Source organism: Pristis pectinata, chromosome 10 (genome assembly GCF_009764475.1).
Source record: "Pristis pectinata isolate sPriPec2 chromosome 10, sPriPec2.1.pri, whole genome shotgun sequence".
Taxonomy (NCBI): Eukaryota; Metazoa; Chordata; class Chondrichthyes; order Rhinopristiformes; family Pristidae; genus Pristis; species Pristis pectinata.
The window spans coordinates 99,094,951-99,239,129 of record NC_067414.1 but is presented as its reverse complement, the minus strand read 5'-3'; the positions used below and the strand labels follow the sequence as shown (position 1 = coordinate 99,239,129).

General features: G+C 45.9%; 3 protein-coding genes across 4 annotated transcripts; 1 reads left to right on the top strand and 2 right to left on the bottom strand.

Annotated features, from left to right (window-relative positions):
- Nucleotides 1-4,970: 4,970 nt before the first annotated feature.
- Nucleotides 4,971-21,092, bottom strand: fbxo28 (F-box protein 28). The gene is made up of 5 exons (XM_052025262.1): nucleotides 20,873-21,092; nucleotides 16,532-16,641; nucleotides 10,822-10,960; nucleotides 9,135-9,330; nucleotides 4,971-6,766 (listed from the first exon to the last, which is right to left on the bottom strand). The coding sequence occupies exons 1-5, from the start codon at nucleotides 21,041-21,043 to the stop codon at nucleotides 6,333-6,335; spliced, it is 1,050 nt and encodes a 349-aa protein (XP_051881222.1). The 5' UTR covers nucleotides 21,044-21,092; the 3' UTR covers nucleotides 4,971-6,332.
- Nucleotides 21,093-23,795: 2,703 nt separating this feature from the next.
- Nucleotides 23,796-28,223, top strand: mea1 (male-enhanced antigen 1). Its single transcript, XM_052025263.1, has 3 exons — nucleotides 23,796-24,112; nucleotides 25,043-25,139; nucleotides 27,570-28,223. Exons 1-3 carry the CDS (start codon nucleotides 23,885-23,887, stop codon nucleotides 27,722-27,724), a joined length of 480 nt encoding a protein of 159 aa, XP_051881223.1. The 5' UTR covers nucleotides 23,796-23,884; the 3' UTR covers nucleotides 27,725-28,223.
- A 144-nt stretch (nucleotides 28,224-28,367) lies between these two features.
- ppp2r5d (protein phosphatase 2, regulatory subunit B', delta) lies at nucleotides 28,368-139,580 on the bottom strand. Of its 2 annotated transcripts, XM_052025261.1 has the most exons (17): nucleotides 139,457-139,571; nucleotides 139,226-139,291; nucleotides 94,855-95,032; nucleotides 76,987-77,186; nucleotides 71,192-71,302; nucleotides 69,197-69,289; nucleotides 67,546-67,676; nucleotides 65,516-65,575; nucleotides 58,142-58,250; nucleotides 57,378-57,431; nucleotides 56,744-56,914; nucleotides 52,577-52,704; nucleotides 49,890-49,991; nucleotides 44,009-44,081; nucleotides 41,650-41,766; nucleotides 35,209-35,392; nucleotides 28,368-28,812 (listed from the first exon to the last, which is right to left on the bottom strand). In XM_052025261.1, exons 1-16 carry the CDS (start codon nucleotides 139,481-139,483, stop codon nucleotides 35,255-35,257), a joined length of 1,758 nt encoding a protein of 585 aa, XP_051881221.1. In that variant the 5' UTR covers nucleotides 139,484-139,571; the 3' UTR covers nucleotides 28,368-28,812; nucleotides 35,209-35,254. The 2 variants fall into 2 exon arrangements, with proteins under 2 accessions (XP_051881221.1, XP_051881220.1); XM_052025260.1 differs by lacking the exon at nucleotides 28,368-28,812 and having other exon boundaries at nucleotides 31,842-35,392; nucleotides 139,457-139,580.
- Nucleotides 139,581-144,179: the final 4,599 nt, after the last annotated feature.

Sequence of the window (144,179 nt, the reverse complement as noted above, 5' to 3'; positions counted from 1 at the left end):
GCGACGCAAGCCACCAGCACCACTGCACACCCCCTGCAGCAGCAGTGACCCATGCAGCCAGCACCGCTGCACACTCCCAGCAGCAGCAGTGACCCATGCAGCCAGCACTGCTGCATCACTCCCAGCAGACATTCCTTTGAACACCCCCCCCCCCCCCTTCCCCACCCCCAGAAGTGGTGCTGGGAACCCCACCATGACTGGGCCTCTCTCCTGCAGACTACATTTAAACATTCTGCCTTGAGTACGTTGTACATTATTGTTGAGGCTCCAACACCTGACCGACAACAGTCCCAGCTACATTGACCGAGTTGTGTACCGGCCACGGCTGTGTGGTGGTGACTGCAACACACCCACACTCTCCCGCTTGGAATAAAAGATCTCATTGGAACAGGGTTGACTGCGAGCTAACCAAGAGGACAGATGAGGGAAGTGCAGTGGATATTGTCTATATGGACTTTAGCAAGGCCTTTGACAAGGCCCCTCACAGCAGGCTGGTCTGGAGGGTTTGATCGCATGGGATCTGGGGGGGGGGGGGAGGGAGAGATAGAGGATTGGATTCATAATTGGCTCTGTGGTGGGAAGCAGAGGGTGAGGGTGGACGGGTGTTTCTCAGACTGGAGCCCGGTGTCTCCTGGTGAGCCACGGGGGTCAGTGCTGGGACCTTTGCTGTTTGTAATTTATATAAACGCTTTGGGTGTGGATGTACAAGGCGCGGTTAGTAAGTTTGCGGATGATACAAAAATAGGTGGTGGTGTAGACAGTGAAGTAAGTTATGAGACATTACAGGGGATCTTGATCAGCTGGGTCTGTGGGCCAAGGATTGACAAATGGCTCTCAATCCAGATAAGTGTGAGGTTTTGCATCTTGGGAGAACACACCAGGGGAGCACTTGTACAGTGAACGGTAGGGCCCTGGGGAGTGCTATGGAACAGAGGGACCAAGGAGTACAAGTACAGAGTTCACTGAAAGCAGCATCACAGGTAGATAGGTGGTGAAGAACGTGTTTGGCACGCTGGCCTTCATCAGTCAGGGCACTGAGTATAGGAGCTGGGAATTTATGTTGTACAAGACGAATACTGTATAAGACACTGTTATACTAAGTTCTCTAAGATGTTGGTGAGGCCGCACTTGGAGTGTATGTACAGTTTTGGTCGCTGTGTTATGGGAAAAAAGTTACTAAACTAGAAAGGGGGCAGGAAAGATTTACCAGGACGTTGCCTGGACTTGGGGGGGGTCTGAGTTACAGGGAGAGGTTGTGTTGACTAGAACTTTATTCCCTGGAACATGGGAGATTGAGGGGTGACCTGATAGGGGTATACAAGATCATGAGGGGCATAGACAGGGTGAAAGCACACAGTCTTTTTCCCAGGGAGGGGGGGCTAAAAACGAGACGGCATAGGTTTAAGATCAGAGACGAGAGCTTTAAAAGGGACATCAGGGCAGCTTCTTCACACAAAGGGTGGTGCGTATTTGGAACGAGCTACCAGAAACAGTGGATGAGGCGGGCACATTAGTAACATTTAAAAGCCATCGAGATAAGTCCATGGATAGGAGAGGTTTCGAGGGCTGTGGGCCATAACGCGGGCAGATGGGACCGGCTCGCTGGGCAACACAGTCGGCATGGACGAGTTGGGCTGAAGGGCCTGTTTTCCTGCTCTGTGCCTCTATGAGACAAGGATCAGTCAGAGACCTTCATGCCCTCACACCGCGGATGCTCAGTCCCGGAGTAGCTCCAAGGCTAAGATCGATTGATTTAAGGGGTGAGGGGAACTGGGTTTGGAGACAGGGCGATGAGCTGAACTATGAGGTTACCGAGTAGTGATACAGCTCAGAGGCACCGACAGTATGTCACACAATGAATGGCCGTTGGACAGTCATCCCATTCCTGACTCCTGGGAACCTCTGCCCCGCGACCAAAGTGGTAGAGGTGGGGACCATTACAACATTCAAAACACTTGGAAAGGTTTGGAGGAATATGGGCAAAACACAGGCACATCGATGAAGGGAGAGCAGTAGATGTAGTGTATATGGATTTCAGCAAGGCATTTGATAAGGTACCCCATGCGAGGCTTATGGAGAAGGTGAGGAGACATGGGATCCAAGGGGACATTGCAGTGTGGATCCAGAACTGGCTGGTCCACAGAAGGCAGAGTGGTTTGTGAGGGGTCGTATTCTGAGTGGAGGTCGGTGACCAGTGGTGTACCTCAGGGATCTGTACTGGGACCCTTACTATTTGTGATTTTTATAAATGACCTGGATGAGGAAGTGGAGGGGTGGGTTAGTAAGTTTGCAGATGACACGAAGGTTGGGGGTGTTATGGATAGTTTGGAGGGCTGTCAGAGGTTACAGAGGGACATAGATAGGATGCAGAGTTGGGCTGAGAAGTGGCAGATGCAGTTCAACCCAGATAAGTGTGAAGTGGTTCATTTTGGTAGGTCAAATATGTTGGCGGAATATAGTCTTAATGGTAGGACTCCTGGCAGTGTGGAGGATCAGAGGGATCTTGGGGTCTGAGTCCATAGGACGCTCAAAGTGGCGGCGCAGGTTGACTCTGTGGTTAAGAAGGCATATGGTGTATTGTCCTTCATCAATCGGGGAATTGAATTTAGGAGCCGGGAGGTATTGTTGCAGCTATATAGGTCCCTGGTCAGACCCCACGTGGAGTACTGTGCTCAGTTCTGGTCACCTCACTACAGGAAAGATGTGGAAGCCATAGAGAGGGTGCAGAGGAGATTTACAAGGATGCTGCCTGGGATGCGGAGCATGCCTTATGAAAGCAGGTTGAGGGAACTTGCCTTTTCTCCTTGGAGCGACAGAGGATGAGGGGGGACCCGAATGAAGTGTATAAGATGATGAGAGGTATTGATTGGGTAGATAGAGGCTTTTCCCCAGGGCTGAATTGGTGGCCACAAGAGGACATAGGTTTAAGGTGCTGGGGAGTAGATATAGAGGAGATGTCAGGGGTAAGTTTTTTCACTCAGAGAGTGGTGAGTGTGTGGAATGGGCTGCCGGCAACGGTGGTGGAGGCGGATACGATAGGGTCTTTCAAGAGACTGTTAGATCGGTATATGGAGCTGAGTAAATAGAGGGCTATGGGTAAGCCTAGTAATTTCTAGGGTAGGGACATGTTCGGCACAGCTTTGTGGGCCGAAGGGCCTGAATTGTGCTGTAATTGTTCTATGCTCTAAATGGGACCACCTTAGATGGGAATCTTGGTCGGCATGGAGCAGTTGGGCTGAAGGGTCTGTTTCTGTGCTGTGTGACTCTGTGATGTGGGAGAGACCAACACTCGAGACACAAATGGAAAGAACAACTCCACCCACCATAGACATGATGGGCTGCCGTCGTTTTTTTAAAAAAAGAGAACTTGTTTTTCAGCTGACAACAACCAACGAAGGGTTAACCATTGCTGTGTGATATAACAGCAGTGTACAGTCTCGCCTTACAAACAGCCCTTCCCTGCATGTCAAGTCACTTTAATCAGAAGATCCCAAACCCTCAGGAACGTGCTGCCCCTCCCCTTGCAGTGAGGTGTGGAACGTGAAGCACCTCACTCCCCTCTCACACTCGGAACGATGCAAACCAGGGACCCCCGCGGGGTCCGGCTGTGAGCTTCCAGAGCTGGAACTAGGGTTAGCTTCCTGCTCGCCACCCAACCCCACCCCACAGGGAGTCTCACGGCCGCCGATGGCGGTCCTTGTGCCTCAGGGGCACAACCTCCCTGACGCTCGCAGTCAGGAAGTAGATCAACGGGTGAGATGTCCCTCTGTGCGACCAGGGCACCGACACCCACCCCAGAGGCAACGTCTGGGACTCCCACCCCTCACCCACGGGTGGAGGGAGTGAACCCCGATTCCCGGGTGCCTCGAGGTCGGGGAGCAGAGCATCTGTAAACGATGTCGGGCTGCGTTACAACAGGGTACCGCAGGAAGATGGCAGCACAGGCGAGGCTGGAGCTTCAGGGACCTCCCGGCATCAGTGGGAAGCTCTCCGATCCATCACATTAAGGCCCTGATCCTTCCCCGATCGTTCTGGCTTAGTGGTATCACACCCCAACAGAAGACTGGGTGCATGGGGGGGCGGGGGTACGGGAACAGTCCTGGGACATCACCGTGGGCAACCGGGATCATGAGGAGGCAGGCCAAAGGCACGCAGACGGCAGCTCGGTCTCCAATTGACATGTGGGTTAAATATGGTCCCTCTCAGAGTGGACGGAGACAGCAGGAAGGGTGCAGAGCAGGGATGCACGGAGCTCTGTCGCTCACCCACACAGGCACCGGCACCGACTGCATGCAGGGTGCTGGGACCCAGGGGGGGACAGGAGCAGGGACCCGGTGGGGGGGACAGGAGCAGCATGGTAGCCAGTTCCCGCGGTGGAGGGCAGGTGAAAACTGCCGTGGTCCCGACAGTCTGCGCTGTCACTGGGAGTGCGGGGTTCAGGGCAGCCCCAACCCATGGGGGGGGGGGTGGGTGTGGGTGGCGTTGGGGCCATGGGCCAGAGGTAGGGAGGGTCTGGCAATGCGAGGCTTGCCCGACGCGGGCTGAGTAAGCCGACTGCCCCTCCAACCAGAGGGTGCCCTCTCCCAGGGTGCAGGTCCACCCTGCACTGGGACCAGCTGCTTCCGGTAGTGGCTGCTGGCTGGCCCCCACCCCCAGGGGTCTGGCCTGGCTCACTGCCGTAACCCTGGGGCAGGCCGGGGTGTGCGCCCCATCACCTCCGATCCCCCCCCTCAAGCTGCTCTGACATTCACCGGGGCTGCCCGGGACCCAGTGCACGCCCCAGTGGTAACTGTGCCGACGAAAGGTCTCGGAAGGTTTCTGGGTGGGTCTGGCGCTTGCCCGTGGGCACAGCAGGGCTCTGCCTGGCAGCAGGGGGGAGCCACGGGTCACGGAGTGTGGGGGCACCGCCGGCTCCCACCTCTCCCCCCACCAGCGGGTCCGATGCCACCAGCACCTCCCCTCACAGTTGCTGCTCTTCTACAACAGCAGCCCCCTGCCCACCCTGGGCACTGTCTGTTACCCGCCACCTCACTCCCCGTTACCCAAACTCTTTGGGGAGGGGCAGAGGGTCTGTTACCTGGTACCAGGACACTGCCTGGAATTAACTCTCCACTACCCAGGGCAGTGAGCAGAACAAAGTTTAACCCTCGTTACCCATGACCCGGGAAGGAGCTGGTCGAACTCTCCGTGATCCAAGATCAGTGATGCAGCAGAGTGTAACCCTTTGCTACTCAGGACCAGGCAATGGGTCCATTTAGCTCTGGTACTAGGATGAGAGGAAAGGCGGAGTTTAACCCTCTGTTACCCAGGATCTAATGGGGACAGAGTTTAACCCTCTTGTTACCCAGGATCTAGTGGGAACAGAGTTTAACTCTCCATTACCCAGGATATAGTGGAGACAGTTTAATCCTCTGTTACCTGGGGTCTAGTGGGGACTTTAAACCTCGATTACCATGGATCAAGGGTGGTGGTGGGGGTCAGTTTAACCTTCTGTTACCCAGGACCGAGTGGGGGCAGTTTAACCCTCCATTACCCAGGATCGAGTGGGGGCAGTTTAACCCTCTGTCACCTGGGGCACAGTTGGGGGGGGGGGGGAGGGGAGAGAGAGAGAGAGAGAGAGAAAAGAGTTTAACCCATTACCCGGGGTGTATGGGGAGGATTGTACAGAGATTAGTCCTCCATTACCCAGGATTGTGTGGGGGCAACTTAACCCTCCATTACCTGGGTGTAGTGGGGAGGAGGTTATATAGAGTTTAACTCTCCATTACCCAGGATTGACTGGGGGCAGAATTTAAGCCTCTATTACCCAGGTTTAGTGGTGGGGGACAGTTTAACTCTCCATTGCCCAGAATTGACTGGGGGCAGAGTTTAAACCCTGTTACCTGCGGGTGTAGTGGTGGGGGAGGGCAGTTTAACCCTCCGTTACCCAGGATTGAGTGGGGGCAGAGTTTAACCCTCCGATACCCAGGATTGAGTGGGGACAGAGTTTAACCCTGCTACCCAGGACCCAGGGAAGGGTTGAATTAACTGTTAGTGGGACCAGGGTGGGGGTTCAATTCTCCCATTATCCAAGACTGCAGAGGTGAGCCTGGTTACCTAGGACTGAGTCGAGCACCCAGTTTAACTCTGCACTCAGTGACCAGCTGCCGAGCCAGTCTCCCTGTCCCCCCACAACACCCCCCCCACCCCCCCAACGATTGCCGCGCCCGTCCTCCTGACCCCCACCAGGTGGCGTGCCGCGCTCCAGCTGACGGTCACGCTCCGCGCGCATGCGCACACACACCGACAGACAGACGCGGGTAACAGTAAACCGCCCTCCCGCGAACACCGGCTCACTTGTGGCTGCGGAGACGCTTGGCGCTGCCCTCGGGTGGAGGCCTCTTGCGCTTGTTCAGCCCGGCGGGGACCTGCCCACCCCCCGCCCCGGTCTCGATGACCTGCTCCAGCAGCTCCTGCAGGTCCTTAATCTTCTGCTCGCTCTGCTGGTGCTTGAGGGCGTGCTCGCCCAGCTTGCGGTCCAGTTCGGCCAGCCGGGCGCTCTGCTCGCCGATGATCTGGTTCTGCTCCAGGATCTTCTGCTCCTGGTCCTGCAGCTGCTTCAGCTGCTCCTGGAACTTGAGGCGGATCTCGGACACCTCACGGCGGCTGGCCGTCACGTTCTGGCCCTGTGCCTTCACCTGCTGCTGCAGCTTGCAGAGCTCCTGCCGTGCTGGGTTCTGCTTGGAGAAGAGCTGGACGGCCGTCAGGGCGGTGGATGGTCCGGGAACTGGGGGGGGGGGCCAACAGCGGGAATGTTAGACAGTCAGGTGTGGGAGCAGATCCGGGCCATTCGGCCCATCAAGTCTGCTCCGCCATTCGATCACGGCTGATTTACTGTAACCCTATTCCCCCACCTTCTCCCTGTAACCCTTAACCCTCCCTTACCAATCAAGAACCTATCAATCTCTGCCTTAAATACCCCCAATGACTTGTCCTCCACAGCCCCTGTGGCAACAAATTCCACAGATTCACTGCCCTCTGGCTGAAGAAATTCCTCCTCATCTCAGTTCTAAAGGGACGTCCCTTTATTCTGAGGCTGTGTCTTCGGATCCTGGACTCTCCCATCGATGGAAACATCCCCTCCACGTCCACTCTATCCAAGCCTTTCAGTATACGAGGTTCCCACCCAATCCTTCTGAACTCAAATGCTCCTCTGTATATAAAAAAAATGAATGCTATGTCGGCATTCATTTTGAGAGGTATAATGTATAAAGGTAAGGAAGTGTTGATGAGGCTCTACGGGGCACTGGTGAGGCCTCATTTGGAATACTGTGTGCAGTTTTGGGCCCTATATCTTAGGAAGAATGTGCTGATGTTGGAGAGGGTTCAGAGAAGGTTTACGAGGATGATTCCCAGAATGAAAGGGCTTACATACGATGAGCGTTTGTCGGCTCTTGGACTGTACTCGCCGGAGTACAGAAGAATGAGAGGGGACCTCATAGAAACATTTAAAATGTTGAAAGGACTGGACAGAGTAGATGTGGCCAAGCTGTTTCCCCTGGTGGGTGAGTCCAGGACTAGACGGCACAATCTTAGAATTAGAGGGTACCGGTTTAAAATAGAGATAAGGAGAAATTTCTTTAGCCAGAGGGTAGTGAATTTATGGAATTCTTTGTCACGTACAGCAGTGGAGGCCCAATCATTGGGTGCGTTTAAGGAGGAGATTGGCAGGTATCTAATTAGTCAAGGTATCAAGGGATATGGGGAAAAAGGCCAGGAATTGGGGCTAGATGGGAATAATTTAGTTCATGGAGCAGACTGGATGGGCCGAATGGCCTACTTCTGCTCCTTTGTCTCGTGATCTTGTGTGCTAACCCTTTCATTCCTGGGATCATTCTTGTCACCTTCTCTGGACCCTCTCCACCAGGGCCAGCACATCCATCCTTGCTCACAATTCGACCTGGGCCAAACCCCGCTGCTTCCCCCAGCCCAGTGTATGGCAGGGGGACGGTCAGCCGGAGCCCAGCCCAGTGTACGGCAGGGGGACGGTCAACCGGAGCCCAGCCCAGTGTACGGCAGGGGGACGGTCAACCGGAGCCCAGCCCAGTGTACGGCAGAGGGATGGTCACCCGGACCCCAGCCCAGTGTACGGCAAGGGGACAGTCACCCGGACCTCAGCCCAGTGTAATGGCAGGGGGGCAGCCACACGGACCCCAGCCCAGTGAACGGCAGAGAGAGGTTCACACGGACCCCAGCCTAGTGTACGGCAGAGAGAGGTTCACACGGACCCCAGCCCAGTGTACGGCAGAGAGAGGTTCACCCGGACCCCAGCCCAGTGTACGGCAGAGGGACAGTCACCTGGACCACTGCCCCAGTGAGCCCACTCCATCCCAACCTCTGCTGCTGAGTGGAGTTTGCACACTCCCTGTGTAAACACACGGCTTCCCTCCCACATCCCAGAGGTAAAATGGCTGCTTTAAATCACTCCTGAGGTACCAGGATGATAGGAGAATTTGGGGAGGGGGTGGGGGGGTGGGTGGCGGTTACTGGGAAGGAGAGTGGGGTTGGGGTGGAGGAATGGATCCGCACAGACAATGGCCCACAGGAATAGGAGTGGCCCGTGTGCAGGGTGGGAGATGCCAGCTCCACCCACCCCACACATCCCTGCGGCTGGGGGAAGAGGGGAATCAGCCACGGCAGCCAGACCCTGTAATCCCCTCCACCACCATCTTGGACACTGGTTCCCACCACAGACGCACACCCCAACCACTTTTCTTCCCCCACCCCCCCACACCAGCCACTGTCCACCCCCCACCCAGAGGATTCTGTCCAATGCCCCCCCCCCCCCCCCCACCCTCCCACCAGGCCTGAGGTTCCCACTCGACAAGCCCACCCCAAATGGGCCCAGAGGCATGATGCACTCCCACCCAGTGCAACCACCTCGAACTGACCCCCAGCCCCACCTCCCACTGCCGGTCCTGGCCTCAGGCTCCTGGGGGAGGGGCGGTGGGAGTGGGGGTGCGGGGCGGGTGGGAAGCTGAGGGTAGATCGGTAGGGGACCGGCAACATCGGCGCACACGGACACTGACGTGATCGGTCTACAGTACACGCACATGCGGTGTCCCGTTCACCCACACACACAGCCCCGGCCGTACCTGGTGGCACTCCCAGCAGCCGGCCTGACATGTCCGAATTACTCAGCTTCTTCTTCAGGATGGGGACGATCTTTTCATCGAAGTATTCCATGGCCATGGAGGAGATGTCCCGCAGCTCCTGCAGCACCTCGTGGGCTCGCTGCGGGGACCGTGTGGAGTTCACATATCGCAGAACCCGGTAAATCTCATCGATCACCTGCACGCAGGTTACAACACAACAGGCCCGCGTTACATGGGGCGGGGGCGAGGCAGACGCGCGTTACACGGGGCGGGGGCGAGGCAGACGCGCGTTACACGGGGCGGGGGCGAGGCAGCAGGGGGTAAATCCCCAGCACTGGCAGAAATCCCCACATGGACCGTCACTCTCCCCTTGGGGGGGGGGGGGGGGGGGGGGGGGGGGGAGAGGAGGTGGTGGGGGTTGGGGGAGAGGAGTGGGGGAAGGGGGGAGGAGGAGGAGGAGGGGAGGAGGTAGCTCCTTCTACACCGTCCCATCACACACTCCTGGGGTCAGGCACAGGGTGAAGCTCCCTCTACACCGTCCTGTCACACACTCCCGGGGTCAGGCACAGGGTGAAGCTCCCTCTGCACTATCCCATCACACACTCCTGGGGTCAGGCACAGGGTGAAGCTCCCTCTGCACTGTCCCATCACACACTCCCGGGGTCAGATATCGCACAGACTAGGTACAGAGTAAAGCTCAAACTACCTCAACGAAATCCTGTGATACCACACAACACGGTGAGCCGTGTGACCAATCTCTCACTCTGCACTTGTTGCCAATGTTTGGAGGTCACAGAAAGCGATTTAGAGTCACAGGCCATTCAGCCCACTGCTCAGTGCCAGCTCAGTGCAGCGATCCCATCAGTCCCATTCTCCACAGCCCTCTTCTCAGGTGCCTGCCACTCCCTGCCTATCCGGATGCATCACAGCAACTGCTCTGCCCGGGACCGCAAGAAACTGCAGGGAGTTGTGGACACAGCCCAGCACATCACGGACACCAGCCTCCCCTCCATCGACACTTCTCGCTGCCTTGGTGAAGCAGCCAACATAATCAGAGACCCCACCCACCTGGGACATTCTCTCTTCTCCCCCTCCCATTGGGCAGAAGATACAGGTGCCTGAGGTCACGTACCACCAGGCTCAAGGACAGCTTCTACCCCACTGTTATAAGACTATTGAACGGTTCCCTTATACGATAAGATGGACTCTGACCTCACAATCTACCTTGTTGTGACCTTGCACCTTATTGTCTACCTGCAATGCACTCCCATGTAGCTGTGACACTTTACTCTGCATTCTGTTATTGTTTTAACCCTGTACTTCTTCAGTGCACTGTGTAATAAATTGACCTGTATGATGGGTATGCAGGACAAGTTTCTCACTGTACCTCGGTACAAGTTACAACAATAAACCAGTACCTTTCAGTTTCGGGACAAGGCCAGCGTTTCCACTCGTCACTGACACATCAGTGAGAGCCGAAACCGGCGGAGAATCCGGTGGGGAAACTCTGCCCTTCCCATTTCACCTCCGGCACATCCCCAACTTCGTGCTGAAGTAGGCAGATGTCACAGGCGCTCCGCTGTCAGACAGTGAGCAGGGTGGGGGGGGGTGGGGGGTCTCAGCACTGGGACACGCCAGGCCTGGGAACAGCAGCACCACTGCGCAGGCTCCCCCTCCCCTCACACACCTTGCCTGGAATGAAGCAGCAGAGGTTTGTGTCGACGTATTTCATGAAGGTCATGTTCAGGAGGGAGAGCCTGGTCTCCACCGCCGCCAAGATGTCCGCATGGCGTGCCAGTGAGTGGTTCCGGCGCTCCGACTCCCGGCTGGAAGGAGAGAGAATTAACCCTTGCTGTGCCTGACGATTCCCCCTCTCCCCTGCTGCAGCCGTCAACAAGACCTCCCCTCACCGCCCAGCTACAGAGCAGTGGTGAACCTGCCCAATGCAACCCCATCACACCCGACCCCACCCCATCCCTGCCCTCCCCGGGGCTGCACCCCACCACCCCCCGCCCCCTCCACAGCCACACACTCCCAACTCGTCACCCCAAATACAATCACCCCAGGGGCGGCTGTGCCTTCTGTTCACAAGTTCCCGAATTCTGGAATCCCACTCAGGAACCTCTCTACGAGATGGCTTGTTGGAGCAGCTTGTGGTCTAGCCCACTAGGGAAAAGGCAATGCTGGATTTGGTTTTGTGCATGAACCAGAGTTGATGAGGGAACTTAAGGTAGAGGAACCCTTCGGAGGCAGTGATCATAATATGATAAATTTCATCCTGCAGTTTGAGAGAGAGAAGCTAAATTCAGATGTATTAGTATTACAGTCGAGTAAAGGTAACCACAGAAGCATGAGAGAGGAACTGGCCAAAGTTGATTGGAAGGGGACCCCAGCAGGGATGACGGTAGAGCAGCAATGGCAGGAGTTTCTGGGAGTAATCTGGAAGATGCAGGATCAGTTCATCGCAAAGAAGAAGCAGCATTCTAAAGGGAGGATGAGGCAACCGTGGCTGACAAGGGAAGTCAAAGACAGCATAAAAGCAAAAGAGAGGACATAAATATTGCAAAAATTAGTAGAAAGCCAGAGGATTGGGAAGATTTTAAAAACCAACAGAAGGTAACTAAAACGGGAGAAAAGATGAAATATGAAGCTAGCCAATAATATAAAAGAGGATACCAGAAGTTTTTTCAGATATACAGAGTAAAAGAGAGGCAAGAGTGGACATCGGACCACTGGAAAATGATGCTGGAGAGGTGGTAATGGGGAACAAAGAAATGGCAGATAAACTAAATAAGTATTTTGCGTCAGTCTTCACTGTGGAAGACACCAGCAACATGCCAGAAATTCGAGAGAGTCAGGGGGCAGGAGTGAGTGTAGTCGCTATTACTAAGGAGAAGGTGCTTGGGAAGCTGAAAGGTCTGAAGGTAGATAAGTCACCTGGACCGGATGGACTACATCCCAGGGTTGTGAACGAGGTAGCTGAAGAGATTGTGGAAGCATTAGTAGTGATCTTTCAAGAATCACTAGATTCACGAATGGTTTCGGAGGACTGGAAAATCGCAAATGTCACTCCACTCTTTTAGAAGGAAGGGAGGCAAAAGCCAGGAAATTATAGGCCAGTTAGCCTGACTTCAGTGGTTGGTAAGATGTTCAAGTTCATTATTAGGGATGAGGTTTCAGGCTACTTGGAAGCACATGATAAAGTAGACTGAAGTCAGCATGGTTTCCTTAAGGGGAGATCTTGCCTGACAAATCTGTTGGAATTCTTTGAGGAAGTAACAGGCAGGATAGACAAAGGAGAGTCAGCGGATGTTGTTTACTTGGATTTTCAGAAAGCCTTTGACAAGATGACATGAGGCTGCTAAACAAGATAGGAGCCCATGGTATTACAGGAAAGGTACTATCATGGACAGAAGATTGGCTGACTGAGTGGGAAGAGAGGGAATAAAGGGGGCCTTTTCTGGTTGGCTGCCAGTGACTAGTGGTGTTCCACAGGGGTTGGTGTTGGGTCCGCTACTTTTCACATTAAATGTTAATGATCTGGATGATGGAATTGATAGCTTTGTGGCCAAGTCTGTGGATACAGTGAAGGGGCGGGTAGTGTTGAGGAAGCAGGGAGTCTGCAGAAGGACTTGGACGGTGGCAGATTGAATACAGCGTAGGGAAGTGTACAGTCATGCACATCGGTAGAAGGAATAAAAGTGTGGACTATTTTCTAAACGGGGGAGCAAATTCAGAAATCGGAGGTACAAAGGGACTTGGGAGTCCTAGTGTAGGATTCCCTAAAGGTTAACTTGCAGGTTGAGTCGGCAGTAAGGAAGGCAAATGCAATGTTCGCACTCATTTCGAGAGGACTAGTATCTGAAAACAAGGATGTAATGCTGAGGCTTTAAGGCATTGGTCAGACCATATTTGGAGTATCGTGAACAGTTGTGGGCCCCATGTCTAAGGAAGGATGTGCTGGCTTTGGTCCAGAGGAGGTTTACAAAAATGATCCCAGGAATGAAAGGGTTAACACGAGGAGTCTTGATGGCTCTAGGCCTGTACTCGCTCTTTGAAACGTGCTGAATACTGAAAGGCCTGGATAGAGTGGACGTGGAGGGGATGTTTCCATCAGTGGGAGAGTCAAGGACCAGAGGGCACAGCCTCAGAATAAAGGGACGTCCCTTTAGAACTGAGATGAGGAGGAATTTCTTCAGCCAGAGAGTGGTGAATCTGTGGAATTCATTGCCACAGGGGGCTGTGGAGAGCAAGTCATTGGGTATATTGAAAGTGGAGATTGATAGGTCCTTGATTAGTAAGGGTGTCAAAGGCCACGGAGAGAAGGCAGGAGAGTGGGGTTGTGGGGGAGAAATAAATCAGCCATGATTGAATGGCAGAGCAGACTTGATGGGCCGAATGGCCGAATTCTGCTCCTATGTCATATGGTCTCCCACTTCTCCCTCTGACCTCGATCCTGGTCCTCACAACACAACACAACTCTGCAGAGCCTCGGGACCTCCCACCTTGATTAAAGGTTTCCCGAGCAAGGGAACCGTCCCAGGCCATCTGTAATCATCCCCTATCCCTTGTACAGGAGCAACGTGCCGCCCCCAATCCCAGGATTCATCCCGTGGAGCCCATTCCCCAACCCAGCCAGCAGGCTGAATCCATCCCCTCTGTCCCCCCCACCCAGCCCCCCCCCCCCCCCCCCCCCCCCGAGTCCCTGACACATACACCTCCCATGTACACACCCCCTCCCCCCATCAGAGACCACAACACAACCGTAACCCCCTCCCCTCCCGTCACTCCCACTGCAGGACCAGGGCAGTTACATAAACCAGCCCAAGGGTATTCCCGTTCCAGTGAGTGCACTGGGCTGGGCCCAGGGCAACACAGCTGAGAGGTTGATGGAGGGGGGGCCCAGAAATAATGTACCAGCAGTGACCGTGACGGCCTCCCCTCCCCTCTCTGCACCGACCCAGCTGTCCTCGAACATAAACCAGCCTGGGGGGGGGGGTTCTCCAACCTCATGGCATGAACAACGAATTCTGCAGCTTCTGGGAGCCTGCGCGTACCTTCCCCCCCACCCCTGTTCCTTCCTCTCTCCTCCTGATCCACCCAGCTCCCCTCCTGGCTCTCCACACCCCTCACCCTCTTCCCCCTACCCACACTGCTCCCATCCTCCCAGCATCCACTCCTCACCACCTTCCATCATCTGTGGCCTTTTGTGGTCTCAACCGATCACCCCCCAGCCTCTGTCGCCATCCCCACCTAGCCCCACCCATCACCTGCCAGCGCCTGCCTCACCTCTCCCCCTCACTCCTTTATACTGGCCGTCTCCCCTCTGCACTCTCAGCCGAGGCAGCCGAAACGTCGGCCATCCCTCTGCCTCCGCAGATGCTGCCTGCCTGACCCACTGAGTCCCTCCAGCAGCTTGTTTTCTTGCTCCGGATCCCAGCAGCTGCAGTCCTGTGTCTCCGACGGGCCGGCAGGTGGACCAGGCACCTGGCTCTGCGCCCCAACGCTTCGCAACTGTTGCCCAACCATCCCACCCCAACCGGCCCAACGACCGCAGGCTCGGCCCCGAGGGTCGGAGATCTCCATCACCCCAATTCCATCCAAAACAATCCAGCTGTGAATTTTAAAAGACGATTCCCTCCAGAGGATATCAGTATTAAATCCAACACTTAAATCTCCTTGGCGCACACCTCTTTACATTTTGCAGGGCACCTGCACTCTGTCTGTAACTACGATCTGCATCTCCCCGTTACCAGTCACTTCAGCTACCCCTCCCACACTATCACTGATACGTCAGTCCTCGGCCTCCTCCACTGCCGGGAGAATTCCCAGCGCAAACTGGAGGAACAGCATCTCACTTTCTGTCTCGGAATCTTGCAGCCGAACGGGATGGACATTGAATTCTCTCACTTTAGGTAATCCCCCCCAACACCACGCTTCGCTTCTTCCCTTTCCTAGCCCTTTCTTTCCTCTCTCTCCCTACCTTTGACCCATCCCCCGGTGGATCTGCTCTCCCCTCCGCCCCCACACCTGCCCATCACTATCTCTTACCTGCATCTACCTATCACCACCCTGTGCCCACCCCACCTCCCCACTGTTGTCCACCTATCACTGCTCTGCTTTCCCCTCCTATATATTGGGCTTCCCCTTTTCCTATCTTCAGTCCTGAAGAAGGGTCCTGAGCCCAAACGTTGCCCGCCTGCCTTTCTCCATGGATGCTGCCCGGCCTGCTGAGTTTCTCCGGCATCATACTGCTTTTCATCTAGATTCCAGCGTCTGCAGTCCTTTGTTTCTCTCCTCTTTACGTTCTCGACTCATTGACAGAAAGATCAACTTTACAAAGCACTTGGATTGCACTTTTCTCCTGTATCAAAGCGTCACTGCTCCCCACCACAGAATTGATGCAGCTCCCAAATGTTCACAGAGAATCATTCCCAAGTAAGCAACACTCCCCCACCAACGAAACATCCCAAATTCCCAATTCTCCTCGCACCTGGGGTCGAGTCCCACTGCGGAAGGCTCTGGCATGCGGGACTACCGTGTTGGCAGTGGGAGCAGTGAATGGCAGCCACATCTGCAGCCTTGGCCGGGTGGACGAGACCCTGCGGCACTACTCCCAGGACGTGGCAGTGCATTGGGAACGGGGACATTAATCCCTGGCTATACCCTGTGGTCGTGGGTGCCCCAAGTGGCAAATGCACTTCAAACCAGTGTGAGAACACAGGGTGGCCGCAGGATGGGCTGTGGGGGGGGGGAAAGGAACAGGGAGATGCACTCCCACTGATCTGTGGAGGCAAAGCCATGAAGGGATTCGGGACACTTGCCTTTATTGGACAAGACACTGGAACTGTACGAAACGGCAGTCCCATCCCTACAGGATACCGTGGAGGGTTCTCAGCACACACAAGGAGAGAGTTACACGGGTGTTTCCAGAGCCCAGTAATGTAAAGGGGACACTGCGCGGGCTGGGCCTGCTCTGGTACAGAGAAGATTTAATTGTGTTGTGTAAATCTACTCAAGGACTAGGCAGGAAGGACTGACTTCCTTTGGGTCAGATAAGGCAGAAGCCCTCCCGGTATTTATCAGTGAAGGACCCATGGACCACCAGTGTGGTGGGATTCGTTTCTGGCCGGTGTGGCCTCTTGCTGTGCCATAACCATAGGACTCATCAACCAGCAGCAACACATGCCCTGTGGTCACCAGCACGGGCCCCACGTTCCCCGTGCCACAACAGTGCTGCCTCCATCAACCACCGAGGTCAGCGGACAAATGAACCCCCACCCCCCCGTCTGTACTCAGATTGTGGGGACCCCTGCCGGATCAGGCTCCCGGCCAAACCCAGCGGTGACTGCAGCCGGTGCCCGGGCGCGATGGGTGGCCTGCTGCTGGCGACTCACCGTGGCAGCTGGGCTTTGACCTGTTTCTGACACAGGCTGTGGTACCTCTCGACCTTCAGGAAGCCCTGGTTCAGCAGACGCTGGCAGATCGCATCCATCCGCTTGCAGACCTGGGGCGAGAGCGGAGTCATGGAGGGAAACCATACACTGTCGACAGCGTCACCAACCCACAGACCCACCACCCCGTGCCCGATCCGGTCACCAGCATATCACACCTCGCCTGGCACGGGGGCTCCCAATGAGCAGTTGGGGAGGCAGCTCCAGCACGTAGACCCAGTGACACAAAGGCTGGTGATACACTTCCAAAACATTACGGTGCGCGACTGGGAGGGGAACCTGCGGGTGGTGGTGTCTGCACCTTCCTGGTGGTAGAGTTTGAGGGTTTGGGAGGTGCGGTCAGACCAACTGCAGCCACTGTATGCCAGCGGCGGAGGCAGTGAATGGTTAGGTCGGTGTCAGTCAAACACCTTGCCCTGGAAACCCAGCGTCACATGGAAAACAGAGTGTTTCAGGCTGGAGGGACGGAACTCGCGGGGTAACCCGGAGACCAGTCCTTGGCCCTTGGTTGTTTACCATTGACATGAATGACCTGGAGAGGGGGGGAACAAAATGCACAAACATAGACAAGAGGGCATGCTTGCTGTGGCGAGGACATCGTTATTCTGCAATGGGATATGGGTAGACTGAGTGACGGGCGAAAGGCTGGTGAATTGAGTTGAAGGGGGGGAGGTGTGAGGTCTGAGGAACTGAAAGGCAGATTATTATCGAAATGTGTAGGGAGACTGCAAGTGACTGAAGTTCAGAGAGATCCAGGTGTTCCAGGGCATGAATCCCAAAACGTTAGCAGGCAGGTCCAACCAGTAGGTAAGTAGGCAAATGGCACGTTGGCCTTTATTGTGGAAGGGTTGGGGTTAAGAATAGGGAGGTTTTGTTACAGGTATACAGGGTGTTGGCAAGATCACACCTGGAGTCATGGGCACAGTTTTTACCTAAACCAGGACACAGTAGCAGCAGAATGAAGGATGACCCTGGTCAAACATACAAGATCCTAAAGGAACTTGGCAGGCAGATGTTGAGGTGTTCTTAACTAGTGGGAAAGTCACGAAGAAGGGGAAATAACTACCGAATAGTGTTGGTTATTTCAAACCGAGGTGCGTAGAAATTTCTCCCCTTGGAGAGCAGTGCTCTGGAATTCTCCGCCTGAGGGTGGCGGATCTTTGTAAATGTTTCAGGTGGAAACAGATAAATATCTGAAAAATCAAGGATTAGGGGGACAGGTGCAGACAGGATTTCAGGTCTGCAAAGATCAGCCATGATCCTATTGAAGGGGCAGCTGTGAGGGGCTGTGGCCTCCACCCGTATCTTGTGTTCTCAGAGCTGCACACATCCAGGTGTGGACTCAGCCGGCTCCATCACGGACACAGCTCTCCCCACCAGCAAGGACATCTACAACAGGCGATGTCTCAGGAAGGCGACGTCCATCATCAGGGACCCCCACCATCCGGGCCATGCCCTTTTCTCGATGCTGCCGTCAGGCAGGAGGTACAAGAGCCTGAAGACCCACATCTCACGGTTCAACAACAGCTTCTTCCCCACTGCCATCAGGTTCTTGAACTAACTGAAAAACCCCAACGGTACCTCAGACTATATTTCTCTTTTCTTTCAACTGACACTGATATTGTTATGCTGTTATCATATAATTTATGTGAATTTAAGTTTATGTTAACTTGTGTTTCTCACGTTTGTGATGTACAGTGTTGCTGCTGCAAAAGAGCGAACTTTCATGGCATTTACACCCCGGGTACGTGTGCCCAAGACAGTAAACACACTTGTAGAGAATATCCCATCACATTTGATTTGTGCCTTGTGGTTGGTGGAAGAGCTTTGGGGTGAGGCAAAGGATAGCCAGCCTTTTGTACCATGGTATGTGTGTGGGTGGCTAATGGTGACACCGGGACACTGGGGACTTGGTAACACCACTGAACGCCAAGAATAGGGAGACTCCCTGTCGGAGATGCCTATTCCCCGGTATGTGTGGCACCCATACCGAGAAATGTGAACGGCTACATCCTGTTGGGAAATAAGGGGCAGTGCGTGCGGGGGAAGGCGTGCCGGGTGGTGTGTATACAGAGGGTGGGGAAGTGTTTTACAGAAACGACTGCAGGGACTGTGGAGATGCTCGGGTTGTTTTGAGATTGAGAGGGGATCAGGTAGAAGGATTTACGGACCTCTTGTACGATAAGATGGACTCTTGACCTCACAATCTACCTCGTCATGGCCCTTGCACCTTATTGTCTGCCTGCACTGCACTGCACTTTCTCTGTAACTGTAACACTTTATTCTGTATTCTGTTATTGTTTTCCCCTGTACTACCTCAATGCAGTGTTGTAGTGAAATGATCTGTATGGATAACATGCAAAACAAAGTTTTTCACTGAATCTCAGTATGTGGGACAACAATAAACTAATTTACAATTTAAAATCAAGTACAAGCAAACAGAAACTGTTTAAGGGCGAGGTGACACAGAAAGGTGCTGACAGAAGGACCCAAGCAGTGAGCGCAGACTTCTCACTGCCAGTTGTCACAGTGGGAGCACATTCAAAAGCAGCGTTTAAAATGGAAGCTGGAAAGGATCTGAAAGGAAAGTTTCAGGGCTGAGGGGAGAAGTCAGGGGTGGGACAAGCTGGATTGCACCTTTGAGCAAGTACAACTCAACAGGCCAGTGGTCTCCTTCCTGCTGTGTGTACACAGCCTCAAACTTAACATCCCCTGGGTTGTGCCAGCACCCGAGAGAAGCTGATCGCCATTACCACAGGGAAACAGTGCGTCATCACAACCCACAGCCCTCTCCAACCAACTGAGGGCACCCATTGCCCCCTCCCCTCACTGCCCTGGGACTGCTGCACCCTTCCAACACTGACCCTGGACCAGACCAACCTCCTGCACCAGACCAACCTCCTGCACCCGACCCTTCAGCCGACAACAGACAAGGGGGACGTCAGCTGTGGGGGTGTGGGACTGTTAAATTACTGGGGAAGTGACTCGGGAGGTGCAAGCTCCCAATCCAGAGACAGGAGCTTAAATCCACCAGGCAGCCGTGGGGCTTAACTTTGGATCAATTGGATTTTATTTTTAAAACAAAACGTCTGATCTGGGCACTGACCACAGAACCACCGGAGTCAGAAAGTCCTCCCGGGTCAGTGTGGCGCCCCCAGGCCCACGGAGTGTGGGGAGCTTCACCCGTGGCTGGAGTATCCCGAACCAGCAGCAGCGGAGGAAGGGGAGGGGGGAATGGGGGGGGGAAGGTGCCAGCAGCGATCCCACACCCAGCCTTCATACTGGGTCAGACAGGAAAGTTTGTGTCCCCGTCAGTGACCCGGGATGTCTCCACCCAGGGACGTGGATCCCACCTCCTGCCCCCAGGCTCCCCACCTAACCCATCTCTCCCACCCCCACCCAGCCCTGTGTCTGTCTCCCCCCCCTACCCCCCCCCCCATCTCCCAGACCCCGTCTCCCCTCCTCCCCCGAGTCATGGACACCCCCTCCTCCGGGTCACTTCCCTCATCCCCTCAACAGCTGACCCCTGACCCCACCTCTCCCTCGGGTCATGGATCTCCCCAACTGCTCCCGCCCCCCCCAACTCTCCCTCACCCCCCTCCCCCCCGCGCTCCCTCACCCCTCCCCCCGCGCTCCCTCCCCCCTCACCCTCCCCCCGCGCTCCCTCCCCCCTCACCCTCCCCCCGCGCTCCCTCCCCCCTCACCCCCGCGCTCCCTCCCCCCTCACCCCCTCCCCCCCGCGCTCCCTCCCCCCTCACCCTCCCCCCGCGCTCCCTCCCCCCTCACCCTCCCCCCCGCGCTCCCTCCCCCCTCACCCCCTCCCCCCCGCGCTCCCTCCCCCCTCACCCCCTCCCCCCCGCGCTCCCTCCCCCCTCACCCCCTCCCCCCCGCGCTCCCTCCCCCCTCACCCCCTCCCCCCCGCGCTCCCTCCCCCCTCACCCCCTCCCCCCCGCGCTCCCTCCCCCCCTCACCCCCTCCCCCCCGCGCTCCCTCCCCCCTCACCCCCTCCCCCCCGCGCTCCCTCCCCCCTCACCCCCTCCCCCCTCACCCTCCCCCCCGCGCTCCCTCCCCCCTCACCCCCTCCCCCCGCGCTCCCTCCCCCCTCGCGCTCCCTCCCCCCCTCCCCCCCGCGCTCCCTCACCCTCCCCCCGCGCTCCCTCCCCCCTTCCCCCCCGCGCTCCCTCCCCCCTTCCCCCCCGCGCTCCCTCCCCCCTTCCCCCCCGCGCTCCCTCCCCCCTCACCCTCCCCCCGCGCTCCCTCACCCCCAACCCCGCGCTCCCTCACCAGCCGCAGGCCGCTGATCTCGTCGTAGGCCATGAGGCCGAGGATGGAGTCGATGGCGACGATGGGCAGGCTGAGCAGCGGGTTGTCCTGGTGCAGCTGCTCGGTGCCGCCGGGCTCGGCCGCTCCCTCCCCGGACCCCGCGCCGCTCCCTCCCGCTCGCTCGGCCGCCATCTCCCAGCGCCGCCCCGCCGGACGTGACGTCACCGGCCCCGGCCCCACCCCCGGCCTCCCTCCGCCGCGTCCTGACGTCACCGCGCAGCCGGTCCGACGCTGCGTCAATGGGGGGGGGGTGTGAGGTTGAGGGGGGGAGGGGGAGGGGAGGGGGAGGGGAGGTTGGGGGGAGGGGAGGGGGAGGGGAGGGGGAGGGGGAGGGGAGGTTGGGGGGGTGGGGGGAGGGGAGGTTGGGGGGGTGGGGGGAGGGGAGGGGGAGGGGAGGTTGGGGGGGTGGGGGGAGGGGAGGTGTGGGTGGGGAGGGGAGGTTAGGGGGTGGGGGTGGGGAGGGGAGGTTAGGGGGTGGGGGTGGGGAGGGGAGGTTAGGGGGTGGGGGTGGGGAGGGGATAGTAGGGGGGAGCGGGTGGGGAGGGGAGGTTATGGGGGTGGGGAGGTTAGGGGTGGGGGAGGGGAGGTGGGGGTGGGGGAGGATGGGAGGTTGGGTGGGGAGGGGAGGGGAGGAGGGGAGGTTAGGGGGTGGGGAGGGGAGGAGGGTGGGGGTGGGGAGGGGATGGTAGGGGAGAGGAGGGGAGGTTAGGGGGTGGGGGGTGGAGAGGGGAGGAGGGTGGGGGTGGGGAGGGGGTAGGGGAGGGGAGGTTAGGGGGGTGGGGGGTGGGGAGGGGATGGTAGGGGGAGGGGAGGGGGTAGGGAGGCGGGTGGGGAGGGGGTTAGATCAGTTGTCTGAGCTCTGCAGGAACCGACCACTGTTGACAGAACGTTCGGTTGTAGAAACGATAATCACTTTGGCCCTGGGAAAATTTTCAAGAGGCGGCGGCGGCAGCGTCCGTCACTGAGGACCCTCAGCACCCGGGACACACCCTCTTCTCGCTACTCCCATCGGGGAGGAGGTACAGGAGCCTGAAGACCCACACTCAACGATTCAGGAACAGCTTCTTCCCCTCCGCCATCGGATCTCTGAACGGTCCATGAACCCGTGAACACTACCTCATTTTGTCTTTATATTTTGCACTATATATTTATTTTATAATTTATTGGTAATTTTATGCGAGGGATTACGGTTTGAAATGCACTGCTGGTGATGCGGTGGATGATTAATTCCAGCATTTGAAACGTAGCTGGATATGTATCTGAATGGAAAGAATTTCCCAGACATTGGGGAGAGGGCGGATGAATGAGACCGGCCCATAGCCCTCGAAACCTTTCCTATCCATGGACTTATCTCGATGGCTTTTAAACGTTGCTGATGTGCCCACCTCAACCGCTGTTTCTGGCAGCTCGTTCCAAATATGCACCACCCTTTGTGTGAAGAAGCTGCCCCTGACGTCCCTTTTAAATCTCTCGCCTCTGGTCTTAAACCTATGCCCTCTTGTTTTTAGCACCCCCTTCCTGGGAAAAAGACTGTGTGCTTTCACCCTGTCTATGCCCCTCATGATCTTATACACCTCTACCAGGTCACCCCTCAATCTCCTGCATTCCAGGGAATAAAGCCCTTGTCTACACACCCTCTCCCTGTAACTCAGGTCCCCGAGCCCAGGCAATATCCTGGTGAATCTTTCCTGCACCCTTTCTAGTTTGATGAGAAAACTGTACATAATACTCCAGATGTAGCCTCACCAACATTTTATATATCTGCAACATAACAATAATCCCAAGCAAGCTTGTCACCAAACTCTGAGTCTTGGGACTCAACACTGAATCCTTGACTTTCTAACAACATTGACTTCAGGAAAGGGGGCGGTGTACATGCACCTGTCTACATCAATGGTGCTGAGGTCGAGAGGGTTGAGAGCTTCAAGTTCCTGGGAGTGAGCATCACCAACAGCCTGTCCTGGTCAAATCACGTAGATGCCATGGCCAAGAAAGATCACCAGCGCCTCTACTTCCTCAGGAGGCTAAAGAAATTTGGTTTGTCCCCTTTGACTCTCACCAACTTTTACCAATGCACCATAGAAAGCATCCTGTCTGGATGTATCACAGCTTGGTACAGTAACTGCTCTGCCCAGGACCGCAGGCAGCTGCAGAGAGTTGTGGACACAGCCCAGCGCATCACGGACACCAGCCTCCCCTCCTTGGACTCTGTCTTTACCTCTCGTTGCCTTGGTGTAGCAGCAGCATAATCAAAGACCCCACCCGCCCGGGACATTCTCTCTTCTCTCCTCTTCCATCGGGTAGAAGATACAGGAGCCTGAGGACACGTACCACCAGACTTAAGGACAGCTTCTACCCCACTGTGATAAGACTATTGAACGGTTCCCTTATACAATGAGATGGACTCTGACCTCACGATCTACCTTGTTGTGAACTTGCACCTTATTGCACTGCACTTTCTCTGTAGCTGTGACACTTTACTCTGTACTGTTATTGTTTTTACCTGTACTACCTCAATGCACTCTGTACTAACTCAGTGTAACTGCACTGTGTGATGAATTGACCTGTACGATCGGTTTGTAAGACAGGTTTTTCACTGGACCTCGGTACAGGTGACAAAAATAAACCAATACCAATAACTTCCCAACTCCTGCACTCAATGCCTTGACTGATGCTGGAGGAACTCAGCAGGCCGAGCAGCATGTGTTGGGGGGGGAGGTGAATTGTCAAAACCCCACATCAGGACTGATCCCATCGCCTGCCGTCTCCGGCGGCTCTGAAACCTTTCCAGCGTCAGTGGCAGCAGCTGCTCCTCCCCACCGCCAGGGGGCGGCACCTCCCCTCCCCACCGCCAGGGGGCGGCACCGGGCGGCACCTCCCCCTCCCCACCGCCAGGGGGCGGCACGGCAGGCCCATCTTGCCGCCGCCGTGGTCTCGTCGGCCGGAAGTGTGCGGCGGGGCCTGCGGCCGTGGATGGAAGTCGGGGCCCGGACCATGAGCCCGGAGCGAGTGTTACCCGAGCCCGAGGCCGAGGCCGAGGGGCAGGGCCCGGCCGCCTGGAGCAGCGAGGAGGAGGAGGAGGAGGAACCGCTCCCCGAGGCGGAGGCGGAGGCGGCCGCCGGGTACCGGTACCTGCCGCTGGAGCAGGAGCCCGGGGCCGCCCCCGGACACCCCGAGCCCGACATCGGGGAGCGGCTGCAGGTGGGGCCGGGGGCCGGGGGCCGGGGGTCGGGGGGCGAAGGTCGGCGGTCGGCGGGTCAGTTGGGGTGGAGGGAGCGGGGGTCGAGGTCAGGAGGGGCCGGGGGGGTGTCGGGGGGACGGGACTGCCCCCCCCCCCCCCCCCCCTGGCGGCTGCTCCCTCCCGGGCTCCGTGTCGGGGCTGAGCCGGTCGGTCCTGCACCGGCCCGCGGGGACCCGGCGGTTCCCCCCCCCCCCCGCAGGGCGAGGCTGGGGGACCGGGGGGGGGAGCCGCCGGGGTCGGGGCCGGGGTCGGGGCACCGTGGGCCTCAGCCCCACAGGCTGGGGGTGTCCCTGCGGGCGGAGAGAACCACAGAAACAGGCCACTCGGCCCCTCTAGTCTGTGCCGACACTTCCCTCGGCTGGTCCCATGGAGCTGCCCCCAGCCCATTACCCCTCCGGACCGCTCCCGTCCGTGTCTCTGCCCAACTTACCCTCCAAACTCCAGCGAGCCCGCATTTACCGCATCAGGTGGCGGCTCGTTCCACACTCCCACCGCGCTGAGTGAAGATGTTCCCCCAAACCTTTCCCCCCTCACCCTAAAGCCACGTCCTCTCGTACTTATCTCCCCTAATCTCGGTGGAAGGAGCCTACTCGCATTAACTCTGTCTCTGCCCCTCATCATTTCGTAAACCTCTGTCAAATCTCCCCTCATTCTTCTCCGCTCCAAGGAATAAAGTCCTAACCTGCTCAATCTTTCCCTGTAACTCAACTCCTGAAGCCCCGGCAACATTCTCACCGAGAGAGCAGAGGGTTACAGGGAACAGCTCGAGTAGACCATTAACGTTGCCGTGAAATGGCTCGAACGTCGGGAGGACGCTGGAGAACGTGTCCTGGGTGCTGGTGCCCCGTGGAATTGCGACTGTCGGTTGACTTTGTCCGTGGTGTTTGCAGGAATTGCGTCTTTACTTGCCTGAGGCACCAGTCGACAGTGAGGAGGAGGAGGCGGCTTCAGAACACGGCAGCCAGCAGTCTATCCCGATGGATCCGGGTAAGAAGAAGGGAGAGGATGTGGTGTGGGAGGGAGGGCACAGCCGGGTAATTGAGAGGGGAGGGAGGATGGAATTCTTCCACAGAATTAACTGAGAAGGGGTGGTGGGCAAAGGGGTGGGCCCAAGTAGTGAAGAGGGAGAGTGGGAAGTGGGTGGTGGGGTTGGTGCAGGAGAAGGGGCCAGGTAATCATGAAGGGGTTAAGATGGACTCAGGTCATTGAAGGGGATGGGATTTGAGTAAAGGCAGTGTAAAATAGAGGGCACAGTTCAGAAAGAGGCACAGGAACAGAGGGATCGGGAGGTATGAGCACTGAGTGCGCAGGGCAGCTCAACGAAGTAGTTTGAAGGCACAGTTCCCTGTGCATATAAACAGGCAGTGAGTGCAGGAGTAAGGAAGTCAGGGAGAGCCTTTATGGGCACTTGTTTGGCCACAACTTGAACCCTGTCCTCTGTTCTGGGCACCAGGAAAGGTGAGAAGGTTTTGTTGGAGAAGAGATCTACAGAAATGATTTTGGGGATGGGGGACTGAAGTTAATGTGGCCAACTGGAGAAGCTGGGGGTGTTGTCCTTGAGAACAAGGGGGGTTGGAGGGAGATCCTAACAGATATTTAACATCATGGAGTTTATTAAGAGAAAAGGTTGGTGGACGTCTCAAAGACCACTTGAATGTAGGAGAAAGGTGATTGGTAAATAAACTAAAAGTAACATCAGCAACATTTGCTCGACGCAGGTTAGAGCCTGGAATACACTGCTCGGGTTAGTGGGGGTGTTCAGAAGGCATCTGTTCAAGTATCTGAATGGAAAGAACTTGGAGGGTCCTGGGGAGAGGGCAGGAAGTGGGACCTGCAGGATGGTTCGTACAGAGACCCGGCATGGGCTCAAAGGGCTGAGCACTGACTGCTTCAGGTGGGAGTGTGTTTGGGTGCTTGGATGGTGGGAGTGGAGAGGTAAAAGGGCAGGTGTTGTGTCTCCTGCCAGTGAGAAGGGAAATGAGTCTTGGTGGAGACAGAAGAGGCAGCCGCAGAGGGAACGTTCCCCGTGAGATGCTGAAGGGGAGATGATGGCGGTTGCTGCAATCACATTTAAGGTGGAAGATGGTGATGCATTGGGTGGGCAGGGTGGGGAAACCATGTGCTTGCTCTAGATGGGCGGGGATCCCCAGAAATAGGAACAGATGTGGTGAGCACCCTGTCAACGGTGGAGGGGACGCCATAGTTAAGGAAAAACGAAGTCATCTCACACTGGTGTAGAAGGTTCATCATCAGCACAGGTACAACGCAGAAACTGGGAAAATGGAACGGATCCCTACAGGAAGCAGAGTGACAGGAGGTGTAGTCAAGATAACTGCGGGTGTGGGCTTGTTCTGAGTATTGTCACTAACCTATCCCTGAGGAGGAGACGTGTCAAGAAAGGCTTTCCCCAAGGTGGGCGAATCCACAACCAGAGGGTATAGGTTTAAGGTGGGCAGGGAAAGATTTGAAAGGGACCTGAGGGGCAACTTTTTACACCTAGAGGGTGGCCAGTATATGGAACAAGCTGCCAGTGGAAGTGGTAGAGGTGGGTACAGTTACGACATTTAAAAAGCACTTGGACAGGTCCACAGATGGGAAAGGTTTCGAGGGACATGCGCCAAATGCAACTAGTTCAGGAAGGCAACTTGGTCGGCATGGATGAGTTGGGCCAGAGGGCCTGCTCCTGTGCTGCGTAGCTCTGAGAGTCAGATGGACCACGTGAAAGTGAGAACGGGCTGGAAATTGGCAGAAAAAGTTCTGTTTGAGTGCAGGAAGTGGCACTGAAAGTGTCCTGGGAATAGAGGTGAGGTGTTGGGGCTGAGCAGGACTGAAACACAAACTGTTCCATATCCCAGAGAGATGCTCATAGCTTGGGCCCACAAGTTCCCGAAGGGAGTGAGTTAGTGAGAATGATAAAGGTCAGGCACGGAGGTGGCGCTGGGGGTAGTGGATAAGTCTCCTCAAGGAAGGAGGAAAAGCCTATTTCTTGTTCCACCAAACTTATTTTCTATCTTGACTCTCTGCTTGCTTGTTGTCCGGTCGCTCTCTCCTTACATCTGTGACACCTAATGCCTCCTGCCACTTAGACAGTTTCCTCATCCCAACTGCCTCATCACCACCAAGGACCTCCAGCCACAGCGGACGGTCCAGTGGATCGCACATTCTTTGAGAATTTTGTAATGCTGTAAATGCTTGCCATTGTGTACCTTGCGGCAAACATCTTAATCTATTTTCCCAGTCTACCGTGGCCAGTGCACCCCACAGTATAACACAATGGACAATATTTAGGTGCTACTTTCTATTTCCCCCTGAAATGTGGCCACAGGAAGGGTGAGGACTGGGGTGGAGCTTTGGGAAGACATTCTCTCTCAGAAGGGGTGTTCAGGGCTCCAGTTTATTACTTCCTTTCTCTTCCAGAGCACGTGGAGTTGGTGAAGAGGACCATGGCTGCAATCAAGTTTCCCAGCCTAGGGGTTCCAGCCTGGGCCCAAGAAATCTCCGATGAGCAGTGGCAGTCTGTTGTCCGACAGACGATTGAAAGTAGGCGGTCAGTGGTGGCAGCCAAGGAGTAACCCCGTCTCCAATCAGTGCCCCCTTCTCCACCCCTACATCTTCATCGCAGGGAAACGGACCGTTCTGGGGGAGTTAGGGAGCTTCCAGTTTGAGGTAGAGGCTGGGAGGAGCCCTCGTATCCACAGTGTTTCCCAGCCCAGCTGGTGGAATGGTAGCGGCTTTTGGGACCCAGGGAGCTTCGTGATGCTGGAAGGCTGAATCTGCTCCTGGGGAGGTTCTGAGATACAGAAGTTGATGTTGCCTCAGGCTCCACCCTTCCAAGGGTATGGAATCCAATTTCATCAACCCTCTGCCCCTGTGGGACATGGAGGGCTCCTGATGAGGGTTTCTCCCCTCCCACCCAATACATGCTCCTTTCATGGTTAAAGAACAGCCACAAACCTCTCCTTTAAGAGACCCAGTTTATTTTTCTTCTGTACATAGATGAACATCTGTACAAAATGACATTTCGATACTATGTAATGCTCTACCTAAAATAAAGTACAACATATGTACAAATTAACTGTAAGCAGCTTAATAGTGTCAGTGAGAAAGTTAGAGACATTTCACTTCAGGTAGCCCCCCCGCCATCCCGAGAGTACACCAGTAGTTTTACATGAAATGTATTTACAGTTAGCTCCCTGCATTTAACCATGAAGTGCTTACTGTGATTGACCCAGCCATGGGCCATTACAACCCCACCCAGTACCATCCCCAGACCGCTTTTCTCGGCTGAGATAACACTGCAGGCTCCTAGTCATTGCCAGTGCTGGAATCAGCAGGCTACCAGTAAACACCAACTTAAAACTCCTAGACTCGCTTAGAACAGTACGTTTACAACACTTAAAGGTCATTGAGTGTTTTTCATTTACAAAGCTTGCTGATCAGCTATGAATGATTGATAGATTTTATTACTGGAAGATACTGATACAGAGGTCCATGTGAGAAAGAATGGTTTCAAAGTCCTACATTAACCCTCACAAGTGTTCCCGGCTTCTGTCACTGGAGGATCCCTGTGCAACAAAATCAGGGGCAGTAATTGGACACTACTGCGCTCCCATCGATTCCTCACTGACGTTTTTGAAGCAATGGTTAACCCTACCGTCCCCTGCAAAAACACAATTAGGCACTAAATTAAATAATTCTGCTCCCTACTGCTCTGCTATTACAAACTGAATGCCAGGACCACATCAGCCCTGGTCTTGGGAACAGTTCCCATGGAATTTTTCATTGGTTGGTGATATCGCTGTGGGATTTGTTTAAGCAGCTGGGTACTTCAGTGCAACAAGAGTCAGTGAGGCAAACCATTAGTTGAGTGCTCTGGGTTATGTTATTTAGTTCTTTGAAGTACTGACATGCTGTTTATACTAGATACCCACCACCATTACTTCAGTAGCTACCTTTGTCTTCTTCTTAGCACTGATATACACTGTTCCAATAGAGTAAGCAGATAGTTCACTGGCACTGAAATGGATATTAGGAATGCGTATGGAAATCTGAAAATAAAACCAGAAAATGCTGGGAACATTCAGCAGGTAACTCTTCCTACAGATGCTGCTTGACTTATGAGTGTTTCCAGCATTTTCTGGTTTTATTAGGAATGGAGGAAACAACTTCACTATAAGCACAGTGAAGTAACTTTCCTCTGCATATCAGGAAATGTTGTCACGACCAGCTCTGTGCTGTACCTGGCAGGGAGGGGGTGCATCCTTCAGCTGGTATTTCAGGTTAGCGAATCCTGGAGTTGCTCCCATACTCAAACCCACACAACAGCATTGGGGTCAAATTTCACCACTAACTGGTCAATGGCACTGGTCCTGACGCAGCTGCTCGGAATTTACAGAATGAGTTGGTCACAGTATCTGAATGGACGGAACAGCCGATCCTATTGCTGCAGAGAAGTTAGTAACCAGTGTGAAAACGGCAGAACTAGAATTTTTCTACACCACAGAGGAAGGGAGGGTGGGGGCTACAGGCTTAACTTAGTGTGAGGATATCCTCCACAGACCGAGACACATACAACATCTGGAACCAGAGCATCGAGCCCAGAATTATATAAAGTGGTGCAGTGTGCTGAAGCAGTATATGCTGGTGGAGCAGTGTGATCTGGCAGGGAAGGAGAGCTTCGAGGAACATGGTGGGGGCTGAATCTACAGTGGCATGCAAAAGTTTGGGCAACCCTGGTCAAAATTTCTGTTACTGTGAATAGTTAAGTGAGTAGAAGATGAACTGATCTCCAAAAGTCATAAAGTTAAAGATGAAACATTCTTTTCAACATTTTAAGCAAGATTAGTGTATTATTTTAGACTGAAAAAAGGAAAGGAGCACCATACAAAATTTTGGGCACCCCAAGAGATTTGAGCTCTCAGATAACTTTTACCAAGGTCTCAGACCTTCATTAGCTTGTTAGGGCTATGGCTTGTTCACAGTCATCGTTTGGAAAGGCCAGGTGATGCAAATTTTAAAGCTTTATAAATACCCTGACTCCTCAAACCTTGTCCCAACAATCAGCAGCCATGGGCTCCTCTAAGCAGCTGCCTAGCTCTCTGAAAATTAAAATAAATGATGCCCACAAAGCAGAAGGCTACAAGAAGATAGCAAAGCGTTTTCAGTTAGCTGTTTCCTCAGTTCGTAATGTAACTAAGAAATGGCAGTTAACAGGAACGGTGGAGGTCAAGTGAGGTCTGGAAGACCAAGAAAACTTTCTGAGAGAACTGCTCGTAGGATTGCTAGAAAGGCAAATCAATACCCCCGTTTGACTGCAAAAGACCTTCAGGAAGATTTAGCAGACTCTAGAGTGGTGGTGCACTGTTCTACTCTGCAGCGACACCTGCACAAATATGACCTTCATGGAAGAGTCATCAGAAGGAAACCTTTCCTGTATCCTCACCACAAAATTCAGCATCAGAATTTTGCAAAGGAATATCTAAACAAGCCTGATGCATTTTGGAAACACGTCCTGTGGACTGATGAAGTTAAAATAGAACTTTTTGGCCGCAATGAGCAAAGGTATGTTTGGAGAAAAAAGGGTGCACAATTTCATGAAAAGAACACCTCTCCAACTGTTAAGCACGGGGGTGGATCATGCTTTGGGCTTGTGTTGCAGCCAGTGGCACGGGGAACATTTCACTGGTAGAGGGAAGAATGAATTCAATTAAATACCAGCAAATTCTGGAAGCAAACATCACACCGTCTGTAAAAAAGCTGAAGATGAAAAGAGGATGGCTTCTACAACAGGATAACGATCCTAAACACACCTCAAAATCCACAATGGACTGCCTCAAGAGGCACAAGCTAAAGGTTTTGCCATGGCCCTCACAGTCCCCCGACCTAATCATCATTGAAAATCTGTGGATAGACCTCAAAAGAGCAGCGCATGCAAGACGGCCCAAGAATCTCACAGAACTAGAAGCCTTTAGCAAGAAGGAATGGGCGAAAATACCTCTAACAAGAATTGAAAGACTCTTAGCTAGCTGCAGAAAGCCTTTACAAGCTGTGATACTTGCCAAAGGGGGTGTTACTAAGTACTGACCACGCAGGGTGCCTAAACTTTTGCTTTGGGCCCTTTTCCTTTTTTTGTTATTTTGAAACTGTAAAAGATGGAAATAAAAAAGTAATCTTGCTTAAAATATTAAAGGAATGTGTCAACTTTAACTTTATACCTTTTGGAAATCAGGTTATCTTTTACTCGCTTAGCTATTCACAGCAACAGAAATTTTGACCGGGGTGCCCAAACTTTTGCATGCCACTGTATGTTGTTAACCACAGAAGTCTGAAGTGAACCTTCCCCATACCAAACTCCTCACTCCCTTCATACAAAATGGAATCAAACTCCACCCACATCCTTAAAGAATCAAAATCAATCACAGGCAACAATCAGCCCCCACTGCTCGAAACGTGGGGACTTTTACAGTTAAAAACGAACCCTTGCAGCACCAAATTTCACTGAGGACATCGATACTTGCTGGATGAAGCAGGTATCACAATAACATACTTACCGAAAGGACGGTGGCCAGACCTGCCAACTCCTAGCATCAACAGCAGTACCACCCTACGCAGTGTCCCAAGATAGCCTGCACTGTCCCAGGTGCATGCATCCAACTTTGGAATGATTAAGAAATAAGCCAGAGCCATACATCAGAGCAGGAGGTCTGTATTGGAGGTTGGGGAGACCTGGATGAGACAGGAGAGCTTTTTTTCCAACTCTCAGTGTTACAACATACAGTACAGATGGGCAACATTGAACAAACGGTCGCTGGACAAGACTGGACCTTAATTTTACATTACAAGACGAGTCAGGAGAACTAATTGACAATCTGTCTATGCACTGGAAATATAACATATTTCTTTAATTCCCAATGAACTTGGGTAAGTCAAGCATTGCATTGGGTGGGGTGAGACTGACCACTGGCAGCTGTGGCAGTTTCAGCTGTGTGACTGGACTCGGAAGCCGAAGGACAGCTCGCACCTCGTTCTGGTCAGAGTGGAACAGGAGAGCTGGAAGCTGAGGAGAGAGGCAGTTGCAGTAACGTGCTGGGGCTACCCTGTGCCAGGTTCATACAGAGGGGCGTATATACAAACAGGTACGTGCGGCCTGACAGTAATTACAAAACTCATGATTCCAATTAAAACAAATTTCCTCTTTGATTTACATCCCAAATTAAACACTGAGCTCCCCTGACCCTGAGACACCGACTCTCCCAGGGTCACAACCACCCCCCAGATGGGTCCCACACCCCAACCAGTTCACCCACACTCCACGCCGCCAGTCCCTGTCCGCCTGTACCTACACCTGGCACCGGTTCACCCATTCTGCAAGACATTTGCCCCCTTGTCCTCCTGTAATCACACCCATGTGCCCACTCTGCAGTTAAGGCTGGGCAATAAATGCCAGCCTTGCCAGTAATGCCCTGATCCTGAAAACAGGTGAAGAAAGAAGTTCCCCGTCCTGTGCTCACCCACTTGCTCCTAGATTGGCATCTGCAACCCCGGAGGTCACTTCCTTCCAGATCCAGTTTTCAAATCACGAAGGTGGGAAACAGGTTTCATTCACATCCTCTGAACATTGAAACCGGACCTTAATTTTACATTACAAGACGAGTCAGGAGAATTAATTGACAATCTGTCTATGCATTGGAGATGTAACATATTTCTTCAATTCCCCATGAACTTGGGTAAGTCAAGCATTGCATTGGGTGGAGTGACACTGACCATTGGCAGCTGTGTGACTGGCTCACCTCCTGGTGGCAGTGGAGCTCGAAGTAGTAACTCAGGACAAGACACTGATCTCTGTGCGCTCCCTGGTGCCCTGACTCATCCAAGTGGGCAGATGAGACTGGATATATCATCCAATGGCTGCAGACCATTCTCAGCACTATGTCTGCCTTCCAGCTCCATGGTCACTGCAACAAACTCATCAAAACACCAGCCTCAATCACTCACTCTGGTCCATGTGGGCCTGGAACCCACAACGTGGTGACTCAAGCAGCTTCTGGAATTTTGTGTCACTGGGGAGCAGTGCAAAGTCCTCAGTGGGTACTGGGGTCAACATGGATACATTCTGGCAGAACAATGATTTCAGACAGCATTTTAATAAACACCTTCTGTATAATGAATGATGACCAGGCTAGAAACGGCCCAGGTCAGGGAGAGAGCCTATCCACCTGGTACCTGCTGACCCAATACCAAAGAGATGAGTGTATTTATTTTCCTGCAGTTGAACGGATGGGTATGCTTGTGGTATAGGCTTGTCCAGGTTACAGAAAGGCAGGACATAGATGAGAAAAGTATCTGACAGCTATTTGTTGACCTGGGAAAAAAGGAGGAAAAAACCAGGAGAAGGGGTTCCCATTGCTGCCTGCCACCAGCCAGTCACCGTCCATGGGACGCTGTACCTGGGAAGAAGTGCGGAGGGAAATGAATCATGGATGTCCATCCTTGGGCGAGGGACTTGGAGAAAAGGACTCCACATCCCCTCTGCCCACAACCTCCCCAAATATAAACCAGAACTCTCATTCAGTTTTAGCAGCTGAAACACAACGCTCCATTTTATTAGCTTCACACGTATGAACAATATTTAGGAAGGTGTTTCACCTTCCTAAATACCACTGCATGCCTGACTGCTGTGGATGAAGTCAACTGCCCTTCTTACTCTCTGCATGCTACCCGGCCCAACCAGCTTGGGAGCTGTACACAGATTATGTCTTCTCTGTTCTACGCCGGGGCTAACTCGGTTACTTAATGAAATGGTCTTTCTCACTTAATACTTTACATGAATCTGTTAAGAAAAGGACATAATACCAAAGCTATTTTTGTTTGGTTAGTGGGACAGGCAGTGCACTATAGCTCGGTAGAAACTTGACCTTCAGTGCAATGCAGCACAATCTACATATCAGGATTGGTCAATAAAATGTGACATTTACGTCCGTTCACATCCGTTAGGGGTCAGCCTGGTATCATGACAGTACAGCACTGCAGGAAGGAAGTTACTGTCCTGCACTGAGCTGTTTAGGTGTTATATTCATATATCCATCATTCATTGAATGTTACATCGCTGTTGATTGCACAAGGAGGGTTAAAAACACACACAGCAGGGAAAGCCACAAATGACAGGGAAATGGACCCAACACCAGGAGTCAAGAAACTGTCACCTTGACAAGTGAAACCACCCACTGTTCAGACAGATTAGCTGCACTACTTGGTGGGGGGATGCAAGACTTACAGACAAATTAAAGCCCCTCTATGCCTAGTTAGTGGATATCAACTGGGGCTGAGCTTGGGCAGAAACCGTGAGCTTCAGCTCCCTCTGTTATTTGGGTGGGATGCCTGCTTGCTGTTCCAGAAAGTGCAGTGTTGGGCAGGGACAGACTGACATCCGATGGCCAACCTCACACGTACAGTGACTGCAGGACACCAAACACCTGTAGAATTAGACCACAACATCAGCAGAGAGGGGAAATCCAAAGAGCACCCAGCTCTGCCAGGCACTCTGTATCAACTGTACAAACCTAGGCTCATCCTTACAGTGATTCCAGTTCCCATGATATGCAGCTCCCCCCTTTAAGGGAGAATGGCCGCTGAGACCACAAAAAGCTCAGAGGTGTCCAGCTGACTGGTCAAAGGGTGCAGGAAGACCACAGCCACTTGGGACAGTGCAGGCTGGACAGAGCCACTCAGGACAATGGACAGTGCGGGCCAGAGACCGGACGAGCTGAGGCTTTCTCTCAGAAACATGCAGCAGTTGTGTTCCACTGCCTTCAGGTACTTGGAGTCTGCTGTCAGCCGTGGCTTTTCGAGAATGCCACAGAAGCCCAACTCACTTCCAGGGCAGACAGAAGCAGACCAAGGTGGTTACTGGGAAAGGTGTCTAAGACCAAGGCAAGAAACAGCAGCAAAGGAGGAAAAACATAAAAGAAGCTGGTTACAAAAGGGAAGGACACAGCTTTACATAAACACTGATCAACAGTTCATTCTATGCTTTACACGACAGACGGTGTCTGCTCACATCCTGGTGCCAGGGGATTGTGAGGGGGGTGTGCAGGTGCTGCACGTCAGAGCGCCTCCTGGTTCGAGCTGAGGAACTCCTCTGGCCGTTTGTGCGCTTCGAGGGCCTTTATAGTGTACACATCCTGGGGCAGGTCGGACTTGCGGCGCAGCAGGGTCTTCTCCTTCTTTATGTCCTTCTTCACCTGTGGGGACAGTTTGGTGGCATCAGATGGGAGCTGGTCACCATTCCTCACCTTAAACCACTCAACTCAGCTTCCCCCCCCCCCCCCACGCCACCCCCACATCTCCCCAAGCCCCCCACCCCACATCTCCCTAACACCCCCCCCACAAACCTTACCACACCCCGTCTCCCCAACACCTCCACCTCCCCCCATCCAATCTCCCCCCACCCACACATCTTACCCCAACCCGCCCACACCCTCACCCCCCTCTCCCCCCACCCCTCCACCTCCCCATCCCATCTCCCCCCACATCTCCCTCCCACACCACCTCTGCACCTACCCCCACCCCATATCCCATCTCCCCCCAAACCCATCTCCCCCCATCCCCATCTTCCCCCCTCCCCCCATCCCTCCCAACCCCTCTCTACACCGGGGCCACAAGTGAATGCCCACCTGTGCACCCTCTAAACAGGAGGCTGCTACCCCGCAGCATGGGACAGAGAACTATTCAATACCACAGTCCTCAGCCCAAGCTTCTCTGTGCCAAACCTAGTCAAATGATGCGACTTATTCTCCCACTACTTCTGCTTCTTTTGCTTGTGTTTGGACCAAGGCTGCAATGAAGTCTGAAGCTGTGGCCATGGTAGAACAAACCACTACAGGGAGTTACAGGTAAGTAAATGCCTGACAGTGGCACCTCCCGTGCCTTTGTGGACGATTGAGTTCAGGCAATTGTACTACTGGGCTAGATTTGACTTTTGATTTGGTATCAGGTTAATTTCCCACATTACTGGGTAGACACCAGTCCTGCTGCTGTACTGGAACAGTGGCTAGAGATGTGCCTCATTCTGAAACAGGTCTACAGCATTAGAATGAGATTATTGTGGACATGGTGGTTATAACATCCACTGCCCTCAGCAGTTTCTTCACTGCTCAGATCAAACTAAACTAGCTGAAGATTCGCTTCTGTGATGATGGGGGGCTCTGGAAGAGACTGACGAACTAATTATCTGGCACTTCAGGCTGTGCTCCAGTCAATTGCAAAGACAAGGCTGAATTGACGAAGAGGTGCTTATGGAGCATTCACTCTGAGCTGTTGGATTGTCCCCGCGCACAATTCATCTGCCTCTGATCCGATCCACAGGTTGTCACATCTCCACCATCAATACAGTGCAACTTTCCTGGTGTGCCGTGCATGAGCTGTACCCTGCTCTACCATTTGCCACTGGTTGGTACACTTTCTGCTGCTCTTCTACACTCGTTGAACTACACACAGTGCAGAGGCTTCACGATAGAGCTGGAGTGAGAAGGGGGGAGGCATGGAGATTGCTGTGGGACAGATGACGGCTCTGCTTGGATGAGCTCTGCTCTTCTGAATCCATTCCATTTAGCACCATGATAGTGCCACATAACATGATGGAGAATACGGCACAGAAATATATCGTTTCTTCCAACCAGTCCATGCCAGCACCTGTGCCTCACTCACCATCCTCCTGTCTTTTCTCATCTACATCACTGGAAACCCCAATTCCTTCTTCCTCATGTATCCAGCCTCCCACATATACATTCCTTTTACTCCAATCATTCCCTGAGAGAGGGAGCCCCAAAGACTCAGTATGTTGGGTAATAAAATTTCTTCTGATATCTCCATTGGATTTCTTGATGACTACCTTATAAATTAGATGGACACCAGTTATACCGTTCATCTAAAGTGGAAAGATTTTTATCCAGTATTCGCACTATCAAAACCATCATCATTTTAACTGGGCCACCACTACCTCACCAGCCTTCTTTTGTCAAGGGAAGAAAACCCAGTCTGTTCACCTTATCCAGATACGCATACCCTCATATTTCTGGTATCACCTTGTAAATCTTCCCTGCACCCCTCCAAACCTTCTGCTTGAACATCAAGGTGGTGAGGACTATTGTGGTACTCCACGTGTGCTCCAAGCTTCGATGTAGGCTTACAATGGCTTTCCTACTTTTCAATTCTATACCTAAGGCCCGCTATTCTTAATCGCTTTGCCAACCTTCAGTGTAACCTTTAATGTGTGTTTTTACTCCAAAGTCCTTCGTCCTTCACCACACCTAGGTTCACACCTTCCAAGTAACAAGTGTCCTCACTATTCTTCCTGACATTTATCTGTATTGTATTTCATTTGCCAACCACCTGCTCTTCTGTGAATTTACTGAAGTCCTCCTGTAATGTGTTGTAGTCCTGCTCAGTACTGACTATTCCACTCAATTCAGCATTGCCTGCTAACTTTGAAGTTGAGTTTGATTCCAGAGACTAAATCATTAGTATAAATTACTGACAGTAGTGGTCCCAGCACTTATTATTGAGGAACACTACTAACCCCACCTTACTCCACTGCTACCTGTTTACTGTCGGTGTTTTGTCTTGAAGCCAGTTAGCAATCCAGTCTGCTTGTCCCCAACTCCACATTTTCTGACCATAGCAATCTAGTCTGGGGTAATTTATTAAAGGCATTTTGAAAATCTAAAGGTAATACCACTACTCTGTGGCTCGTCAAAATAATCAATGGATTGGTTCAAGCAAGATCTTCCCTTTTGAAATCGATGTTATTGTTACACTTTACATCTCCAAACATTCTTCCACTCTCTCCTGAGAGATTCACTTACTTCTCCCACCACCAACCTTCTGGTCCATAACTAAGAATGCTCTATTCCAGTTCCTATATAAAAATATCACATGATCTCTCTGCACACCCATTTTTACTAATGAGTTATGAAAGAAAAGCCTCAGCTCTCCTTTCCTTAGATTCTTTAAAACGTGTGACTGATCTGGAGGTTTACTGGCCTTGGTTCTGAATGTCTTCATTTCATGACTTATCTCAGCAGCCAATGTTCTACCTCGCTGGTAAACACTGCGGCAATGATTCACTACTTCTGCCACCTTCCTATCGTTACTTTTGGCATTGATCCTTCATGGCCCTGCTCCCATTCATTGGGACGCCTGCAAAATATTCTGCTCTTTGCTTCATGTTCCTTGACAAATTAAGTTCATAGTTCTACTTTGCCTTCCTAATTCTTCTGATTTTTCTTAGTCCCTTTGAGTTCTCTCATATCATGCACACCCCCATGGTTTGTGTTACTTACTTATGCCAATTGCCTTGTGTTCAGTTGTTCCTTATGTTGTAATTCACAGGCTCAAGAGTGCCAAGTTTGTTCTTTCCTTGTAGTGGAATCATATTTTCCTGCATGCTGTTTTAACTTCACTTTAAACGTTTCCCATTATTGTTTGCCAAAACTGCTCATTTACCTTTCCACGTTTAGTGTCAAGCTCTTCAAAATCAGCTTTCTCCAATCTGTTGCTTTGGCTCACGTCATATTTATGTTTAGTGTCACTGTGAAGCCTATCATATCACAGTCACTATTGCCCCCACAATAACTATCCTATGATCCAGGGCAGATAAACTGGTGGGGATGAGTAGGTTTATCCCTTGTGTTGGTTCCATAAGACCATAAGATACAGGAGCAGTATTCGGCCAGTCGGCTCATTGAGTCTGCTGTGCCATTTAATCAAGGCTGATTCTTTTAACCCCATTCTCCCGCCTTGTCCCTGTAACCCGTAAACCCCCTCTACCAATCAAGAACCTGAAGTCACCCATTTATTCGGTGTTTTGTTTCTTTAAACACTACCCACGCCATTAAGCCTCTAACCATATTCTCAGGTTTTCATGGAGAACAGCGGAATGGTGAGTAATTGAGAGCTTTCTTTGATGGTGTTTGAGCAGAAGGGGCGGAGAATGTGTACACGTGTGCTACCACCGCTGCTGGGTATGTCCTGCTGTGGAGAACAAATCCAGGATGGTCCTGGAGGAGGCTGTGGTTTGCACAGAAAGACACAGTTCCGAGTATGGCTATGTCATACTGAATATGGGACAGTTCTCCCAGGTTTGGTACCTCTCTGAGGAGGACTTTGCTGGAGCCACTGGGCTGGGTGCATTCCTCACTGAAGCCCGATTCTATTGGTATTTGTAACAGTTTAATAGAATGGAGAGGCAGGACTGGCACTTACAGTTAGAAGTCTGCTATTTTATCATGGGTCAGCAAGGAGGCAGCATATGTCAAGAAATTTCAGGCACCCTGGCAGAGATACTTGCGTCATCTTTAGCCACAGGTGAGGTACCAGAAGACTGGAGGATGGCTAATCTTGTGTATTTATTTAAGAAGGTGTGCAAGGCCAAGCCAGGGAACTACAGGCTGGTGAGCCTGACATCAATGGTGGAAAAGTTAATGGAGGGGATTAGAACATAGAACACTACAACACAGTACAGGCCCTTCAGCCCACTATGTTGTGCCAACATTTTATCCTGCTCTAAGATCTATCTAACCCTTCCTTCCCACATAGCCCCCTATTTTTCTATCGTTCATGTGTCTAAGAGTCTCTTAAATGTCCATAATGTATCTGCCCCCACAACCTCTGCTGGCAGTGCGTTCCACGCACCCACCACTCTGTGTAAAAAGCTTACCCCTGACATCCCCCTTATACCTTCCTCCAATCACCTTAAAATTATGTCCCCTCATGTTAGCCATTGTCGCCCTGGGAAAAATTCTCTGACTGTCCACTCCATCTATGCCTCTCATCATCTTGTACACCTCTCATCCTCCTCACCAAAGAGAAAAGCCAGAGCTCACTCAACCTATCCTCATAAGACATGCTCTCCAATCCAGGCAACATCCTGGTAAATCTCCTCTGCGCCCTCTCTAAAGCTTCCACATCCTTCCTATAATGAGGTGATCAGATCAACCCTCCATACGCCTTCTTAACAACCCTATCGACCTGCGTGGCAACCTTGAGGGATCTATGGACGTGGACCCCAAGATCCCTCTGTTCCTCCACACTGCTAAGAGTCCTGCCATTAACCTTGTATTCTGCCTTCAAATTCGATCTCCCGAAGTGTATCACTCCACACTTATCCGGGTTGAACTCTATCTGGATTCTGAGGGACAGGATTACCAGGGAATATCAGCGCAGCTTTTCCTGCTGGCAATCATGTCTCACAAAATTAACTGAATTTTTTTGAAGGGGTAAGAAAGAAGATTGACGAGGGCAGGGTGGTAGATGTTGTCTACAGGGACTTTAACAAGGCCCGTGACAAAGTCCTGCATGGTAGGCTAGTCTAGAAAGTTGGATCACATGGGATCCAGGGTGAGCTAGCCAATTGGATACAAAATTGGCTTGGTGGAAGGAGGCAGAGGGTGGTAGTGGAGGGTTGTTTTTCAAATCAGAGGCCTGTGACCAGTGCTGTGTCGCAGGGATCGATCTGGGTCCACTACTGTTTGTCATCTATATTTGGATGACAATGTTGTTAACGTGGTTAGTAAGTTTGCAGATGGTGAGTGGACAGTGAAGGTTGTCTAAGGTTACAACATGATCTAGATGCACTGGGGAAATGGGCCAAGGAATGGCAGATGGAGTGCAACTTGGACAAGTGCGAGGTGTTGCATTTTGGTCAGTTAAACCAAGGGCAGGACTTGCACCGTAAATGGCAGGGCCCTGGGGGTGTTGTAGAACAGAGAGACCTACACCTGAAAGTGGCAACACAGGTAGATAGGGCGGTGAAGAAGGCGTTTGGCATGCTTGCCTTCATTGCTCAGGGCATTGAGTACAAGAATTGGGACGTCATGTTACAACTCTACCAGTAGTTGGTGAGACCACACGTGGAGTACTCTGTGCAGTTCTGGTCGCCCAGCTATAGGAAGGATGTCATTTTATCTGGAAAGGGTGCAGAAAAGATTCACGAGGATGTTACCAGGACTGGAGGGCTAGGGTTATGAGCAGAGGCTGGGACATTTCCCCTGGGGTGTAGGAAGCTGAGGTGTGACCTTACAGAGGTGCCTAAGATCATGAGGGGCAAAGGTAAGGTAGATGGTCACAGTCTTTTCCCCAGGAGTCTAAAACTAGAGGGCACAGGCCTAAGGTAAGAGAGAAACTTTTCCACACAGTGGGTGATGGAATGAGCTGCCAGAGGAAGCTGTAGAAGTGGGTACAATTACAGTGTTTAAAAGATACTAGACAGGTACATGGATAGAAAATGTTTAGAGGGATATGGGCCAAGTGCAGGCAAATGAGTCTAGCTCGGAGAGACAACTTGGTCAGCATGGACGAGTTGGGCCAAAGGGCCTGTTTCCATGCTGTGTGGCTCAATGACTCTATGATGTCACATACAGGTCAGACCAGATTAGATGGCAAATTTACTTCCCCTTGGTTCACTCATCAACCAGGCCATCTGATAGTTCATGGTCATTACCTGGACAGCCTCAGTTTCCACAGCCTTCTTCAGCAGTTGGATATCCTCGGCCGTGGGAGTCTCTGTCTCCATAGAGAGCACAGGGTTGACATCTGAGGGCTCAACGTATGTGTTAAACTGAAAGAGATTGAAACAAATGTGAAACTACACACTTCAAAATAAAAGCCATTATTTATATAAAAGAATGAAGACCATCCTTTCGGCAGCCAAAGCTCCATGGTCCTGCATTCTATCTTGCATTTGAATCCAAGTCCCATAAGTAAATAAAAGGATGCCATGGGGCCGTACACCTTTGTGTGAGGGAAACAGATCACACACAAGTATTTCAGCCTGCTCTAGAAGCTGTTACCTAATTGCAAAGAATGCATTGGTGAGCTCTTCAGGGTGCTGAAACAATTGTGTATTCAAAGAAGTCCTTAAATCCTATTTATGCAATTCTTTTCAAGTCCTCAGGATGTTCTGAAGTAACTTGCAGCCAGTATGCATCACAGCTTGGATGGCAACTGCTCTGCCCAAGACAGCAAGAAACTGCAGAGTTGTGGACACAACCTGGTCTATCATGGAAACCAGCCTCCCCTCCATTAACTCCGCCTACACTTGCTGCTGCCTCGGGAAAGCAGCCAACATAATCAAAGACCCCTCCCACCCCGGTCATTCTCTCTTCTACCCCCCCTTACATTGGGCAGAAGATACAAAAGCTTGAGAACACGCAACACCAGGCTCAATGACAGCTTCTATCCTGCTGTTATAAAACTCTTGAACGGACCTCTTTCACAATAAAAATTAACTCTTATCTCACGGTCTACCTCGTCACGGCCCTTGCACCTTAACTGACTGCCTGCACTGCACTTTCTCTGTAACTGTAACACTATATTCTGCATTCTGTTATTGGTTTTCCTTCTGTACTACCTGGACGTACTTACGTTTGGAATGATCTGTTTGGAGTAGCACGCAAACAAAAGCTTTTCGCTGTAACTCAGTACATGAGACAACAATAAACCAATTACCAATTCAGTTCCTACTCCAGGCATAGCTGAGTGAGCAACTCAACAGATAATTAAGGGGGTGCTGTCCTTGTCCTATCATTAATAACCAGTCCACCACCTGCCACCATTTGATAGGAAGTAAAGATTATGGCTTTTTCTCCAGGAGCACAATTTACTTAACAAAATTACAGGACATCCAGCCTGTTGAGTCAGTACTAACTCTGCAAGAGCAGTTCAGCTAAACCCACTCACTCACCCTTTCTCCACAGACCTGGAAACATCTGGAAGATTATGACGAGGGCCTCTGCAATTTCCTCTTTACTTTCCTGAGCAACCTCAGATACATCCCATCTGGACCAGGTGATTTATCTACCTGCAGTGCAGATAGCCTTTCTACCACCTCCCCTTTGTCAGTTTTTAAACAATCCAGAGTTGCTATGTTGGAAATATGTCCTGTAACTTTGGAACATTGAGCCCGTTGGCTTTTCAATGTGATCACAGTTAGAACCAACTCCATTCATTCACTGCTTCTCCATTTTTCTGAAAACTATATTACTAAAATTAGCACCTGATCTGGCATCAATTGTCAGCTGAGGACGATATTCCAAATTTCTATACTCCTTACACACAAGCCATTTCCACACTTTATTTCTGCTGGCTCAGGGTAGTTTCTCTCTCATTACCCTATCACGACTTTGTAACATCCAGCAATTATCACTGTGATGATATTATGATGATTCCAAGTAATGTGAAGATATCCCTCCTAATCCTATGGAATGGAAGCACATGACAGCACCACACGGCTGGAAGACTGAAGGTCAGTCTGAGCAATGTTGATTTAGGCAAGTAATGCACTGTCACATATCCAGCTGCTGCAGAACATCAGACATGCATAAATAAACAATGCCTACTTTAGAATGCTGTCGGTTTCATTTGTGCCTTATACTTGGTCCTGACCTCTGTCTCAGCTTCTTTAGCAGCTCTGCGCCTGTCAGATTCCACGGCTACCGACAGAACAATAGTATCTCGCTCAAATATTCAACTTTCAATGAAAGTTTTAAAAGCTGAAGCACCAGTTTCCTATTCTGTTGCCCTGCCAGCTAATGGCTCAGAAAGGTGGCTGAAGCTGCTGCAACTCAGATCGACACACGGAAGTTTAATCTTTGTGGTAAAATTCACCTGCACCACTCACTCAGCATAGAAAGTGGATCATCATATCAACAAGTTCCTGCCTCTCACTCTTTGCACTACTTCCTGTGTGAAAACCATCCCAACAACACAGAGGCAACACCAGTGGATGGATCTGATGCTTCAAGCAGCCAAATTATTCACTTACTGAACAACTGGGGGGGTGAAGAATGGCGATTTGGTACCTGAGGATTATGTTGGGCCAAATGTTCGATCTTTTGCCAGATCTCTTCCCGTTCTTTAAGTTTAAATTTCTCCCTGAAATAGAAAAAGGAACAATATAGTTGGGCTCAGTAGCTCTAAGGATGCAGGTAGATGAGCCTACATTGTTCTTTTTTGTAGAATTAAGTTTAATTTAAATTGGTTTCAAACTGCTATGGCTCAATATTTTCCACCTCAGCACTTGGTTCTGCACTGTAGCCTCTACAAAGCACGAAGGGAAGAAGCAACTACCATTATATGAGCAACAGGTTATTGTAAGAGAAAGAGAACAGCTTACAAAGGGTGAGTTTTCAGTTTGAACCAGCACACACAAGGATAGATAGTGGTCCTTCAAGTTCTCTGAGAAGGCGAAGAGAATTGATAACTGCCTAACTGGAAGAGTATTGACTGATCATAGAACTGTGAAGTCTCTCAGTCTCATTATTCTCAGTGGGGAGTTCCTGGCTTTTTCTGGGAATCAAGGTCTCGGGGCCTAATAAATTGAAACCAAGACATTGGCTCTTTGGTTGTGGTGAAATAAGAAACTCTACAACATCTCGCACGGTGTCCACAGCCTCAATAGCAGGCACAAGAGCCAGTTGTTACTCTGGTAGTAAGAAATAACTAGAGGTCTACAATACCGTGGGAGATGGTGAAATACCCACATGGGAAGACAGTCCAGAGACCCAGGTGAGAAAACTGAGCAAATCAATTCCATGCTCCTGTGTGTCCAGTTGGCTCAGTGGGGGCTTGAGGCTTGATGTTAACAACACATCAGCAGCAACAACTAGGAACAACTACTGCAGACACAGGACCCTGGCTTTGTAACTCAGAGAAGACAGTGACCCACTGAAATGAGCCTGGACAGTTTGTCTTGTGTGGGTGGTATCTGAAGCCAAGTTGTGCGCTTTGTGACTTAATGTAGAGTAGCTCATTAGTACAGTGAGTTAAATGCAAAGTAATTGAACAACTGCGTTCTTTCTGAGTATTGATAAATATCAAGTTGTACTAAACTTGTTTGAGTCTTTGTCTGCCACACCAGCTGAGCCCTCTAACGGCAGAGGAGAGACAGCACTGGGAAGTCTTTCAGGCAATAAATTGAATTCCACATTCACCCATCCCCAAATGTAGCCAATCTCTCCTTGTAACTAAAATTGGCAAACTCCTCGTAAACCTCCACTCCAGTGTTAGCACATCCCTCCTGTGATCAGGTAGGATGATTACAAATGGCAAAGAGGCAAAACTAAAGGCTTTGTAAATATACCTTTGTTAATCTACCTTATAACGAAAATGGCAAAATAGAGATGAACAGGTATGATCCAACAGCCACAATGGAGAGAGCTGCTATAGGAATCTAAGCTGGGAATTGTTGGAAGAAACAGCAGCACATTTGGAAAATCATGACCTAATCACACCGATTAGATAAAACATGGGATCATGAAGAGGAAATCATGTCCAACAAATCTATTAAGGTTTTCTTGAGTAAGTCTTGACCAGAGTGGATAGAGGGGAACCAGTAGCTGGATTTGGATTTCCCAAAGTTATTTGACAAAGTGGCTCAGAAAAGGTTAATCAACAAGAGCATGTGGTGTTGGAGTTAACATACTGGCATAGATAGAGGCATGCAGTTAGCAGCGAGTCAGGATTATTTTCATGTTGGCAACCTGTGACCACAGGGATCAGTGCTGCGACTGTACAGTAACTCTTTACAATAAAAGTTAATGACTTGAAAGGAAGCAGACGATTCGTAGCCAAATTTGTTGACCCAGAAATAGGTGAAAAGGCAAGCTGCAAGAATGATGCAAACAATCTACAGAGAAATTCTGATAAGTGAGGTGAGTGGGCACAAAGTTGTCAAATGGAGTATAACGTGGGGAAGTGTGAAGCTGTTCCTTTCAGAAGATCAAAATTTTATTAAGAACAAGTTATTTAAAAAGAGAGAAATTGCAGAAGGATGCAGCACAGAGACTGGGGTGCTTGTGCATCAAATACAGAAAGCTGGCACACAGCACAGCAGGTAAAAGGAAAGGCTCATAGTCATCGAGTTATACAGCATAGGAACAGGTCCTTCAGCCCACCAAGTTTCATCTACATCCCATTTCCCAGCACTTGGTCTGTGGCCTACTTTGCCTTGGCGATTCAAATGCTCATCCAGATGCTTTTTAACATTTGTGAGGTACCTCCCTCACCGTCTTCTCAGGCAGTCTGTTCCAGAACGTAAACACTCTCTGGGTTAAAAAATTCGTCCTCAGATCCCGACTAAACCTCTTACTCCTCACTTTAAACCTATACCTTCTGGTCTTACACAACTCTGTAATGTGGAATAGTTTCTATCTATGCCTCTCATAATTGTGTATATCTCTTTCAGGTCTTTTCTCATCTTCCTCTGTTCCAAGGAAAACAAATCCACCCTATCCATTTATTCCTTATAACTGAAATGTTCCACTTCAGGCAACGTCCTGGTGAATCTCTGCTGTATCCTTTCCAATGCAATCGCACCCTTCCTAAAGTGAATGTAGTCTACAAGTAGGACAGTCTTACTGCAATTATATAAGGCACTAGTGAGACCACATCTAGGCTACTGTGAACAATTTTGACTCTCCTTTTTAAGGAAAGATATTTCATTGAAGGTGGTTCAGAGAAGGTTCATTAGAGTATGGAGGGATTGTTCTACTAGATTAAACAGACTTGGACTCTATTTATTGGAGTTTAGAAGAATGAGAGTTGATCTTATTAAAATGTACCAGATTCTTAGGAGGCTAGAAAGGGTAAATGCTGAGATGATATTTCCCAATATGGGAAACCAAGGAACCACAAAGACTGAGAAAAGTTTTCTTTTCTCAGAAGGTTTGGTGCCTTTGGAACTCATGGAGCAGAATCCTTGGGTATTTTAAGGCTGAGATGGATGGATTTCTAATTAGCAAGGACATCGAGGGAATGTGGTGAAAGGGCAGGAAGGTGGACTGGAGAAATATCAGATCAACCGTGTTCCTATTGAACGGAGGAAAAGGCTCAATGGGCTGAATGGCCTACTTCTCGTGGTCTTATAGCCAGATCAGTACGCAGTTTTCTTACTGTGGTCTGACTGGCGTTTTTATGTTCTACTGGCACCTCCCTGCCAGTGTACATGTTGTTCAGGTAATTAAGTATCCTGTATAATTTCTTAACCACTCTACCCTCCTGCCTTGTTACTTTCAGGGAACTGTGGACCTGCACTCCAAGATCCCTTTACCCTCTACGTTCTACACTCTTCCATTTCTTTGCCCTGTTTGTCCTTCCCACAATGCATCAATCATATGTTGGATTGATTCCAGTTGTCTGACCAGTCGATTGATACCTTCATGCCTGTCTGCACTCCCTCCTCACTGCCAAATTTTTATGTGCAAACCCTTTAATCTTGTTCTCTGCATTGAGATCAAAATCAATGATAGGTTCCACAACGAGGAAGGACCCTTGCACTTGGACCTATGGAATGAATTCCAAGTTGCCTTCCTGTCATCACAACACCTATTACTGCTCTTCTCCCTCTGAGCAACGATCCAATCCAATGAGCTTCTTTCCCTTGGATCCCACAGGGTCTCGATGCAGAGTCTTGAACCAAAAGATTGACCATCCCTTTGCCTCCACGGATGTTGCTTGACCCACTGAGATTCTCCAACAGCTCGTTTTCTCCCCCAACGGGGTTTTACTGTTCGATTAAGTCTGCGACAGGGGACTCTGTCAGAGGCTTTGCTAAAATCCAGATGGACTATATCAAACACTACCACAATTAACCTCCCAAGAACCTACAACTGTCGTATTTCCAAGTCTGCTGATGATATTAACCTAGATGAGATTGAGTATGGAAGATGTAGCGAGTAAGATTCCGGGGGATCTGGACAAGCTGAACAAGTAGGCAAGAACACGGCATACTATATAATGTGGAAAAATGTGAGGTGACCCACTTTGGGGTACAGAACAGAAAAGCACAGCACTTGTAAACTGAGAAGGGGTTGGGTAGTGCTGATGTTCAAAGGGGCCATGGCGGCTCAGTACACAAGTTAATGAAAGCCACGTTCAGATGCATCAAGGGATTAGGAAGGCAAATGTATGTTAACCTTTAGTACAAGAGGATTTGAATACAGGAGTAGGCAAGTCTTGCTGGAATCACACCTGGCCTTGGTCCATCCATACCGGAGTGTTGTGTACAGGTTTAATCTCCCGAGCGAAGAAAGGATACACTTGCCAGAGAAAAACTTGTTCGGCTGGTTCCGGGGATGGCAGGTTTGCCTTATGGAGGACAGACTGAACAGACTAAATTTGTATTCTTTACAGCCTAGAAGGATGAGGAGAGATCTCATTGAAGCGATTACAGGGCTTGATAGGCTGGATGCAAGGAGGATGCTTCCCTTGGCTGAGGAATCTCAAACCATGGGCCACAGTCTCCAAAGGATTAGGAGACATTCCTTCGCTCAGAAGGCAATGAATCATTGGAGTTCTCTGGAGTTCTGTGGAAGCCCAGTTGCTGTGTTCATGCAAACGTAGAAAGTCAGATTTCTGGATATGAAGGTAAATGGCACTGAGGTAGATGATCAGCCATCATCTTAATGAACAACAGAGCAGCTCAAAGGCTGATTGGCCTTCTCCTGCTTCTACTTCTTGTACATTACCCTGGTTCTTGGAACCAGATGAGAATGGGCCTGTGATAACACAGCCACTTGCTATACAGAAAAAAGGCCTATAATACAATTGTAACTGTGTCAATCAAATTATCTACTAATCTCTCTGTACGTGTATATATAAAAGAAGAGCTAATCACATTTAACATTATCACCACTCATAATAGATAACTGTTGAACTGAACAATAAATCCCCATCCCAAGCATGGCACGTCCCAAACAAACACAGATTGAGAGCATCCATAACACACAAATACATTCATATTGGTGACCTTGTACTTCGGTAAAACTCTAAAACAATGAGGGAGGTAGAAGTAGGTCTCAAGAGAAAGTAGACAGATAAGTGGCAGATGAAATTCAATGCAGAGAAAATGTGAGCCAATGCAGTCTTGCAGGAAGCATGGAGAGAGACAATCCAAGCTAAGTGATGCATTCCCAGATGGATACACAAACCAAAAGGCCTGGGAATGTTTGTGCATCAATCTTTGAAGGTAGGTTGACAAGGCAATTAGTGGTGCATATTGAATCATGGGCAGAGGGTAAAAAGCCAGGGCTGTTTTGTTCCAATTGTACAGCATGTTGTTGATGCCACACCTGGAGTACCGTGCACAGTTTTGGCCCCCTTAGTCCTTACAGTCCAAGAGAGTCTTACTGGGATGAGAGGGTCATCCTGTCAACAGCAGTTATGGAGGTTGAATCTGCATTCTTTGGAGTTTAGAATGAGGGGTGATGTTATTGAACCACAAGATCCAAAGGGAACATGACAGGGTACATGTTGAGCTATGTACTTACAAGAAAATGGGGCAGTCATTTACAACTGAGGTACCAAGGAATTTCTCCTTGCAGAGCGTATTGAATCTCTGGAATCCTCTACCATCATCTTAATGAATAACAGAGCAGCTCAAAGGTTGACTGGCCTTCTCCTGCTTCTACTTCTTGTACATTACCCTGGTTCTTGGAACCAGATAAGAATCTGGAGTGCTGGGGAGACTAGATAATTTTAAGAGGTGGTGGTTAAAGTTGTGAAAGATCAGGGAATTGAGGGCTATGTGGAACTGGCACAGAAGAGGAGTTGTGGCCAGTGCAGATCAGCCACGGTCATACTGAGTGCGGTACAGGCTCGAGGGGACAAGTTGTCCACTCCTGCTCCTATTTTCTTGTGTCCATAGAGAAATAGGCCCCTTTGAATCCAATGAAATTTCCTTACTTCTGTTTCTCTGCCTTGTACTGCTGAGTGCAATCATCAAACAGCTTCTGATTCATCTCCATAAACAGCTTCAATGCATTGTAAATCAATCCATGAATTGTCCTGAATAGGAATAAGACATTTCAACATTAGGACGGCTTGCTGCATGTTTTGTACAATTCGTTTCTATTTGTTACATTAATCTACATTGACCAACATTGCACACACAGGTAACATTTACAACAGGGAGGGCATTCACTTAACTCTTTAGCAGAAATCCTACACTTTCTGTTGAAGCAAAAATGCTGTAAATCTGACATTAGAAAAGCAAATGCTGAGCAGGTTAGGCAGCTCCTTTGGAGAGAGAAACAGAGCTAATGTTTCAGATTTACGATCTTCCGAAGGGATTTTTGGTGTGTGGGGGGGGGGGGGGGGTTGGTGGAGGGTGACTAGGGAACAACAGCGACGAGTATGTTGCAAGTTGCAGAGGGAGGGTGGAGAGGACTAAGGAAAACATTTGCAATAGGATGGAAATCTAAAAGTGGATAATAATATGATTGGAGTCATTCACGATTTTATGAAAGGAAAATCATGTTTGATTCGTCTACTGTAGTTCTTTAAAGGTGAATCCAAAATAATAGATAAGGGGGAAACCAGTGGAATTAGTCAACCTGGATCTTCAGGAGTCTTTTCATAAAGTCGCACACCTTCCGGTGAAGAGGGTTAAATGCATGGAATTACTAGCGTTAGTTAACAGATAGAATACAAAGGGGAGGAACAACTGGGTACTTATGTTGGCAGGCTAGTGAGGTAGCACAGCAATGGGTGCTTGGGGCCCAGTTATTCACAATCTATATCAACATTTTGGCTGAAGGGAATAAACGTAACATGTTCAAGTTTGGGCCGAGGGGGCCAGTTTCTGTGCTGCATAACTTGATGATCCTATGGATCTGACTCCATCATCCCCTCTGGCAGCTTGTTCCACATACCAAATACTCTGGAAATAAAAACTCTCTCCTCAAATCCTCTTTAAAACTTGTTCCACACACCTTAACCTGTGCCTTTTGGCTTTGGTACCCTTACCATGGGAAAAAGATTCTATCAACTCTTGTTATGCCTCTTATAATTTTGTACACCCCTCAGTGAGCAACACTCCAGGGAAAACAAACCCAGCCCCTCCAATCTCTCCTCTGTAACTGGATCCTTGACTTTCTAACAGACCGCAATCAGTGAGGATAGGCAGCAATTGCTCCAGCACGATTATTCTCAACACTGGTGCTCCACAAGGCCGCGTCCTCAGCCCTCTACTCTACTCCCTATACACTCATGACTGTGTGGCCAGATTCTGCTCTAACTCCATCTACAGGTTTGCAGATGATACCACCGTAGCAGGCTGTATCTCAAACAGCGATGAGTCAGAGTACAGGAAGGAGATAGAGAGCTTAGAGACATGGGTGTCATGACAACAACCTTTCCCTCAACGTCAACAAAACTAAATGTTCATTGACTTCAGGAAAGGGGGCGGTGTACATACACCCGTCTACAACAATGGTACTGAGGTCGAAAGGGTTGACAGCTTCAAGTTCCTGGGAGTGAACATCACCAACAGCCTGTCCTGGACAAACCACGTGGATGCCATGGCCAAGAAAGCTCACCAGCGCCTCTACTTCCTCAGGAGGCTAAAGAAATTTGGTTTGTCCCCTTTGACTCTCACCAACTTTTACCGATGCACCATAGAAAGCATCCTATCAGGATGTATCACGGCTTGGTATGGCAACTACTCTGCCCAAGACCGCAAGAAGCTGTAGAGAGTTGTGGACACAGCCCAGCGCATCACGGACACCAGTCTCCCCTCCTTGGACTCTGTCTTTACCTCTCGTTGCCTTGGTGTAGCAGCCAGCATAATCAAAGACCCACCCGCCCGGGACATTCTCTCTTCTCTACTCTTCCATCGGGTAGAAGATACAGGTGCCTGAGGGCATGTACCACCAGACTTAAGGACAGCTTCTACCCCACTGTGATAAGACTATTGAACAGTTCCCTTATACAATGAGATGGACTATGACCTATGACCTCATGACCTCACGATCTACCTTGTTGTGACCTTGCACCTTATTGCACTGCACTTTCTCTGTAGCTGTGACACTTTACTCTGAACTGTTATTGTTTTTACCTGTACTACATCAATGCACTCTGTACTAACTCAGTGTAACTGCACTGTGTAATGAATTGACCTGTAAGATTGGTTTGTAAGACAAGTTTTTCCACTGTACCTCAGTACAAGTGACAATAATAAACCAATCCCAATACCCATGACCACAGTCCTCTAATCCAGGTAACATCCTGGTGAGTCTCCTCTGCACTCTCCACTGGTCTCAAGGACCTATATTCCTGCTCCTTTTCCTTATGACATATGGTAGAAGTGATGGGTGAGAGCAAGTGGTGAAGGCTTGTTAATTAAAGTTTATGAGTCAGAAGGTGGTGAAAGTAGAGAAAAACAAATGAGAACAGGAAAGAACTGTTAATCTGAAACAAGAGGCAGGATAGAATTGCCCAGCGCGTCGGGGGAGAGGAAACAGAATTAACATTACTGGTGGATAACCAAACATCAGGTTTTCTGATAACAAATTAGAAAATCTGGTTATCAGAAATTGCTGAGTTCACTGTCATAGACCCTATACAGAACAGGTCAAAGGTGGCAGACTTACTTGTTCCAGTGACTTTTGGAGTTCTTGTAGAGTGCAGGGAACATTATAGGGAGGATCCTGGCAGCATTATCACTGATCAAACTCATGATGTATTCATTGTTCCAATAATACAGAGCTCGCTCTGCCACCTGAAACAGGACAACCAACTTCAGTACAATTAAAGCATGAACTTCAAACATTGTAAAGGGTCTCATATTGTTGGCTTTGCTCAGTGTGGTTACTCTGACTTCTAAATGTAAATTGAGGCATTAGGAAATGACACAGAAATAGGCAGGTTGCAGAATGCCGACGAATCAGACCAAGAATCCTCACAAAGGGTGCAACTATAAGCCACACCCTCATGGACTCACAGAAAACTTATGTCATAAGAGATCACTTGACCTATTGTGCCTGTGCTGACCAGTCAGCTGGGATCCCCAACCCAATCACATTTTCCAGTACTGAGTCCCATGGCCTTGCAGTGATCTTCAAGCGCACATTCCAACATTGTGATGCAGACTTCCGCCTCTACCGTCCTCTCAGGTAGTGAATTCCAGACTTTTACCACATTCTGGGAGGGAAAAACACTTTTGCCCAACCCCCTTCTGCTCCTCCTAACTATTTAAAATCTATGCTCTCTGGTTCTTGATCCCTTTAAGGGAAACAGGTCCTTCCTATTTACCATATCTTTCTTTTTCAATCTTTTTATTAGTTTTCAAATTAATACAGATTAATATATCAATGTTTATACATGTAATACAAAAGGATCAGGAGAACAATCATGACATGAATAATCATAAAGAACAATAGAGTATAAAAAAATCTGTGGATCCAATGATCTGTTAGTGAATGAATATAATATAAAAGGAAAAGATTTATTATAGAATATAAAAAAGAAAAAAAACCAAAACAATAAGAAAAATTAAAAACAATATATCAAACCAAACTAAGCTAAAGAAAAAAAATTTTTTAAAAAACCCCAAAAGAACTGGACTAAAATTTCTCAGTAGAAACAGACCAATATTATGTCATCAACTCCGTTCCCCTAAATTGAAAGCTTATTATAAGGGGATCTATATCATGTGAAAATATTGAATAAATGGATTCCAAACTTCCTCAAATTTAAGCGAAGGATCAACAGTACCACTCCTAATTTTTTCCAAGTTTAAATATGATATAGTTTGAGAGAACCATTAAAAAGTAGTAGGGGGGTATTGGATCCTTCCATTTAAGCAAAATGGATCTTTTGGCCATTAATGTAACAAAGGCAATCATATGGTTAGCGGAGGCAGATAGATGGCCAGACTCTATCCTTGGTAAACCAAAAATTGCAGTGATAGGATGAGGTTGTAAATCAGTCTTCAATACATTTGAAATAATGTTAAAAATATCTTTCCAATATTTTTCCAAAAGAGGACAGGACCAAAACATATGTGTCAAAGAAGCCACATTCGATTTACATCTGTCACATATAGGATTTATATGGTGATAAAAACGAGCTAGCTTATCTTTTGACATATGGGTCCTGTGAACTACCTTAAACTGTATTAAAGAATGCCTGGCACACATCGAAGATGTATTAACTAAATGAAGAATTTTCTTCCAAGTCTCTGTAGGTACAGATGTCTGGAGTTCACTCTTCCATTCATTCTTAATTTTGTCCAGTGGTTCTGAACAAATTTTCATAATTAAATCATAAATTATTGCTATCAAGCCCTTCTGACAAGGATTAAAGCCAAAAATTTTTTTCCGTAATTTCAGTTTTGTAAGGTGTGGGAAAAGAGGGTATAGTAGCTTTTAAAAAATTTCTAATTTGCAAATATCGAAAAAAGTGTGATCTAGGCAAATTGTATTTGTTAGACAATTGTTCAGAAGATGAAAATCAGTTATCAATGAATAAATCACGAAAACATACTATTCCTTCCTTTTCCATATGGAAAAAGCTGAGTCAACTCTAGATGGATAAAAGAAAAAATTAGATTGAATGGGACTTGTTAGATTAAATTTATTCAATCCAAAAAATTTACAAAATTGAAACCATATTCATATTGTATGTTTAACAATTGGGTTAATCATATGTTTACTTAATTTGGTAAGTGCAAAAGGGAGTGGAGCTCCTAAAATAGAAACTAATGAAAATTCAAGTACTGATTGGGATTCAAGGTGTACCCATTTGGGGCATTGAGTTACATCTGAATCTTGTATCCAAAAAATTAAATATCTAATATTAATTGCCCAATAATATCATCTAAAGTTAGGCAAGGCCATACCACCATTCTTTTTTTAGTTTTTGTAAATATTTCTTACTTAGCCTTGGGTTTTTATTCTGCCAAATATATGAAAGAATTTTAGAATCAATAGTATCAAAAAAGATTTCAGAACAAAAGTTGGAATGGCTTGAAATAAATATAAAAATTTTGGTAAAATATTCATCTTAACCGCATTAATTCGGCCTACCAATGAAAGAGACAGTGGGGACCATTTAGTAAATAATTGTTTAACATGGTCAATTAAAGGCAGTAGATTAGCTTTAAATAAGTCCTTATGTCTCTTAGTAATTTTAACACCTAAGGACATAAAATAGTCAGTTACCAATCTAAAAGGTAATTGGCTATAAATTGGGATTTGCATATTTAATGGAAAAGTTCACTCTTATTAAAATTTAATCTATAGCCAGAAAAAACAATAAACTGATCTAACAGTGATAGTACTGCGGGGATAGATTCCTCCGGATCCTATTTACCATATCTGAGCCCTGACTTTAAGCACCTCAATTAAATCTCCCCTCAGCTTATGTTCCAAACAAACTGACCCTACATCCAATCATTTCGAGGCCTGACAAATCCTTGTAAATCTCTTCTGCACCCACGCCAGCCCAGTCACATTTTTCCTGTAATGTGACCAGCTTGTAAACAGTCGGTAGACTGTGAGCACGTGCTGTATGCAGTTCTAGGACAGCTTCCTTGCTCTTCTAGTCTGTGCCTTGGTGTGCCTTTTAAACCTTGTTATCTACCTGCACTGCTGTCTGAGGATTTATGGACATGCTCAGTGTTCCTCCACACCACTCAATATCCTCCCATTTATTGAATATTCCCTTACCTCACTTCACACCAACCCCCAAAGCACCACCTCATAATCCTCTGGATTAAATTGTCACTTTTCTACCCAATTGACCAGACCATCAATATCTTCTTGTAGTCTAAAGCTTTCCTCCTCACTATCAACCACATAGCCAAGTTTTCTAGCTGCAAATTTTTACCAGGCCCCCTCCCATGTCTGAGCCATTGATCAATATTACAAAAAGCCAGGGAGTAGTAAACCCTATGAAACCCCACTGGCTGGAGCCTTCCAGTTACAAAGACACACATCAAAAATGCCCCCTTGCTTCCTGCCACTGAACCAGTTTTGGATCCAATTTACCACTCCCCTTTGGATCCCTTTGGCTATTAGTATTTTTCTTTAACCAGCCTGCCAGGTAGGATCTTTTCAAAAGATTTACCAAAATGCATGTGGAGAACAAGCACCCTCATTAACCCTCCTCACTGGCCTCTCAAAAAATCAACTAGCCAGGACTTTCCCACATATAAACTAATCTGACTGTCCCTGAGAATCTATGCCTTTCTAAGAGAAGGTTTATACTTTTTAGATTCTGAACGATCCATGAACACTACCTCGTTATTCCTTTTTTTTGGCACTATTTATTTATTTTTATAATTTAAAATAACTTTTATGCCTTTGCACTGTAGTACTGCCGCAAAACAACAAATTTCACGTCAAATAAGTCAGTGATAATAAATCTGATTCTTATTATTCTTATCACCTGAAGTTAAACTAACTGGCCCATAATTACTTGGTTTATGGTTCCCCCCTTTGTAAACAACATCAGGTGTCATCCAGTCCGCTGGAACCACACTCACAGCTGGAGAGGATTGAAAGATTGTGGGTCCATAACTTCTGTCCTTTATTCATTTAACAAACTGTATTAAAAGAACTCATTTGTGGGCTTGGTGTGATCAGCTGCAAGTTCAGCAATGCACAATACAGGACTCACCAATACCTGGTTTCACAGCAACAGAAATTCAATCTGGCAGAGGTGGACAGAAGGAAAGGCTAATCCAAGAAACAGTAGTTAAACAAAAAGGCCACTTTACGCTCAAGGAGGAAAACCCAGGGGAATGGTGGGTTTACCTGGAAGTGTGGGCTGGAGACACACTTAGCGAGCTGCCGGAACAGTGGCTCCATGACTTTCACAAACTCTGAGGGCTCAATGACATCTAGAATTTCTTCCAGTTCGTTCAGAAACATCACTTCCTTTGGACTGTGTGTTTTGGGCCAGAACTTGAGCAAACCTACAATCACCTGGGACAGAAGCAGAGCAGACAGAGTCATCTCTAGAGCTTTGAGATAGCAGTCTGGAAACCAAAACAGAAAAATGCAACAGGCGGTTCACCCTATGGTCCTCTGGCCAGATGTTTGCCCCATAGTCGGAAACACCACACCAAAGAGCCATTTATGGCCACCCCATTGGTCAAAACCACATCAATGCCCACCCAAGCTACCCCATAACGAGTACAACACTATCAGCCATCCACTACCAGAGACCACCCCATCATGGATTAAAAATCAACACTCCCAATTATAGAGACACGAGAGACTGAAGATGCTGGAAACTGGAGCAACAAACTGCTGGAGGAACTCAGCGGTTCGAGCAGCAGCTGGTCGACGTTTCAGGATGAGACCCTGCATTGGAACTGAGTGAAAAATATTTTAAAAATATCACAGCAAAAGAGCTTGAAGATGGCGTCAATAACTCTGTACTCACCGGCTCTGTAAGGCTGCTGTCTTTCTCAAGGAACTGCACCACACAATAGGCCAGCTGAAGAGACAAAAAGACCTTATCCTTAAGAATGCCTATTTGATCTCTGCAAGTGAAATCTACTGTAAACAGTGGCTGCATGGTATAACTTGTTAGTCACTCTTCTTTCACTTCACTTATTTTAGAAATTCAGCTGGAGGAAATTTCTGCTCATCCAGTACTGGAAATCAGACAATGAATCTGACAACAGGGGCATTGCAAGGGTCAAGTGACAGTAAGCTAAAACTGGGTGTTGTCGGGTTACGAGGTGGGACTTGCCTTGTTTTTTTAGATGTAGGCATTAAGGAACAACATAGATGTGAAAGAAAAGAATACCAAGAGCAGATCTTTGGAGAATGTAGAGGTAATGTTATGGACAGGGGACAAGAAGCCATTGTAGGTGAATCTCTGGAGAGGTCATGTGCCAGGATCAAATCAAAAACTACTTCTCACTAAATCTCACTCAGAGGCCAGAAGATGGGTGCTGCAGGGAATGCAAGAATATCACACAGGTCCGATTAATGAGGTACAGGGAAGTTTTAAAAAGTAGAGAACACTGGAAAGTCAGCAGGTCAGACAGCATCAGTGCAGAAAGAAGCAGATTTAATGGTTGATGACCAGTCATTAGCTTAAGAAATCTGATCAATGGTTATTAACCTCAAACCTTCCATTACTGAGGATCCTCTTGACTTGAAGAGTTGCATTATTACAGCAGATGAAGTATTCCTTACCTGTGGGTGGTACACACTGAGACTCTTCACCTTGTGCAATGGCAACAACACTCTGATCAGGAACATCTTATGCTCTTCCTTTAAGGGTAATGCAAACCCATTGATTATACTGGACAAGGAAATGAGAGAGGAGAGAAATTAAACCCTTAATAATTCATTTATAAAACCTGAGCATAGATTAAAGACTTCACAGATAACCAGGTAATGGATTTTAAAACTTGCCTATTGATGTTCCTCATGGTAACCTTAATCCCTTGTTTATAACTGCCAATAGCTTCTGCTACTTTGTCCAATAGCTGCTCCTCTTGAGACCAGCCAAATGTCAGTAGAATATTCATAATTAACAAGATTTGTCTTTGCTTTTGCACATTAAGAGGCACTGAGATAGGGATCCTTGGCAATTTCCTTTTCCCGTATCCCAGCTCAGTGAGGTTCAAACTTGGGATTCTTCTGGTGTGTACACCTCAGCAAGACAGATTGCTCAACCTTTGCTCAACAGTGAACCTACATAAGGTTCAGGGACTGCATTTTCCCAAGTGGATGAAAGAACTAATTTCTCCAGAGCTCTTCCTGCCCCAACCCAGGTAGTTAACATTAAATGGACTTGGTGGAGTTGTACAGCAATGAAAGACAGCACTCACACAGTGCCCAAAAGACCTTGCATGTGATCTGGTCCACTAGTTCCACAAATCTAATCTGATGTTTCAGTGTCTGATGCATCAAAAGGCTGTTACGGTTGTTGGAAGCCAATCAGCTCAACACCAGGACATTGTACTATTCCCTATCATGGATGATTCATAAATTGTCCAGATCCTAATGCATGATCCAAAATGTGGTAGTTGGTCAAATGCCACAATGTCAAAAACACATCAGCTGCACAACTCTGCTCATACCTCATCATTACTTCCAAGATCAACTTCAACCCATCCGGCACTGCAGACTATGTCACAGGCAGAAAGATAAGAGTTGTACAGCACAGAAGCAGGCCCTTCAGGCCACCATGTCTATGCAGACCATCAATTACCTATCTAGACTAATCCCGCAACCTACTATGCCTTGGCAATTCAAGAGCCGTCCAGATGCTTCTTAAACGTTGTGGGAGTATCTGCCTCTACCACCTTCTCAGGCAATACATTCCTGATTGCAACCACCCTGTAGGTGAAAAAAATCCTCAGATTCCCCCTAAACCTCTGCCCTCTACCCTACTTATGACCCTCATAATTCTGTACACCTCTATCAGGTTCCCCCTCAGACTCATCTGCTCCACAGAAAATAAATCCAGCCTCTCCTCATAACTGAAACGTTCCATCCCAGGCAACATTGTTGAATCTCCTCTGCACCCTCTCCAGTGTAATCATATCCTTCACATAGTGTAACAGCCAGAAATGCATTCAGAGCTCCATCTGTGGCCTAACCAATATTTTATGAAGTTGTACCAAGACCTCCCTGCTCTGATACTCTATCCCCAAATAATAAAGGCAAACACCCATGTGCCCCCACCTTCAAGGATCTTTTGACTTGTACACCAGGGTCCCTCTGTTCCTCAAATATTCCCTACGGCCCTATCATTCATGGTATGTCCTATCCTTATTAAGCCCCACCCCATCCAAATACATTACTTCACACTTATCAGGATGAAATTTCATCTGCCATTGTCCTGCCCAACTTACTAGCTGATCAATACTATCCTGTAGCCTAAGGTTATCCTCTTCACCGTCAACACCACCACCAATTTTCATGTGATTTGCAAATTTCCTTAGCATATCTCCTATACTCACATTTAAGTTGTTAATGTACATAATAAACGGCAGTGTAGTAGTTAGCGTAATGCTATTACAATGCCAGCGACCCGGGTTCAATTCCCACTGCTGTCTGTAAGGAGTTTGTACGTTCTCCCCGTGTCTGCGTGGGTTTCCTCCGGGTGCTCCGGTAACCTCCCACATTCCAAAGACGTACAGGTTAGGAGCTGTGGGCATGCTATGTTGGTGTCGGACAAGTGGCGACACTTGCGAGCTGCCCCTAGCACATTCCCAAGTAATGGAAAAAGATGTATTTCATTGTGTGTTTTGATGTACATGTGACTAATAAAATAAGTATCTAAATATCTAAACAGCAAGGGTCCCAGCACCAATCCCTGTGGTACACCACTGGTCACTGGCTCCAATCACAAAAGCAATCCTCCACCTTCACCCTTTGTCTCCTATTATCAAGCTAATTTTTGAGTTAATTTGCCATCTTGCCTTGGATTCCATGGACTCTAACTTTCCATGTGGAACCTTGTCAAATGGTTTACTGAAGTCTATGTAGGTCACATCAACTGCACTGCCCTTGGTAATACATTTAGTTACCTCTTCAATAAATTAGTCAGAAAGGATCCATGCTGACTATCCCTGATAATCCTGCCATAACACATTACCAATTACAGATTATTCATATCCCTAAGAACTTTTTTTTGAAATAATTTCACTACCATTGACATTACACGAACTGGTCTATAATTATCCGGCTTATTCCCTGCTGTCCTTCTTGAATAGAGTTGTCACGTTTGTAGTTTTCTGGGGATTTGGATCTCACCTGTAGCCAGCAGAGATTTAACTATCCCCGTCAGTCCCCATCGTTCTCCTTTATCCCCCTCCCTCATCTCCCATAGCAGCCTGGGGTACGTCTCAGCACAGCCTGGGGATTTAGCCACCTTTATACCTGCTTTTTAATGTGAGCATATTCTAGGATTTCATCATCCCAAATGAAACCTCCAACTCCAATGTCTTTCTCCTTAGTGAATACTAAGTTATTCATTTAAGATTCTGCCCATGTCCTCCAGCTCTGCGCACAGATTGCTCCTTTCCTCACCATTGGGCCTCACTCTTTCCCTGGCTACCCTCCTGTTCTTAATATGTTTATTAAATGCTTTGGGATTTTCCTTAATCTTGTCTGCCGGTGGTATTTCTCGGCCCCTCTGTGCCCTCCTAATTTCTGTTTTTAAGCATTACCCTACACTCTCTATACGGCTGAAGGGCCTCTCCTGTTTTCAGTGATCTGTACCTATCATATGCTTCCTTTTGTACCTTTATCAAACCCTCAATATCCCTTATCATCCAAGGTTCCCTAGACTTCTCACCCTTACCCTTACAAGAACCCGTTGGCCCTCTCTTCTCACTATTTCATTTTTAAAAGACTTCCACTTCCCAAATGTTGATTTATCTGCAGGTAACTGCTCCCAGTCAGGTTCTGTCTGATGATATTGAAATCGGCCTACCCCCAATCCAGATACTTCTGGATCATTCTTTTCAATACTTGAAATGTACAGAATTGTTTCTGTCCCCTAGTGCTCACCCACTGACACTTCATCCACTTGCCCAGCTTTATCCCCTAGGAAAAGGTCCAGCACTGCCCCATCCCCAGTAAGAGGATCTATACTGTGGCAGTAAAAGCTCTCCTCGATGCACTTTCAAATTCCACTCAGCCTAATCCTTTCATACCAAGTCTATCCCAGTTAATTTTGGGGAAGTTGAAATCCCCTATACCACCACCCTATTTCTCTGAAACCTCTCTGTGATTTGTCTACATAATTGCTCTTCCATTTCCTGCTGACTGTTGTGGGACCCAGTAAAATGATTGCCCATTTTTTTTATTTCTAGATTTTACCTGTATCTGAAAAACTCTTAAGACTTCCTCCCTCATTACTGTAGTGTCTGTTTCTTAGCAGTTAAACATTCTACACAGGTTTGGAGAGGAAATCATGGTACAGTGTTGTTCATAAACTTTGTACTCCTCCAGTTTTCAGAGATGCCTTTGTTTGATGACCATCTTAAATAAGGTTTCAAAAAACTGAGCATGGTGGATTGGATCTGTTTCGAATCACTATGGCCTTCCTAATAGCCAAAGGAGCAGAGAAGCTTTGAATAACAACTTTACCAGGCTTCTGCTGATCAGGTCTGGACAGCGGCATAATGCACATCGTTACAGGTGTAGACTGTAGTCCAGTCAGGAGCCCAAGGAACACCTGGTCCTGGACTCAGTCAGGAGCCGAGGGAATATTTCTTGGTGGTACTAAATCCAGCTAGGAGCTTAGGAACTGTTCTTACAAAACAGTTGGGGAGAGACAAAGGTCTGTGAAAGCAGCCAATGTGGGCTGTTTCTAGTGTCACTTTTAAAGCAAGTTGTAGGGAAGCAATGAAAAGAGTCAACTATTAACTTGGGCTCAGAAGAATGTTGTCAGTCAAATGGCAACATACTTTAACAAAGGCAGCTAAAGGATTGAAAGTGATATTAAAGGGTTAAACACCCAAATCATTGCAAAGAAAATGAACTCCCTTCCAAACAATCCACTTGAGTATCTTCAGCAATTATTTCCCACGAAACCTGTTAATGACAGTACTGAACTTTTCCACATCTGTACACAACGCACGCATCAGCAGATTAACAAGCAACTCCAGTCATGAATTCCCCTTCTGGGGCCTCTCATACGAATTAAAAGTCTGGCTTCTCTGCCACCTACTGCTTGGCAGGATCGCACAAACATTACACATTTACTTCACATGTTTTTGTTTAATTGCATTATTCAGCAGAATCTCAGCAAGAATTAACTTGAACCAAGGCTATCTTGGCAGCTACTTCAGCCAAGTAGATTCAGGCACTCGGTTACTTATGGGCCCTGACAAATGCTGCTGCTCAACTAATTTATTACACGTACAGAAATCCCCTAAGAATCACTACTAACCTCACTACTAGGGAAGGGGAATATATGCTGGTCTTGAAGTTATGCTCAGGTCCCAAAAATCAATAAAAACACTTTCAAGTTACTTCAGCCTTCTTGATGATGAGTTCCAAGAAAAGGTAAAACAACTCAAGTGCACTGGATATAGTGCTGGTACTGATGGCAGAGCCAAGTCATCTTTGGCATTGTCATCAATGACCCTCCCTTCATCCAAAGTGGGGGTGTCTGCTTAATATTTAATTGCATTATTGGTTCCTCAAACTGTGTGTGCACCAGATCTGGGCTGACGTAGTGATTAAAATTAATGCCATGCATTGAGAGGAAATGAACAAAAGCAGCAAAATAGCACCAGTGATACCACCATCAAATCTGGGGCTTCACTGCTGACCAGGAAATCAAAGAATGCAGCTCTAAAAACGCATGAGACAATTCAGGACAAAACAATGCCATTTCACCACTCATAAGCTGGCTACGCTTTTGGCCACAGCTCCGAGTTATGAAAGTTGTGATATAGAAAGTGTCCACCATCTAAGACATAACTGAAATGTTCAGGTCAGGCAACATCTCTGGAAGGAGAAACAGAGTCAAAATCTCAGGTCCTTGAAATCAAAACTCAGAGAAACTAGAAAACATGTTACAAGTTGCAGAGAAAGGGCGAGTTGCGAATATGTGTGAAAAGGTAGGGGCCAAGAGAGGGCAGCACAGTGGTGCAGCGGGTGGCATTGCTGCCTCCCATTGATCCCAACTTCTGATGGGGTTGCTCTGAGAGCTGGCACAGACTTGATGGGCCAAACAGGTTTCTCCCATGTCAACATGCTGGTGCCAGCTGAGATTAATTGCATTGATCTGTATGGAGGTGGAAACAGAGGGAGATGAAACAGGACAGGAGTGAGGAGAAAATACTGCTGCAACTGTAAGATTCAGAAGGGAGCTGGAAATCTGGAAAAGATTACAGAAAATGGTTACTAGGTGAGGCAACATCTGTGGGGATAAAAACCTGACATAACCTTGCACAAGACGTGGCCAGTACCAAAACTGGAAAAAATTGATTATTTGAAATTACTGAATTCACTGTTCAGGCCTGAAGGTTGTAATGTGCCCAGATGGAAAGAGAGATGCCGTTCCTTGAGCTTACTTTGAGCTTCATTGAAACAGCATAAGAGACTAAAGACCGAGGTCAGAATGGGAGTGGGATGGGGAATTAAAGTGACAGGCAACTGGAAGCTCAGGGTTATCTTTGAGGATTGAACCGAGATGCACTGCCGTCACACAATTTGTGCTTGGGATTTTCCCATAATGCTGGCACCAAATGCAGTACACCAAATTGGAGGTGCATGATATCATTGTTTCACCTCAGGGCAGTGTTTGGGCCTTTGGACGGTGGGAAGGAAAGAGATAAAAGGCATTGGATCTCTTTATTCTTGCATTTCCACCAATTTAGTGCGCTCCAGTTGCTGCTCACGATGTGCTCTCCTCAACGCTGGAGGAACCAAATGCAGATCAATGAGTGTTTTGCAGAATGACTTTGTTCAGTCTTGTCACTTTAATTCTTCATCTTTCTTACTTCCACTCCTGACCACAGTCTCTAGCCCCTACACTTATTCTAACAAAAATAAGCTTGAGGAACAGCATCTCATCTTCAGTCAAGGCACATTATAGTCCTTGGCACTAAACAGTGAACTCAACAATTTCAGATAACTAGCATTTCCAGTTTGGGTCTGAACTACCTGTTCTGATGCAAGGTCATCAACCCGTGATGTTAACTCACAAATGCTGCCTGACCTGCTGGACATTTCCCATGTTCTCTCTTTTTTTTCAGGTTTCCAGCAACTGCTGTGCTCTGCATCTCACAGGGATTTGTTTCCCTCTTCTCCTGCCCTCACTCATCTCTTTCTATGAATGTCTCCTCCAGAGAGGGGCGCCATTAACAAGATATCACCACTCTCTCTCAGCTGACATCACCACCATTAAGACACAAGAGACTGATGCAGGGTTTCAACCCGAAACATTGACAACTCCTTTCCCCCGACAGGTGCTGCTCAACCCTCGAAGTTCCTCCAGCAGCTATCACCACCATTAAGTCTTGGCCTCTATTCTATGTCGGCCGTTCTCTTTGTTTTCTCCGCCCATTCGCCTTCTCTGCAACATTAAACGTGCTCATTTGCTAACAGTGCCTGATTCTGAATTAATGTCATTGACCTGAAACATTAACCGCTTCCCTCTCCAGAAATGCTGCTGAATATATCCAACATTTTCTTTTTTGATATTAAATAGTTGTCTTTACAAATGGCAATGGAGTCACCAATGCCTAATTTAGTGAATTTCCTTGTAGTTTCCGATACCTTGAGCAACACACACACACAGTGCTGGAGGAACTCAGCAGGTCTGGCAGCACCTATGGAGAGAAATAAACAGTCGATGTTTCGGGCCGAGACCCTTCATCACTGTTTACTTCCCTCCATAGATGCTGCCTGACCTGCTGAGTTCCTCCAGCACCTTGTGTGTGTGTGTTGCTTCAGATTCCAGCAACTGCAGAATCTCTTGAGTTTCCAATACCTTTGGTTTGGTTTCGACACAGATGGCCATCATCTACAGTGGACGCCTCTTTCAGTTCACCCAGTTACACGCACAAAAAAGAGGAGTTGAACACCACTCACCTGCCCAAAATCTCGAGAAGCTCTGCAATTCCATTATGGTGTTCAGTTTCATAAATAAACCTAAATAAAAACATTTAAAAACCACAGAATCAGAAATCAGCATGGGAGAAGGTCCATCAATTCATGTGCCTTAGCTGTTTTTGAAAAAAACTGCCTGATTAATCCCATGCCCCTGCTCTTTCCCTACAAGCTTTCAAAATGCTGCTTTTCAAATATTCTTGAGATTGCAATTAGATATATATTTTATTTCATCCAAAAACAACAGTGTTTCACCTTTACAAAGCTAATACAGCAAGGTATCGTAAAGCTTTACAGAGATAGGAACTATATCGCTTAAGTATTGATACAGCCAAAAATTTTGAACCAAGTATTCTGTAAATTAATGCAAAAAAGCCACAGAAATGAAAGGTTATCTCAGACAATCAGAATAAGCAAAATTTAAAACTCCTTTACCCAAGGTGCAGAGGCAACTGAGATGTCAAAGTGGTCAGCCTTGCATCCAGAGACTAAGCAGATATGCACACAGACACACCATGGTTCAATTAGGTAGAAGAAGGTGAAAAGAAAATTCGGAGGAAATCAAACACTGAGCTGCCAAGGAGATGGACTGAGCAAGGATTCAGCAAGAGGGATGGAGTCAGTGACGAAGCATCACGTTACTGGTGGAAGTTGAACAGGGCAGTTTCACAAGAAATTTACCATTTCCAACAGAACATATACTGTACATATGGGTCTTTGGCAAAGACAGCAACATTGGCACAGAACGGTACTGGATTCATCTGCAGAAAATCTTGAATCTTGAAAGCTTCACTAATATGAATATTTGCCAGAACATTGGTATGATCAAGAATAATCCCTCACAGATGCGGAAAGCCAGCCCAGACCTGGTTTAATTCACTAAGAACCCAGTGCAGCTCCTTCACAGCTATCAAGGATGAGAAGCCAATGCCACCAGTAAACGTGTAACTTTCCCTCCATTGCACAATCCTTCTGAAGAAAAGACACCCCTCTATTCATTACACACTATGCTGCACTTGCACAGGAGTGATGATTTGAGGGCAAGTCACCCAACACCATTTCATGACTCAATAATAAAACACTTTGTAAATGTCAAAAATAAACTAAAAGCCAAGTGCTGGAAATGTACCAAAAGCCCAAGACCTTGGCTTCAAACAAATTAGCAGGAAATGACAGTCCCTATATGGGCAACTGCTTGTCCATTATTTGGGTGGAATTTGCATTCTGGTCTGTGAAGTTCACTACTATGCAAGCTGAAGTTGTTGCCACGAGGAGGTTATGCTCTATCAGATAGTCATTGAAGGGGAAGTGTGAAATTGTCACACATCTGGAGTTTATAATGGTCTGCCCTGCAGGTTTATGTTGAGAGCATAAAATAAAGCACAAGAAACAGCGATTTAGCCCCACATCACCCATGCCAGTGCTTTGAAAGAGATATCCAACAATCCCAGCCCCCAATTATTTTGCAATGTCCATTTGCTAGTTATTGCCTAAATTGCTTCCTTCAACCTCTCTGACTGCACATTCAGAACTCAGAGTACAGTATAAAACCCTGATCACCTGGCACCCCAGGACTTGGTGATGCCTGACCGGCAGATCTTCCAGCTATTGGATGTTATTCCTATTAATATTCTAATAATATTCTAACTCATTTCTTAATACATTTAATGGCAGTCTAATACATTTTCCAGTGGGCTCCAGTACATTCCAGGGAATGCAGGAACAGGGCCCTAGAACGTTCATTGCAGTATGTTCATAGGAACTTGGGAAATCGGGGACCAGTGCATTCAAGGGAATGCAGGAAATGGGGCCCAATGAGCCAGGTGCTGAACCATCAGGAGTTCCTAACAAGGAAGAGTGGATCATCGTAGTTTTATCATCCTGGGGCCAGCTGGACATTTCTTCGTGAAATTAACTTAAAAACTATAGAATTCCTAAGTACTTTGTAGATTTTCTATTACCTATACAAGCCCTTCTCTGCTTCTCCTTAAATCATTGTCACAGACAATTACCTGTAAAAGATATTATTGATTTGTCTCCGGATGTAAGCTCTCAAGCCCAGGAACTTGCCGTAGATTCTATGAAGGATTGTCTTCAGGAAATCTCTCTCCCTTGGATCCTCACTATCAAATAATTCCAGTAACTGGGAGGGAGAAAGAAACACAAAACCTATGATCGATTTGTACTCCTAATGAAAAATACAGATACGCTGATACATTGTCAGTATTTTTAAGTGCAATGTAATTGTCTACGCAACATTTTCCTTAGTTCCTGTTCTAATGATAATTTGATTTATTATCCTTAAGCATTTTTAGGCACTTGATGTGAATCAAACCCTAAAGTTGAAGAACATTTTGAAATTATTTTGTTCTGCGTTGAAGTTAGCTTTACTTCATGTACAAAATGTTTCAGTCAATCAAGGAATTGTCTGTCTGAGTTCAGGCCAACTGATTGGTATGTCCTCATTTTCCCTCTGTCCTTTCTTGAATGGAAGCATTACATTTTCTGTTTTCCAATCACCTTGGGACCCACTCGCTTTTCTAGCACCTTTCTTTACCAATATTAAAATTCTTCATTCCTATTGGCCCCTGACAGTTCTGATGAAAGATCAACCTAAACATTAACTGTTTCACACTCCATGGATGCTGCTTTACCTGCTGAGTTTCGTGCCTTGCATTCTTAACATTCCTTAGTTGCCCCACTACAACTGGAATGCTTCATATGTCCTCAGCAAATGCTTTCTCCTTCAATACAATTTCTTCTATTTCACTTCCTGAGGATTCCAAATTTACCCCTATTCCCCTCGTTCTTGCTAATTTACCTATCATTTTCCTTGACAATTTTTCCCCTTTGCTATTCAATTCTAAGCCCTCCCAGTCCTCATTCTTTTGTACACAGCAACATATGCTAGTCCCTTTAACCTACTATCTTTATGTTAGACAGGAGCCACATTTCTCAATGGAATGCAACTTCACTGAGAATTTTAAAATACTGCTTTAAATGTGTCTTGTTCCTCATGTGTTACCAAAATTAATTTAATTTTCCAACTGAGCTTGAACAGTATATCCGTCATACCTATGTAATTGTATTTTAAGACTCTTGTTTCAGACTTAAATTTCTTCTTCCAGCTCTGCCTTTGTGTATACGTGAAATATATTTGAAGGCCCCATTGTTTTAAGCTCAGTATTAGAGCCAATTGGTTTATCTTTAGCATATTCCTGCTCAACAGCATTTTTGTTCGGTCTGAAAACGCTTCAAGATCCAAGGGTAAAACAGTGATTTGCTCAGTGATGAGGTGCTGTTCCAAGTAGATTGACCAACATTTATTCCCAGTTATATCAGCATGTAATATTTGGAATGACTTCTGCTTATGTACAACATTTTTAATACTACAATTTTTCAGGACCATTGGATCTGATGAGTACCTCACTCTCAGCTCTCTGCTGAATCCATATTACAGCTAGTTACTAGATAGCCAGTGTGATCCTTTCTCACTGCAAGTTAGGTTGCAGCTCCACAACACCCAGTAGTTGGTCCCAATTTGCAGCATGCCATTTGCAAAAGCTAAGAGGCACAGAAAACTACATATTACCACCCAACCAGGCAACACTCTGCTACCACACTAGATTTTACTCCTTTGTGCCAGGCAGAGGATGTACTCACCGACAGGACAAATTTCTGGTCAACATACTTCTTGGCTACATTTGGTTGGAAATCAGCACACTCAAGGAATCGCAGGAAAAATTCATAGACGAGCTGAAATGAGGAGCAAGAACGAATACAAATTGGGCCTTCCATCAGTTAAATACAGAAATATGAATGAGAAGCAGAGGTAGTTAACTTGGACCTTTGAGCCTGCTCTGGAATTTAATAAGATTATAGTTGACCTGATTGTAACCTCAACTCCACATTCCAGCAGTAACCTTTGACTCACTTGCTAATCAATAATATATCTGCCTCCAACTTAAAAATAACCAATGATTCTGCTTTCACTGCATTTTGAGGAAGAGATACAAAGACTCACCAAAAAATTGTCTAATTTACCTTGCGTGGGCAACCCCTTATTTTTCCAGTGACCCTTAGTCCTGCTCCAGTTTACAAGAGGAAATATCTTTTCCAGACCCCTCTTATTAAGACTCTGCAGGATCTTCCACCTTCCAATAAAGCCCCCCCTCTCTTCTTAACTTCAGTGGGTACAAGCCTAGCTCACCAACCTTTCTGTACAAGACAACTCATCCATTTCATAAGTTTGGGAAACCTCCTCTGAATATCCTCCCTTAAATGAAGAGGCTAATACAGTACATAAAATTCCAGATATGGTCTCACCAACACCCTACACAACTTCATAGGTGGAAGGGAATGTTGTGATGAAGACATTGTAGTTCTGTATTGTGATATAGATAGACTGAGTGACTGGATGAAAACCTAGCAAATGGAATTTAATGTGGGAAAGAGGAATCAAAAGGCAATTATCTAAACAGAGAGCGACTGCAAGTGAGTGAAGTTCAGGTGGATCCAGGTGTTCTTGTGCTGATCGGCTGGCATGATTCACAGTGTGAAATCCCCTTTGGTGATCCGATCTAGGACTATCTCAGATTCATCCGTTCCAAGGAGAGATTCTATTACCAAAATCTCTACAACAACATTCAGCAAGAATGGAAAAATGGCAAACCAGCAAGCAGCACCTTGGGAGACATGAGTCATTTTTGCAATACTTTCAATCCAACAAGCAGTTAAGGTGGCAAACGGCATGTTGGCCTTTATTGTGGCAGGGTTGGAGTTTAAGAATAGGGAGGTTTTTTTTTACAGTTATACAGGGTGTTGGTAAGGCCACACCTGGAATACTGAGCACAGTTTTGGTCCCCTTACCTAAAAAAGGATATAGTAAGATTGGAGGCAGTCCAAAAGGAGATACACCAGGCTAATTCCTGGGATAAGAGGGTTGTCCGATCAAGAGAGGCTAGACAGTTTGGCTCTGTATTCCTTGGAGGTAAGAGGAATGAGGGGCAACCTTGTTTAAACATTTAAGATCCTAAAGGGGCTTGACAGGGCAGACGTTGAGATGTTTCACTCGTGGAGGAGCCACAAACAAGGGGACACAGCTGCAAAATAAGGGGCCAGTGATTTAAAACTGAGTAATGTAGAAGCTTCTCTCAGAGGGTATTGAAGCTCTGGAATTCTCTGCCTCCAAGGGTGATGGAGGCCCGATCATTAGGTACATTTAAGGTGGAGATAGATAAATATCTGAAAGATCGAGGAATTAAGCGCATGGGGAATGGCACAGAAGAGGAACTGAGGCCAGCATTGATCAGCCATGATCATAGTGACTAGTGGGATAGACTTCAGGACCTGGTGGTTTATACCTGCTCCTATTTTCTTGTGAAACATAGGCTCCCTACTTCTGTATTCAATTCCTCCAAGCAATAAATCATAACACCGTAAGCTTTTCTAATTATTTGTGGTACCTGCAAACTAAAATCAGATGTTGAAGGGATCAGTGTAAATGTTGGCATCCTACAACTGAGGCAGGCTTTACCATTAATTTCTGCATTCCTGCCACTCATATCCACCCACGACCCCACACACTCTCCCCTGCCCCAGTGCACTCCACAATTACACACGGCATGCACACCTAACCTCCAGAGTGGTGCACCTTACCTGTAGATGTGGCCATGCAGCCTCAAGTGTGGGCTCATCTTCCTCTGGATCAAATTCTGCCCCAGTGGGGTTAGACGAAGGTGGCAATGTCCTGAATAGGTTTATTGAAAACTGAGGACATAAATATCTTACGGTTAAAGAGATAATTACATCTGCTAGAAAGTAAACAATGCCATAAGTGGACAACTCAGGCAGGGAAAGACACACAGGCAACAGTTCTGACATTTACTAACCTAAGGTATTTGCAATCTCTTATTTGCCAAACAATCGGCTTTGCATTACATTATTTATTTTAAATTCCCTCAATATTTGATAAGCTGTCCCCATAACAAGTTACATTTGTTATAACATATCCCAGAACATAACAGTGTGACTAGATCCAGGATGGTTTCTAATTAATCTTTTGTTTGTCAATTGAGCCAGAAATCACTGGAGAGACATTGTGGAGAAGTGAGATACAGGAAGCAGTGAGGTGACAGGAACCATTTTACAAGTTCAAATTGTACTGACATAATCTGGGCAGAGGTCCAAGCTTCCCGGATAGTAGGGGAAAATAGAGGCCAATTGTAAGGAAGTGGAATAATTTCTACAGGATGTGATTCTGGGAGAGTTAGCTTGTTAAAAGGAATCTTGGCACCACGCACACAAAAATTTATCTAAGTGGGATAAAAAGATAGAGATCAGTGGGAATAAAAATACACTATCAACAAAACTAATGATGGAAATAAAGCTATGTAAAAAGCAAATGGAGTTCATTTCTAGAGGTGTTTTCACTTGCAGACAAGACTAGGAACTTTATGACCTTGAAAGCTTAGAATGTTACCACAAGGAGTAGTTATGCCAAATAGGATAGATGGAGAAATTCTCTGGCTCTTTCTCTCCTTCTACTCCTCTAAACCCTGACCTCATCTCTTCTCTAAATCCCATCCCTTGCCGTGTTTCCATTCTGATCTTCCCCTCTCTGATCCTGAACAATCAGTCCTCAGAGACATCTCCCTATATCCTCATCTCAATGAATTCTAAGCCCAACATGATCCTGCGCTTTGCTTCTGCTGTCTTTGCCCCTGTGCCCATTTCTTTGACCATAAATCTTTACCTCAGATTGTGGAACCTTTCTGCCATCTTCTGAATTCCCAATCCTCCTGGATCCCTCCCCTCTGACACTCCAATCTACTCATTGCTACCAACAATGCACTGACTGTCTCAACTTATCCATTCCACTTAACCTCTAACCTAAGTCTACTCTGAACAAGCAGCACTGTGCTAAGGACTAGCCCCAACAATGTTATCAAACCTGCTGTCAATCTGTTATCGCCAGTGAACAGACCTCCGCCTCACAGAATGCCAGTTCTTGGATAACTCAAATATCCCACTGTACCATGATGACCTCTGAACATCAGACCAATATCTCACAGAAAGTCACTGATCACATTTCATCTGGCCACAGATCTTCCCACAGCAGCCTCCAGCCTCAGTCTCCAACCACATCCTGCCTAATTCTGCCACCTCCTAATGACAGCCTGGAAGGCTCCCTGCTTCAGCCTGCCCGTCCCACAGAAGTCATTTCTTGCTACCTTGACTCTATTCTTTCTCCCCTTCCCACATACACCTATGACACCTGATGTCCTTTGGCAGTTTTCTCAATCCAAGTAACTCATTTCCACCATGGACATCAATATATCGCCACCCCTGAGGGCCCTTTGCATCTTTCTTGAACAGAGGCCCAACTAGGCTTCCTCCTCCAGCAACACCCTCTTTGGTTCAATTTCACGTTGAACAACTTCTTAAGTGTAGCTAATGAAATGTTCTTGAATTGTCTATTAGATACATGAAACGGTTGTTGTTGGTTGTTGCTACTCAGCCCCCCTCCCCCCATGCCTCCTTTTGATTGTACAAGTGCTGCTTCCTGTACTCTTACATAATTTGAAAGCTTCATCACTTTTGCCGCCAATTTCCATACAATTCACTTTCACCTGGTTCATCTCTGGTAAATGAGTAAATGGAAGCAGTTGGAGAGCAAAAACATAGACATAAGAATGTAGGACTGCACTGCCTTCTTACAATGAGGCCCAACACAAGCTTGAGGAACAGTAGCTCACCCTTAGTCTGGGCACATCACAGCTTCCAGTGATAATGAATTCTACAACTTCAGGTAACCTGATTTTTCTGACTGTACCAGTTGTCCATCTGTGATGTTGGCTCAGCCTGTTTATAATTTCCTTTCCTTCCCTCTCTGGAAGTGGAGGACTTGCCCAGCCTGACCTGCCAGGGAAGTCTTCCCCCTCTGCATTTCACCCCTCCCACATTCTTATGTCTATGTTCTCACTCTCTAACTGCTCCCATTGACCAGATAACCACACTTACAGCTTATCCCCATAGTCACCCTGGCTCTACCCTATCAAAGACACCCCACCCTCTCTGCAGCTTAACAAGCTTCTTTTGCCTCCTTCCCAGTTCTGATGAAGGGTCCTCGACCTGAAATATTAATTCTGTTTGTCTTCCCACATGTGGCCTGACCTGCTGAGTCTTCCAGCATTTTCAGTTTTTATTTTAAATTTCCAGCATCTGCAGTTTTTTCATTTTCATATATATATTCTATTCCTACCACAACTCCCGATGTCTGCTTTTACACAGTTCCAATGAAGCCTAACACAAGCTCAAGGGACAGCGTTTTATCTTCTGACAATAAGTTATGGCCCTTGCCTTTCCAGTGCGTGTCAGAACTGGCCAGTCCGGACTCAGGGTCAATAACTCTGTTCCTTCTCTCTAACTGTCTCCATTCATCCGTCGACCAGATAACTTCTTCTACAACTCATTCCCACATCTATCCTAGCCTCACCCTATCATAGTTATTTCCTTTGTCCTATCCATTCCTCTCCCACTCTCTCTGGAACTTAAAACACACTTGCTTTCTCTCTTTCCCAGTTCTGACCAAAGGTCTGCGAGCCAAAACATGAACATTGTTTCTCTTTCTGCAGATGCCACCTGACTTGATGAGTATTCCCAGCAATTATTGTTTTTATTTTAGCTAGAATTTGTTAACTTGGCATTTGGTGCCACAGGAAGAGTTGGGTCTTAGAGTCTTGTGTAAATACAGGAGGATTTATTCCAGGTCTACTATGTACTGCTCCTACTGAGTATGAAAATCCAGAGAAAGAGATACTGCACTGCTGCTTTATTTCTGTCTCAGAGAAAGCAAACAGAGGCATGGCAGGGGACCTGAGATTTGTGAAATTCACATTCTGCACCATATGGGAACTTCAGGATCCTCAAAAACCAGAGGGGATAGAAGGTATAGTCAGCTGCAGCAGAACTTGTTGCTTGGGCAAGAGTTGATGTCACTGCAGTCCATTTGTAAAGCTGAGAGTTTCACAGACAGCACACTTCAGGAGGTGACAACACTGCAGCTCAAGGCCATGCAGGTAGAGAACTATTGGGTGACATAAAATGTGCGGGCAGGTAATCTGCAACCTACCCACCAAGGACATTCTGCTCTCTAACAGTATTTGTTTTTGATTACTGATGGGGGAATAGGCCCCCAATGGGACCTGAGTCTTTCAAGACCATGGTGGAGGAAAAGGGAGGAGGCTGGGTGGGTGGGAGGAGACAGATCAGTTACAGGGGATTCAATGGTTAGGGGAACAGACAGGTTTTGACTATAAACATGATTGTAATATGGATGCTGCCTCACTGATGGCAAGGTCAACAATGTCACTGAACAGCGGTAAAATATTTTGGAGGGAGAGGGTTAAAATCTGGAGGTTTTGGTCATATTGGTACCAATAACGTATGCAGAGAAAGGGAATGGTGTCTTACAGACTGATTTCAAGACATTAGGAAAAGAGACCAAGAAGCAGGATCTCAAACAGTGGTAATCTCCACAGTGTAACTGTGTATAGGAGAAGGAGTGGTAATCTCCACAGTGTAACTGTATAGGAGAAGGAGTGGTAATCTCCACAGCGTAAATGTGTATAGGAGGAGTGGTAATCTCCACACTGTAAATGTGTATAGGAGGAGTGGTAACCTCCACAGTGTATAGGAGGAGGAGAGTCATATAGTTGGAGAAATGGTGGGGCTGTGGGGAAGGCTTATGAAATGTGCAGGCCAGATGGGGTGCACCTTGATGGACCTGGGATCAATATTCTCCCTAACAGGTTTGTTGGGGAATCCTGTTGGGGAGGGTTAACCTAGCATGGCATGGAGATCGGAAGGTAAAATTCACAATACAGTGATGCAGAAGAAGAAATGGAATGGAGAAAATTACTGACAAGAAGCTGGAAGGCAGAGCAAATAGACTGGCTAAATGCAATGACTTTCGAGAATTGGTAGGACATGCTGAAGGCAACAGTGAGAAACTTGACGTATATGAGAGCTAATACTGAAACAGTTTAAAGAGAGGCAGACTGTATCTCGGGTCTTCAGAGGAGATAAAGAAGGAGAATAAAAAGAAAGGGGGGCTAGTGGCAATTTTTGAAGAAACAGTTGTGAGGAAATGTTGATATATTAGGATCAAATGAGGTCATTTCAGTTAAGCCAAGGGAAAAAAGTGGCCTTTACACTGGAGGTTAAGTACTACAGATCTCCAAACAGTTGCGAGGAAATTAAAGAGCAAATCTTCACACAAATTTCTGAAAAGTTCAAATACACTAAAGCAGTCATAATGGGGCATTTCAATTACTGTAATAGGAAACAAAATTGTTGACATAAACAATTCCAAATTTCTCTGAGCCTGCATGTAGCATCTCTATCATCAGGGGAGAAATTCTGGATTTAGTTGGAGAATGAAACTGGGCTGGTGGAAAGAGTATCGAGGGAGAGCACTTCTGTGGTAGTATTCATAATCAGAATTTGCATAGTTATGCAAAATGACAATGACAAAATAGAAGGAAATGGCCTAAACTGGGTTAAAATGGTAGGTGCCTGGAACTCACTGGCTGAAAGGTAGAAACCTCACAGTTGAAAAGTATTTGGATGCATACTTGAAGAACTGTGACCTGCAGGGTTATGGAAGGTGAGAATAAGCTACAGAGGCCATCCCAAGGTTACAAACGGGTTCCGTTTTTGCAGTTGTCCATAGGTCGAAAAATGCACAAAATCACTTGATGCAGTAATCATACCTCCATAATATTGTGGTAAACGGTGTTGATGAGGGCCAATTAACAGGAACATTTATTTATTATCTTCCCTGCCTAGTCACAGTGGTACAGAATCGGGATGTCCCAAATTCAATGGCTGGTTTCAATGGGCTTGAAGTATCAGCGGATGGTACATTATTTAATAGAGTATTATTGCACAAGTATCAATAGAAGCAATTGCTTATCGGTTTCCAAAGCAAATCTCTTAAGTGGCTTCCTATGGTGAAACTGGCAGCTTGTGTTCTTCTAGACAATGATGTCTGTTGACTGCAGGGACATTACATATACACAGGTCATTTTTTGAGATTGGTTCTCATTTGAATTTAATAATATTTAAGGCAGCCTGTTCATTATTAGGGTGTTTGTAACCCAGGGATGGGCTGTATAGCTTGTTTTAATTGGCATGGACTCAAGTGGACTGAATGGACTCCTTCTGGTTTGGAAATCTTCCATGAACCTATCGTCCTCACACAGTACAGCGCCTCTTGAAGTTGAAGTTCTGCCATCTCATCTCTTCGTTAGAGCTGAATTCACTATCTTGTGGCCATGAGTACTACTACTGAGCTGAGAAAAACACCTGAAGTATTAATTAGGACAGCCAAAAAATGTTAGTCTGGTTTCTCTGCTGTGTATATAAAACAAAAATTCGTGCAGGCATACCATAATAACAGCCTCTGGGTAAATAGCTTCTGTGATCACATCCCGGTTGTGCGTGATGTATTCCACCATCTCGTTCAAACCTGCTCTTTTCACCTCTTTGTATTTGAGGTCACTGAGAGGGTCAGAGACAAAGTCAAAGAGAACACAGCATTGTCGTAACTTCTGAACAAACAGGTCTTCTCTCTCGTGAGCCTGTGCATCTGCAAAATGAGAAAACACATTTAAAAAGTGTTGGAATTATCAAGAGCAATAGTAAGTGACAACGTTATATAATATAAAATTGAAAAAAATCAACTGTACCTGTTCAGCTTCACAAAATGTACAATTATACAGACAATTTTCTCAAATATTTTCACGTGTACACTCATGCATCAAAAGTAGCATTAAATGTACAAAATAGCAGTGATAAAAATGCAAAATAAAACAGAGCAATCAGTCCAGAATTCACCCACCCAAAGCTGGGTGTGCATAACAAATATTTTGTATTGTGAGAGATGCACCATTGTCTATTGTCACCAGAGGTCGATGTGGGATCAATTCCAGGTGATGATTTAGGCAGCATGATTATATTACATCACATTAAAACACTATTTACTCATTTTATGTTTGGATGTGAAGCTGGCAAGGCTGGCACTTATTGCCCACCCCTAACCAACCTCGAATTTGCCACAACCATCATTCCTGAACTGTCCCTCTGGTGAAGATACTCCAATATTGCTGTTGGAGAGGGATTTTCAGGATTTAGACCCAGTGAAGATTAATGACCAGCAATTTATTTCCAAGTCAGGGTGGCGTATGACTTGAAGGGGAAGCCGCAGGCAGTGGTAATGCCACAGGCCAGCGGTAATGCCACAGGCCAGCTACCTTCAACTTCCTTGGTGGAAGAGGTTGAGAGTCGAGAGGTGCTCCTGCAGTGCATTTTGTAGACGGTACACACTGTGCACTGCTGGAGAGAATTAATGTCAGGGTGATGGATGGGGCACCAATTAAGTGGGCTGCTTTGTTCTGTTAAAGCTGTGCTTCAAGTGCTGCTGGAACTAAACTCACCCACACAAGTGGAGAGTATTCTACCTTGCTCCTGACTTGTGCCTAGTAGATGGTGAAAAGGCCTTGGGTGTCAGGAGGTAAGTCACATGTCACAGGATATCCAGATTCTGAGTCCAGCTGCTTAGTCCAATTGAGTTCTTGTTCATTGGTGATGCCTGGGATGTTGGTGATCGGTATGCTGACAATGGTAACAAGTAGGTAGTTATACTTGTTGGAGAACCTGGCACTTCTGCAATGCTAATGTTATTTGCCACATCAGTGGCTCATGAATGCAGGTAGAAATAGCTTCATTTGATGAGGAGTTGTAAATAAAATTGAATATTGTGCATGGAGACATAAGGGACTGCAGATGCTGGAATCTGGAGCAACACAAAAGGCACTGGAGGAACTCAGCAAATCAGGCAGCAGCCATGGAGGGAAATGGACACCAGAAACGTCGACTGCCCGTTTCCCTCCACAGACGCTGCCTGACCCACTGAGTTCTTCCAGTGCCTTTTCTGTTGCTGAATATTGTGCATTCATTGTTCCCATTTGTGATATTGCCGTGGAAGGTCATTGATGAAGCAGCTGAAGATAGTTGGACACAGTGGAACTCCTGCCATGATATTCTTGGATGATTGGCCTTCAACAACTTCCCATATTCTTTTGTGCAAGATATAACTGAACCATTGGAGCGTTTCCATGCCCTTGTCACTCTGAGGCCAGTGATCAGAGTCAGAGAGTACAGACAAGGGCTCTTCAGCTCACCATGTCCATGCTGCTCCTTATTCCTATTAATGCAAATCCCATTTTCCTGCAGTAGTTTTCTATGCCTTGGTGACTCAAGTACTTGTCTAGATCCTCCTTAAATGTTGAGAGAGTATCAGCCACCACCATCTCATCAGGCAGACAGTCCAGATTCTAACCACCCTTGTGTGGAAAAAAAAATCCCCCTCAGATCCCCTCTAAACCTACCTCGCACCTTATACCTATGCTCTCTTGTCTTAGACACACCTCCCCCATGGCAAAATGATTCCATCTACCACATCTGTCTGCTTCATAATTTTAAATACCACTAATAGGTCACTCCTCAGTCCCCTCCATATGGGGGGGGGGGGGGGGGGGGGGGGGGGGGAAACAAAGATCATCCCCTCCAGTCTCTTCTAATAATGCTCCAATCTGGGTATCCAGGAAACATCCTGGTGAATCTCCTCTGCACCCTCTCCAGCACAAGCATATCCTTCCTGTAGTGTGGTGACCAGAACTGCACGTAATACTCCAGGTGTGGCTTAACCAATGTTTATAAAGCTGTAACATGACATCCTAGCTCCTACATTCTATGGTACGACCAATGAAGACAAGCATCCTGTACGCTTTCTTCACCACCTTATTCACCTGTGCTGCCACTTTCAGGGATCTATGGACTTGGACACCAAGGTCCCTCCATTCATCAACATTCTCTAGGGCCCTGCCAGTTACTGTGTACACCCTAGCCTTGTTTGCCTTGCCAACATGTAACATCTTGCATTTGTCAGGATGGTCGGTGTGGGAGGAATGACCAGAGCTATATGTGTGGTCTCAACAACATTTACCATAGAGACCTGCCTTCGTATGCACTCCACCCCCTTTTCACCAGAACAAATAAGAATTTGCCTCCCTAATTAGAGTGGCTGAGTTAGAATCATACAGTACAGAAACAGGCCTTCGAACCACAATGGCCACGCCAACCATCTACACTAACCCTATTTATCAACACTTCTCTGACGTGGTGACGCAAGTGCTTGTCGAAGTGTAAATGTTGTGAGAGTTATTACTTCCTCCAACCACCTTCTGGCTGAAATCATTCTTCCTCAGATCCCCTCTGGCTCTTTAACCTAAACCTATGTTGTGTCGTTTTTAAAACCCCTCTGCCATGGGGTAAAATTCCCTTCTATCTACCCAGCCTATGCCCCTCAATTCTGTGCAAGTCTCTCGGGACTCCCTCAGTCTCTTCCAGAAAAACAAACCCAGCCTTTCCATTCTCTCATAACTGAAACTAAGCAACATGCCCCTGATGAATCTCCTCTGCATTCTCCCTTGTGCAATCATATCCTTCCTGTAGTATGGTGACCAGTACTCCCGCTATGGCCTAACAAGGTCTTACAAAACTGTACCATAACCTCCCTGGTCTTGTATTCTATGCCACAGCAAATGAAGGCAGATATCCTTGGTGGCTTCTTCATCACTTTATCCACCTGTGCTGCCGCCACCAGAGATCCTTGGAAGTGTGCCAAGGCCCCTTTGTTCCTCCATGCTCTCTGGGCACTACCACTCTCAATTTTCAGGATTAATTTCTCTCCGTCAATGCTCTGCCCATTTTACCAACTGATGACTATCTTCCTGCATCCCAAGACCATCACTCTATCAAGATCACCACCAATTTTCATATCCAATTTGCTAATGTATACAACAAACAGCAAGGATCCCAGCACCAATCCCCATGGTACACCACTGGTCACAAGCTTTCAATCACAAAAACCATTTTCCCATATAAGACTTTGTCAAAGGCCTTACTGAAGTCCATGTACATCATCAACTGCACTGCCCTCATGAACAGAATTTTGTTACCTCTTCAAAAAAATTTAAAATGAGATAGGTCGGACAGGATCTCCCCCAACAATACCATGCTAACCATCTTTGATTAATCCTGCATTTCCAAAGATAGATTAACTGTCCCTCAGGATTTCTTCCAATAACTTCGCTACCACTGATGTTTAACTCACAAGCCTGGAACCACCAGGCTTATCCCTGCTGCCCTTCTTGAATGAAGGTACCACATTTACTGCCCTCCAGTCATCTGGCACCTTGCATGTTGGCCAGCAAAGATTTAGAATTTTCTGTTCAGGGCCCCAACAATCTTCTCCCTTGTCTTTTGTAGGTGCCTGGGATATAGCTCATCGAGCCCCGAGAATGCATCCTACCTTTCAGCCTGCTTACTTGTTACCTGCATGCTAAGTTTGTTTCTTGTACCATGTTCCCCAGTTCTCTATTTCAAAAAAACATCTGCTTTTCTGTTCTTCCTAATATAACATCACACTTCTCATTATACTCCAAAATGAAGTCCCTATGAAAGTCTAACTACAGGCGAGTTTAGACTGATGTGTCTTTAGAAAAACAATGAACTCCATTATGAAGGATGAGGTGAACAAAGTAACAACTGATGAGCAGGATCAGTAGGAGCAGCTCACCGGCATTGGGTGAAAATGTGATTCCATCATTCAAAGTGTGACCTGGAAAGCAGGTGGCAGCTGATCAGCAAACATTTTCTGACAAGCTTTTGTGAAGATGAGGCAAGACAAGCTCAGTTGAATAATACACTCCGAACCAAGGTTATCTGAAGCTCAGTGTGCAGATGATGCACTTAAGCACGCAGAAGTTCCAAGCCATCATCAACATTTTCAATGAAGCATGAGGGAATAGGTCTCCCCAAGGAAGACAATAAAACATCCCAATATTACTGGAGAACCAAGTGACCAGTGAAAATTTAGAAGCAAGAGTTTTTTTTTAAATATTAATGCTAGAGGAGCTCATGAGCTTGGAAACTGACAGCAGAATTAACATGGATTTATGAAAGGAAAATCTTACTTGACATCTACTAGAGTTCTTTGAGGATGGATCTAGAGCAGATGAGAGAAAACATATGTATTTTGATTTCCAAGAGGCTTTGAGTAAGGTCCCACATGGGAGCTTGGTGAACAAGGTGATAGCACATGGAATTGAGGCAAAATACTATAGATAAAGTATAAGAGGGTACAGGTTTCTTGTGAGTAAGGTTAGCAGGGATCAGAGAAATTATTCCCCCAACCCAGAGGGTGGTTGCAATCTGGAATGCACTGAGATGGTGGTGAAGACAGGTATTCTCACAATATTTTTTTAAAAATCTGGACAAGCACTGGTAAAGGTGGAGATTGTGTTGAGATGGACAATGGGGACCATAGGTCCCCTTCCTGTTCTGTATGACTACCAGAGTGTGGATTGGGAATTGACTAACACATCAATAACAAGGTGCGGGGATAAACAGGATCTTCAGGTTGACAAGCTGTGATGGGTGGGGTGCTGCACTGTCTACAATCTATCAATAAATGGCTAAGAAGTCCAAATGCAGCATTTCCAAGTTTGTTGATGACATAAAGCTAAGTGAGAATGTGAGTTGTGACCAAGGGTGAAGAGAGACCCTGAGGGGATACAGACAAGATGAATGAGTGGATAATATGGCAAGATGGAGTAGAATTTGGAAAAAGGTGCGTTTTCTTGGTTGAAAACAAATGGTAAATATTTACTGTAATGATAAGAGAGTGGAGAACGAAGGGACCAAGTATCCTTGCACACGTCACCAAAAGCTAATATGAAAATGAAACAATGAGGAACACCACAGGTATACTGCCCTTTATTACAAGAGGATTTGAGTACAAGCATGAAGGTGTCATGTTTTACTTTAATTATCACCTTCTCAGATAGTCCTTCAAGATCAAGGATGACTTGCTTCCATTCTCGTCTATGGATGACTGCTGTGACCAATCTGGAAATCACAGAGACTTACATCCACAGGGTAAGACGGTGCTCAATTGGATGTAGGTGGTAAGTTTGCAGAGTGCAATTCTTTTGTGATTTATTCTGGGTGTGTATGCCCTGCTCCAGGTTCTCACTGCCATCCCAAATGCTCCTTCTCCACTTCAGTTGTCATGGGCAAGAGAGTCAGAGGGCATTCTGCCTCTCCACACCCTCCCACCACAGCCCAAGCATTTTTTAAAATCATCTCCAATTTCTTTTCCGGTGAAAGAGCTTAGAACAGTTTTCTGTTTCAGGAATTAGATGTCAGGCACACAAACCAAATGGCCTGCTTTATGTAATTAAGGCTTTAATGCCAAGTCTTGGCCCAGCCACGTAGATGCTGTGACCAAGAAAGCACACCAACACCTCTTGCTCACAAGGCTAAGGAAATTCAACACATCCCTGATGGATCTTACAAACACTTACAGATGCACCATAGAAAGCATCCTATCCAGATGCACAGCTTGGTACGCTACTGCTCTGCCCAAGGCTGCAAGAAATTGCAGAGAGTTACGAATGCAGCCCAGTCCATCAGTCAAATCAGCCTCCCCTCCATGGACTGTCTACACTTCCTGCTGCCCTGGTAAAGCAGCCAACATAATCAAAGACCCCACCCACCCCAGTCATTCTCTTCGCTCCTCTCCTATCAGACAGAAGATATAAAAGCTTGAGAACACATAACACCAGGCTCAGGGTCCCCCTCTATCCTGCTGTTACCAGACTCTTGAACAGATCTTTCTTATACTAAATGTGAATTCTTGATCTTCCAATTTGCCTTGTTGTAGCTCTTGCGCTGTCTACCTACACTACACTTTCTTTGTAGCAGCAACACCATATTCTGCATTGTTTTCTTTTTAGCACCTCGATGTACTTATGTATGCATGATTTGTCTGGATGGCATGCAAATCACTATATCAGTACATGTAACAATAATAAAACAATACATTCAGGACGCTGGCTTGAGAAAAGGCACTGATGTTGGTCCACTTATCCTTGCAGTGGATTTGAAGGATGTAGCAGAGACACTGTTGGTGGTATTGCTCCGGTGCCTACAGGTGCTGGCTATAGGCAGTCCAGGTCTCAATTATGAGAGGGTAAAAGCCTAATATTGTGGCAGGATTGGGATCTTTATCTTCATTCACCCTTTTCTTCAGTTAGCCAAAAGCTGTACTGGTATACCAAAGGTGATTTTGCACAATTTGTATCCTTACCTGCTAAAAAAAACTATATACTCACTATAGGAGAGTACTAAAGGGTTCATCAGACGGGTACCTGGGATAGCAAATCTGTCATGGGAGTCAGATTCAGGATCACACAACACAGAAACTGCCTTTTCAGCCCAATACAAGTTAAAGGGGAGAATAGAGAAAGCATTGAAAGTGGCAAGGCTGGTTGAGAAAATGGGTTTAGAAAAAAGGGATGTCCACTTTACAAACAGAGGCAGACATCACGAGAGACCATAAGGTGAGAACAGGAGTTGGCAATTCAGCTCTTCAAACCCGGTCCATTATTCAATGGGGTCATGGCTGATCAGATATTCAAGTCCATTTCCCTGCCCTTATCCTTATAAACTCTGATTCCCTTACAAATTAGAATTCACCTCGGCCTTATATACACAAGGACTGTGCCCCCAAGGCACCCTGTGGCTAAGCCAGGTGTTTCCAGTATTTTGTGTTTTTATTTTAGGATTCACTGCTCACTCCAGAGATGAAGTTAGGGTCTAATTTAGAGAAGTTGAGCAGGTTGGCCTCTCATTCTTCTAGGACTCCAAGGGGTCCTAACCTGCCTAACTTTCCTTATAGTACCCCTGTCTCCATATCCAGGATCATTTTTTGTGAATGTTCTCTGAACTGCCTCTCATGAAATAACAATCTTTCCTCAAATAGGAATATCAGAATTGTTCTCAGCACTCTAGTACTGTTGCTGCAACCCCCTCCTAATCTTCCTTTAAGCTGCTACACTTGTGCACAAAGATAGCACCACAAGAACCCCCAAGTCCCCACTCACCTAACCTATAAATATCTCCAAACTGACTGTAATCTCCTCACAACTCGCCTTCCTACCTATTTTAGTCCCCTAATTTGCCCAAGTATATTCACTTCTTTCCTTCACGTCATAAGCCCATTGTAAACAGTTGCAGTCCTAGCACTGATCTGTCAACGGCTCCACTAGTCACCAGGCTGCAGACCTGAAAATGACCCCTATCCCCACCTGCTGCTTTCTGCCCATTAGCCAACTCCTTTGCCCATACCAATATTATCTCCAACACTATGGTCTCTTATCTTGAAACTTGACAGTTTGAGGTACCTTTCCAAACACTTTCCTGGAAGTCCAAACTCAAATACTTGGCTCTCCTCTACCCATTCTGACTGAGACTTCATCAAAAATCTAATAAAGTTGCTTAAAACAGTTTTCTCTTCATGAAGCCATGTCAACTCTTGATTAGATGATTTTCCAAAAGGGCTGATCTTACTTTCTTAAAAATAAATTAAGATTTTTCCAACAACAGACGTTAGGCTAATGGCCTACAATTACCTACTTTATTCCTCCTTCCTTTTTGGATAGGATGTTACATTGGTACAAAAGACCTAGGGGGTGCAAGCCCATTGTTCCCAGGAAAGTGGCGATACATGCTGTTAGAGTGGTGAAGGTGGCATATGGCATGCTTGCCTTCATAGGTCAGGGCACAGAATATGAGAGAGACAAAAGACTGCAGATACTGGAATCTAGAGCGAGAAATAAATTGCTGAAGGAACTCAGCGGGTCAGGCAGCAATCTGTGGAGGCAGAGAGAGAATCAATGTTTTCGGGGGGACGACCCTGCATCAGGGCAAAGGTTTAATTTGAGAGGAAGGGAGTTTTAAATGGGATGAGGGGTAGTTTTTTTAATTGTTTACAGAGTAGATGATATCTGGAGCATACAGGAGGTGGAAGAATCAGATACAATTACTCTGTTTAATAAGCATTTTGACAGACACAAATAGGTAAGGCATACAAGGATACAGTCCCAACAAACGCAAATGGTATAAATGTAGATAGGCAAAAAGGTGGGCATGGACGTGGTGGAGGGGGGTCTGTATGTGTTGTGTGACTCTATGAAAGGAAATCAGGTTCTAACTAGATGGTTCATCCTATCATGATGACACACGTTAGGAAATGTGAAAGTTTTAAAAAGTTCATACAAGATTTACAGAAGTTCCATCAATGAGAGACTTCAATTACGTGAACAGGTGGGGGCGGTCTCTTTAGAAAAAAGATAACAGATTTAAAATCACGAAGGGGATTGACAGCAAATTGTTCCCATTGGTTGAGGGGCGATGAATTCAGACCTCACGCGAAGGTGATCGGCAAAAGAACTGTGAAGTGACATAAGCAAACTGTTTTTATTTTAAAAATATAAATAAGTGATAAGTTCAAGAAAGCACCACCAAGAGGAATAGTGAAAACAGATTATATTATAGCATTTAAAAGGGATTCTGATAAATATCTGAAATTAAAAGTTTGTGAGATTAAGGGGAGTAGGACCAGCTAGAATATTCTTGCATGAAGCTGGTGCAGATTTGAGCAGTAGTCCTTTTGCACTATAACTATTGCAGGGAGCACTGTCCTGTTGTGATCACACCAAATCCTTCAACAGCAACATCTAACTTTTGTCTTCCAAACCCTTTGTACAACATGCCCTTTGCCATCCCAATTACTTGTTGCACATGCAAATTAATGGGGATGTACAAAGACATGCAAATCACCAAATACTATTCAAGTGACTCACCAATTAAAAATGTGATGTTCTATTCTTCCTCCCAAAGTGAATACTTGACCAGCCACCACCCTCATCTGGTCAGAAGTATCATGAGGGCAGCTCCAACAAGTCAAAAGCTCAAACCATCCAAAACAAAGCAGTCCACTTGATTTGCACTATTTACCACCATAATCATTTACTCCCTATACCAATGGTGCCCCATAGCTGAGAAGCATCACACCTACAAAGTGCATTGTAATTACACTAACATGCTTCTTTGATGGCACCCTACAAAAACCCACAAATTTAACCACCAAAGACGACAAGGACAGAGGGAACATCACCAATGGTATTTCCCCTTCACAGAAACCTTCATTATTATTGTTGGGACTATATCCAGGAACTCCTTCCCAACAGCATTCTGGGAGTATTCCTCATATGACAAGAGGCAGTGGCTTAAATCGGTGATCATCACTGCCTCAAGTGCAATGAATGATCTTTAAATGTTAGCCTTATCAATGACTCCCATATTCTAGACATTAAATTAAAAACACGTTCCGATCAGCCATGATCATACGGAATGGCAAGGCAGGCTTGAGGAGTTGTGGCCTCTTCCTGCTCCTCAACTTTCATTCAGCCCAAGAACATGGGAACTGCACACATGGATACAAATGGAGCTGGACTACACCTCTTTTCTCACAAAAGCTGACTAGCACTCGGCATGAATGCTAACAGCAAAAGTCTCTTGCTCAAACAGCAGTAATAAAGCTCTGTAGTAACCATGGGACTATAATACTGACCTGACACAAAGGTGCACTTGCAGAGGTAGAGAGGAGGATAAAGAACCGGACAATGGGGAGAAGGGCGATAAGGTGGGTTGAGAAAAAGGCAAAGACATGAGGTAGTAAGAACACAGTGAAAATGGCCATAAACAAGAAAGGGCGGCCACTGAAAAGAAAATATTAGCCAAGTTAATATATGCTTGATGAAAGGCAGCACTGGCTGATAAGAATTTCACTAAAACACAACTGGCTGTTAAGGGGTCAGCAAGCACATAATAGAAGACTAATATTAACCAAGAAATAGTGGTGTCAAAGATTGATGCCAATAAATTGCAAAACTGAATCCAAACAAAACCACTCAGAACACCGAGACTACTCATGGCAGAGTACACAATGACAAAGGGTGGCTTCCAAGTTTTAAAGGAACAATACTGTAATATGTATCCTCAATGGGGATTATCCAGGATGAAACCACCCTTAAAGTGAATTAATGAAGTAACCATGTGAAGTGACTACAGACCCTTAATCTGATTGTGGAATATGGACAGTTGTGAAATACATTACCATCTTTTACCCCAAGTTGGTTGCTCCCTTAAAACAAACTGCCTGGAGATTTCTGCTTGAAAGTAAAGCAGAGAATTAAAAAATCTAAGTGTCAAAATCCCTGACAGAAAACCACTGAAGTGCGAGTGTGAAAAACAATAAGGACAAATCATTCAATTGATAGATGATATCGACCAATGGATTGAACAGCACAAGGGTTACAGGAAAAATCAAAAGGTGTGAAAGAGTTCCACACTTTGATTTTCAGGAAAAACAATTTATAGGAAACATGATGGAAATTTCAGGAAAGTATGAAGCACAGCTCTGGCAATGGACATAGATGCAAGGCCAAGAACATAGACAACAGATGACCCAATGGGTGAGTTGCTGATGCCAGAAGGGTACAGACTTAAAATTAGAGATTGAATATTCAGCAAACCAAGCAGTACAAAATGCACTACTCAAAAAAAATGCCAAGGATGTTGGATGATAAATCAGAATTATAAGACTGAAATTGGTTCCCTGACCTAACAGCCTGTTAATGTTTAATTTATCAGAAAAAGGTGTAATGCCAGAGGAAAGGGAGATAGTTAATGTAATATATTCTATTTAAAAAGTGAGATATAATGTATCCATGGAATTAACATCAGTGGAAAGAAAAGTAATCCAACCCCAAAGGAGGGGAAGATCATCTCCAGGGAATTATAGACCAGTTAGCTTAACATCAATGGATGGGGGAAAAATAATGCAATCTCTACTAAAGGAAAGGAAGATCATTTTCTAGGAACAAGTATAATAATGTAGTTAGCATGGATTTCAAAAGGGTAGCTTTGTTTAAGTGAAAGATAACAGACATTAGACAATGGTAGATAAACTCAGCTAGATTTTCAGAAGGAGAACCACTATTCAATGTAAATCAGATGAGAGCGCGAGAGAGAAGAGGTGCAGAAACAATTTACAGAAGACAGCAGCAGAGTAATGGAGCATTCTGGTCACATCATTACAAGTGAGATGTGATTACACTGGAGAGGATGCAAAGGAGATTTAGTAGGATTTCCAGCAATGAGGAAAGAATGGAAGAGGTTAGGACGTTTCCTTTGGAACAGAGGAAGCCGAAGGGAGACTTAATTGAGATGTCAAAATTATGAGTACCTAGATAAGGTAAAAAGAAAGGTCCTATTCTCAAAGTGGAGGGGCCAAAATACCATGGGGCATGGAATTTAAAGTAAATTGGAAGGAGTCTGGAACACTTACACTGGAAAGCTGGGTTTGGTTGGGTAGTTCCTTTGGAAACAACATAGGCATGGTGGGCTGAACGGACTCCTGTGTTCCAAATTTTCCACAATAGCTACGAATGTAAGAGGACACACAAAGGTTGAACAGACTGTCCCTTAGAAAATAAGACTGAAGGGAACTCGGCCACAGGAGGTAGAAGCACAACACACAACAAAAATACAAAAAAATGCAAAATGCTGGAAAGCCAAAATAAAAATAGAAATGCTGGAAACTCAGCAGGTCAGGCAGCATCTGTGGAGAGAGAAACAGAGTTAACATTTCGGGTCAAAGACCTTTGACAGAAAAAAGAAATTAAGTTGCAGAGATGGTGCGGGCCTGGGATGGACGGGGTGGGGGGGGAAAGAGGACAAAGGGAGTCACTCACCACAGGAACACTGGTCTCACCTTATCAGAGCTGTAGAAATTGTCCAGCAAATCAGGCAGTCTCTCAAAGCTGTTACTATTATAGATGAGTGGTTGCAGTGAATGGTTTGAGAGAGACTGGACAAACACATGAAGAAAAAGGAAATAGAGGATTACCTTGAACGATATGAGGGAGAAAAGCTGAGGGGAAGCTCAGCTGAAGCATAAAACCCAGCATGAACTGTATGGGTCAAAGAGCCTGTTAATGCAAGGGAGAGGGATCATAGACAGCTGAATGGAGTTAGGAGATGTAGGTAGACCACTTCAAACAAGCATCGGGGCAGGGGTCTAAATGACCCACTTTTTCATAAATCAAAAAATGTCTGGTTCATTTTATGTCTGGAACTCTAGTATGCAAGGAGACTATAAAGGGATCGAGGTCAAGTGAGTGGGCAAAGATCTGGCAAATGGAGCATAATGTGGGAAAGTGCAAAATTGTTCATTTTGGCAAGAAAAAAATAAAGCAGCAAACTATCTAAATGATGGGAGATTGCAGAGTAATCTGGGTGTCAGCGCACGTTTCAGAAAAGATTAGTACTCAGGTACGGCAAGCAATTAGGAAAGCTAACATTGTTATTAAATGTTGGGAAATATAGAGGTTGTGTTTCTGCTATATAGGGTACTGTTGAGACCACAGCTGGAAGATGTGTACAATATTAGTCTTAAAGGAGGATGTTAACATGTTGGAAGCAGTTCAGAGAAAGTTTACTAGACTCCTACTGGAATAGGTAAGTTGTTGGAAAGTTTGGATAGCTTGGCTTAAGATTCTGACATCTTTACAATGTAGATTTAAAGGGGACGTTTCCTCTTGTGGGAAGCATAGACCTAGAGGGCACAGGTTTCAAGAGGGGAGAAATTTAAAGGCGATCTGAGGGGAAAGATTTTCCAGAGGATGGTGTTAATCTGGAACAAGCTGCCAGAGGAGGTGGTGCACGCAGATACAATTACAATGCTTAGTAAGGCGTTTGTATAGGTACTTATCAGAAAGACAGAAATACAAGCCTAATGGGGCAAATGGGATTAGTATCACAGTGGGCCAAAGGGCCTGTTTCTGTGCTGTACGCTCCGATGATTCTATGATGCATACAACTGTAATATGAAATATTACTGTCCAGAAGACAACTGTTTGGTCCAATGTTGCCAACACTTACTAGAAAAGCTGTTCAAACAAGTCCCACTTCCCAGTTAGAGTCATAGAGTCAGAGTTACACAGCACAGAAACAGGCCTTTCAATCCAACTTGTCCATGCTGACCAAGTGCCTTCCTGAGCTTGTCCCATTTGCCTGCATTTGGCCCATGTCCCTCAAAACCTCTCTTATTCATGAACCTTTCCAAATGTCTTTTAGACATAATTGTACTTGATCCACTTTTTTTTTTAAAAAGCAGCTTTGGCCATTTAAGCTGTCATCCAGCAGTTTTCAAAATGAAAATGCAATGCTTTCCGCCTCCACTATCTTTTCAGGTAGCAAGCTTTGGCAACCTCATCCCTCCCAAACCCTCTGAGTCACAGAGTCATACAGCATGGAAACAGGCCCTTTGGCCCAACTGGTCCATGCTGACCAAGATGTCCCATCCAAGCTAGTTCCATTTGCCAGTGTTTGGCCCATAACCTTCTAAACCTCTCCATTCCATGTACCTGTCCAACTATCTTTTAAAAGTTTTTTTTAAAAAGAGAAGTCCACTTCCTCTGGCTGCTCATTCCACATTCATACCACCTTGTGTAAAAAAAAGTTGCCCCTCAATTTCCTATTAAATCTTTCCTCTCTCACCTTAAACCTATGCCCTCGAGTTCTTGATTCCCCAACCCTGCGAAAAAGACCGAGTGCATTCACCCTATCTATGCCCCTCATGATTTTATGCACCTCTATAAGATCACCTCTCAGTGTCCTACACTCCAAGGAATAAAGTCCCAGCCTGTCCAACCTCTCCCTATAGCTCAGTCCCTCAAGTCCTGGCAACATCCTTTTAAATCTCTTCTACACTTTTTCCAGTTTAATCTTTCCTATAGCAGGGAGATCAAAACTGAACACAAAGCTCCACGTGGCCTCATCAGCGTCCTGTACAACCGCACCATGACGTCCCAACTTTTATACTCAATGCCCTGACTTAAAAGGCCAGTATGCCGATAGCCTTTGGTAAAAGCCTTTTTTTTCCTGTGCTTTCTTCCAATCTTTCTCTTCCCTTAAATCTATTGTCCCAATTACTGACCTCTCTGCAAAGAAAAATAGGTCCTTCTCATTAAAATTAAGGCCCTCAAGTTTATAAATATCAATTCTCCCCCTCAGCCTCCAAAGAGAATATCTCAAAAGTAGCCACTCCCCTTGAAATACACGCAGTCACCCTAGCAACATTGTCATGGATTTTCTCTGCACTCTCTCTACCACTGTCACGTGCTACCTGTGGTAAGTAGAATTATATGCACAACTCCAGTTCTACCCCATCTACGTTGTTGTACAATTCAAACATGAACCCTCTGCTCTTGTATTCCACGTTCTGGCCAACAAACGCAAGAACCTTGTATGCCTTTTTAACCCCAACTCATTCATCTATTCTGCTACCTTCAGGGATTTGTGGTAAAGCATTCTGACATCAACATTTTTTTTTAAAATTTAAAACTAAGCAACACATCAATTATCCTCTTTGCCCAGGATGTACTCCAGCCCATGTGATATTCAGTGGTCCTGCTCCAGTGAGCTGAAAGAAACTTCAAGCTCCCTCTCCAAGGATACCCGGGCAGACATATAACCTCAAAGAGCTTCACTGCCTGGATCTACAAATGGCCACCTTGCCCAAGCTCAGGAGACTGACGAAGATGCTCCACAACCAGTTTATGACAGTGCTCAGCCCCTGTAGGGAAGCACTTGGAGCAGTCCTGTCCTGTGCCTTAGCTGAAGGGTGACTTATCTTGAGCTCCTGCCAGGTTGCATGTAATAAGCAAATAAATGTCACAGTGAAGATTGTTACTTAAAAATGATATACATATGTTTAGAAAATATTTGGGAGTTGGGGTGGTGATTGAAGGATGAACTGATGTTTTATGCCTATGAAAGGCAGAATGCCTTTCATAGGCATAAAACAGTGCCAATTGACTAGCCCATATGATATGGAATGATTTTAGGTTCAGCATCACATTGACATGTCTCATCACTACTTTCATACCTGATGCGCCACAGAGCAGGAACTAATCACGTACACCCCTTTTATGCAAGTCATTATTTTTCCCCTCAGAGCTGATCAGGAAGTCATAGGTTGGCAAGTCCTACATCAGAGGTAAGGAAATTACTGGAGAAGATTCTTAGTGATAAGATCTACTTGCATCTGGAAAAGGAACATCTTACAAACTTGAGTTTGAGGTGGTGACAAAGCTGATTGATGAGGGCAGGGCAGCAGTTGTTGTACACATGGACTTTAGGAAAGCTTTCAACGAGGTTCCTCACGGTAAGCTGATCCAGAAAACTAAGTGACTTGGTAGAATGGATTTCCTTATGAAGATAGGTTGAGTGAGCTAGGGCTTTTCTCTTTGGAGAGGAGGATGAGAGGTGACTTGAGAGAGGTGTACAAGATGATAAGAGGCATAGACTGAGTGGATAGTCAGAGACTTTTTCCCAGTGTGACAATGGCTAACACAAGGGAACATAATTTTAAGGTGATTGGAAGAAGGTACAAGGGGGATTCAGGGGTAACTTTTTTTTCCACATAGAGAGTGGTGGGTGTGTGGAATGCACTGCCTGCAGAGGTTGTGGGGGCAGATACATTAGGGACATTTAAGAGACTCTTAGATAGACACATGAATGATAGAAAAATAGGGGGCTATGTGGGAGGGAAGGGTTAGATAGATCTTAGAGCAGAATAAAATGTCGGCACAACATTGTGGGCCGAAGGGCCTATGCTGTAGTGTTCTATGTTCTAAAATTGGCTTGGCCATAGAAGACAAAGGGTAGTGGTGGAGTGTGATTCTGATTGGACATCTGGGCCAGTGGTTTTTCCCACAAGGATCAGTGCTGGGAATTAGACAAAAAGATAATTGGCTTGATTAGCAAGTTTGCAGACAGCAAAACAATTCGAGATGTGGATAGTGAGGAATGCTGGATCAGCTGGAAATGCAGGGCAGAGAAATGGCAGGTGCAGTTTAATCCAGACAAATGCTGCACTTTAGGAGACCAAATGTAAGAGGGAAGTTTACAATAAATGGCAGGACCCTTGGGAGGATTGATGCAAGGGGGATCTTGGAGTGCAGTCCCTAGCTTCCTGAAAGTAGATAGGGCGGTAAAGAAGGAGTATGGCGTACTTGCCTTCATTGGTCAAGATTTTGAGTACAAGAGTCAAGGAAGTCATGTTGCAGCTCTACAAAGCTTTGGTTAGGCCACATTTGGAGTACTGTGTGCAGTTCTGGTCACAGCATTACAGGAAGGATGTGGAGGCTTTGGAGAGTGCAGAGAAGGTTCACCAGGATGTTGCCCAAATTAGATAGTATTAGCTATAAGGAGAAGTTGGACAAGCTTGGATTGTTTTCTCTGGAGCGTTGGAGGCTGAGGGGTGACCTGATAGCAGTATATAAAATGAGAGGCATAGACAGAGTAGACAGTCATTATCTTTTTCCCCCAGGGTAGAAATGTCAAATGCTAAAGGATGTGCATTTAAGGTGAGAGGAGAAAAGTTTAAAGGAGATTTACAAGGCAAGTGTCTTTTGTTGCTTTTTATATATAAACAGAGGTAGGTGGCTGGAACACTACCAGGGGAGTGGTGGAAGCAGATACGATAGCAACGCTTAAGAGGCATTTAGACAGGCACAAAACAGGCAGGGAATGTGCAAGTAGGTAAGATTAGTTTAAACTGGCATCATGGTTAGCATGGGCATCATGGGCCAAAGGGACTGTTCCTGTGCTGTGTTCTATGCTAATGTGGTTGGCAGTGGAAGAGAATTATCAAGGCAACTAGATTATCTATGTTGTCAAATTGGAAAGTTATGAATAGAATACAGCTCGGGTTTATTTGTTTGGAGAGAAAACTTGACTTTGAAAGTTTAACCATCCAGCCTATATGTGTTAAGTTCTGGGTTGGTGATACCGAGATCCATATAGTAATCTCTCAAATTTGGTTAAGAATGCACATGCTCAGAACAGTTTTAACTGGTACATGTGACATGTTCTACACTGGATCATTGGGCCAGATGATATCACTGCAAGAAAGACCTAGCAGCAACAATTGATGACTGCACTGCAAAATAGGAGAAGGACTTGCCCCACAAGCCTGCCCACCCTGTCATTCAATATGATCATGGGTGATCTGCCCCAGGTCGCATCAGATCCCTACAACCCTCAGTTCCCTGCTCTACTTCCTCCTCAAACACCTCCAGTGATCTGGCCTCAGCTTACTGCGGTAGAGAATTCCAGAGACAATTACTTGACGTTATAAAAGCCAAATGAACAGCTGGATTCATTCAAGAAGAAGAAAACACATTAAGCAATGTCTTGAAGGGGGCATGCCTTACCTTTAAGTGCTGGCAGTTTCTGAAGCTCTCTGTTCTTAGCCAGGTTGAAGCGGGATGAACTCTGGCGTCTCTCCTTCTTTACAATCTGTGGTCCTCCAGAATACTTGATTTTGTTGAGTTGAGTTTGAGGAGGAGCACTGTTACTGGGTCGCTTGTTTGCAGCTGGCTGCTGTTGGACCTATACCAAAATCCAAAAATATTTGTGTTCAGTCCCCAGTGAGAAAGGTTTTTGAAATACTTAATCCCCCGCCCGCCTCAACCAGGATGTTTCCAACCAACATACATCAGAAACTGAAGGCACAAGAGATTGCAGATTCTGGAGTGAAAAAACAAACTACTGGAGGAACTCAGCAGGTCAAGCAGCAGCTGTGGAGGCAAAGGGACGGTTCGGGTCAAAACCATGTACCAGGAGAGAGTGTAGAAGGAAGATAGGTAGTATAGAGGTGAGAGAGGGGGGTGAGATGAGGGCAATATGGGGCAGGTAGGGAGAGTGGAACCAGGTGAGGGAGGGGGAGGTTAGAGATAGAAGGGTGGCGGGTGATAAGTGGAAACACAAGAAAGAGCAGGAGGCCATCAACCTGCTCCGCCATTCAATAAGATCACGGATGATCTGGCCGTTGACTCAGATACACCTACCTGCCTTTTCCCCATAACCCTCAATTCCCTACTATGTAAAAATCTATCAACTGTGTCTTAAATATATCTAATGAGGTAGCCTCTACTGCTTCCCAGGGCAGAGAATTCCACAGATTCACTACTCTCTGGGAAAAGCAGTTGCTCCTCATCTCCATCCTAAATCTATTCCCCCTGAATCTTGAGGCTATGTCCCCTAGTTCTAGTCTCACCTACCAGTGGAAAAAACGTTCCTGCCTCCTATCTATCTCTTTCATAATCTTATATGTTTCTATAAGATCCCCTCTCATCCTTCTGAATTCCAGCGAGTATAGTCACAGGCGACGTGATCTGTCCTCATAGGCTAACCCCCTCATCTCTGGAATTAACCTGGTGAACCACATCTGCATCGCCCCCAAGTCAGTACATCTTTCCTCAAGTAAACGAGTCATCTCCCACCTCGTGTGCTTGCACCTATCACCACTCCAACCTGTCTCACCCCTCCATCTCACTTCAATATGCTGGCCATCTTCCTTCTACACTCACAGTCCCGACACAGGGTCTTGACCCAATATATTGATCATCCCATTGCCTTCACAGATGCTGCTTGACCTTTTGAGTTCCTCCAACAGCTGGTTTTATCAGTCAGAGAATATTCTGTATACATCAGGACTGTTCACATCTACAATGTACAGACTCCGAGGTAGATGCAGTGAAGTACTTCTAATCCAGAAAAAAGTACTGAAACTGATCAGTTGAGAGTTGCCTGTGCATATTATGATTGTATTACACAGCTGCCAATACTTCTCAAGCACTGCACTGATTGGGTAGTCAACAGATCATACACTTTATTCCTCTCCAGGATACTTGGAGCCTGCCCCACCTTGTAAAATTCTACCCTGTTTTCTCCACAAGTTGTCTATTACTACTCATGCCCCATTTCCACTTGTACCCAGACCCGACAGAATCCTGGAGCATAGAAACTTGCCCTTTGGCCCACTGAGTCTATGCTGATCATCAAGCACCCATATACACCAGCTCCATTTTCATTCTCTGCACATTCCCTTCAATTCCCCCCAGATTCTACCACTCACCTACACACCTTGGTCAAATTACAATGGACAATCAACCCACCAACCTGCACATCTTTCCTCCATGTGCTCCAGAAGAAACCAGAGCACATGGAGGAAACCCACGTGGTCTTGGGAAAAAAGTGCAAACTCCACGCAGACAGAATTTGAGAGCAGGATTGAGACTATGTCATTGGAGATGAGGTACAGCTCTACTGTTTGCACCACTGTGCCACCTCAATCCTTTAGCTACTTGCAATCTTTCCTGTAGTTTTCTGCTGCCTCATTATATTACTTCAGCCACAGTCATCAAGGTGCACAGGTCTGCTGACCAGTCAGAAACATTCATTCATCTGTGCTTCCCAAAGATACCAACTGCCTCACTTGGAATCATCACACGATCTCTCTTTTTGCTCGTTTTCCAGCTTTGGCATTACTTCTCTCAGCAACTTTGTTTTTTTTTCTTATGAGCATTTGATTGACAAATACTGGCAGTCTGAAGGATCTCAGACCTGACCTATAAACCTTGCTATCGTGCACAAACAAACCACTGCAGTATGTACAGGGGTTCATCTTCCTGCACTCAAGTTCAGGGGAGATGAAACAAGACAGGTTCTAGAAACAAGGATCCGTCATTTTCTAATTCTGAATATAATCTCAGAACACAGCAGTTTTGTTTGTGTGATCATGATAGACCTCAAACAACAAACTGCTTTTAAAGGGTAGATTATGCAAGATGGGTCAAGCTGCATCAACAACACATACAGGGCTAGATGATGCCAAGAATAGGAACCAATAGCTCAGAGGTGAGGCTTGAATCACCGGCCCAGAGAAAGCTTAATGGAAGTTTCTAAAAGATAGTAAGGTTTTAGTAAATAGGGAAGACAAATTTGCTCAAATTGAGGATGGGCCAAGCAGAGCAGATAGAGGGGAACTTGCAGATGTGGCGTAATTGGATTTGTAATTTCCAAAGGGCATTTGACAAGGTGCCACTTAAAAGGTAGGTTAATAGTTCATGGCATAAGTTAAGAGGTTCGTAATATTGGAAGTATGTTAGATTGGATTAAAAATTAGTTAGTATATGGAAAACAGAGGTGGAATAAATGGGAAAGTTGTAGCTAGTGGATTGCCCCAGGGATCAGTTTTTGGCCCTCAGTTATTTACTATTTATATTAATGATCTGGAGGGGGCAGAACGTACAGTATCCAAGTTTGCTGTTGACACGAAAATAGATGGAAGGGCAAGTTGTGATGAGGATATTGTGACTATGCAACGGGATTATAGATAGGTTGAGTGACTGAGCAAAAACATGGCAAATGGAGTTTAATGTGGGAATGTGCGAGGTCATGCACTTTGGCAAGAGGAATCAAAAGGCAGATTATCTAAATGGAAAGAGACTGAAAATTCGAAGTACAGAGGGATGTAGGTGTTCTTGTGAATGAATCACAAAAAGTTAGTGGGTCTGTGCAACAAGTAATCAAGAGAGCAAATGTCACTTTGGCCTTTATTGCAAGGGGATTGGAGTTTAAAAATAGAGAAGTGTTACAATCGTGCAGGGTGTTGGTGAAACCACACCCAGGAGTACTGTATACAGTTTTGGTCCCCTTGCCTTTATAGCGGTGCTGGAGGCAGACAAAGGAGATTCACCAGTCTAATCCCTGGGATGAGAGGATCATCCTGTGGTGCTGGACAGGGTGGGTCTGCACTCTTTGGAGTTTAGAAGAATGAGGGGTGACCTGATCAAGACATGACAGCAGGGTAGGATGTTGGGATGTTTTCATGAATAGGAGAATCTCAAACAAGGGGACATAACGACAAGATAAGGGGGCACTCACTTAAAACGAAATTATGTAGAAATTTCTTCTTACAGAGGATGGTGAATTTCTGGAAATTTCTGTTCCAGAGAGATGCGGTGGCTAGCTAATTACAAATATTTAAATTGGAAGGATTTAAATTTTTGAAAGATCAAAGGGTTGAGGGCTATGGGAATCTAGCACAGCAGAGGAATGAGACCTGTGGTAGGTCAACTACAATCATAATGGAATGGCAGGGCTGGCTGTGCGGCCAGGTGGCTTGCTCCTGCTCCTATTTTCTTGCAAAATTTATTTATTCAAATGTAGATCAAAATACACAGTGAAATGCACCTTTTGCATAGAGTGTTTCGGGGGCAGCCTGCAAGTGTCGTCACGCTTCCAACACCAACATAGCATGCCCACAACTTCCTAACCCATATGTTTTTGGAATGTCAGTTACAAGGGCTTCAATTTAAAATTATCCAGTGAGTATGAAGAGTTTTAAATAAGTAACTTTTTTGGCACTGAGGGGTTTTCAACCCTGAACTGCTAGTAATCAGATGGGTTTGTGTTTCAGCCTGTTGCTGAAGCAACCCCACTGATAGCTGCAATGCTTTCTCCAAGATTTTCCTCTTTTTTTTAGTTTTGTCCAGTATGTTTGTTCTGGCATAACCAGTGGGAGTGCATCAGCAACAAACAAATTCATCTGATTCACATCCTCAAAGACACCTACCGTCCTCACTCAAGTCTTGCAAATGCACCCCCAGCCTGTACTTGTGATCAACTCTTAACTGCCCTCTGAAATGGCCCAAATATTTCAGTAATGAGAGCGATTAAGCACACACAATAAGTGATGAACTTGCCAGTGACATTTTTCCCTCATGAACAATAAAAAGGGAATTGTCTTTGCTCTAAATTTCTACTGCTGCTAACATTAGAATCTTTGTCTTTCTAGGAAAAGCAGCTCACTGATGACCCAAACGCTAGATTAGGGCGAGCTATAATCAAAGACATGACATTTTCTTCCAATTATGAAAAACATGCGATAGAACATTTTGCCCTTCCTAGCTCTGGTTTTGACAGCGGAGATCTTAGAAATACTGCTGTTAAAGATCTGTAAACAGAAACCTAGTGGCAACAATTTGCAGCACAAAATCTGGGCTGTCTAAAGTATCATCTGTCAGATTGCAGGTGAAACCTGCTGACTCACTGAACATTCTGGGCTCCAATGCTGATAATTACAGTTCTATTATTTGAAAGCTACTGTAGACTGAATGCTCTTAAGAATTTTGCTTACTAAGCCTGAGGCAACACTGCAAAGTAACAAGGAGCAAACGTTTTAACTCGAGCACAACCAGTGATACTGGAACTAGTTTCCACATGTTGGATTCAAAAGATGAGCCAAGGCAGGCTGAAGTCTTCATTCCCTCCTCCTGTGAATCAGGATAATGTGATGATACTTGTTTCCTTTGTAGCAGAGTATAGAGCTTGCCAATTGAGGGAGTATCCTTCAGATCTTTGATTCAAACTCACAGGATTTTATGTGCTACTTAATAGAGCCCTTACTGCAGACTCTGCAACAGCTAACTGTTCTAATGCCAGAGCCATACAGCACAGAAACACGTCCTTTGGCCCACTGTGTCTATACAGACCATCATGCCTATCTACACCAATCCCACTTGCCTGCATTAATTCCATATCCCTCTATGCCCTGCTCATTCACGTACATCACGATGCCTCTTAAATGTTGTTACTGTTCCTGCCACCACCCCGGCAGCTCATTCAAGATACCAACTATTCTGAAAAGTTTACCCCTCACATTCCCTTTAAAACTCCTCTCGCTCAACTTATAACCCCTAGTTTAAGACACACCTACCACAGGGGACACTGGCCATCTACCCTATCTATGCCTCTCATAACTTTATATACCGCTATCCGGTCAGCTCTCAGCCTCCTCTGCTCCAGGGAAAATAGACCTACCCTATCCAATCTCTGTTTATAATTCAAGCCCTCCAATCCAGGTTACATCCTTGTGGATCCTTCCTGCACCCTCTCTAGCTTAATCACAAGCGACCAGAACTGCACACAAAGTGCAGTCTAACCAGCATTTTGTGCAAATATCATAGAACGCCCCAACTCTTGCACCCACTGCCTCAGCTGATGAAGGCAAGCATACCATACATCTTCTTCACCACTCTGTTTACCCGTGTTCCCATTTTCAGGGAACGATGTACTTGTGCCACAAGGTCTCTCTGTTCTACAACACTCCCCAAGGTCCTGCCAGTCACTATGTTCAGCTGTGGTTTAACTTCCCAAAATGCATCACTTTGCACTTGCCCCAGTTAAATACCATCTGCCGTTCCTTTGCCCACTTTCCCATTTGATCTAGATCCTGTCGTAACCTTAGACGACCTTCACTATCCACCACACCACTGGTTTTGGTTTCACCTGCAAACTTACCAATCATGCCACCTATATTCTCATCGAAATTATTAATGTACATTATGAACAAGAGGACCCCACACCGATCCCTGCAGCGCACCACTGGTCCCAGGTTCCAATCTGGAAAACCCTCTACCTCCTACCACCAAGCCAAATTTGTATCCAATTTTCTAACTCACCCTGGATCCCATGTGTTATATAACCTTCCAGACCAGCCTACCATGCAGGACCTCAAAGGCCTTGCTAAAGTCCACATAAACAACATCTACTCACTGCCCTCATCAATCCTCTTGGTCAGCTCTTCAAAAAAAAAACTCCAAGTCGTGAGATATAATTCCCCATGCACAAAGCTATACTGATGACAGGCTGTTCCATTCTTGACTGGGAATGGCCTGTATCCCTTAACAGTCCTTGTCTTTCCAAATGCAAATAAATCCTGTCCTTCAGAATCTGATGCAAGGCTTACTGGCCTGTAATTCCCAGGCTTATTCCTGCTGAAAATAAAGGCACAACATCAGCAATCTCTTGCAAAATTAGTGTGCAGAAATATCTTAAGCAGTTAATAGCTGTCCATAAGCATGATGTGGCTGACCCAGTTCTCTTAGCTCTGTGTTGGTATGGCTCCTGGTTGTACTACTTCAAGTTAGTGATTTTGTCATGCTAACATTATGTTGTCCAGGTGGTGTTCTTGTGGGTAGTTGTTTTTATTTTGATAATGGCAATGATAAAAGGGAGACTGGAGAACAACACCCATGTAAACTTGGCATTGTGCACCCAGTCTGACACACCCTTCTTGATTGCAGTCATTTTTTAAAAAAATGGCAACAAAAGCCAAGACATTGCTATTAAGGGCACTGGAAGTTCTTTGTCAACAATCGTGCTACCAAAGTACAGATTGACTTGATATTGGCTTATTTAGATGCCATTTAATTTTATTTCTGGTTGTGATGGAGGTTGATGGTGGCTTAAAGAAAACCCAAGTGAATCACAGAATTATACAGAACAGAAACACGCCCCTTCAGCCCACCTCGTCCAGTGCAATCGTGATGCCTACCTCCACTCATCCCATTTGCCCGCAATAGACCGATATCCTTCTAAGCCTTTCCTACCCAAGTAGCTGTCCATATGTTTTTTAAATGTTGTAACTCTATCTGTAGTACAGAGAGCAAGAAGGAATGTCCCAGAAGTAAAGGAATTCAGTAAGTGTTGCATTTAATTTTTAGAAAGAGCATCAACACTGATGCATCCTCAAACAGTAATTCTTCTGCTTCACTAGGGTTTACTTTTGGCCTTGAATTGGAGCTCTAGAGACCAGCCATCAAATTCTGTTAGAGTGACAGCTATGGTTATAGTATACGCATCTATTTCTTGCATTCCAGCCAAGAGCAAATAAATATTGGGACAAATGCAGAGCCCCGTTTAACTCTGGAGGATGCAAGGAAAGGCAAGGTATGGCCTGCATGTGGTCACAGCAGTTCACAAGATTGACTTGTTCATCTGGGAAGCTGAACTTTGCATGATGGCAGAGCTGGCTGCCTCACTCAAGTCGACAAAGGCAATGTACAAAGGTGTATTTGTTATTTGGCAACTTCTTCCTGTAAATGGGTAGGGGTAGGTATTCTGTTAGCAGTGCTAAATGAATAAAAATACACAGAGATGCAAGGAGGATAACATCTGCAACAATCTGGCATCTTTACAACAAACACCCAAGAATTATCTTACCAGAAATGAAGAGGAGCAATTGCCAGAGTCCTCTGCACTTAGATTGTTACCACTTTGACATCTTCAGGTAAATTTTCATTCTCCCAGCAGGAAGGAAATGGGCTCAGTGAAGCACAGGTCAACAACGTTTGGGCATTTGAACTGGGAATTTGTCAGCTGTAACCTTCTTTCCATTTAACATTTTTAGAATCAGAAACCGGCCCCTTGGCCCACCACATCCATGCCAACCTTTTTGCCCATCTTTAATAATCCCATCTGCCCGCATTAGATTCACATCCTTATAATGCCTTGCCCATTTAAGTGTCCATCTAAATGCCTCTCAAACCTAGTGATTGTATCCGATTTCACCACCTCTGGCAATGCAAACCAGATATCAACTACAACTGTGTAAAAAGACTTTCCCCTCAGAACCCCTTTAAAACTCCCACCTGTGTCCTTTCATTTCCTGTGTCCTACCACAGGGAATGGAACTAGCTACCCATCTATGCCTCTCAATCTTATACACTTAAGGCATTCGCATGCTTGCCTTCATAGGCCAAGACATTGAGTACAAGAGTTCAGACATCATGCTGCAGCTGGACAAAACATTAATTAAGCCACATTTGGAGTATTGTATACAGTTCAGCACAGTACAGCTAGGAGTGGTAGCAATAGAGAGAACGCAGAGGATTCACCAGGATGTTGCCTGGTATGAAGGGAGAGACTGGGTAGGCTGGGTTTGTGTTCGTCTCAAAATGCCAACCTTTGTTCTCAAAATGCTCAGGACATCGTCAGCTATCACCAAAATTATTGCACAAGTAAGATTACCTCATTGGCCCAGTGTTCTCATGTTTCATTACAAGTGTGTTGTCTTTTGCCATGTTAACAAATTGACATCTCAACTTCTAATGGGCACACAAAAGCATCCCTTGACCCTGTTTTCCCAATCCAATTGGGGAACACGTCAAGTTAATTAAATAACTGTGAAAAACACTTAAAAGGCAGATGTGGTACTGATTCTCAAGCCGATACTTCTACAGCAAGGAACACTGTTTTGACACAAGTTTATTTTACTGCCCCATCCCCAAAGTCTCAATGGTGAAAGGGGCCGAGGACTGTTTCAGTTACCTCTAAGTCCCACTATGAAGAAAACCAGTTTCATACAAGTATTAAAACTCCTTGCACCATTCCTCGATCCATATTCCAAACATCCAAAGACATTCTATTACCATAAACCAGGGGCAACAGGGTAGCAAGGGAAATACTGGGGTCACCATAAGAGATCGATCACAGGTTGCTATGGGAAGCAAGGGAAGAGATAGCTGGGGTCCCGATGGAGATTTTTGCATCTTTGTTGGCCATGGATGAGGTACCAGAAGACTGGAGGATAACTAAAGTTGTTCCTTTGAGGATAGCAGGGATAATCCATGTAACTACAGGCACGAGCCTTTCGTCAGTGATGGGAAAATTATTGGAGAGGCAGGAATAGTTAGCATGGCTTTGTGCAGAGGAAATCCTGCCTCACTAATTTGATTGAGAATTTTTGTGAAGAGGTAATCAAGATTAATGAAGGCAAGATGGTAGATGTTGTATGTGAGGACTTTCACAAGATATTTTAGAAGGACCCACATGGTAGGCTGGTCCAGAAGGTAAAGGCATGTGGAAGAGAAGGCAAGCTAGCTAATTAGATCCAAAATTGGTTTGTTGATAGGAGGCAGAGGGCAGTAGTGGAAGGATGCAGTATTGTAAGAACGTGAACAGTGTTGTACCACGGGAATTGGTGCCCTAACCCGTGCAGTTTGCAATAAGTATTAACAATTTCGATGTGAAAATAGGTGTGATTAGTAAGTTTGTGGATGACATTAAAGATGGTGTTGTGGACAGTGTGGAAGGTTGTCGAAGGCGACAGCAGGATATAGATCAGATGGAAAGTTGGTCGGTGTTGCCAGATAGAATTTAATCCCAACAAGCATGAGGCAATGTATTTTGGGAAGTCAAATAGCAGTAGGACTTGTACAGCAAATGATTGGTCACCAAGGTGTACCGAAGAACAGAGGGACCTTGGGCTCCAAGTGCCTTGTTTCCTGAACGTGGCAACACAGGTGGATAGGGTGGTGAAGAAAGCATACAGCATACCTGCCTTCATAGGTCGGGGTATAGAATATAAAAGTTGGGACAACATGCTGCAACTTTACAATAAACACTGGTTAGACTGCATCTGGAGTATTGTGTGCAGTTCTGGTTGCCACACTAAAGAACATGATTGTGCTAGAGAGAGTGCAGAGGAGTTTCATTGAGATGTTGCCTGGATTGGAGGAATTTAGTTACGGCAAGAGATTGGATAGGCTGGACTTGTTTCCCTTAGAGTGAAGGGGGCTGAGGGGTGGTCTGATAGTGGTATAGAGAATTATAAGAGTCATAGATAGAGAGATAGTCAGAATCTTTTTCCAGTGGTAGGTGTATCAAACACAATGGGGCATAGGTTTGAGGTGAGAGAAAAAGATGCTTTGAAGGGGGATTTGAGGAGAAAGTTCTTTTTAAAATACACAGAATGATTGATATCTGGAACTTCAGCCAGGTGGGCAAAAAGGTCAACATGGATGTGGTGCATATACATAGCACACAATACCAGGCAACAGTCAAGCATTACTTTTGAACACCCTGTCAACCAGAATAACCTGTTGTAAATTCAATGAGAAAAACCGTCGAGCAGAAATGAAAGTCCCGTAAAATACAAGCATCAGGTAATGGCTTACTTAAAACAATAAAGACAGAACTTGTATAGTGCAGCCCCCCCCTAGAATGTTACCCGGGTTTATAGAGTCAAGGAAAGTGAACAGGTTCACAGGTGGTCTTTTGAATTTTCAAATCCATGTTATCTCTCAAAGCATTGAAGCTCATCCCATATTTTAGTCCTTTCTCCTGAGCCCTGCAATATTTTCCTTTCTTTCAAGCACTGATCTTTTTGAAAGCCACAACTGAGTCTTTCTCCATCATCCTATCAAGCAACTGAATACTGAGTGTAGCACTAAATACAGGCACAAGATTCCTCTCCCTCCAGTTCCAACAGCTTTAACTTTTGCAATTCTTTTAAATTTAAAACTAAGATAACAATTTCAAATTGGAACTGGAAAACAGTAAAACACTTTCACTCAGTCAAAAGCAAGGATGTATTGGCGAGGCTTTATAAGGCATTGGTCAGATTGTATTCAGAATATTGAGAGCAATTTTGGGCCCATATCCAAGGAAGGACATGCTGGCCCTGGAGACAGTCCAGAGGAGGTTCATAAGAATGATCCCAGGAATGAAAGGCTTAACAATATGAGCAGCTTTTGACGTCTCTGGGCCTGTACTCAATGGAGTTTAGATGGATGGGGGGGGGGGGGGGGGGGGTGTCATTGAAACCTACTGGATACTGAAAGGCCTGGATAGAGTGGATGTGGAGAGGATGTTTTCATTAGTAGGAAAGTCTAGGATCCAAAGTCACAGCCTCAGAAAAAAGGGACATCCCTTTAAAAGTGATAAGAGGAGGAATTTCTTCAGCTAGAGGGTGGTGAATCTGTGGAATTTGTTTCCACAGAGGGCTGTTGAGGCCAAGTCATTGGGTGTATTTAAGGCAGAGATTGATAGGTCTTGATTGGTAGGGTGGTTAAGGGGAGAAGGCAGGAGAATGGGGTTGAAAAAAAATCAAACATGGTTGAATGGCAGAACAGACTTGATGGGCCAAATGGCCTAATTCTGCTCCTAATTCTTATGGTCTAAGAGAAATATCGTGGATTAGTTTTTAAGTCAACATATGGCTGTGAACACCTAGGTCTCCAGAATTTACCGATACTTATTTAATAGGCTGAAAACTACTCCAAATTACTTTAACACTGTCAAACATCTAATATTAATCTTATTATAACTTTACTCCTTCAATCTTCATCAGAAAACAGTTCAAGTTTATTGTCACAGGCATACATACACAGGGTATAAATGTCATGAAAATTAGCTTTGAGCAGCACAGTACATTACAAACATAAGTTAACAAACAAGTTAACAGAAATTATACACAACCTACATGACCAAATAAACATAATGATACTAGTGCAAATTGAGAGAGAAAGAAAAATATAGTCGAGGTAGTGTAGGGGTTTTTCCAGAATGGTTCAAGAATCTGATGGCAGTGGGGAAGAAACTGTTGTTGAACCTTCAGGTGTGGGTCTTCAGGCTCCTGTACCTCCTACCTGACGGCAGCATCAAGAATAGGGCACGGCCCAGATGGTGGGGACACCTGATGATAGATGACGCCTTCCTGAGACATCACCTCTTATGGTGGGGAGAGCTGTACCCGTGATGGAACTGGCTATGTCCAACGCTCTCTGTAGCCTCTTGAATTCCTGTGCATTGGAGCTTTCATACCAGACCATCATCCGACCATTCAGAATGCTTTCCACTGTACATCTGTAGAAGTCTGTCAGGGTCTTCGAATGACATGCTGAATTTCCTTAAACTTTTAAGTAGAGAGGCAGGCACACCTTTATTGTTGCATCTATGAACTGGGCCCAGGATAGGTTCTCTGAGATGTTGACACCCAGAATCTTGAAGCCGCCCACCCTTTCCACCGTAGACCCTTCATGAGGACTGGTTGGTGTTGCCTGATCTGCCCTTCCTAAAGTCCATAATCAGTTCATTAGTTTTGCCGACATTGAGCAAAAAGCTGTTGTTACGACACCACTCAACCAGCTGACCTATCTCACTCCTGTACGCAGCCTTGTCACTATCTGTGATTCTGTCAACAAGTCAAAGTTTATTGTCATACACACATATATGCACAGATGCAATTAAAAACTCACTTGCAGCAGCATCACAGGCACATAGCATCAAATACACAGTGTTCACAAGAAAAACAAATTAAACATAAATGATACAAGATTATACAAGAAAGAATAAAATTAGAACAAAAAAAAGTCCATTGTAGTGCAAAGTGGTCATAGTGTTGCCGTACTGAGGTAGTGATTAGGGTTGTGCTGGTTGGTTCAAGAACCAAATGGTTGAAGGGAAGTAGCTGTTCCTGAACCTGGTGGTGTGGGACTTCAGGCTTCTGTACCTCCTGCCTGATGGTAGCTGTGAGAAGGCGGCATTGCCTGGATGGTGTTTATTGTCACATGTACCGAGGTACAGTGGAAAAATTGTTTCGCAAACCATCCACGTACATCATTTCATTACAACAGTGCACTGAGGTAGTACAAAGGAAAACAATACAGGATGTAGAATAAAGTGCTACAGTTACAGAGAAAGTGCAGTGCAGGCAGACAATAAGGTGCAAGGCCATAACAAGGTAGATTGAGAGGTCAAGAATCAATTTTTTCATACGAGGGGACCGTTCAATAGTCTTATAATAGCAGGATAGAAGCTGTCCTTGAGACTGGTGGTATGTGCTTTCAGGCTCTTGTATCTTAAGCCCGATGGGAGGGGGGGACAAGAGAGAATGTCCAGAGTGGGTGGGGTCTTTGATTATGTTGGCTGCTTTACCGAGGCAGCGAGAAGTGTAGACAGAGTCCATGGAGGGGAAGCTTGTTTCCGTGATGTGCTGAGCTGTGTCCACAATTCTCTACAGTTTCTTGCAGTCTAGGGCAGAGCAGTTGCCATACCAAGCTGTGATGCATCCAGATAGGATGCTTTCTACGGTGCATCTATAAAAATCAGTGAAGGGACAATAAGGTGCAAGGCCATGATGCGGTAGATGGTGAAGTCAAGAGTCCATCTTATCGTACTAGGGACTGCACTTTCTCTGTAAATGTAACATTTTATTTTACATTGTTATTGTTCTTTAGCCTCCTGTAGAAGTAGAGGCACTGGTGAGTTTTCTTGGCCATGGCGTCTATGTGGTGGGACCAGGACAGGCTATTGGTCCACTCCTAGGAACTTGAAGGTGGGGATCATTGATGTCTTCTTGAGACAGGGCTTCATGTAGATAATATCGATGGTGGGGAGGGCTGTGTCAATGATGTATTGGGCTGAGTCCACTACTCTCTGCAGTTTCTTACGTTCCTGCACATCCGAATTGCCACACCAGACTGTGATGCAACCAGTCAGGACACTTTCAACAGTACATCTGTAGAGGTTTGTTAGAGTGTTTGATGACTTACCGAACCTCCTTAACCTTCTGAGAAAGTAAAGATGTGCCTTCCTCGCAATTGCATCTACGTGCTGGGTCCAGGAACAATGGTGTCATTGGCAAATTTGTAGATCGTGTTGGAGCTATACTTTGCCACAAAATTGTAGGTATGGAGTAGAGCAGAGCAGGGGGCAGGAGACAGCTGAGAGAGAGCACATGGAAAGAGTCCATCTTGCATTTGCCCTACTTCCACAAGTCTCTCAAAAGGGGCACTGGATCGTCACTACTATAACAAGCTTAGATTTTGATGTCAACTGTATGAACATGCAAACTTGAGCACAGTTGTCACCCTAGATCTTTAAATTTGATACTTGATTGATCTGCTGAGTACCCAGATATTTATAAAGATACAAAAAACTCTTCACATCAAATGATACAAGTTAAAAAAAGGTTTAACAATGACCAAATTCCCTCCAAGCGATAAGATGTATGATCAGACAGCAGGATGTAGATTTACTCAACAACAAAGGATGATCAAGATTAGAAGACTTTGGCTGGACTACTATGAAGCATATAACATCCATTGAGTTTTCACTACTTTGTTCACACATCAATACGAAACGAGCTTCCAAAGCAGTTGGAAGGTGTGGATAAAAATAAAGTAGTCAATCTCCTTTGGCTTGCAACATGTCAAATGGTTTTCAAACTAGGCAACAGTTGGGGTGGTGGGGGGGGGGGTGGAGGAGGAGGGTATTAATGTACAGAATATCTTTCATTTTTCATTCAAATTAGCACAAGGAACTATTCAACAACTGGATTAATCATATGTACAATTTTAGCTAACACACTGCTGTAAGTACTGCACAAGTGCATGACAAACAACAATTGTCTTGCAATTATTCCTGTAGCAACAACCATCTTCCCTGCCTCTTGTTTTAGTGGCTTGTTAACAAGCAGTTGTATGGTGCTAATTTTGCTGGTTAATTTGAAGCTTGTTCAAACAACTACATGCTGAAAAAAAATCAATATTTATTGCCAAAAGATGGCAGTCTTCTGCAATACCAGAAAGAAATCAAAACCCCCAAGTAAATTTTGAGAATAAATCAAAACCAAAGCATGGAGACACAAAAGACTGCAGATGCTGGAATCTGGTGCAAAACAAAACACAAACCACTGAAAAGCTACAAGAAATGAAAAGCACCCTCACAAGTTGTGTGCCACATTGCCAGAAACGAAAAGCCTCTCACAAATGGGGAAAAGTCACTCTCCTCTCAGCAAAAGTGATACTGTATTTTCAGGTCACATTGTGTCAGCCAAGTCAAAAGTCACCTTTAGACAGTCACCAAATCTCAAATGAAGTCAAAATATCATTTCACTAACTTTCGTCTATAAACCAGTTTAATTATAATCCACTAGGATGATCCAATGGATGCATTCCATGTTTAGTTTGAAACATTGATACTAAAAGTTATTTTGTTCACCCATCCAATTAAGTTGTATGCAACAGGATTCAAGAATGCAATACTTCAAGCAACTTCCTAACTTTATCAATTAATCTTTCCACATTCGTTAGCAGGGCAGGCTTGAAAGCTGAAGTGGTTGAAATTACACCACATATTATGAATTTATTCTAGGATAAGCCACAAAAGGCCTTGCCACTCAACCAGGAACTTGCTGACATTCTGAATCCCCCAGTGACAACAACTCTCAAGCTCAATACCATCCAAGCCAAACCAGCCCACTTAGGTGTGGGTATTCACCAGCCACAATGAACAAACGTCTCCTCCACCACCAGTACACAGTACCATGATGTGCATCACCCACAGAAGGTGCTGCAGTTATTTACACAGGCTCCTCCAACAGCACCACCTAAACCTGCTCCCTCCATCAAAAAGGTCAAGGCCAGTGTGCACATAGGAACACTTGTCCTTTAAGTCATTCACCATGCTGATTTGAAAATTTATCAACAGTCCTTCATCGTTCCTGGGTCTAAAGCCAGGAACTTCCTTCTTCAGCATTGTGGGAACACCTTCACCAGGAAGACTGCAGCAGTTAAACAAGGTGGCTCACTGGCAACTTCCCTGGCCTTGCCAGTGACACCCTGAAAAATGGAATTTGAATAAGTAATCCACAGACTCTCTTTGCAATGCCTAGTACAGAAATAGGAACAGAGCATAATGCTATGTAGTAGCACATGTAAGCCTGGAGGCTATCTGGAGGAAGGGTACTGCAAATGGATTTACAAACTGAGAAATACATTTCAAGTCTTCCTGTTAGATTTGAATGTCAATGCAGGGATACTGTCTGACCACTCATGGCTTGTACTCATTTGACACAATCCAAAAGTGCATGAGAAATAAGAGGAGATCCAAGGACAAGTTTTTCCACACAGAGGTGGTTGGTATTTGGAACAAGCTGACAGGAGGTGGTAGAGGCAGATACAATTACAATGTTTAAAAGGTATTTGGAAAGATACTGGAATAGGAAAGGCAGAGAGGAGATACAGACCTAAAGCAGGCAAATGAAATTAGTGTAGATAGACACCACAGTCAGCAAGGATAGGTGGGCCAAAAGGGCCCACTTCTGACTGTGCAATTCTCTGACTTTAGAAGAACAGTCTGCCTTTAACCATTCAAAAAGATCATGGCTGATCCAATCTTGTCCTCAAAATTTGCTGCACTTTCTCCATAATCACTTGATTCACTTGTAGTTTAAATATCTTCCAATCGCTGACTTGAATTTGTTCAACGGCCACCTCTGCTGCCCTCTGGGTCAGAGAATTCCCAAAGATTCACATTTGAGAGAAGACGTTGCTCTCATCTCCATCTTAAATGACTGGCCCCTCATTCCAAAATGTACCCTGCAGTTCTCGATACACTAATGAGGGAAAACATCCTTAGTATCCATTCTATCAATCCCCCTCAACATTTTATATTTTCAACAAAATCCACTCATTCTTCTGAACAAGGCCAACCATCTGAAGCTTTCTACAGACCTCAATTCTTTCACACCAGGAATATGTCACAGCACCGTGGCTCATCTAGTAGAGCAGTTGCCATGCAGTTCTATTGATCTGCATTCAATCCCAACCCACAGTGCTGCCTGTGTGGAGTTTGTACAGTCTCCCTGTGACTACGTGGGTTTCCCCAGGTGCTCCACTTTCCTCCTAAATCTTAAAGACATGCATATTAATTGGTCACTGTAAATCTTCCATAGGGGGCATGCGAATAGTGGAATCTGGGGACCACCTCTTGCACTGCCGTGGACATGTTTCTAATTATGATTTTGCATAGTCTTTTTATTCAGTTTTGTATAATTTATGCATAATTCATGTTCTGTTCACTGTCTGAATCTACGCACTTGTGATGTTGCTGCAGGGCTTTTCATCGTATCTGTACCTCATCACACTTGTGCATATGACAATAAACTCGACTTGATGGGAATGTGGGGAGAATGGATTACAGGGAAAATTAGTGGGGAACGAGACTGCTCTTTGGACTAACAGACTCAACGGGCCTAAATGGCCTCTTTTATATCCATAAGCAAATATGGATATTTCTGACTGACTGACTACAAAAATCTCACAATTTTTAACATGTACAGTTATCAGCATTCAAGAGAAATCTAGATTGCTGGAAAAAAAAACAAAACTGGTTCTGCCAACCCATTCCCACTTTTAATTGAACCCATCAGTGAAAAGGAATGAGAACCAGAGTATGTGAAACCAAATCAGGATTCACCAACTTCCCTCGGGGCAGTTTGGAGGATGTTTTCTTTCCCAACGAAGAAAACACTGCACAATGATTGTATTATTCAGCCTTTTGTAGGCAGTAACCTTGCTCCATCTTTCAAATGACATTCAGGTGGAACTGACTGCACTTCAAGGGTTCAATTGAAAAGAAAAAGTCCTCGCAAGTGTTTTGGCTGAAAGATGACTTAGAGTATCCAAATTTGTCAAAGTGTGTAATTAAAACTCTCACCATTTGATTGAGCTTATTTGCATGAAATCTGCACTGGCTGTGCTAAAGACAAAGTACCATTCAAGAACAGAAGCAGAGGACAATCTCAGGGTCAGTTTCAAAATTTTCTCCACAAACTGGGGCTGTCTGAGAAAAACATGCACACTCTTCACATTAGCGAACCATGGGTCAGGATTTGAAACTTACACACGTAGGTGATTTTAAAGGTACACAACTGTTAATGTCTCCTTAGGAGAAAGAGTAGGTTGTCAAACATTTTATTTTTAAGTACGTGACTCTTCTGGACCAGGTTGGATGGAGCACAGCCAAATAACGAGGCTCAGCTCAAAAGACCGGAAAATGACAGAAAATATCCCATCATTTATAAAGGAAGACTGGCAAGGTAGCACTGTGAACATAAAATAAATGATCTCCAGCTCACTGGATCAGGATATTCTTGCAAATAGTGCAAGGGAAGGATTTTATTATGCAGCTACTTTCAGGGACCTATGGACTTGGACCCCAAGATCCCTCTATACATCAACACTGTTAAAGGTCCTGTCATTAACTGTGTACTGTCCCTTTACATTTGATCTGGCATATCACATGATCCCAGGAATCGGAATGTTCTATCTCCCAAAGTGCCTCACACTTGGCCGGATTAAACTTCAACCATGTATCTACAACTATAAAACAAGAGAAAGCTGATCCACAATCTTCCCCTCACAATCCACAGCCTGTTCCAACATTTCAAGATCATGACTGATCTGCTTAAAAGCCCACTTTCTGCAGTCTTTCTATACTCCATGATAACAAGCGCCCAAAAAAAAACGTTCTGAATAAATTTGATAAAGCACACATTTCCAAAGATCACCACCCTTGGAGTGAAGAAATTTCCCTATTAGAAGGGCAGACAACATATCCTGAGATGGTGAGTCCCCGTTCCAGACTCTCCAGGCAAAAGGAAACACTTTCCCAGCCATGATTTTGACAAAACCCTTAAGAATTTTAGGGGACCATAAAACAAGTCTTGCAGCTAAATCTACATCAAGAATAAATGTAAGTGTCCAATGAACCCACACTGAATCAACTGACTAAAATTAAACCAAAATTTCCATCCTAGCATGCCACAAGAAGAAACAAAAACCGACTGGGTGCTTTGGAACCTTCAGGGTCATTCTTGGAGACACAAGACTAAGCCAAGGACACAATTTATCTCCTTTCTCCGGTGTTTCTGTGGCATGACTGTCCACAGAATCTGCACATCGATGTCTCAGTGTTTAGAGTACAAACTTTTCAATATACTGATAAACTCAAGAATTCTTCCTCCTCAAAGAGTGAATTGAGGACCACCAATTAAAATCAAGCAATTTAAGACACTTATGGAGTTAATTGGACACAAAATAGTACCATCAAGAGGAAGGCAGTTGCATCAGTTGAAAGTGACTGCCCTTGTCTTTAGCATTTCTTTTTACATTACTTCAGACTGCACTCTCTTTGCACCATTCTGTTGTTTCACACTCGCTGTATTTATTGTTGTACTTATTATCACTATGTATACTGTTTTCTCTGTGAGCTTCATGCCAGGAAGGAATTTCATTGCACCCTGGTGAATATGCCAATAAACTAATCTGATCCGATGAAACACTTGGTTGAGTATGGCATCAAGGAATCCTGGTGAAGCTGGTCAACAGACATCAAGCATGAACCACGAGCTGTAATCACACTCCCACAAAGGAAGATACAGTAGTTGTAGTTGAAAATCAATCATGCTAGCTCTACAACTTCAATATAATGTCATATGCACAATCATTTTTATCAGCTGCTTCACACTGACTGATCTGCCACCATCAACATCTGAAGTGGGGATGCTTGTTGATGACATCCTTCATATATACCCCACCTTCTCCTACTGAAAACCAATTTGCATTTCTTTCCCAGCTCTGACGAAGGGTTACAGACCTAAAACATTGACCATTTCTCTTTCCATAGATGCTGCCTGACCTGCTGAGTTTTTCCTAACATTTCCCATTTTTGTTTCAGATTTTCAGCAGCTACAATTTTTGATTTTCATTTTTAATTCATGCTGTGGCCTCACAGATCCAAGGACCAGGTTTAATCCTGCCTTTGTGTACTATGTATGGAGTTTGCACGTCTGCCCACTGGGTTCTAGTTTCTAGATGTGCTGAGAGATTAAATGGCTATCATAAATTGAGTGGTGGATGGAGGAAAGATGGATAGGACAAACTCCAACAGGGCGAGATATCAAGCAGAGGATGGGAGAGACATACCAAGTTCTCGGACAGAGGAAAAGGGCTTCTGCAAGGTTGGTATTCTACATTTATCTTGCCCTGAGGTGCCAGCCAAGTTCAAAGGAATTGAAACTGTTATTTCAATTTTTATTTATACTGAAACCCATTCCTGAAACCAGCTGATTATATGACTCATTCTCCTCAGCAGCAGGATAAGGGATGTTATTTGTGAAACATACAAATGATCTGGATGAAAATGTAGGTGGCCTGATTAGCAAGTTTGTAAATGACATGAAAATTGGTGGTTGTGGACAGTGAAGGTTGTCAAAGGATACAGCAGGACATGGATCAGTTGGAAATATGGATGGAGAGGCGACAGATGGGAGTTTAACCCAGACAAATGAGAGGTGTTGCATTTTGGGAGGTAAAATGCAAGAGCAAAGTATACAGCAAATGGCAGCACCCTCAGAGGAGTATCGACTTACTGAAAGATCTTGGGGTGCAAGTCCATGGCTCCCTGAAAGTGGCACACAAGGGATAGGGTGGTAAAGAAGACAAGCTTGCCTTCATCTGTTGGAACTTTTCAGTATAAGCATCAGGTAGTCACGTTGTAGCTGTATAAAGTTAGGCCACATTAGGAGTACCATGTGCAGTTCTGTTTGCCACATTACGGATGCAGTGGCTTTGGTGTCAGAGAAGAGGTTTACCAGGATGTTGCCTAGATTGGGATGTATTGGCTATAAAGAGGGATTAAACAAACTTGCACTGTTTTCTCTGGAGTGTCAGAGGCCAAGGGGTGACCCGATAGAAGTACCTAAAATGAGACATAGGGTAGATAGCCAGAGTCCTTTTTCCCCAGGGTGTAAACGTCAAATACTAGACAGCATAGCTTTAAGGCGAGGGTGGAAAGTTTAAAGGAGACATGCAAGGCAAGTTTTTATTTTAAACACATAGTGGTAGGTGCCTGGAACATGCTGCCAGGGGAAGTGGTAGTAGCAGATACAACAGCATTTAAGAGGCATTAAGACAGATGCACAAACAGGCAGGGAACAGAGGGATACAGACCACATGCAGGCAGATGGGATTAGTTTAGATTGGCATTATGGACACAGTGGGCTGAAGGGCCTGTTATTGATCTGTACTGTTCTATGTTCTAAGGTCCTTCTAATGGCTGTTGAGCAGAAATCACCTCAAGAGCAAATCAGAGATCCAGTTTTCTATAAATGAGCACTGCATAAATGCTTAAGAATACAAGTTCTAGTGCACTGTGATCCAGACAATCAAGCAGGAAAGTGGAAAATTTGTACACATCGTTTCTTCAAATTATCCAACCTGCGACTGACTTCTTACTGATTTTGCTGGTCGAGAGATGACCTTGAAATTGTGAGGTCAGATATTACAATCAGTTAAATCAATTTGCACATAACATAAGCAGCAATTACAGGAGCAGTGCTTCAAATTAAACTCACTGCTTTCCATTCATACCTTGCTAGCTGATCCATGTTCAGAAAACAGCAATGACATTATCACATCTTGAAATTAACCAAGAAGCCAATGAACAACTTCCAGAGTAATTCTTGCAATTAAATCTCCTGTTCAATTGGAAAGTGCCATCATGAACTCAATTGAGGTGTGGCTCACTGACATAAATAGGGAGGTGACATGTACACAGCTGCAAAATTTCATCTCAAGCTGGATTTCATACCAGCATTATCAATTTGTGGCTATGCTGCAGCAAGCCACACACCATCATGACTTTGAAACAGTTTTTCTTCATTAGGCATTTGATCTAAATATTGGAATTCCATCACCAAAAGGATGAGGAGGACTGCAGCAGTTAGAAAAGGACAATAAAAGCTGGTCTTACAATCAACACCCATGTGCCAATCAAAGACTACATAAAAGAACAATATCTCCAACGGTGAAGCACATCCTTAGCATAATAATTGGGAAACCAGCCTAGACATGTGCTCAAGGCTCTAGAACTGAGATGAATCCACCAAATAGATTTGATGGTCAGGAACCACAAAACCAAACCAGCAGGCATTAGAGCCTAGGAGATTCAGTGTACACCTCCCTCAGTGTCAAGTCCATGCTCAACCACTCATGTTCCAAACAAAGCATAGGATACAACATAAATCATGCATTCACTGACCACTTTTCAAAGCCACCACAAATTCACCATGAGGTGACTTAGTGAAAGCACAGACAAAACAAGCTGCACAGAATAACACAGGTAGGTGCCATCACATCACTGAAGGATTTTGTACACACTAAATGCCAGCTCAGATTACAATCTCAAAATGTTGAAGATTCTGACAGAATCACTTTAACAGGGGTGATGGTGGAGGCAGATATGACAGAGGCATTTAAGAGGCTCTTAGGTAAGCACATAAATATGCAGAGAATGGAGGGATATGGACCATATGCAGGCAGAAGGGCTTAATTTAATTAGGCATCATTAGTTTAATTAGTTCAACACAACACTGTGGGCCAAAGGGCCTGTCCTGTGCTGTATTGTTCTATGTAACAAAATAGAGCTGAATAATTTCTCCTCACAACATGAAGGGTCTCGGCCTGAAATGTCCACCGTTTATTTCCATCCATAGATGCTGCCTGACCTGCTGAGTTCCTCCAGCACTTTTTGTGTATTGCTTCAGATTCCAGCATCTGCAGAATTTGTGTCTCTGTCCAAATGGTGTTTTGTGTGGGAGTAGACACCATGTTGGAAAGCTTACTGATTATGAGATATGGACAATGCTGGCAAAGCCAACATTTAATTACTGCCCCCAAGAATGAGTGAAGAATCAGTTTCTTAAACTGCTGCAGTAATTAGGATAAAAAGCCTCCCATAGAGTTTACAGCATGTTCCAAATTTCAAGCCAACAACAAAAAACTGCAATATATTTCAAAGTCAAGATGTATGACAATGGAAAGCAATTTGTGGGTGGTGGTTCCCATACATTTGCTGCCTTTCTCCTACAGTGTGGCAGAGTTCAGGAAGTGCTGTTGCAGAAGATCTTGCAGATGGCACAAACTGCACAGTATATTGGCCTTGGGAAGATGATGGTGGGAAAGTCCACACTAGTAATAACACAAAACATCAAGGGGAAGTGGACAGGTCCTTGTTGGAGATCATTGCTTGCCAACATTACTTGCCACTTATTACTTCACCCATGCTTGAATGCTGTTCAGATCTTAATGCACAAGCCCATAGGTTGCTGCTTTAATTGAGATGTACATGGAGTTGTATGAATCAAATCAGCAAACATTCCTAATTCTGACCTTATGACAGAAGGATGGTCATTAATAAAACAGCTGAAGCTGGTTGGACCCAGGATAATGCCCTGTTAACTCCTGCAGTGATATTCTAGGCCTGGGACAATTCATCTCCAACATTCAGAATAATTGTCTGGAAAAGGGTGCTAGGAGAATTGGATCAAGTGGTTGACAGACCAAATCTTAGATTCTGTGCTGTAACTTTCAGTTACAAACTGAGGCAGATCCCACTGATGATAATAAACATTGAACAGATGATCTCAAATTGCTTCCGAGATTTATACAAGTATGCCAAAACACACATGATGTCAGTCAGGAAGGAGTTAAACCTTGTAACATTACTGAACAATTCAGCCCCAAATCATTTCCACTTTAATTCTTTTAATAATGGAGTGCCCAAAAGCGCTATTAAAATCTAGGTTGCGAGGCTCAAAAGCCCAACATATAAAGTGGAAATATCAGGAGACTACAAATTCACTGCTTTGTTTATCCATGAATGTGATTTTAAGCCTAATGTGAGAATCTGCAAAACCCTCAAGGACAGCACCATATTTTGGAGTAGAGGAACTGTCCCTATAGCATGTTATACACATCCCTGCAATCACTTCCCCACCAAAAACACAGCCTATCATTGCTGCAGAAGTGACATCCCATCACCATTTCTGTATAGTTACACTTACGTACATCCCTCATTATATGAAAGCAACAGTTCCTTCCTTGCTAATCTTGCTGCCATTATGACTTGTAAGGCTACCCAAACTACAGTTCACTGTGCATTTGCTATTTGAGACTTCTGTGCCTAGTCTAAGCATTTTAAAACTGCATTTCTCCATTCTGAAATTCATGAACAACTTCAGCAACGACTGCTCCTGGATTTGAAATTGGTGTGCTATAGAATCTAGATCAAGTGTTGTTCCCAAAATAGAGAACCATACAGCACAAAACAGGCCCTTCGGCCCACCATGTTGTGCCGTCCATCAAACCACCCTCACACTACCTAACCCCTTCCTCCCGCATATCCCCCCATCCCACACTCCTCCATATGCCTATCCAACAAGCTCTTGAACCTGTCCATTGTATCTGCCTCCACCACCACCCCAGGCAGCACATTCCATGCACCAACCACTCTCTGGGTGAAAAACCTCCCCCTGACATCTCCCCTGAACCTCCCACCCATAACCTTAAAGCCATGCCCTCTCGTCTTGAGCATTGGTGCCCTGGGAAAGAGGCGCTGACTGTCTACTCTATCTATTCCTCTCAATATTTTATATACCTCTATCATGTCTCCTCTCATCCTCCTTTCCAGTGAATAAAGCCCTAGCACCTTAAGCCTCTCCTCATATTCAATACGCTCTAATCCAGGCAGCATCCTGGTACATCTCCTCTGCACCCTCTCCAACGCCTCCACATCCTTCCTATAATGAGGCGACCAGAAAGTGAACACAGTACTCTAAGTGTGGCCTAACTAAAGTTTTGTAAAGCTGCATCATCACCTCGCGGCTCTTAAACTCAATCCCGCGACTTATGAAAGCCAACATCCCACTGGCCTTCTTAACTGCTCTTTCCACCTGTGAGGCAACTTTCAATGAACTGTGAATATGAACCCCCAGATCCCTCTGCTCCTCCACACTGCCAAGTACCTTGCCATTTGCCCAGTACTCTGCCCTGGAGTTTGTCCTTCCAAAGTGTACCACCTCACACTTTTCCGGATTGAACTCCATCTGCCACTTGTCAGCCCAGCTCTGCATCCTATTAATATCCCTCTGTAAGCTCCGACAGCCCTCCACACTATCCACAACACCGCCGATCTTAGTGTCGTCCGCAAACTTACTAACCCAGCCCTCCACCCTCTCATCTAAGTCATCTATAAATATCACAAGAAGTAGAGGTCCCAGAACCGATCCCTGCGGGACACCACTAGTCACTGCTCTCCAATCCGAGGGCACTCCTTCCACCACAACCCTCTCCTTTCTACATGCAAGCCAATTCCTAATCCACACACCCAAGCTTCCTTGGATCCCTTGGCCTCTGACCTTCTGAAGAAGCCTACCATGAGGAACCTTATCAAACGCCTTACTAAAATCCATGTAAACCACATCCACTGCACTGCCCTCATCAATCTTCCTGGTCACCTCCTCAAAGAACTCTATCAGGCTTGTGAGGCAAGATCTTCCCTTCACAAAGCCATGCTGGCTGTCCCTAATCAGTCCATGATTCTCTAGGTGTTCATAAATCCTATCCCTTAGAATCCTTTCTAACAGCTTACCCACCACAGATGTGAGACTCACTGGTCTAACCTGCCAAACCTGCCTCCAAGCTCCAAACCTGCCTCCACCTCATAATAGAAGTCTCTCTCCCACAGCAACAATAAACTTGTGGGGCACTTTTACCTCTGATCTTGAGCATCATCTTATTGGTACAGAAATGTATGCTAGGTTATGATAACTTATCACAAAATGGAACTATGAAATATACAGAAATAATTAGGAAAAGCTTGGGCTAAGCAGTAACTAAAAGAGCAATGAAAAAAGATTCCCTAAAACATTGAATTGACCAGCATCACCCAGCCTAGATTTCCATTCTCTAGGATCCACAATACCATCAAGATCTTCAATGAAGCAGTGATGAACCGAGGTCCCATTGTACCACCCAAAAGTTCAAGTTCACAGCTAGTGTGAAGAAATATTTCACCTGGCGTAATAGCATTCTACTACTCACTGGGGCAGAGGAACATTTTCTGGCTGCGATACTCACCATTACTGAGCCTAATGACTTGTGCTCGACTTTTGAATGTCAATAATATTGCTCGTTTTGCAATGAGCATATCATTTATTAGTTATAAAGAGCATTGAAAAAATATTCACAATCAATAATCAGGCAGATATTTAGGAAAGCATCACCTTGTATAAACTTGTGTAAATCATTGCATAGTCTGTACCAGAAACATGCATTTTGACTGCACCCAAAATACTAAAAGCATTCAAAGATCATCACAGCAGTGTTACACATCAGTACACTGATTGTAATCTGACCATATGAAGCTTAATGTCAATTTTACAAAATACAAATTCCGCCCACTCCCCACCAGAGAGTGAACACTGCACCAGCAAAGATCACTGAAAGAGATATACCAAGGCATATTGAAGCTATCACTGCACTATGGGTGGTGCAGCCACCCACAAAACACACCCAAGTGCAAAGATGCAGAGAATATGGTTCAAACTGTTCTCACATACAGAAGTGCTACCAGAAGAACAAGCTTTACAAACATCTTCAGCAACATCTTGCAATTATCAACCAGGATGGTCAACATTGACTTTATAGAGGCTTATAAAATTATGATTGGCATAGATAGAGTCTTTTTCCTAGGGTGAGGAAATCTAAAACTAGAGGGCATAAGTTTAAGGTGAGAGGGGAGAAATTTAAAGGAGATCTGAGGGGCAGGTTTCTCCCCCCCACACAAGGTGGTGGTTATATGGTTTGAGCTGCCATGGGAAATGATTGAGGTAAATACAATTACAACATTTAAAAGGCATTTGGACAGGTACATGGATAGAAAAGTAGAGGGATGAGGCCTAATGTGGGCAAGCAGGATTAGCGAGACAGTCATCATGGACGACAAGTTGGGTCAAAAGGCCAATTTCTGTACTGTTCAACTCTATGATTCTACAATCATGTCTCCTACAAGCTAACACCCCAAATTATTGATGCTTCTAATATAGGTCTTTATCTATCGACATCTGCTCAGTTTGTTTGCAGCTTTCCCTTGATGAAGTACTTCTCTTCTGCCAAACACTTCCATTCTTGATTTAAACACCACCATTTTTGGCATTTCCCCAATGTAGATCAATTGGACACTTCTGGGAGCTGGAAACTAAATAGCACCACCCACCCCGCCCCCCAAATATAGTCTAAGACCCCAATGCTGAAGCCTCTAAAAAGCACCAGTCCCCATCTCCAAATAGATCAACCTCTTGTCAAAAGTCAGTTGAATTATCAATAAGGATACAATAAAAACCAAGCTGAAAGTAACACAATTAACAATCTGGATTTATCAGGCCACAATTCAAATTTCCTGCTCAAGCAAAAGCCATTGCAAAGTTGGAAGTTTATTTTTAAACTGGGGGATTGTAGGTGCAATCAGAACGAAAAATAATGTGCTCGTGCCAACCCAAAATACATTTCAAGGCATTTAATTCTCGAAGCATTCTATTCTCCCAGTAAAAGGGCTTTCCGCTCTTGTACCCTTTGCTCCAAAAGTTAAATTTGTCCCCACTGGCCCTTTAATTATTCACGGATAGGAACAGCTTCCTGCTATTCGCCCTATTTAAGTCAGTCACAATTGTATACATCTCTTATCAAATCACCTATCAATCTTCTTAGTTCCATGGAGAGTAACTACAGCTTCTCCAGTCTAACCTGAAAGCTAAAATCTTTCATTGTAACCACCCGCATAATTGTTTTCTATATCCTCTCAGACTTTCATGTCCTTCCTTCCTTGTCATAACTATGTTTTGAGCAGCTACAACAAAACTTCCCTGCTTTTGTACTCTGTCTCTGTTGAGGAACCCTAGAATCCCACATGCTGAACTTGCCACTTTCTCAAACCCTATGGAAGTGGCAGGAAATATTCTGTACATATATTCAAGTTTGTTCAAGCACAAACTTCCAGAACTTTTCAGTTGAGAGCTTGTTTTTTCCAGTTGCAGCAGCCAGAGCAGAGGGGAGGAGCTAGCAGCTTTTTTTAAAAACTTTGTTATAGACTGGCTAAATGCGTGGCAACACAGCCAATAATAAGGTATGGTAAAGCCAAGTGGCTATTTTGAGAGTGGAAATCTGAGACTTTGGCTCAAGAAGCTTCGGTGAGGAGGCAAAGTTGAGTAGCAGATAAGAACAGGCAAGGATTTTGTAGTAGTTAAATAAAAATAGACCAAATTACAACTAATTAAATAAAGTGCATGATGTGGGAGCTGGTGGACCCCATTCTGGTTTCTGGTGACCACATATGCAGCAAGTAAGATTTCTTTATTAGTCACATGTACATCGAAACACATAGTGAAATACATCTTTTTGCATAATGTTCTGGGGCAGCCCGCAAGTGTTGCCATGCTTCTGGCGCCAACATAGCATGCTGACAGCTTCCTAACCCGTACACCTTTGGAATGTGGGAGGAAACCAGAGCACCCGGAGGAAACCCGTGTAGACACGGGGAGAACGTAGAAACTCCTTACAGACAGTGGCCGGATTTAAACCCAGGTCGCTGGCGCTGTAAAGCATTGGTTGGTTGAGGAACTCAGGTCATGAACTTTGAGCCTGGAATCTGAGCTTCAAACACTGATGCATCAGGGAGGGGGAGTTACCTGGATGCTGTGTTTCGGGGGCAGTCACACCCATTAGATTAACTACTTCAAATTTGGTCTGTGGTCAAGGACAAGAGGCAAGTGGGGGGGGGGGGGGGGTCCAAGAGTTAATGCTGAAGGTCCCTCAGCCCTTGAGCTTGTCCAAAAGGTCTGAGATTCTTGCTCCCTGTGTGGATGAGAATGGGGGCTGGGGCTGTAGGAAGGATGAGCAACTGAACTGTGGTACAGTGGTTCAGGGAGGCATTCAACCGTGTGGGGTGGGGGGGGGGGGGGGAGAAGAGAAGAGAAATGCAGTTGTAATTGGGGATAGTATAGTCAGGGGAATAGACAATTCTCTGTCACAAGGATCGAGAGTCCCAAAGGCTGCATTGCCTGCCTGGTGCCTGGGTTTGGGACATCTCATCTGACCTGCAGAGGAATTTGGAGTGGGAGGGGAAGGATCCAGTTGTCGTGGTCCATGTGGGTACCAACGATTTAGGCAGAACAAGGAAAGAGGTTCTGCTGAGGGAATTTGAGCAGCTAGGGACTAAATTAAAAAACAAACCAAAAGGGTAATAATCTCTGGATTGCTACCTGAGCCATGTGCAAATTGGCACAGGGTCAATAAGATCAGAGAGTTAAATATGTGGCTTAAAGATTGGTGTGGGAGAAGTGGGTTTGAATTCATGGGACATTGGCATAGGGAAGGAGGGAGCTGTTCTGATGGGGCGGGCTCCACCTGAACCATGCTGGGACCAGGGTCCTGGCGAATTGTGTAACTAGGGCTGTGGATAGGGCTTTAAACTAAATAGTTGGGGGCTGGGTTCAACAAACTGGAAAAGTATGGATAAAGTAAAAGGGAAGTAGAGCGCAGGAGAGATTACTGAAGTCTCCAGAATAAAGAATAAGACAAAGTTTAGAAAGGAATAAGAATTTAATTTCAGGCAATTTGAAGACAAATTTGAGAAGAAGGGTGGTGAATACAGGACTGAAGGTGTTGTATTTGAATGCATGCAGTATATGAAACAAGGTAGATAAGCCTGTAGTGCAGTTAGAAATTGGCAGGTATGATGTGGGCATCAGAGTCGTGGCTGAAAGAAGATCACAGCTGGGAGCTAAACATCCAAGGATATATATTCTATCAAAGACAGGCAGGGGGGCAGAGGGGGTGGGGTGGCTCTGTTGGTTTAAAAAAATGAAATGAAATCAAAGGACAATGTTACTGTGGTCATGGGAGATTTCGATATTCAGGTAGATTGGGGAAAATCAGGTTGGCACTGGATCCCAAGAGAAGGAATTTATAGAATGCCAACAAGATGGCTTTTTAGAGCAGCTTGTGGTCAAGCCCACTAGGGAAAAAGCAATTCTGGATTTGATGTTGTGCAATGAACCAGATTTGATTTGGGAGCTTAATGTGAAGGAACCCTTAGGAAGCAGTGAACAGAATATGATAGAATTCACCCTGCAGATTGAGAGGGAGAAGCTAAAATTGGATGTAATTACAGATGAGTAAAGGGAACCACAGAAGCATGAGAGAGGAGCTGGCCAAAGTTGATTGGAAGGGGACCCTAGCACGGATGACAGTAGAGCAGCGATGGGAGTAATTTGGAAGACACAGGATCAATTCATCCCAAATGAAATTTTTTTTGTAGTTCCAGCAGCCAGAACAGCAGAAGGCAGGAACCAGCAGCATTGTTTTTATTTAAAAGTTGTTTCTGATTGGCTAAGTGAGTATCAACTCAGCCAATAAAACGCAGGTTTGGGGGGGGGGGGGGGGGGGTGTAGGGGCCATTTTGGAGCAGCCATTGTCTGAGTGGACCAGTGTGAGAGTGGGGGTGCTGAGGCTTTGGCGTGAAGGTGGAGGCTACGGTGAGGTTCTGTTAAGTTCTCTTTATTATTGGACAGGTAGAGCAGTGGGAGTGACACCCAGTGCAGCAGTGTGCTCCTCTTGCATGATGTGTGAAGTCAGCGAGACCTCCAGTGTCCCTGATGATGACACCTGACACCTGAGAGATCCTTACAGACCCTGTTAGGGAACTAGAGCTGGATGACCTTTGGTACATTCGGGAGATTGAGGGGTTCATAGACAGGAGTTACATGGAGGCAGTCACACCTAAATTGCAGGAGGCAGGTAGCTGGGTGACTCAGGAGAAAGGGAACAGGCAGTCAATACGCAGTCAAGCTCTTTCCCTCAGAAGGGGGGAGAAGAGGTGAGTGGAAGTGATAGGGGATTCATTGGTTAGGGGAGCATTCAGGACGTTCTGTAGATGAGAACGAGACTGTCAGATGGTACATTGCCTCCCAGGTGTCAGGGTCAGATGTCTCGGATTGAGTCCACAACATTCTTGTGGGGGAGCAGCCAGAGGCTGTGGTACATGTTGGTACCAATGGCATAGGCAGAAAAAGTGATGAGGTCCTGCAAAATAAATTCAGGGAGTTGGGTGCGAAGTTAAAAGACACCACCTCCAGGGTGGTGATCTCAGGTAGCAACCCATGCCACATGCTAGCAAGGCAAGAAATAGAAAGATCATGCGGTTTAAGATGTGGCTAAGCAGATGATGCAGGAAGGAGGGTTTCAGATTTTCAGATCATTGGGTTCTCTTCCAGGGCAAGTGGGATCGGTACAAATGGTACAGTTTTCACCGTAATTGGAGGGGGACCAATATCCTTGCAGGAAGGTTTGCCAGTGCTGCTCGGGTGGGGTTTAATCTAGAGTTGTAGGGGGGTGGTATAGGCAGTTAGGATCAAATGAGGCACTTGAGTATAAGAAGTGCAAGAGAACACTTGAGTGAAATCAGGACGGCTAAGAGAGAACATGAGATTGCTCTGGCAGACAAGGTGGAAGAGAATCCAAAGGGTTTCTACATGTATATTAAGAGCAAAAGGATAGCAAGGGACAAAATTGTTCCTCTTGAAGATCAGTGTGCTAATCTATGCATGGAACCAAAAGAGATGGGGGAGATGTTAAATGGATTTTTTTGCATCTCTGTGTTTACTCAGGAGACAGAGGTAGGAGGAGGTGCTTGCAGTCTTGAGGCAAATTAGGGTGGATAAATCCCCAGGGCCTGATGAGGTGTCCCCTTGGACCTTGTGGGAGGCTAGTGCAGAAATTGTAGGGGCCCTGGCAGAGATATTTAAAGTGTTATTGGCCACGGGTTTGGTGCCAGAGGACTGGAGGATAGCTAATGTTGTTCTGTTGTTTAAGAAAGGCTCCAAATAATTTCCCCGCTTATTCTTGGAGCCTTTCTTAAACTACAGAACAACATTTGCTGTCCTCCGGCACCTCACCTGTGGCCAGGGATGTTTTAAATATCTCTGCCAGGATTATAGGCCAGTGAGCCTGACGTCAGTCATGGGTAAATTATTGGAAGGTATTCTGAGGGACAGGATACAAGTATTTGGATAGACAGGGCCTGATTAGGGATAGTCAACATGGCTTTGTGTATGGGAGGTCATGTCTAATCAATCTAACAGTTTTTCGAGAAGGTTATTAGGAAGGTTGAAGGGAAGGCAGTGGACTTTGTCTACATGAACTTTAGCAAGGCCTTTGACAAAGTCCCACGTGGGAGGCTACTCCAGAAGGTTAAGTCACTTGGCATTCAGGATGTTGTAGTCAACTGGATTCAATGCTGGCTTAGCGGGAGAAGCCAGAGAGTGGTAGTAGATGGTTGTCTCTCTGATTGGAGGCCTGTGACTAGTGGTGTGCCACAGAGATCGGTGCTGTGTCCGTTGTTATTATCCATATTAATGATTTAGACAATTATGTGGTAAACTGGATAAGCAAATTTGCAAATGACACCAAGATTGGGGGCATGGTGTACAACGAGTAAGGCTATCAAAGCTTGCGAAGTAATCTGGACCAGCTGGAAAAATGGGCTGAAAAATGGCAGATGGAATTTAATGCAGACAAGTGAGGTGATACACTTTGGGAGGACAAACCAGGGTAAGACTTACACAGTGAATGGTAGGGCACTGAGGTGTGTGGAGGAACAAAGGGACCTGGGAATACAAATGCATAATTCCTTGAAAGTGGCATCGCAGGTAGATAGGGTCATAAAGGAAGCTTTAAGCACATTGCCCTTCATAAATCAGTGCACTGAGTACAGGAGTTGGGATGTTATGTTGAAGCTGTATAAACCATAGACCCATAGAACCATACAGCACAAAACAGGCCCTTCGGCCCACCATGTTGTGCCGTCCATCAAACCACCCTCACACTACCTAACCCCTTCCTCCCGCATATCCCTCTCTCTCACACTCCTCCAAGTGCCTATCCAACAAACTCTTGAACCTGTCCAATGTATCTGCCTCCACCACCACCCTAGGCAGCGCATTCCATGCACCAACCACTCTCTGGGTGAAAAACCTCCCCCTGACATCTCCCCTGAACCTCCCACCCATAACCTTAAAGCCATGCCCTCTCGTCTTGAGCATTGGTGCCCTGGGAAGGAGGCACTGGCTGTCTACTCTATCTATTCCTCTCAATATTTTATATACCTCTATCATGTCTCCTCTCATCCTCCTCCTTTCCAGTGAATAAAGCCCTAGCACCTTAAGCCTTTCCTCATATTCCATACGCTCTAATCCAGGCAGCATCCTGGTAAATCTCCTCTGCACCCTCTCCAATGCCTCCACATCCTTCCTATAATGAGGCGACCAAAAGTGAACACAGTACTCCAAGTGTGGCCTAACTAAAGTTTTGTAAAGCTGCATCATCACCTCGCGGCTCTTAAACTCAATCCCGCGATTTATGAAAGCCAACATCCCACTGGCCTTCTTAACTGCTCTTTCCACCTGTGAGGCAACTTTCAATGAACTGTGAATATGAACCCCCAGATCCCTCTGTTCCTCCACACTGCCAAGTACCTTGCCATTTGCCCAGTACTCTGCCCTGGAGTTTGTCCTTCCAAAGTGTACCACCTCACACTTTTCCGGATTGAACTCCATCTGCCACTTGTCAGCCCAGCTCTGCATCCTATCAATATCCCTCTGTAAGTTCCGACAGCCCTCCACACTATCCACAACACCGCCGATCTTAGTGTCGTCCGCAAACTTACTAACCCAGCCTTCCACCCCCTCATCTAAGTCATCTATAAATATCACAAAAAGTAGAGGTCCCAGAACCGATCCCTGCGGGACACCACTAGTCACTGTCCTCCAATCCGAGGGCACTCCCTCCACCACAACCCTCTGTTTTCTACAGGCAAGCCAATTCCTAATCCACACAGCCAAGCTTCCCTGGATCCCTTGGCCTCTGACCTTCTAGAGCTTAGCTCTGACCTTAGCTGTTGGTAAGGCTAAATTTAGAGTATTGTGTGCAGTTCTGGTCACCTATCTACAGGAAAGATATCAATAAGCTTGAAGGAGAGTGCAGAGAAGATTTACACTGTTGCTGGGACTTGAGGACCTGAGTTAGAGGGATAGGGTGAATAGGTTAGGACTTTATTCCATGAAGTGCAGGAGAATGAGGGGAGATCTTATAAAAGTATGCAAAATTGAGGGGTATAGATAGGGTCAATGCACGCAGGCTTTTTCTTTGGGTTGGGTGAGACTAGAACCAGAGGTCATGGGTTTAGGGAGAAAGGTGAAATATTTAAAGGGAATGAAGGAGAACTACTTCACTCAGAGGTGGTGAGAGTGTGGAATGAGCTGCCAGCGGAAGTAGTGGATGTGGATTCAACTGTAACATTTAAGAACAGTTTGGATAGGTATGTGAGAGGTATGGAAGGCTTTGGTCTGGGTGCCAGTAGGTGGGAATAGGCAGAAAACCAGGCTGACAAAGACTAGATGGGCTGAAGGGTTTGTTTCTGTGCTGTAGTACTCTGACTGAAAGAAGCAGCATTTTAAAGGGAGGATGAGGCAACCATGGCTGACAAGGGAAAAGACAAGCATAAAAGCAAAAGAGCAATTTTGTCCCTTGCCATCCTTTTGCTCTTAATATAGCTATAGAAACCCTTTGGATTCTCTTCCACCTTGTCTGCCAGAGAAACCTTGTCCACTTTTACTTAAATTTTCAGGAGGCCTTTGACAAGGTGCTGTACGTGAGGCTGCTGAAGGAGCCCATGGTATTATAGGAAAGGCACTAGCATGGATAGAAGATCGGCTGACTGGCAGAAGGCAGAGTGGGAATAAAGGGGGCCTTTTCTGGTTGGCTGCCAGTGACCAGTGGCACTCCGCAGTGGTTGGTGTTAGGTCCACTAGTTTTTACTTTACATGTTAATGATCTGGATGACGGAATTGATGGCTTTGTGGCCAAGTTTGCAGATAGGTGGAGGGGCAGGTAGTGTTGAGGAAGCAGGGAGTCTGCAGAAGGACTTGAGACAGCTACGGTTACAGGGAGAAGACAGGAGAATGGGGTTGAGGGGGGAAAAATAAATCAGCCGTGATTGAACGGTGGAGCAGACTCGATGGGCCAGATGGCCTAATTCTGCTCATCTTATGGAGTAACTGTCAGTCTACATTGTCTCATTCTTTCTCCCAAAGTATATCACTTGACCATGTTGTACTTCATCTACCACTATCTGACCATTCAGCCAGGCTTTGTCTTCTTGCAGTCTGGTATGATCAGCTTCATTGGTTACCACTATTCAGACAATGTATGCAACTAGGAAATTTTACCCTCCACACTGCATCTCAGTCTTTAACACTGGACTTCTTCAAACAGCTTCTACAAGCCCACAGACAATGTCTACCGCATTCTTTTCAATCTTCCCCATCACATCAGAAAATTCAGTCAAGTTAGTCACAACATAGTCAAAGGTGGCACGGAACCGGGCCACAACCTCTTAGCTGTAGATGAGAACATGACATCTTAATCCCTTTCACTCCCCCCTCCTCTACCAAAATTCACTATCTTCAGTTGTACAAAGTCTGCAACCTAACCAGCAACAGAGAGACAAGACAGTAAAGACTCAAATTAACAGACATCAGCTCGGCATAAAGAGAAACAGAACACAGGTAGTCTCAAACTCAAATGGGAAATACTTCATCTGTCTTAAAGTGCTGAAATAAGTTCCATTCCACACCACTTCTTCTCTGAAACTGTGCTTCCTTGTTTATGTCCACTCTTTTCCTTAAACAGACTGCAATTAATTACCCCACCACAATCTTCGAAGACAACTGCTTTTCTTAAAAGATTAAATGACTTGAGCTTGGTATACAGGGCAGAACCACCAAATTGGCAGGTGACAAAATTTTGAGGCACAGTGATCTGTGAGGATGATAGTTATGGACTTCAAGGAGATATGGATTGACCGGGTGGAATGGGTAAATACTTGGCAGGTGAGATTTCATGCCGACAATTGTTAATTGTTACACTTTTGTAGGAAAAATGAGCAAAGGCAATATAAACTAGAGGGCACAATTCTAAAGGTACATGAATAGAGAGATTTGAGCTTGTATGCATTATTCATTGAACATGGCAGAGCAGGTTGAGAAAGTGGTTAGAAAAACCATACAGCATACCAAGCTTTATTAATAAAGACAAAATGCAAGAGCAAGGAAGTCACGATGAACTGTACCTTCACAAATACTGATTTCATCACAACTGGATTATTGTGTTCAGTCTGGAGCACACTTTAGGAAAGATATGAATGCTTTGAGAGGATGTTAAAGTACGTTAGTAAAATAATTCCAGTCCTGAGAGACATAGATAAACCAGCAAGGCCACATGTGTTCTCCTGGGAACAGAAGAGATTACCAGCAGATCTAACGGAAGTATTCAAAAATCATTAAGGGAATAGACGAAGTAGAAAGACAGAAACTAGAAGACATAGACTGAAGGTGATTGGCAAGACGTTTTTCTTTGGCAGAGCAAGTGTTTAGGATTTGGAATGAACTGGCAAGGGGAGTAATGGAGGCAGACTCAATTGTAGAGTTTGAAAGGGAGCTGGAGAAGCATCTTAAAAGAATGGGCCACATGAAGAGGGATTCATTGGTTTTTACACTGAGCTAGTACTGATTCAATAGGATGAATGGCCTCCACGATGTTACCATTTTCTAATTTATCAAGAGAAAACCACCAGCCTGGACAGTGACAAGAGATTCTGTAGATGCTGGAATCTGAAGCAACATACACAAAAAGTGTTAGAGGAACTCTGCAGGTCAGGCAGCATCTATGGAGAGAAAAACAGTCAATGTTTTGGGTTGAGACCCTTCATCAGGACTCGGTCTGGACAGTCTTTCCTCATAACCTTGGTCCTCCAATCCTAGCAACCTCTGTAGTCTCATGACCAGAAGTGGACACAGCTGTGGCCTAACTAGTCTTCCATAAAGCTACAGCAGTACCCGATTACTCCTGTACGTTTTAGGCAATAAAGATTAATATCACAGACACATTCTTAACTACCTTATCTACCCATCCTGCCTTCAAGGACAGGCAAATGTTCCTCAATGCTTCTTAGTATCCTACTATTTATCTTGTATTCCTTGGCACTGTCTGCCTACCCCAATGCATTCCCTAACACTTCTGACCAAATTCCATTCATCACTTTTCTGCCCACCAAATCAGACCATTGCTACCTTCCTAGATACGACTACCTCATTATCAACTGCACTGTCAATTTTGGTGTCACCTGCAGATACTGCAACCAAAATTAAAGCTCAAGACTAAGTCATTCAGGTATACCACAAAAACAAAAGGGATTTGTGCCCAGTCCTGCTGAATCCAGTGTGTGCAGCCTCAAGCTACTAATATTCCTGAAACAAAGATTTTTTCAATGCAAGTTGCCTCTTCCTTAGATCCATTAGCTTGCTTACTTGAATCTGGCACGTGGGATTAATTATAACTTATTGGCTGATGGTCAGATTTCAGCACCCACAGCAGCACTATCAGAGACTATACAATGTCTGCCTGCTGTTTTGGGTGTTCAGGCCACTGCTACCACGATTACAGATGACAATTATCAAAATGCTTGCAGTGTACTGCAAGTGTCCTCCAACAAATGTCTAGAGCATGGTCCAGTGTAGAGAGAGTTACTCAGTCTCTTTCACGTGCTGTTGTCTGCCAGCCAATCAAACTTGCTTTTCTTCCAGCTGCGTTGAAGTGGTACAATGTAGGACAACTTCTTTTGGGCCAGAGCTGTTTGAGATCGTCCTCCAACTGTAGCCTCAACCACCGAAACTCGAGCATTCCACAAGTCCTGCTTCAGCCATTAGGGTAGCACTGAGAGACTCAGAACTGCCAAAAGGTACACAAAAGAGGGAGTACGCAAGGCCTATTATTAATAGACAAATTTATTAAACTATGCCCAAAACCTATTTTGTGTTGGCTTATATTCTGGCATTGTGGCACAACTAATGGAAAGAGATGGGGAATTGTTGCAGAATGGGGCACTGAGGTTGTATGTACTGATGAGATGTTCATCTGCACAACAACGAAGAAGGGGTTACCTCGGATCCTTCTCTTCCCTAGCTGCTTACTTTTACAACTGCAGGAGAGAGTTGTCTCCTCTGACAACCAAGTTTTCAGCATACAAATTCAAGATTTATTTACACAAGGGATAAGATTTATTTATACTTGGAAAGGCAGAGATTGGAGATGATCAGCATGGCTTTGCTCAAGAGAAATCCTGTTTCACTAATCTGATAGAATAGTAACCAAATATATTGATGAGGATAGTGAAGTAGATGTTGTCCATTTGGTAGGCTTGGTCCAAAGAGTTAGAGCCCATGGAACCCAAGACAAGCTACCAAATTGGATCCAAGATTGGTAATAGGAGACAGAGTCATAGTGGAGGGTTGCTTATCTGATTGGAAGCCTGTGACTAGTGGTGTACCACAACGATTAGTGCTGGGACCCTTGATGTTTGTGGAAAACACAAACTATTTGAATGTGAATGTAGGAGGCATGATTAGCAAGCTTGCAGATGACAAGAAAACTTGTGATGTTGATAATGAGGATTGTCTTAGGCTACAGCCTGACACTGATCAGCTGGAAAGTTGGGTGGAGCCATGGCAGATGAAATTTAATCCTGATAAACATAAAGCGATGCAATTTGAAAGGTCACACAAGATTAGAACATGCACAGTAAATCGTAGTGTTGATGAACAGAGAGACCTTGAGGCACAATTCCAAAGATCGTTGAAAGTGGCAGCACAAGTATAAAGGATGAAGGCATATAGGATGCTTGCATTCAGAGCTGTTACACAGAATATAAAAACAAGGACAGCACTTTACAACTTTATAAAACATTTGTTTGGCCACACCTCAAGTCCTGTGTGCAGTTCTGGATGGATGGGATTGGACTGAAGATCGTGCAGAGATTCACCAGGATGCTCTCTACTGGAGCACAGGACAGGATGCGTTTGTTTTCCCTGAAGAGGAGGTTGTTAAGGGGTGACCTGATAGAAGTTTACAAAATTATGAGGGACATAGGTAGGGCAGATACTAAGAATCGTTTTCCTCATGGCGGTAGTGTCTAAATCAGAGGACATAGGTGCAAGGTGACAGGTAGGTGGTTGAGGAGGGGATCAGAGGGAGAATTTTTTTTTCACCCAGTGATTGGAATCTGGAATGCACTCCCAGAGGTGACAGGTACAGTTAATCACAAAACATTTAAGTATCTAGATAAGCACTTGAATCGCCAAAGAATAGAAGCTTATGGATCAAATACAGGTCAATGGGACTAGTACCGGCAAGTACAACGGTCAGCACATGGTAATGTTGCTGTGCTGTACAATTCTATGACTAACGACAAATCTTGACAGCAGAACATCCCCGAGATGGTCTAGATAGTGGAAGCATAGTTTCAGCACCATCTCAGTAACAGCAGAACAGCTTTCACTATATGCCTGATGCCCACGAGTTGGGTTGGGCACCAGAACCACAAGCTGTGTGGTCATTAAACAGCCCCTTTTAAGCCATTAGATGCCATTTGCTTGTCGAGTTGACTGAAATGCAAATGATACAACTGCCATGATATTATCTGCTGCTGCTAACTGGGCAACAGCAGGAGGCATGGAACCACTGGCAGCACCAGCAAGGTGCGTTTAGTCAATCAGGAAGCTGAAATCAAACCACAGGGATAAGGCCATTCAAATAATGTGTTGACCTTACACCTTAGCACCATTTTCCTGAACTAAGTCTATATCAGAAAATCTAATGATCCTTGCAAAGCCATTGTGCTCACATTACCTGCTGCTCTCTAGTGAAAATAAAATGTGGTCAGCTTTATTTGAAAAGAAGATGCCACTGACATTCCCTGTGTAATATTGGACAACACCCAGAGAAAAACTAAACGTGTCTCCAGTCATGGCTTGAAAGGTCCAGAGCATAACAAGGTCACAGCCAGAGTCATTCAGAGTGGCACTGTCAATGTGGTCCTGGCCCTGTAGGTGGTAAGTTTTAGAAACAACTGAAGACCAGACATCTTTCCTACTGTCCCTCCCCAAGGTTCAGGGAGGATTGCTCTTTGAACACATTCGGAAAGGCTTCTTTCACTGTAAAGTGATGTGTATTCCCTTCCACTACATGCATTTTCCCCAAAGATGTTACCTCATTTTTCTGGATTTAATTCCATTTCTCACTTTTTTTTGTCAACTAACCAATTCATAGCTAACTTCTCATGGCCAACTTTCTACCACTGTCAATTATTGTATGATTTTCAAAAATTTTAACCATTGCCTCATGGCCCTACAGTCAAGTCTAAGGCAATACCATCAGCCACAAGGAGATCCTGTACTGAGCCAGTAGAAGCTCACATAGCCTTCCAGTCACAAACTCTTACCCAATTATTCTCCACTTTCTTTCCCTTTGTCAGTTTTAGATCCAATTCCCACATATTTGCTTTTCTGATCAGTGCTTTACATGGGCCTTTGACAAAAAAAAACACTAAAGACCATGCAGACTACATCAAATAGACTGCCCTCATCAATTTTTACCTTAAAATTCAAATTATCGTAAAACTTCAGTTTTTTTAGAAATACTTTAGAAGCATCTAAAAGGGATGAGGTAACAATATTTATTTTTAAATATCAGTATCATCTTGTAAAACTGGATGCCATGACATCAACTGGCCCACATTCAGCACCACCACTGTGGTACCTCAGACACCACACTGCCCTCTCACTGCTGATGGGCCTCCACACTCTGCTGCTATTACAACAAATGCCTACAGTATCATCTCCTCCTCTGACATTTGTGAACAACTAGCAGGATTGCAAGAATCAAGCTGAGCATTCATCTTATGTACTGTCTGCAAAGTAAGTAGCTCTCAGCCACGTGGACAGGCAGCAGTTTATGACAAGGTGCTTTCCTAAAACTGAAGTCCCCAAAAGATGTTTCGCGTTAAGGGAAGGTCACATCTGACTTACAGAAGAAATCCACTGCGAATGCCCCTAATTAATCTGCACATTATGTGCCTTTGTTTCTACACTTCTAATAGTGGCACCAATCTGATCACCGACAACCTTATTGAAAGACAGAGGAGATATGAGATGCCAGACAGCCTACTCCTGCTTCCAAGTTCAAAATATCCTTTGATTTTATCCATTCTAATGTCCCCAATGAATACATCTGCAGGAAGTCCAGCTGCAGCTCCTCTGATCGGTTAGAGGGCCAGCTGGAATCATGAGGAGCAGACAGGAGGCATAGAGTGTTATAGATGGGAGTTTCAGGGAGGTGGGGATACCAAAGTTTCAATCAGATAGATGGAAGACCACCAGGAGTGGCAGACAGGTGGTGCAGGAGTCTCCTGCGGCTGCTGCCCTCTCAAACAAATGTACTGTTTAGATACTGTTGGAGGGAACGGCCTCTCAGGAGGAAATGACAACAGCAGCCAGATCAGTGGCACCACAACTGGCTCTGTTGTACAGCAGAGTAGGTCAAAGACTGGGTAAGCAATAGCAGACTCTTTAGATGGGGGCACAGATAGGTGCTTCTGTGGCCACAAGCAAGACTCCAGAATGGTGCATTGCCTCCCTGGTGCCAGGGTCAAGGTTGGCTCAGAGCAGGTACAGGACATTGTGATGGGGAGGGCGAGCAGCCAGAGGTCATGGTCCATATTGGTCAACAACATAGGCAGGAAGAGAGGCAAGGTCCTGCAAAGAGAATTTAGGGAGTTAGATATCAAGTTAAAAGACAGGACCTCTACAGTTGTTCTCTCAGGAATACTCCCTGTGCCACATGCCAGCAGGGCAAGAAATAGCAAGATAATACAGTTGAATGTGTAGCTAACTGACCTGGTGCAATGTAGAGGGCTTCAGGTACATGGATTACTGGACTTTCTTCCAGGGCAGGTGGGAGCTGTACAAGGACAGGATGCACCTAAACTGGAGGGGTAGCAATATCCTTGCAGGAAGGTTTGCTAAGTGCTACTCAGGAGGGGAGTGGGAACCAGAGCAGTAGGTCAGCGAGTGGCAGGATTGTGGGGAAGGTAGAAGTTAGATCAAGTAAGACTGAAAGGAAGGATAGGCAGGGCCAGAATGAACGGGTGGGGCTGACGTGCATTCATTTCAATGAAAGCATTATGGTAAGGTCGATGAACTTAGGGCCTGGATTAGTACATGGAACTATGATGTGGTAGCCATTACAGAAACTTGGTTGAGAGAAGGGTTCAGTGTTCCAGGGTTCATGTTTCAGACGTGATAGAGAGGGATGCAAAAGAGATAGACGAATCTCACAGTTGCACTTGGAGGACATCCTGGAGGGCTCATCCAGTGAGGCAATATGGTCACAGCTCAGGAACAAGAAAGGTGCAACCACTTGATGGGGTTATACTAGAGGCCTCCCAAAAGACAGTCCGAGATAGAGGGGAAGATGCAAAAGCAACAAGATTATTGTCGTGGGCGATCTTAATTTCACAAATATAGACTGGGGTTCCCTTAGTGCCAGTGGCTTAGATAGGGCAGAATTTGTTAGGTGCATCCACGAAGGTTTCTTGAAGATGTAGATAGTCCAACCAGGGAAGGGGCTATACTAGACCATGTAATTGCAATTGTCCTTTTGTGACAATAGAAACAAAATATTAATTTAGAACCATATCCATGTCTTCTGCCTCCACACAAAGGTTAAATTCTTGATCTTTAGTGATCCCTACTCTTTTCTCTGAAATCCTTGAAGAGATATGCTTCCTCGTTATTTTTTTCATGCACCTCTTTGCTTTAATTTCTTTTTTAACATTACCTTGCCTACTATATTCTTTTTACAACACGGCGCTTTCAGTATCTGTCACGCTTCCCTCTTTTCACTCAACTGTCTGTGCTGTGCTCTTCCTCTAAACTACACTACACCTCCAGTTGCCCAAGTTCATTGCTTAAACTCTTCCAGTACAGAGCCCTTGTGCTACACACAGATTGAAAGAGCTCCCTTAAACACATTATGACTCCATATGTCTTTACAAATATACTGTCCCAGTTAACACTGGAATAGTTGAGTTCAAGTTACTTAACTAACTGATGTTTACGCTCCCTCAAGCTGCCCACATGGAATTTTAACCATTTTCAAGCTCCTCTCTGAAGTCTCACCTCATCCTGATATGAAAATATATTGTTGCTCTTTCATCACTGAACCAAATCCTGGAACGATACTTTGGGAGCAGATTTAACGAGAGGTTGGTCAAGCCAACTTGTCTCCAAATTCAAGGGCAAATAGGAGCCGCCCATAAATGCCAGCCTTAGTGACATCCACATTCATTAAATAAATAAAACAGCCATGTCCAAATCAGTCACATAAAATGACAAGTGGACTGAGCACCAATTCTCCTTGAATACTATTTTTTGAATTTTGCCAACTTGAATAAATACATACCTGTGCTGTTGGTTAAGCAGACAGACTTGATTAAAAAGAAATTAAAAGATGGCTGTGGGTAGGAGTCTGGAGGAGAGCGAGGGGAGGAGGAGGAAGGGACCTGGTGGGCAAAATGGTACCTTTTCTGTACCTGTGACTTTGTCACGTAGAATATGAATCACAGATTGTATAATTTTGGACAATCACTTTCTTGATGATTTCTTAACCAATTCAGGAAATTAAAATCCAAGCAGAAAATCCACGAGCCAGCACACCAGTTTACTGATTAATATCAATGAACAAAGCCAGAACCGTGGGCAAAAGACCTAATCAAGAGGTATTTTATAATCTGCCAACTTCACTCATTTCCTGTTTGGCCTGCGCATAAAACAGCTCGATTTACAATTCTAACACAAAATCAAAACACCTGCCTCCTGCTTTCAACAGCTGTCCCCAGTTCTGCTGAGATACAGTACAAAAGGCATCCACATCAATACAAAAGCAATCGGACACCTCCACAGCTCCTTTAAAATGTGCAGGAATTATTTCCCACACGCTGCCAAATCCCTATACATCCGTTTCAGGCTATGAACGATCCATAAATGCAGTAATTTTTTTTTCAAACATTATTAAGCGGTCGTTATCAATCTGTTATCCAATCAAAGCACAACGTTGTGAAGCTTAATCCGCCCACCCAACCACTGCAGAATCCAGTGTGTGGAGAGGGGTGGGGGCTGCATTTCCAGGCGAGATCCTCTTGCAGGGGGAAGTGTGTAAGACGTCCTTTGTCAGAGCCAAGGAAATGTAGGGAAAGCATCTGCTGCAGCCATAGCGCTGGCGGCCGAGCCTCATACCCGCGCTCTCCAGCGGGGGGGGGGAGGGAGGCAGCCCCGTCCCTGAGGGTTGCCCCTTCTATTCCTTACCCCCATCCTATCCTCCGTGAGCACCTCCCCAGCCTGGGGCCGGCGGGCGGGGAGACAAAGGGCGGCGGGGGGGGGGGGGGGGGGGGACGGGTGGTGGGAGTGCGGCCGGTCGGCCTAGGCCCCCGCCAGGCCCGGCGGCCTCGGCCTCCCGTGTCCCCGGCTCCCCCTTTTACCTCTTCCGCGTTCTCGGCGCCATCCTTGCCGCCGCTCTTGGGACTCTTGCCGGGTTTGCTGGGCTCCTGCGGGGCAGAGAGAGAGAGAGGTAAAACACTCCAGTCGGTGCCCGTTACCTCGGGAGGTTGGTTGGCGGGTTAATTAATTAATTAGCAGCGAGGCGCGGGCGGGTGGGCGTTCGCAGGGCCGCAGCTCCCCCTCTCCCCCGGGACCGGCCAGCCACCCACTACCTTCTCCTTCTTGCTTTTATTCGGCATGGTGCTGCGCTGGCGCCGCGGCCGCCGCTCCCTCCGTCCGCTCGAGCTCTCGCCGCTGCCCGGGCTGCAGGCCGCCCGCCCGCCCGCCCACGCACGCACGCCCGCGCTGATTGGCCGAGCTCAACGCGCACGCCCGCGCTGATTGGCCGAGCTCAACGCGCACGCCCGCGCTGATTGGCCGAGCTCAACGCGCACGCCCGCGCTGATTGGCCGAGCTCAACGCGCATGACCGCGCTGATTGGTCGAGCTCAACGTGCAGCCGCTCTCCCATTGGGGTAGCCGGGGCCGTCCTTTCCTTTTCTCTTTCCCCCCCAACGCGATTGGACGGGACGAGGCGACGCCCTCCCCCAAATCCATCCCCGCACGCCGTTTTATTGGGCAGATTAGGGTGGGAGGCAGACAGTCATTGGCTGAATCTCCGGGACCCGACGTTCTGATTGGCCGATGGCCGCGGTTTAACGCGGGGCGATTCCGATTGGTTTGTTGTGTGGGTTCCGCACTCGGAGTCGGGACCAATGGGGTGGCGGCAGAGGATGCGGAGGACGGCCCGTCTACAGGCTGGTCCTGCTGCTGGGTCTCCGGCAGGGACGTGGCTCACTCACCCCGCCCTCCCCCCTTCCATCAGTCGCACAGCGCAGACCCTCCTGTGGCAACGTCAGGGTTACACTCGGCCACTGCAGTGCTTCCTCGGTCCTTTCGGTAACTTCTTGCTCCAGCTGCCCAGCGTGGACTGCCTGCTGAGAATACGGTGCCCTGGCCGCAGCTTAAAGTTTGCGGATAGAAACATGAAATAAGGACAGAAAACGCTGCAAACACTCGGCAGGTTCAGGTAGTATCTGTGGAAAGACAGGTAACGTCTCAGATCCAGGAGCCTTTGGGGCATTCCTGGAAAATTGGAAGTGAATACGGTTCTAATGAAGAGTCCCAGACCTGAAACGTTAACTCTTCTTTCCACCCATCCTGCCTCACCTGTTAAGCGTTTCCAGCATTTTACTTTTAGTTTAAATTTTAGGAAGACTGAGGCCCCTTCCTTCCATGAACTCCATTCCCCTAACACTCCCTTAACCTTGCCATTGTCTGACAGTAAATCAACTTCTTCGCCCAAACCCAGGCTTAATTTTAAACCGTCAGTAAATAATACTTATTTCTACGTCGGTAGCAATTTCTTGCAGCCATTCTCAACATTTTAGTTCTACACTTAACGCCATTGCTCCTCGAGTGAAATTTCTGAAACGTTAATGGTTTCTCCACACAGCTCTTACCTGACCTGCCGAGTATTTACAGCAGTTAGATGGTATTTTGGATTTCCAGCATCTGCAATATTTTGCTGGTGTATGCCAATGCTCTTCTGTGTGTGCTTCGGTCCCATTCTCTTCACAAAAGTCTTTTATTTACAACTTGGATTGGTGACACTTTGATTTTAAGCTCATTTTCAAATTCTTTCATCTTCCCCCTTTACCTTCACAAGCACCTCCCAGCCCTACACATCCCTGTATTTAATCACCCTGCTAGTAGTGGCTGCATCAAGGACCTTCCTTCATAAACCTTGGTCTCTCTAGCACTCTCTCCCCTTGATTAAAATGTTCATAGCTGCATCTGCACCAATATCTGCAACCAAATTTTGTTAATGTTGTGAACTATCTTTGGGAATATAGTTAAATATAAGTTGCTATATAAATGCAGGTTGTCATGGTCTCTTCCCCCACAGTTACACAATCAAGATCGCACAAAAGTTAAAAAAAACCGCTGTTATAGGAAATCTGAAATCTGCAACAGATGGCTTTCCCCCTTCCATTCGTACAAAGATTGTAAATGTGCTGCAAATGGTCACTACGTTCTCACCAAGCTGTTAATGTAAAGTGAATTTTTAAAGAATCCCACTGCAGAGATTGAGGCCATTTGACCCATTGTGCCTCTGCTAGTTCTTTGAAAAATTCCAGCTTGTAAGATAAATATTCTTCCATTTCTTCTCTGCACAGAACAATATTCTTCGTTTTTAATAAAATTCTTCAGCTTACAATTCAAGAACAAAAGTAGAAAATACTACTTAGCAAATTAGACAGCATCTGTCATCATTTCCAGTCTATGATCCTTCAAGGTCACATTACTGCCTGAACTATGGGGCATGTCCAGTACTTTTATAATTTCAGATTTCCATAACACTGGGCAATTGTCCTGCTGTTGTAGCTCACAAGGTTGGAGGTTCAGTGTGCTGACAATGTAGTAGAATGCAGGTAAGGAACTCTCAAGTCTCTCATTTAAAATAACCTCAAGTCTCTGTAATTTAAAATAACCTAACAATCTCAAAAGGAGCTATACTTAAACTGCAGTAACTAAAAGACACAAGATCAGCCACACAGATATGAACTTAGATCCAGCGTTTAATCAAGAGGTAACATTCCAATAAACACAAGACTAGAGCTAGAAATTATATCAGTAAACATCTGCTAATGATTATGACATTCATGACATTAAGAATTGACGACTTGTAGATTTAATCATAATATGCAATTGTTAGTAACGTCCAAAAATGGTTGTATCCTTGTCTACCCTGGAGGATTACTCCCAATGGAATCATGTACAAGAACCTACAGCTGCTAAATGCTTTGTGAGACTCCTGGTTAAGGACTTCCCGCTGTATGCTTATGATAAAAATTTGGCAGTCTTATAGACCTGACTCCAAATGGTGACTTTGGGAAAGTCACAGATTGTTCCAGGGAGAAAACCCCAAGGCAACTTTTGCTGAAAGCAGCTGCTCTCAGACTTCCCATGGTTTACCTGAAATCTGTAGGCCTTCAAGTCCAGACTGTACTGGAGACTTCAACATTCCACAGTTCACTACTGAAGGATGTACAAGTGGTTACTGTAGTTTCTGCCTTGCCCAAAAGGTGGTAACACAACCTGAGGCTCTGGAATGATCACTGTGTTTGTGGGCTGAAATGATTCAATCAAATGTCACGAATGTGAACGTACGGGTGCCTGTTCTGTCAACCAGTTCTTCCTGTGAGGAGGAGGAGAAGATCATGCCAACTGATCGTCAACAAACCTGCTGATTATGAGATGAGAATCAGAATAAGCTTGGTGGGTCAACCCTCCGAGATTACTCCGAGTTGAGGCTCGGAGTAAATCAGGGAGCCCTTGACATCCTTAAGATTAATAGGAGGGTCAATGGGGTGGGGAAGGAGAACCATGGGTAGGAGGGGGATGATCAAGGCTGAGAGGCAACCTTAGATGTTTATAAGATTACGAGGGACAAAGGTCGGAGCCAGAGTCTCTTCCCCAAGGTAGAGGAGTCTAAATCCACAGAACACAGGTTTTATGGTGAGAGGGGAGAAATTTGGAGGAGATCTGAGAGGCAGGTTTTTCTACACAGAGGGTGGTGGGAAAATGGAATGAGCTGCCGGAGGAGGTAGTCGAGGCAGGTACAATTACAAAGTTTAAACAGTAAATTGGACAGGTAGTTGGATTAAAGGAGTAGAGGGATACAGATCTAATGCAGGCAAATGGAATTAGTTTAGACAGTCATCACAGAGAAACACAGGACTGTAGATGCTGGAACATAGATGAAAAAACAAGATGCTGGAGGAACTCAGCAGGCCAGGCAGCGTCCGTGGAGAAAAGCAGGTGGGCAACGTTTGGGGTCAGGACCCTTCTTCAGGATTGAAGATGGGAAAAGGGGAAGCTCAATATATAGGGAGGGAAAAGCAGAGCAGTGATGGGTGGACAAAAGAGGGGCGGTGGGGTGGACACAGGGTGGTGAGTGATAGGTAGATGCAGGTCAGAGATAGTAATAGGCAGGTGCAGGGAACAAGGGGAGAGCAGATCCACCAGGGGATGGGTCAAAGGTATGGAGGCAGGTGCCCCATGGGGGAGGGTAAAAAAATAGGCAGGCTAGGAAAGAGAAGAGGCATGGTGGGGGTTGGGGTTTTGGTTTAAAGTGGGAGAATATGATGTTCATGCCGTTAAGCTGTAAAGGTCCCAAGAGGGAAAGTGAGGTGTCGTTCCTCCAGTTTGCATTTGGACTTCTCCCAGCAGTGGAGGAGGCTGAGGACTATCATATCAGTGATAGTGTGGGGAGGGGAAGATATGCTTGGTGGTAGGGTCCTGTTGGAGATGGCGGAAGTGGCAGAGAATGATGTCTTGGATACGTGGGCTGGTAGGATGAAATGTGAGGACAAGGGGGACCCTATCCCTAGGGAGGGGTGGGGGTGAGAGCGGAGGTGTGAGAAATGGCAGAGATACGGGTGTGAGCTCTCTCGACCACAGCAGTGGGGGAAGCCATGGTTAGTTAAGAAGTTGGACATCTCAGATGTCCTGGAGTGGAAAGCCTCATCATGGGGGCGAAGGCGGAGAAACTGAGAGAAAGGGATAGCGTCCTTGCAAGAGATAGGGTGAGTGGAGCTGTAATCGAGGTAGCCGTGTGCATCAGTGGGTTTGTAGAAGATGTCGGTGGATAAAGAATCTCCTGAGATGGAGATGGAGAGATCAAGAAACGAGAGAGAGGTATCAGAGATAGTCCAAGTGAATTGGAGAGCTGGGTGAAAATCAGTGGCAAAATTTACGTCGAGTTCCACACGGGTGCAAGAGGCGGCACCGATACAGTCATCGATGTAGCGGAGAAAGAGTTGAGGAATGGGGTCGGAGTAGCCTTGGAACAGAGACTGTTCAACGTAGCCAACGAAAAGGAAGGCAGAGC

Excerpts from the sequence above, each read along its gene's own strand:
- fbxo28 (XM_052025262.1), bottom strand. The coding sequence starts at position 21,043 with ATGGCGGCCGAGCGAGCGGGAGGGAGCGGCGCGGGGTCCGGGGAGGGA. Across the intron at positions 10,961-16,531 it reads GTCAAAGCCCAGCTGCCACG|CCGGGAGTCGGAGCGCCGGA; the intron begins GTGAGTCGCCAG and ends CTCTCCTTCCAG. Across the intron at positions 6,767-9,134 it reads GCTGCTGGGAGTGCCACCAG|TTCCCGGACCATCCACCGCC; the intron begins GTACGGCCGGGG and ends CCCCCCCCCCAG.
- mea1 (XM_052025263.1), top strand. The coding sequence starts at position 23,885 with ATGGAAGTCGGGGCCCGGACCATGAGCCCGGAGCGAGTGTTACCCGAG. Across the intron at positions 24,113-25,042 it reads ACATCGGGGAGCGGCTGCAG|GAATTGCGTCTTTACTTGCC; the intron begins GTGGGGCCGGGG and ends TGGTGTTTGCAG. Across the intron at positions 25,140-27,569 it reads GTCTATCCCGATGGATCCGG|AGCACGTGGAGTTGGTGAAG; the intron begins GTAAGAAGAAGG and ends TTTCTCTTCCAG.
- ppp2r5d (XM_052025260.1), bottom strand. The coding sequence starts at position 139,483 with ATGCCGAATAAAAGCAAGAAGGAGAAG. Across the intron at positions 57,432-58,141 it reads TCAGTGTGTACCACCCACAG|CTGGCCTATTGTGTGGTGCA; the intron begins GTAAGGAATACT and ends TTGTCTCTTCAG. Across the intron at positions 35,393-41,649 it reads TGGAAACTGAGGCTGTCCAG|GTGAAGAAGGACATAAAGAA; the intron begins GTAATGACCATG and ends CTGTCCCCACAG.